General features: G+C 38.2%; 2 protein-coding genes across 2 annotated transcripts; both read left to right on the top strand.

Moving 5' to 3' along the window:
* Window positions 1-41570: 41570 nt before the first annotated feature.
* Window positions 41571-43763, top strand: ZNF770 (zinc finger protein 770; the record flags this gene model as incomplete). The annotated part of the gene is made up of 1 exon (XM_082318328.1): window positions 41571-43763. One exon carries the CDS (start codon window positions 41571-41573, stop codon window positions 43761-43763), a length of 2193 nt encoding a protein of 730 aa, XP_082174454.1.
* An 11106-nt stretch (window positions 43764-54869) lies between these two features.
* Window positions 54870-115290, top strand: AQR (aquarius intron-binding spliceosomal factor). Its single transcript, XM_082316709.1, has 35 exons — window positions 54870-55062; window positions 55913-55969; window positions 57169-57209; window positions 58710-58745; window positions 61099-61219; window positions 62528-62668; window positions 64310-64378; window positions 64931-65031; window positions 65714-65790; window positions 67025-67089; window positions 69581-69697; window positions 70644-70757; window positions 71575-71678; window positions 72503-72605; window positions 73654-73774; window positions 76781-76922; window positions 77702-77880; window positions 79760-79927; window positions 80378-80547; window positions 85656-85897; window positions 87508-87654; window positions 88227-88296; window positions 90451-90561; window positions 92146-92255; window positions 94829-94964; window positions 96695-96904; window positions 97730-97867; window positions 98761-98832; window positions 101731-101918; window positions 103848-104019; window positions 106647-106817; window positions 107617-107702; window positions 108508-108682; window positions 109822-109935; window positions 113117-115290. The coding sequence occupies exons 1-35, from the start codon at window positions 54979-54981 to the stop codon at window positions 113363-113365; spliced, it is 4401 nt and encodes a 1466-aa protein (XP_082172835.1). The 5' UTR covers window positions 54870-54978; the 3' UTR covers window positions 113366-115290.
* Window positions 115291-144179: the final 28889 nt, after the last annotated feature.

Genomic DNA, 144179 nt, shown 5'->3' with positions numbered 1-144179 from the left:
CCTAAATCATTTTGAAATACTGTTTGCATAGTTCAACCCAGCTGACAAGACTTACTGTCCACAGTAAAAACAGTATGTGCTCAAAATAGGTCAGATTTCACTTTTGTCCTTCCCGGCTTTCAGAAATTCCTGCTCTTCTCTAAATTTTGCAGATTTCCAGTTCAGAAGAAAATAATGTTTCAGAACAAAAAGATAAGCTGAACTAAATGCCCTGAACAAATTGACAGCTGTCCCGATCTAGTAACCTGCTAGGGGACACCAGGGTCAGGAGACATAGGTTAGGATCACACCACCCCTTTCCTGGGTAAGTTTAAGCATATCCATTAGTTTTCTTATGCCTCTATTTCCATATTTGTATCTTTGAAATAATGTTTTCTCACCCTTGTAAAGGTGTTGGCAAAGAGATGCTATGTTGTAGTCATACAACCTGCAATAACAAAAAGTTTAGACTGAGCGAGCAGCACACAAGAGTGTGAAAGTAATGTTGTAGTGGGAACCATAATGAATGTGATCACAGATACCGATTTGCATGAGCACAATCTGGAGAGCTTTTCTCCCAGCACACTGCCTGCAGCAGTCTCAGATCACAGGAGAAGTCTATAACACATCTAGTAACATTAATGATACATTTTACAGCATGATTCATCCCCGACGATCCCAAAGTGCTTTACGAGTCCATTGCGTAAAATTTGCTTGGGCCATGGCTGGGACAGCCCCCCACACACACTGGAGGCCCCCTCTGCGCGGCGTGAATGTGGACAGGCCTCTGCGGTTATGCCGCTGGGAGAAGGGCTCCTCCGCTCTACGCAGTCCCCCGAGGAGGGGTATTTGCTTTGGCAGAAGCACAGTTACCACAGAGAGACTTCAGCCTCCAAGCCGCATCGCCAGGCAGCTAGCGTTAGTACTTTTGTTACTCGTGAGAAGGCTTGTTCCACTTTAGATTTTGGCATGATAGAAGGGAAAAATCCCTCTTCCAGGCTCTGTCAGGCAGCAGTCTATATTCTCAATAACCATAACATCCTTGGTACATCGTATTACTGCCATAGCCCCAGTTTCCAAGAAAGACATTGTTTTTCTGAGATAGTTGGATTAGGGGTGCAAGCTTGTGCAACCATCGCTTCACCTTCTCTGATTCCCCTGGTTTTGTTGATAGCTGCCTTGACAGAAGTTTATTTTGTTGCTTATAGAAGAACAGGGGTCCAGAAGGAAGAAATACATTTCTCAGATGGAAGAGTTATCTCGTTGCAACAAAGTTCAGTCCTACTCCCACACAGACCCAACCGTTCTGCAGCAAGACCCAGATACATGCAAATGTAGAGCCTTTTGTAACTGAACCAAATTTGCACAGCTCCGGAGCTGGATCTGTTAAGGTTCAAAGCAGGAGGTGTTAAATGGTATGAAATAATAGAAAGGAAACACAGACAAGAAGTCAGTGCCAAAGGATGGTATTATTAGGAACTGGTGGGGAAGCCAAGCTTAAAAGGCAAACAACTGGTCTAGGGACCTAAGGGGGTTATTCTTTATTTATAGGATGTCTTTGAAGGCATGGACGCTGGACTGCCTTCTCACTATTACTAGTTGTAACTGTAAAAGATTAATGTATGAAGAACAAAGAGGAATAAAGAGAGTTTCCAATCCAGAAGTGCACTTTAAAACGTATCTCATCCTTTCAACATGGTATAAAATAGTAAACGCTTCAGCTACTCTAATGGTGCGCTCTGGTCTGGCTTCTGAAGGTGAGGATGCCTGAAATGAGGGTAATACGCAAGAGGAGCCACCACCTGGGTGCCATCGTGCTGTTAGGGGACATTTCTCCTGGGCACTGCCACAAGGAACATGGCTAATGGGTCTTGACTGGAGAGCTGTAGCCCATGAATGTGCTTCTCATTTGTACTCCTCCTTCATCAAGGCACTACAGCATACCAAGATGTTGATTCAGGACTTGCCTTTCATTGTTATGGATCTTGTTTAAAACTAACTATTTAAATACTAAAAGTCAGAATATCTCATATTGCTGCTCAGATTAGGCAAGCCAAATGTGATTCTCTTTATGCTACAGTCCCCAGTGCAGACAAAAAGCTTTCTCAGGTTGAGATCCTGCCACTCACGTAATTATTTAGAGGAAGACAGCTCCACTACTTCAGCCCCGGTACTTCACAAGAGGAATGGAAACATTAGGAAAAGTTTTTTCTTTGATGTAGAATATGCTGCCACTTTTTTGTTATTAAAATAGGAGCTAACTTTAAATAAATAAAATTTTGCCTGGAGGCTTCTGAAAACTAATGTTGTGTTTTGACAGTGTCATTTTTCTGATTCCTGAAAGCATTATGTGAGTTAGCTCAGGACTTCATCATGATTTTTCTTCTATGCTACATACAGTGAATTATTTTTTCAGCTCTGGATTTTATTTGATTTCTCTCTCTCTCTCTCTCACAGACACAGAGTCACATCACTGTGCAACTTTCTTATTTGACAGGCGCTCCCCAAAGCTGTTTCTTTCCCCCTTTTAAAGGACGGGTCGATCAACCCCCTGCAGAGGACGTGAAAGAGAGGGTGCAGTAAAGTGGGGGCAGCTACTACTATCTTTTATTGGGAAAAATGGTTGAAAAGCAGTCATCTCAGAAGTCTTTGAAAAAGAAAATAAACTAAGGAAATGAAGAAAGGTCACACAAAAACCCTGCGAGAGGACAGAATTTTGTTTAAAGAAAAACATGCTACCTTCAACGTGCAATATGTATGTAATGCCTTTTTAATTGGGCTTGTAGGTTTTATATCCTCTGAATTCATGCTTTGCTATAAAGGATATTGATGTAAGGATGATATAGGACTTCGAGAAGAAGCAGATAGTCTTCAAATAACAGCTGATTTGAGACCCCAGTCTTTGATGATAATTTATGGCCCTCTTTAAAAAAAGTAAAAATTCGTTTAGGTGTATGCTCAACTAGAAAACTCAAATAACGTGTGCTTAGTGAGAGAAAAAAGATTGCTAACAGCACAATGTGTCTTACAGCATAAAGTGCAACCCTAAAATTGCACATTGCTGAGCATTCTTAATGTGCTGTGAGCAATTTCACACACTGTATTTCAAACACTGAGTGCACACTCTAATATGTACATATATCAGGGGTGGCCAAACTTTTTGATATGTGTCACAAAGTGATTTCAAGAGATAAAAAGAGCTGGCCAGAGGCCTTCAATTCCACTTCACAACAACTATCGAGGTTTCAAATTTATATTTATTTCCTATTTGAATGAAAATAAAAGACTTTAAATGGGGGTTCTTTTGGTCGTGGTTATATTTTTTTCCCCAAAAAAGCATTCAGGTCAAGGCGTTTATTTTCTTATTGAAAAAGTCAGGTTTTCTATTCAGATTCTTTTTTTCTGAAATTACCAGAAAGCGTTGGACCATGGAAACCTTTCCGTTGCAGAACTTGTTGCAATTTACATCTCTTAAAATGTTTGGCTAGAATGCCAAGTTCTATTTAAAAGATATTTTTTTCCTATGATACTTTGAGACACCTTATTTCAAATAAAAAAAGAACCTTCTCCCTCTCGTGTAAACAGAGTTTGGAGACGTGAGCACAGTCCTCAGAGACAAGAACTCCTAAATTCTGACGCTGGCATTGAACTTTGCAGTGGTTGTAAGTTATATATTTATGACCTCTTGCCTTCTGTAAAATGAGGCCAGCAGTAATGGGTTAGATGAGATTGTTGTGAAGATTCTCTTGTAAGCAGTCTGCAGTGAGGTATCCTGTAAATGGTGTATGATGTCATTGGAAAGGAGAACATGCCCACTGCTCTTTAAGTCCCTAGTTGATGAGGTAGATAATTTTGAGTCCTGAGTCAGCTAGGAATTACAAAGACTTTTCAAAACACAGCACTGTGAGAGTTTTCACTTGCTTTCTCGTCTACCTAGCAGACTTCAGGATGCTATGGGGATGCTATTGCAGGCACAGATTGGCCCAGGAGCCTGGCTCCTCTACAGCCGCAGGGTAACTGCTCAGGCTGTGGCTGGACTCATTCGTCTCTGCACTACGCAGCAGTACATAACATAGGCATACTGTGACTTTTGGGGCTACTGTTACATTTTCATGGTTTTCTCTGTATCCTCAAAACTAGAAAACAGTGTTTTTAATATTACTGAGATTTTAAAAAAATTACTTCTCTACAGAAGCTGGGGGGTTAAAAACTGCAAATAGGGCAGGAGGATTGAGAAAATTGCTTTTTCTCTTCTGTCATCAGACATTGCATGCCTTTGGTCTTTGGATGGCTCTTCCTTCCTTTGTTACCACTGTGTTCCACCACTGTGTTCCTCTTTTGTCCCTCTTCTGTCTTTCTTTCCGCCTCCTTGTGTTCCTATTCCTCCTTTTTTATTTTCTTTTCTGCCCTCTCTCCCTGATACCGATTTGTGCTGGCCAGTGTATGTTCAACAAAAGGAAAGCCCCGCATTAACTCTTCTTTTGCAGTCACATCTAACCACCTTAAAAATCCAAGTTAGGGTGAGGATCATAAGCGTAAGTGAGACGGCACACAGAAAAAAACCTGAGCATTGCAGCCAGCCCCCTTGGCTTCAGGTAGATCTAGAAACACAAACTGGAAACACCTGATAGTTTCACAGACCTGAGGTAAGGTGAGCAAGCCTTCCATGCTTTTACTCAGGTTTTACTTGCATCTCAACAATGAGACTCAGTAGTGAAATATCATCTGTTGCCTTTACCAAGCCCCAGCACTCCACGTACATTTTTCAAAAGCACCTAAGTGACTGGGAACATAATTCTCATTTTGACTTTGAGTAGAATTTATGCTCCCAAGTCATGTAAGCGCCTTTGACAAAATGTTTCTTGGGAAGATCATGTTTTATAATCTGGTAGCTTGAAACAAGATTTCCAAAGTTTACCAGAGCAGACCTTATAAATAAACTGTAAAGTCAATCTACCGCAAAAGGTGTTAGAATAATCCTTATTATCCCTTGTCTCTTTTGCTCATGACATGTACGGTTTTAAAGGAGCTGCACAAAGAGTGCCACCCTGCTTAGGCTGAATGTTGCAGAGCAAAGCCTGTCAAAAAAATCTGAGCCCTTGCATAGTCGCTCAAAGAGGAACTGACTTCTGCAGTAGGCAAACACTGAACAGGCTTCTTAGAGAGGTGGTTGATGCCCCAAGCCTGCCAGTGTTCAAGAGGCATTGGGACAATGCCCTTAACAACATGCTTTAACTTTTGGTCAGCCCTGAAGTGGTCAGGCAGTCAGACTAGATGATCACTGTAGGTCCCTTCCACCTGAAATAGTCTATTCTATTCTATTCTATTCTATTCTATTCTATTCTATTCTATTCTAATTTCTCCTGAATACCTGGCCCGTTTTCAGAATACTGAGCAGTCAGTACTGTTATTCAATGTAAGGTCCCAGGTTTTTGATAAATATGTTACAGGTTAAGCACATAACAAGTTTAAAAATCCTGCTGAAAGCCTTTTTAACTGTTCCCAAGCAGAGGTGTCACTGACGCTACAGTGAACACTGGGTGCTGGTGCTGACCGCATTTTTTATCTTTTCTTTTTTTTAATCTCCCAGTCTCCCCCGAAAGAGAAAGGCGGTAAAGCTGCTTCCGAGCACGCCGCAGAAAAAGCCTGAGCAGAGCCCAAAGCGGCAGGGAAAAGGGGATTTTTGGTTTTTTCTTCCCCCTTGCTGGAGCGCCGGCCCTCCCGCCGCTCGGCCGCCAGCCCCTCGGGCGGCGGGCGCCATTCGGCGGGCAATGCTGCCCCCGCACGCTCCCGCCGCGCAACAGCACGGCGCGGCGCGGCGCGGGGCCGGGGCCGGGGCCGGGGCCGGGCGGGGCCGGGGCCGGGGCAGGGGCGGTGCGTGGGGCTGGAGACGGAAGCCCCGCAGGCAGCCCTGCGTTATGCACGGCCTGGAGGGGAACTTGGTGGCCTCAGCCGTCCCTTTTGGAGGGGAGCCCTAAGTCCTTGAAATGTTGCTCTCGCTCTGCTATCGTGCAAAAACGGGGCACGATAATTAGGATTAGTGATTAATGGTAATGAGTCCTGATTGATGCGTGAAGTGTAATGTACAGCGCGCACACACACACAAAACCTTACCGTACAGTTTTCTGCATTGCAAACTAAGGTTTTTTGCTAATTTTGTGTTACTGTTAACATTTTTGTGTTACCTTTTCGGTCCTAGAACTATAAATACAAGAATTACATTCACAGCAAATACATAATTGCTATCTAAGAGTATAATTTATCAACTAGGAGGGTGGGAGAAAAAGGTTGTAGCATGAACCATTGCCAAAAGGAGAGTTAAAACGTACCAAGAGAAGTCTGCTTTGTCTTATACTTTTTTAAAACCCTTCTGTTGGTTGCTTTCTCATGCTGCAGTTTCTTCCATATGCTCCCTACACCCACTAACACACCCACCTACACACACTCACAATTTACCAACATACTTTATGTCTTTGCTGAATTAAAATCCACACCATCATTCAAATAAAATAAAATAAACAGCTGTTTTCTTTCCACAAAAACCTAACATTTTCTAACTTGGCACTTGCGAAGCATTTGAAAGAAACAGGCTGCTGGAGATGCTTTTATTGTGACACGGCACAGAAGGCCCGGGGTTGGATCTAGGCGCGTACCAGTGCACTTAGGGCCACTCCGCTTTGGAAGGGGACACTTCCCAGGAGGAAGGACTTAGAAACTATGCAAACGATGGCAGATTGTCCTAGTGGTCGCTGAGATTCCAGAATAGGCATCAGCTGACTCTCCAGGCCTGATAAATACAGTATTTAAAGCAGCACTGGCAGGCAGAGCACTGCAGAATCTCATCGCAGGTATTTATTTCAAGGGCTCCCTTCCTACTGGAGAAATACAGCTCAAAGCAGCGCAGGCACCAGAGACTCTGGCTGGCATTTACCCTACCTGTGTTATCTTCTGTGTTAGCTCCCAGATTCAGGCTGAATTCCCAGCTGAAATTCAGAAGTGCCTAGCACACAAACAAACAGTAGGAAGGCAGGGCCTAGAAAGAGTCTGCAACAGATTATATTACTGTGAATCCTGTGTTGGCATCCATTCTTGCAGTTTATCAGCCAGGGGCCATTGCACCTCACCCTGAAGATCAAAAGGGTTGAAAACAAGACAGCCACCTCAAGGTGCCACCTCAGGATGAGTATGTCTCTTCGCTGTACCACTGTTTTCTGATGAAGCATTACAACACAGGTGTCCTAACAGCTGTGGCAGGAACTGTTCTCTCAGATTGTGTTGGTCACAGCTGGGGGAGCGAGGATGCTGCACTGTGCAGGTGGAAAGCAGATAAAAGAACAGTAACTAACTCACAGGTGCCTTGTCATCTAGTGGAATCCAAAGACCTAGATCGCACACCTGGTTTATTTATAAAACACATTGTGAGACACAGCTCCCAAGGATACATTCCTTAAATTGGCTATATCGATTTCCAAGGATACCGAGTAGGTACATACCAAGGCAGCTGGCAGGAGCGACTGCAGGAAGGGCTCAGATTCTGCGCCCTCGGCTCAGGTGCCATTCAGAAGCCATAGTCATGAATCCTCTCCTTGGATCAAACACCTAAGCCAGGTTGGACCTTGCACAAAACCCAACCCAGAGAAAGAGACAATGCTCTTCTCTCTTGTTGTGCAATATAATTCACTGGGATATGGGACAACCATAATCAAATGCATTTACTGCAAAATTTGGAGAAGGGTTTTGAATCGGTATTAGCTGTTGGAATACTGTAACTATCGATCACTGACCCATTGAGTTTCTGGCTCTTGCTGTAAGCTTTAATCAGTCCATCCAGCCTTGGGTGCTTAGTGTCACTGCTGTTAATGGGTACAAAATTCCATGCCGAGGGAGGTGGAGCAGCAGCCAGTGATACAGCATGGTGCACAAAAGAGAAGATGTTTCACCTCCACCTCAGCACAGAGCTGCACTCTGATAAAAGCAGTGGAAGCACAGCTTACATAGCTATAAGAAGAGTCTTTATGCTCTCCTTCCCCCAAATCGCTCTCTTCTGTTCCTCTGCAGAGGTGCTAAGGAACATTCCTAAACCTGGTCTATACCAGGGCTCAGGGAAAACCTGTGAAGCTGTTCTAGGGTCTGCGAGATAAAATCTCCTAGAAGTGACACGTGTTGATGTCTCTCTTTTGGCTCTAAGTCAGGCCACAAGTCAAGGCACTGTAAGGACTAGAATCCAAAGAAATACATAATTCTGTTGTCTACCTTAAACATGAAAAACACTACTCATCCTTGGATTGTCACTTTCAAGTTCGTGAGAGAAATTACGTGCCTCAGATGTGCTTGACTAACTACTTTTTAAAGTTTTATTTACAGAGCTACCATCCTGATTCTCCATGTTGCTGATGTCAAGCAGCTCTCCCAGAAGCCTTTGAGAAGCACAACAGAAATCAGCTTGTGGCAATTAGAGCAAATAGGGGAAATGAACTATATTTAATCCTTCAGTCTAAGAAGGACAATGACATATGCTCCAGTACAGCTGTGAAATGAAGGAGCTCAGGCGGGAAGAAGAGCATTCCACCAAAGCTTATCAATTGCTTTGATGAGTAGAGAGTAAGATAATGCAGGTCACATTGGTAGGAGCTTGTCATGTTGCTGATCAACAACTGACAATGATTGCAGAGCTGAAAAGCTGTGTTCATAGAAAAGCCCAAGACTTCAAACCATGTATGCTATTGAAAGACTATTTCCTTGATTTTTTTTTTATTTTTTTTTTTAGTTTTTTTAAATGCATGTGAACATTTGTGTTCCCTTTCAGGAATGGACCAGTGGCTAATTATATAAGGAAAAAAGAAAACAAATGGTTTCTCTCTCTGCGCTTGTTCTCTCAGGCTTTGCTATTTCAGGTACAATCTCCTCCGTACAAAAAAACCCACTTGTTCATGTTTCTGAGCTATTTCATATCAAACTGTCAATAATATTCCTATTTCCATAAGAAATCCTCCTTTTCATTGAGAGTTACTGCACTGACATTGGGCTAACCTGTTTTAATAATGACTTAACAGTAAGAATTTATTCCCTGAAGTACATTAAAACTGCTATCAAAACCCCAATTCAGCAAGACACTTAACATACGCTTTCCTGATATTAGTGAGATGTTTAGATGTGTGCTTGAACACTTTGTCCAACTAGGGCCAAAGTCAATGCCAGTGAGCAGCATAGTTTGCATCAGCAGAGAAAATGAAGGGTCCAAGACACCAGTAATATTTTCTAAGAAGCTACACCTTGTATTGCTTTTAGAATACTGGACAGTGTTTTATGATACTGGTTTTAGGATAGTGAAAGCTTATATTTCTGGGGCTAGGAGCTGAGGAGATGATTTAGGAGAAATCCTGGCTCTCCAAAGCAATGGAGCATTCAGCCTCTGCACATGACATGGACAGAGGGCAACACACTGGCTCCAAAGCTGAAGGAGAGTAGTGGTGAAACCTACTGGTTTACTGGATCTGGATAACTTCAAGAAGGGAATGTACCAGGGAGAAATAGAAAAATGAGACTATAGGAAAAAGAAGAGAAGCAGCCATGGTAAATAAATTAAAAGGGAGCAACAAAAGAAATAAGGAAAATGCAGAAAACTAGTTTTTTACCTTGTCAAAGCCACTGCTCTTGCTCACCTTATACACAAAGGGCAGGCAATGAGAATTATATATGAGAGAATGCACTACACTGTGAAATGAAAACAGCCACATTTTAAAATCAGTATTTTCATTCTTTCATATTGTTCTCTTTTCCAGTGGCACCAGTTATATTCAGAATTTATGAGCAAATAGGTCCACCATAGCAACTGTACTGGGTCTGGCTGGGATTAACTGGAGGGGGAGTTACTTTCTTTATAGCAGTCCATATGGCGCTGCTTTTTTGGATTTGTGGATAAAACAGTGTTGATAACACACCGGTGTTTGGCTACTGCTGAGCAGTACTTGCACAGCATCAAGGCTTTCTCTTTTTCCCACTCTGTGCCCCCAGCAAGTAGGCTGGGGGCGGGCAAGAAGCTGGGAGGGGACACAGCCGGGACAGCTGACCTGAAGTGGCCAAAGGGATGGTCCATACCATATGGTGCCGTGCTCAGCAATAAAAATTGAGGTAGAAGGCAAAGAAGGGGAGATTGCCTTCCAAGGTGGCTACTGATTGGAGATTGGCTGGGCATCAGTCTGCTTGTGGGAGGTGGTGAGTGATTGCCTTTGCATTGCTTGACATCACATCTTTTTTTTTTCACCTATTAAACTGTTTTTATCTCGACCCACAAGTTTTCTCACTTTTGTTCTTTCTATTCTCTCCCATCCCACTGGGGAGAGGGGGGAATGAGCGAGCAGCTGTGTGGGTGCTTGGCTGCTGGCTGGGGTCAACCCACCATAGCAACATTAACAGCATTTCATAAAGTCAGTCAAAATGTCTTGAAATTACTCAAATTGCTACTTTAAGCAATGTATTCTGGCATCCAGAAAACCAAACAAGCTACAGTATCTTCAGACCCTTCAGTTATCTTCTCAGTTTTGGTCCTACTATTCCTCTTACATAAATCAGGCTGTCACGGAAGGCAGGGGAGCCTTTGCATTGCTTTGACTATATGAGGACCTGAGGAAAAGAAACCTGTTGCAACAGGTCTTCTGGGATGGACATTAATCTGTATCATTTGCTGAAGAAGCCTTGGAACATGGTGCCCCAAGCCTCTTTACTTGAGACACAAGAAAAGTAGCTAGTGAAAACTAACGGTAGGAAGCAGTCTGCTTCAAGACAGATGACAATAAGGGGTAAAAGAGAAAAGAAAGAGAAAAACTCTCAGCTCTCCTTCCCTGGGTATTGGGAAGCTGATTTTGGCAGCTCTGCAGGCTCAGAGCTCTGCTGAGATGTGTTCTCTCTTAATATTTTAATGAGCTGAGCAATTGACAGTCCCAGCTGAGTACTCGTTTTTGTTGCTGTTGCTAAGCAAAACAACAGTAAAAAAAGTTCCTTTTTCATGTTCTAAATCATAAATACAACCAAACCATTTGTTTGATATGTGCAGAAATTGATTCTACCTCCATGCCAGCTCAACCCACATATCTCAGTTCACTCTCTCGTGTTTTTCATAGATACTTGTTCAATCTCTCCAACATATCCCAGGACACGTCCTGATTTGATTGTCCTGCACATCCTATATACCCTTCAGGCCACACAGAGTTCATTCAGCTTATCCTCTTCATTTGGACTCTAGCACAACCCATAGTAATACAAATTGCTGCATGTTCTCTGTTCTTCTCCATATTGGCTGAATATCTTGCCTGCCAGCTCATATAGTTTTAGAGTTCAGCAATGACCGTAGATGTAAGAGGTGCTGGGATATTTTTGCATTCTTTCTCTCTCTCCTTCTCGAGTGACATCCTGGTTTCCTACAGAAACATCCTGTTTTCCTTTCTTTTCAAATAAAGAAACCTTCCAGACTCCCTTCTCTTTGTTATCTATTTATCAAATATCTTTTTGTATTTCTAATTCTCCCTTTCCTTTTCCCTTCTCTTACATTTTCTTTAGCCATCTGCCTGCATTTTCCTTAGCCATCCTAGTTTTCACTCATGGATAGTTAAAAGAAGTTCTAGTCTTGCATACATTTTGATAAGGTCTGATATCATCTCTCCAACCCTGTTCTTCAATGGCTTGTCTGCTCAGAACCTGCCTTGTGATAGAGTTTTATCTAATGTGATATTAAACAGTTTTGTCTGTAATGTGAGTAAGGAAATTCCCACTTAAAATGTTAGTGAATCGTAACTAACTGCAGGATCCCACTTTGCATATTCAGGCCATATTCTTGGTTCCACTCTTCAATCTTCTCATTGTATGTTTTCGTTTACTGTAAGCTACACTTAGGAGCCATTGGCAGAAACTTCCCTCCACATCAAAAATGAAACTATCCCTTCCTCATCAATGCTGGTCTCTGGTCCTGAACCTTGACTTGTAAGGCACAGTCAGCAAGCATTTTTGGGGGCCACAGGTAACATAGTTCCAGTTTGGATGGAGAGGCAGAGCAAAATAAGCAAGTGATCATTAGGCCTCCACAGGCCACTGCTAACACGGCAGCAAGAGGGGAAATCTCTGCCCCTTGGTGACACTGTCTGACATAATTGCTTTTATGACGGACAAAGAAAGGATGCTGAAGAAAGAACAGTAAGTAGGAGAAAATACTTTCAGTCATACTGAGTGTTTAGCTTTGATGGATCTTCCTTTGACTATGGAGTTCAACATTATGATTGCGCTACTCCCAGGTTTTTAATATACTGAGGTTACTATAAAAACACCACCAACAAAACAAAAAAACCCTAACATAGCATTATTTTTCATGTTCCAGTATAGCAATACCTCCTGTTCCAGCACAGCAGAACTTTGAGCACTCGAGCTCATCGTCAATGAGCACTGTGAAGACAGGCTACCGAACCTCAAAAATGTTTTCTGTGTTCATCACAGTTACCTTTTTGTCTGTCTGCTGGGCACAAATCTTGAGCAAGCTATAATGCTCTACCTCATTTTCTTCAGACTTTTTCTCTTATCTCTGGAATCCACACCTTTCAAGTGCAGTTAACCGATTACACAGGGAAAAAGGAATTTAATAAATCACATAGGCACACTGTAAAGGATTTTCATGCATTCCTTTCCTATGTAAATGGTCTGTAACTTTTTCATGAATCAGGCCCATAGACTCTTGATTTCACACTTCCATCTTCCTTTCCCTGTAGAATTGCAGTTTAAATGATCCTGAAACATTTGAAGACAATTAAAGGTTAGCTTTGCATATCAGTGACCTACCAGCAATTCCCTGTAAAGCTCTGATATATGTACAGTATTTGATCTACAGCTGCCTGATTTCAGGAAGGTAGAAGTGTTTCCATACTGTTCTGAACTTTAGGTTGGGTTGGAAAATAGGCTCAGAAGACACCACAAAATAGCTACTATTTCCTTAGAGCTTCACACAGTTCTAGGACACCAGTGTGGACTGCCAGTACTTTTGACTTCCTTCAAGTTTTGAACAACACATAAACCATTAAGAGGGTTTGGACTGCCTTGCTAGCAAGATTTAAAGGAGGTTCAAAAATACTTTTGGTTGGTTATGTATTGGTTTTTCTTACATCAAGCCTTAACAGTATTTTTTTAGAAATTGCATAGCCTTTATTCCCAGAGGCAGAAATGGAGACTTATAACTGTGGCTGTCTTACAAAGAGCAAAGTTATGTTGGGGAAAGGATTTAAATTAGTATACCATACTGTGCAAAAAACCCTCAACCCCAAACTTGTGATTTCTGTATTGCAGCAGCCCCACCAGGCCTGGTCTGCATGGGTTCTTAGAGGAAATGAAGGCTGCCTGACAGCTTGGAGTGACCGCGTGTGACTTGATCAAAGGTGGAATAAGAGGTACCAACCAGTAGAGACTTCTGTGGGGACTGGAACAGCATATGTTTTGAAACAAGGGCTGAAATATAGTCAGGAAAGCTGACAGGGACTCAGCACTTAACTAGATCTTGAGTGAAATGTGAAATATTTGGACAAGATTCTTTTCCTTCCCCTCCAGCCCTTTCCAACTTCCTCCCTCTGGAAAAGCACTTTAATATGCAGAATATAAATTAACAGGTCTCCAAAAGAGTTGATACACGTTTGAGAAAATATTGTTGCACAGCATGACTGGACAGTTTTAATCCATTTGAGACAGATTCAAAAGATGGAAATTACTATAATATTGGATGATGGAATAGCTCCAAACTCCTTCAGCTTTGTCTGGAACAGGCACAGCTTAGCTACTATTGTCTTACATTACATAGTGACTAAATATAAATACTATAAAATATTTATAAATAATGAGTGCCAAATTGATCACATTGTAGAGTTTTACTGGAATATGTAAGTCCTGTTATTAATCTGACATCTATAAAATTTTTACCACAGACCACTTAAGACAGTCATCTGTCCATGTATGTTGTCTTCTGAAAAAAATAAAAATGAGGAGATGGAAACAGCTTTGTGATTTATTCAAAATCTCCACGACTGTTTCTGCCAGTGTGTGTGCTGATAAATGTTATGTTAACAGGTTCTCTGTTTGTTTAACATTCCCCTGAGGAGGGCTCAATGTGATTTAAGCAGTCTCATTTATTTAAAGTACAGCATTAGTATCTAGTCTGCAATAAGAAAGACAGGAAGGGTCACAGGTGGCACAGTCACTAGTCTTGCAGTTGATAGCCTTTGTCTTCCTTAGTAGAAGTTTATTCACATCACAAAATACTACTGATCTTGAAAATCTTTATTTAGGAAAATCTAGTGTGGAAATTATGTCCTGCATTGCAGGACTAACAACATTATAGGAATTTGTCTAATGTCTGTTTTCCACTTTTTTGCCTAGGTTTGCATGTAGTTTGCTATGCATCAGCTTTCCCTTAAAGGAATCAGAAGGCTTTTTACAACAGATTAATACTGCTCCATCCTCAACACACACACACACAGAGGCACACATTCACACTCACATCCTTGGAAGCTGTTTTCTAGAACATTTTTCCCTGTCAGTAATACAGATGTGATGAATCAGGCCTCAATTATGATTCCAGTTGCATCCTTGTTTTCCAGGGAGCATTTGGAATTGCTGAAGTAATTCAAAGTCTTAGATTATTGCCTTTTGGTCATGCATATTTTTTATGCCTTGCCTGCATTTGATGGGCATCCGATTAAAATGAAAAAAGGTGAATCCATATGACACAGAGGCTCATTTTTATCACTGTAGACAGACTGAAAGTAAAAAACGCTACTATGGAGAGCCCACTAGATCAAGTAATCCCAGTAAGGTTAGGCAACGGTGCTTGTTTTTTTAAATCAAACATTATAGAAGAAATGTTATCATTGAGCATCAGCCGTGGGAAACTCAGGCTGTTAGAACTTAATGAAATACTTGGTAAGAAGAGCTAATGGAGACTACTGTGTCCCCAAGTTTTGATTCACCTGCAATTGCCAAAAAACACGCATCAGGCGCCAGGGGGAGACTGCTCTCTAAAGGAGGATTTAGAAAGTAGATTATCTGGAAGCTGTCAGCTTTCCTTTGGGTGGAATGATAAAGTTGACAACTAGACAGTTTTACTTTTGGATGAGCTGGCTCTGAGGTTGCAGAAGGTACAGAAACTGAGGTTGCTGTAGCCCCTCTAACATCTCCCCTTCTGAACTACCTTTCATATAATGTAGCGCCTGGTGTATATAAATGAGATTACCCCTAAGACATATTAGTTACAAAAACTGGGTCTGCTGTTTATTCATAGATTTAAATAACTTTCTCTTGGCCTTCAAGCCCACAGGCTAACAGAAGATTTCAAAAGAAGGTCAGAGATTCAGCGCTGCAAGGCTTTTATCACCAGACACACCGCTGCCCTTAGGCACTTTTCTAAAATACATCACCTGACTACAGAGGCCAAGATGATTTTTTTCAGATAATATCCTGAAGATATTGATGACTTTTGGTGACTTTACTACCTTCAGTTTGGGATGCTGGTCAGCAGCAGCCTGCACTACCTAAAGAACTACTGACTGGTCATCATCATTCTGTGGAGTCTACAGTGAAATATTAAGGCAAGTTCAGATCATGGTCTATTTTCAGAATCACTAGAAGGGTTTTACTGCTTCTCCTAAAACATTGATTCAGTGACTGTTATACACAAAAGCAGAAGTCTGGATATATTTCAGTTAAGAGCCACACTTGTAGACAAATGATTATTCCTATAACCGAGGGATCTGCCAAAGGAAAAACAGAAGATGTCTGTAACATTACCACTGAGGTCAAGTTTTTCTTAGATGTAGTAAAATGTCCCCAAAGTGAAAAAATTAAATCATCTTTCATTGTAATATGTTTAATTAGAAGATTATGTTATGTCCAACTACACATTGCTTGTAAAGTCCCTTTGTCAAAAGTTGTTTTAAAGGAGAAAGACAGATGACACAACACAAATAACTGAGTACCTGATGATCCTGTTTATCATAGCTCTCTGTTTCTCCACTTTATACTCTTCCTCACCTGAGTTGGGTGAAACCAGCACTTGTCACTTGTGGATTTAACTGCCTTGGACATTTCTGAATAGGGTATGTTATTTGGGTTTTTATGTCAGTCTTAATTAGCTGCTCCTTTTGCCTTCATGTTTGCTGGTAAGTTTAATCATACCACTGTTGGTCAAGATACTCTTCTCTTTAATAGGTGCAAAAATGTAGTAGGCTGACAACTGCTATTGCCACTGAATCCTTACTGTGTCTTTGAAGTAGATGGAGATAATTATTTATTATTATTTCACTGAAGTTTCAGAAAGTGAAAGTCCAGGTGTAAGAAAATGTATTCAGTCTGTGCTTCAAAACCTAGGCCTTACCGGCCAACGCGCTGACTTCGTACAATCAGTAACATGCTGGAATTCACAGTAACCAGCTGCAGTGGTGCAACCACATAAAATACTAGGTGTGAGGAGACACAGGAAGAGGTCAAGACAGGAAAATTAGAAACACGTATCCCCAAAGCCTTTTTAGAGGTTGCAACTAAGTCCAGTGAACTATATTAAAGGGAATCTGATATAAAGGAATCCAAGGTCTGGACACTGTCTAAAATTTACCATACAATGGGTTAAGTATCTCAGATAGAACATAAACACCGGGGAAAGCTTCTTCTCTGAGCCAGACAATGAAGACAGTTTGCCAAAATGGAAACAAGCCAGAAATGCCACAGTGAGGGAGGAGAATTTATTTAGCAGATTTCTACCAACTCTGGCAAACAGACAACATAAGAGCCCTTGACCTTCTGTGTGGATCTATGGACATCTGCCACTCAGTTAGACCTTGGGGTTTGTTGTACTTCTCATACTTTAGGAAAAACGAATCAGTTGGCGAATGCATATTTAGTTGGCATGAAATGATTCATTTGGGTCAATGTGACTAATCAGGGACTTGGAGCCCCGTGGTCATGTATGTAACCAGTGAAGAAGATGGAGAAGAGAAAGAAGGAGAAACTGCTGTGGGATACATCCTACTCCTGATGAGCCTGGAACTAAAATCTGCTGGCTTCCAGTCAGTGACAGGATCTCCATGTTTTTAACTACTGAAATGGTATTTTTCATCTGCTGTCCTTTCTACATAAGCCACTTCTGAAAACAAGCAAACCACATCCTTCTGTTTGTTCTTACCGCACTGTCGTCAGCTTCATCTGGTGGGCCATTGTTTCTTGCACAGGAAGAGATATAAGCAGTAGATACCTATCCAGCTGCTCCATTGCTGCTCATTCTGGAATGTATGATGATTTATACTGCAGAATACTGTGCCATATAGAGATTTCAATACCACAGTCATTACTGCAGTACACAAACTTCTGTCTGCAGTGCATTAAGCAACATATTCCAATATCCATATATAGTCTTCAGCAACAATGTAGAGCTGGAGTGCCTTGCTCATAGCCTGCAGGTTAGGTGAAATTCAGTTACTGACATATGTCATTCTTTTTCCTCACTCCTTTAAATAAGGATCAAAACACAGACAGATTGTCCTGGCAACCTGCTCAAAGGATCAAACAGTTCCTCTCCCAGGTATGTACATCTCAGGTGAGAAGGGATTCTGATATGCTGGCCATACATTGAGCACATATGCTGGTGACCATATTCTTCACTTCCTTCTGCAGTCAGCTTCTGCAGTTTCTTCAGACGATTTATAATACATGCTTTCAATATAGGGCAAGGGGGTACAGGAGTTTTTATGAATGGGATCAGAGTGCAGTTATTATTATTATTTTTATAGTAGCAAAACTATGCAGAATTCTCTCTGTTCTTCCTAGGAGAGCTGACAATCCAATTTAGACATGATGTAGCAAAATGAAATAAAAAGAAACGAAAACACAGGGCAGCTGGAAGAGGGGTAAGGACAGAGGTTATAGCATTACAGCTACATGGTTAGGCAGTGAAGGCTAGCATGTAAAGGTAAATTTAGCAAAGTAAATTTATGAGAGTAAAATAAAATAAAATGAATCTATGTCTTTTATATCATGGAATTTAGTAATAATAATAACAGAGGTCTCTGTAATACACCAAATGAGGTTATCCTTGCTATTAGAATGTCCAACTCAGAAGAAATAAAAGTTAACAACTGATCAAATCAAATTAAAATATAGTATCCCCAGCATACCCTTTCATCATGCTTTAATGGCATGTAAAAAGCACATACTTAGATAACCAAGTGAATCTGAGCAAATCTTTATGCACAGATGTCATGGACAAGGACTTACCTCAGCTTTTTATGATATTCTTTTGAAGAGTTGCAAATCTAAAACTAAATCCAAATGTATAATTACTTAGGGATTCTATATCCAGAGAGCTGAATCAGATCATTTGAGAGAGAAAAGCCAGTCCAGCATACAAGAAATCTTTGAACTGTACAGCCCATTTAAGTGTACATTATAAGCTTGTATGTAGAGAACAATACACAGCTGAATAGTTGAATAAAAAGGGGCAGTAAAGCTAGCCTTTTCTTGAAGCAATGCAAGGTATCTGAAGGAATTAGCTTTGCGTAATTATTTGGAGGGTGGATTCAAAGCACACTACTATCATCCTAAAATATTCTTCTTTCATGGAATTAAATTTTATGTATTCATTCTTTATTTTTCTGTAAAAAGAAAATCTATGTAAGTTACTCTCCTGTCCTAGCTTCAAAATCCCGGAGGTTGGTTTTGTCCTCATTAGGGTCAGTCTGAGTTTTGCTATTAACCTCAGAAGGAACAGGACTTGATTTTAATACTACTTCAGGGGCCTCCTCTAGATTCAGTCACTAATCCACTTTTATATGTAAATCACATAAATCATTGGTTTATATGAAACTGAGGGGAATGAGATGCCTGTGATTTTGCTAGGTGGAGAATCAAGACTTAAATAATTGTCAACTCTCAGAGTTAAAAAATTAAAAGAAAAACAAAATGCTTCAGAATAATGAGAGTATCCAGTTCATCATCATTCTGCAAACTGGTACCCTTTATGGTTTTTGCTCTTTTTCTTTTCCATCCCCACTGTTCTTAATAATTCAGTACCTTCTTTCTTTAATCATATTATTAAAGGCAATGGACTGATGATTCATTTTGCTTTCTTTGCTCTCTCAGTGATGTCCATTAATGAAGACTTACTTTTCAGCGCCATTGACTCACTTATCTAAATTATTTATTTGGTTGAGCAGTTCAGTGTATCAAACTTTTTTTGCTCAGTGTAGCAACTACTTATAGCTCAGATTAGAGTTTCATATTGATTTTCTCCTGGAAAATGTGTATAAAATGGATTGTGCTTTAAAGTGCCAAAAGTGGTAAATGCAGGGCTGAAGAAGGTATAGCTAAATAGATAACAATCATTCCTCTTTCTGTAGCAATTTTTTACATTTGTTGTCCTTTCCACTTGGAATGAGTAAAAGACTTTTGAAAACCTTAATGGCACTGAAATTCTCATAAAGAAGCCCATTTCCTGCTGGTTAGGGTACTGGCCGAAGGTATGAAAGTCAAGATGTACACTTTTTGCCTTTTGCATTCATCACAGAGTATTATTCCCTGGCCACTCCCCATCAGAAAACAGAGATCTGAATGTCTTCCCCACCCAAGGCCTATACACTAAATCATCACCTCCAGAAGACTTCATGTAAATCTTTAAGGAAAGAACATGTATTAAGAAAATTTATTTCACAGAAAATTTTTGAGCCATTTCGCTTGTGGCAATGATTGCCCATTGCCTTGTTTGTCCTTACTATAACTAAGGAAACCTAGGTTGTTTGTGGGATATGTTGGTGTGGCTCAAGTTCACTGTATCCCCCTTTTTCTCTCCTGTGACCATCCAAGTTCATAATCCCTCCTTCAGCTGCTTTCACAACTGATCCTACTCCCATCTCCAAATAAAAATCTTTTTAAAGAAGTTAATTGCTTTCAGTCTTTCATGTAATCCAATCAACAGAAGTACTTCTTTCTACTTGAATACTTGAAAAAAAAAAATGGTCTGATAAATTTCTAGATACCCAAATTCTCTTGCTTGTACTCCATGTGACATTTTGAAAGCTTATTTTCTTTGTTATGCCCAGATTCATAGACTTCTGCATAATGTTCATATCACTGTTTCAAACTCTCATCTGTAGATGAATATTGGGAACCGTCTCTTTCAGTTTCAAAAAAAAGAAAAAAAAATCTCTGTGAAATAACATTTCTTTCAGGGAACAATATTTTCTTCACCTAAATACAGTGGTTTGGGATGATGGGAAAAACTTTTTCCATTCAAAGTCCTTGATCATCTGGTGTTTAGATTCCTAGGACTATCTGTACAATTCTGCTATATTCTGTAGGATCTGTGTAAAGCAGTTATCAGAAACAAGGGTTTGATTATGAGTACGAAAGAGTAAACATCACCAGAAACTATAAGAGAAAAATGGAAGGTGAAGCTTCTGATAAAACGTGGCTGATATTTGGCAGATGGGAAGGATCTTTATTGGCTATTTAGTTTGTTATGGAAATGATACAGAAAAAGCTTTGAATGCAGAAGTACTGGAAATTCCTTGACTTGCAACTTAGTACCACCACCTGTAGACATGCCTGTGGAATGTGACTCTGGGAGAATAGACAGAAGCTATTGTACTTTCTCCAGGTTGCAGGAATGTTTCTTCACAGGCATTACATGACACTAAGTATCACGGTGTTTCAGCACTTCACAAGTAATAACGAATTTTATTTTAAAGTGTATTTTGATCAAGAAAAGATTTGTTCTCTCCATTTTACAGAAATAAACTGAAGCACAGAGGAACGCTAAAAGTCACGTTTTCCTCTGTACTAGACCGTGAAACTATTTATATGTGGAAGACGAATGACATTTCCTATCAGTTTGAATAACATTTACCCCACCCTTGTAACCAATTACATATGGGAGCAAGATCAGCCTTTAAATGACTAATCTGTAATGAAAAAGAACTCTTTAGCAAACAAACCAAGAAACGTTACCCAGATCCTTAGAGTACATCATATTAAAAAACAGATTGGCAACACTAAGTTTTCAGCGTATCTCATTATTGCTCCTTAATTCCAATAATGCAGAGCAGATCCCTTCCTCATTACTGCTGGAGTAAATTATACAATAGCTATAAGAAACATTATTTTCCATTTGACACCACAGAAAATCAGGTACTTACTATCAAACCCAGTCGAGGCCATACTAGCCCATGCTTTCATAGGCTGAAATCTCCGGCACCATTCTCTACTGAAAATATTGAGATGGAAAGTGTTTTGATGTTTGACTGATGAGTTTAAGCAGTTTTTATTAAATATTTGTTGAATTTAAATGCCTAGTGGATACTTGGGAAAAGAGTGTCATTGTTAAAATATCAATGCCATAACTTCTGAATTAGTGAAAGCTCTCTACATAAAATGCTAGGTGCTTCTTAGAGTGGATTTCTTCCCAGCCACCTCTTGCACAGCACAGCAACCTCCCCGCTATGCAAACCCGAACTCAACATGAAAGACTAGATGTGACACTGCTCATCTGGACTTTTAAACATTTCAGCAGAAAAAGCTAATCAATATGAAAAAAGTAATGAAAACTGAGGCAGAAAAAATTTGCAGACATTTACCAGTACCCCGAGTGCAGCCCCACGCCCCTGCTCCAAGGGATTTGGCTGTCTGTTCTCAAGTCAACGCAGACACGGTGCAGCTGCATAATCTGGGTTCAGGCTGTTGAGAAAAGAGTTGTGTGAGAAAGAACTGTAAGAAGGGGGATGGTTGTCCCCCTCCTTGCTCAGAAGCTGCTTTCAAACCCCTGCCCATGCCTGGCCACGTACCCCACAGATCCAGACCTGCCCCTAAACCACTGACTTGACTTCCCAGCTTGGACTTGCACCTGTCTCAGCACTACAAGTTTGTCTGGCAACCCCTGGACTGTTGGCTGACCCTCATTACCACCACCAGACTTGCTCTGCTCTTCTTCTTTGGGTACTATGGGATTGGACCTTTGTCGGTGCAATCATAGCCCCGCAACTGCCTTGGGTCACCCTCGGCTCCTTGCTCCCCTTCCCTTACAGAGCATCCTGCTCTTCCTGCTCCCTAACAACATCTTTATATGCCATAAGAAATCCAGACCTAACACACAGACACACGCCCTCAAAAAATGAGAGAAAAAATAGAAGACAAACACAGCAAAGGATAAAAATCCTTTGCAGGTCACCTTAGGCATTGCATTTTGGCAGAAACCAATCTGAGTATTTATAGCCAAGCTAAAACCCATTGAAAGCACAGGTCAAAATGGAAACACTGACCCTTACCTACTGCAGGGCTAGTGAGCGCCACCCCTGTCTAAGTACTTGTAAGCTGCTTGCAATAAAAAAACCTCTTAGTTTCAGCCCTCCAAATGTCAGTCCTCTGTACTGGTTAATATTATCGAGGGAATCCTTGCCTGACAGAAAGTAATTTAGGATCCATTAAATATGATTACTTGGCCTTGAAAATGATGGATATTGAACAGAATTATAGGATCACTTTACAAAAGAAAGGTCTCTTTTACATCCTTTCTTGTGGGGCATTAAATAAAGTCTGAGAAAACTCCTAAGGGATTCGTGGCATTTATAGGTTACATTTATGAAAAGAAGGATTGATATTCATATTAAAAACTCTAAAAATTGAACAGGGTGATGTGGCAAGCACGTGGACAGCTGTGACATGTCTAAAAAGTGAGTGACATGTTCACCAACTGTTTTCCTTGCTTCAATTATACTAGAGATATGAAAAGTGCCTTTAATTTCAGACTAATCTTTCATGTTCTCTATTGGAATATTAACCCCAAGCGGTTTCCTGAGTTCCCCATACTTTTCACTATATCTTCATTTGTAACTGAAGTACTTATGCCAGAGGTTTTCAAAATTCTCAGGTCACTGTTTTCATCATACCCTTTAGTAGCCATATGTTGAAAGTGAGTTTGTATAGAGACTTGATATGTTTATGCTGCTTTAAACTAACTGAAATCTAATCTTGAGAAGAATATATTTTAGGTACGGGGGAAGTTTGACTTCTTCATTACTAAAGGACCTGCCCTAAAGTCCAAACATACAATGAAAATTGACAGACAGTTTGATCTTCCTCACTTTTCTCCCACTTGAATTTCTGATCAAAACTGATAAGCTGAAATCAACTGACATTTCTTTTTATTCCTTTTTCCATGGAGAAGGTGGGTTGGCTAATTTATCCTATGGAGAAGGCTGGAAATATGACCCCAAAAGTTAGAAAAATAAGGTTTATGGATGGCTCCCCCTGAAAATGGAGGGAGAAAAGGGAAAAATAAAGAGAATAAAATGAAGAAAAATGAGGTCTTCTGCTTCGATCTTCCTCATCTCACTCTGTTTCCACTTAACAAGCTGTCCTAGAAACCACAGTATCCTGGAACACCCATCTTCACTCTGATCAGTCTCTATAGATGCGGGTTCACCTTACAGACAGACATTCCAGATGCTTTACCTGAATCTTCCTCATTAACCATAAGGGAGCAGACTCATCACTAAGACAAAAAGCACATTCATCATCTACTTTATAGATATAAACAAAATCACAGTACGTCTGGGCACAGCACAAGACATGGCCCACTGACAAATCTTGGCTTATATGCTTTCTATTCTGAGATGAGGAAGAGCTTTAATATATTTTTATATTTTTAAATATTTTAATATTTAATATATTTTAATATATTTTAATTATAATTAATTATAATTTTAATTTTAGATGTAAAATTTTCAAGCCAGTATTGTCAATGAATTCCCTGACAACTGATTTTTGATTGCAGTGTATATGTTGAGCACATATTCAGACAATATAAGGTTGTTGATGTATACTTTGAACCATTCGCATACACTGGCATCTCAATTTCAGTTATTTTTTAGAGGTTAATATATCATCTCAATGACATTAAAACACCTCTCCAGGTTCTTAGATCTGACTATATGCAGTGCGCACCTGAAGCAGGTTTGACCACTTCCAGAGGCAGCCTTTCTGCTGGTTCACATTGTGTGTGATCGTTTGTACCTGTGTAAACATGGCACAATATTTTATGGGACTACAATGCTTTAATTTGTACTGACAACAGCTGCTACGTACATCTAGAGCTGGGCAGATTTCAGGAAATCTCTGATTCTACGGTAAAGTAGGTTAACTCTGAGCTGTTTTTATTAACTAGTAAAACAGCGACACTCAGCAGCCTCATGCCTCAGGCACACATCACATACATACACATGGGTTTAAATTCCAGTTTTGCCAAATTCAGGGCAGAGATCTGAACTGGGATTCTCCACATGCCCTGTGAATGCCTTAGCTATTTGTTCGGGAAGGAGGCCAGTCTCACTTTCCAGTTTCGATCAGGAAAACCCATGCTTGACCTGAGATAACTTCACCAAAAAAGGTTGCGTTAAAGCTGATAGGTGGCTCCAAAAAATTAACAGTTTCTGTGAATGAGCATTTTCTGATAAAAAGGTTATTTCACCAAGCAATTCTTGACCAGTTCCACTTATGTAAGCTTTGCGTTAATTTTGATGACTTTATAATATGTAAGAAAATGAAGAATAAAGGCCCTATATTACTAATTAAATTTATACAAAAACATTTCCTGATAGTATAATTATAATTTCATAATCCTTAGCATGCAAACTAATGCAGTACTTAACCTCTCCTTTTTTTTAAAGGAATCTGTGATTACATATCTGGGAATATTTAACAATATACGGAGTTTCTTTTTATTTATTTTTTCTTTTCAGTACGTAACTGGAATCTTCTTGGAGATAACAATATCTGAAAAGTCCTATCTGCCAAATATAGGAGATGCAGAGAAAAAAAAAATAGGTGGTTGTAAACAAAGGAGCACTAGGCAGCCTTTGATCTATGTACTAAAAATCTTAATATTAACTATGTTCCAATGTATGGAAATGCACATAAAACTATATTTTAATTATGCATAGTTTAATTATTCCTTAGGCAGTAATCTTAGGTAGCCAGACTAGGTCAGAAGCACATTTTTATGGTTGTGACATAAACCCTGGCAAACAGGAGCTTATAATGGAAGTGCTAACACAACCTTAGCACTTCAAGTGCAAAGGGTATAATCAAATTTAAAAGCAATTGTATCTCATCCATTAAGTATATTGTAACAAGCTGGCTGTATGACAGGAAAGAAGTCGACAACAGCATGCAAGCAAGACAGATCAGGATTAACGGGTGTTGTTTGTCATATATATTTGTTAAGTTTTAAGAATAAAATATATTACACCGTTTTCAGTGTTGCATTTTTTTATAAATGCTGCTGACTATGATGCTGAAGTAGTCCAGCAAGTTGTACTGCAGTATATATTTTCTTTGCACATCCCTCTCCTCTCTCAGTTCTAGAAGTGAACCTAATGAGAAGCTGCAGCACTCAAACTGAAGAGAGCAACATTTCATTCTGTGGGACAGTTGTTTAGAAATGTGTCCTCTGCTTCACTTGCATGCATCAAAATAGTATCCTAAGTTTTTGGTTTCAGGCTCTTCTAGGGTTACATCCACATTTGAAATTTGCCAATTTTTTTCTGAGGGTCAGATGATTTGCAACACCAGCTCCCACCCTGCTGTGCCCATATATACACATCCTAACATCTTTCCTTTGCGTTGTTGTGATTAGACTGCACTATAGTGTTTTAAAAAAGGTGCTGAACACCATGGTCATACATTATACTGCTCTGCTGTGTACTGTGTGCATTGCAGGATTTATCACGTCATGCACCGTTGGATTCCTATCAGAAAACCATAGAGTTTCAGACCAGGAGTGAAACTAAATAGTTCCTATACTTCTCTTGTTTCACTCCATCATTTTTTTTTTCCCCTAAACAGTGCCATTTTCAAAATCCTGGTAGGTGGCACGGAGAAAACACTGAAGACCTGTTATTCTTTACTGTGAATAATATAGATAGGCTCCTGAAAAAATATCTGAAGTTGTGCTGTGACATTAAAACAAAGATTCTGAAGATATGAATGAAGACATGGCTTGGCAAACATTGAGCGGGACTGAGAGGAATCCTATGGTCCACTCAGACAAAAACACAGGATGGTGCAGGACCATGGTGAAGAGCAGTAAAACTGTTATGAATTGGCCAGCTCTGACTATTGCAGATTAGCAGGTAACTATGGCAATGTGTTCTCAGTTAATCATTCATTCATCTTGAAATTAAGATGTTTGCGACTACTGAGTGAGTGCCTTTTCTCTAACTCATAAACCTGGGTAAAACATATGAAGTTCTGTTGGTTTGTGGTCACTGGGTTCCCAAAATGTACTAAGGCAAGTAATGGGATACATGGAACCATCTTCCTTCCACTCCAGTTGTCAGCATTCAATGACAGAAAGGAAAAAAGGTAATCTCTTTGGACTGTTTTTGTTTCTAATCTTTCTATAGATTGTATTTGTCTCTGCCAGGTGACTTTTAGGTGCTGGGATTGTCTGCTTCTTCATCTGTTCATTGGCTGAACTTCTACAGGTTATGAAGTCTTACTATCTTTTGAAGTTATTAAGTTGTTACTATAGAAAAGAGGGTGGTTTTATAACAACTGTCCCATGTAAACTCGGAATTCATCATAGGATGGCAAAACTGTGTCATGCTTTTGCTGGACCGAAGACAGACTCTTCAGAGTGAAGCACCTTCAGCTTCTGACTTACTGAAACAAAAGTTTGAATGGAAAGTTACCAAACTTAGACCACAGAGTGCAGGACATTGCTCATAATATTATTTGCTTTCTGACTAAGAGATAAAGCAGAAAAAATTACAAACTAAGGAAGGCATCAGGTTTTTCAGAATTTCTGTGTAAAGTCCATACATACCTATACATCAGTGATCACACTACTGGGCAGAAGCTGTCTCAATGTCAGTTTTGAAGCCAAACACGTCACTTATCCATACTGTTCAACTACTGGAAAGCTTTCAGGGTTAGCTCTGGGCAACCCACTCAATACTACTAGCAAGAAAGCTGCTTCTTATAGCTGACTCAAGGATGTACTTTATGTGAAGACAGGTCCTGGAAATTCATGCCTAAGCCTAGCAGCTTGCTGATGCCATCGACCTGTGCAGTGATGTCAGATGACTGATGTCAATCAAACAAGGTAATTTGGACTTAGTCCTAGAAAAGCCCCAACATCCCCACTAGGGCAAGGTTGGACAGGTTTTGTGAACAGATGAAATTCAGATTGCCAAAGAAGGAAATATGACTGCTTCTGGATTTTAAGAGGATCCTGGATCACACGGAGCTCTTAGGATTGTCCAGACATCCAAGCTATATCCCTTTGCTTAAAGGGCTTCGAGAATAGTTAAACTACAAATAGAAAGCTGAAAACTTCAATAACATATGGTAAAAAGTAGACAATCTGTGAAAGGGAGGGATGGGACCCTGAAGAATCGGCATTTTCTAGCTCTCAAACGCAAAGGCCAGTAGACAGCTGCAGGCTGGTACTTAAGTGGAAAGGTGTTACACTCTCATGAAAATTCTGGAGTAGTAGAGGACATGCAAGTAAATCTGTAGGCTGACATAAGTACCCACAATATATTATGATAACTGGAGGACTTGGAGGGTGTGTAAAACGTACAAATTTTCTCTTTTTTTAATTACTTTTGTTACTTATGTTAAGCAAAAGGTAATTTAAAGCTGAAGTCAGCAGCGTGAAGGACTGTGAGATGAAAAATATCTTTTACCTTAATATCCAGTCCTACAGATCTTGTGCAAGTAAAAATCTATCCCTAGAAGCTAAATGTGCATTTTTCTCTAAGTCAATACATTTATGCTCCCTGCAATATGACTTTAACTGACATTAAGCACATCTATTAAATTTCAACGTATTACTTGATTTATCAGAAATACTTAGGCTACTTGTAACTATGTGAGACTTTTAGTTCCTGATTTTCAGACTAGCTTTATGATGAAGGTTCGTGCACCTGCAGAGAGCTCTGCTGACTTTTAGAGGTCTCTACATATGTGCAGGCATCTGGCTATGGACAGGTGCTTGCAAGAATGAGTCTAGATTGTTACTAAACTCCTGATCTTTTAATTTAAAACACTTAATTATTAGTTACCCTGGATAGATAATTATACCATCTGCATCCCACTGCATTTACACACGATGATGTGTCCACACTTTCTAAATTACAAGATCAAACCTAAATGAAAACATTTATACTACAAATCAAGATAATTTGATTTGTCAAGATTCTCTGTAGTGTAGAAAAAACTAATTGCATTGATGGGCAGGAGTTTTTGTGCAGGTCAATACAGGAGCACTGGAGTTTAAGAACAGACAGGATTTCTTGGCTCATCAAATCCAATTTCCTGCTGTCACAGGTGGTCTTGTCTTTCATATACTACTTCCATTATACTTCTGGAAAAATAAACATACAGCTTTGCTAACCAACCCACATCAAGCTTTACAAGTATCGCTGCTACTTCAGATTTTCAGTCCCCCTTTCATCTACCTTATGATCCACATTGAAAACTGAGGCAAAATATTCAAATACCTTTTGAACCATGCATAATTTATCCTCCATTACTCCTTCATCTTCAGTGCACTGTTCTCTTAAATTTACATTGCTGAAGAACCTTTTGCTATATATTTTTTTAAGACTAATAATATTTGACTTTTGGCAATTCTTATTTCACCATTACACTTCCCATCACTGAGGTTTAGCTTTCCTCGCTGACCGCTCTTTGATTTAATTAATTAATTCTCCTAATTTCTTGAAGTTCATCCTTCCTTTTGAAATCAAGAAACCTAAAGACCAATTTCTATTAATCCTCCAGATAATCTAAATGTAATCTATATATAATCACTTAAAAGAAGGTTGGTTTTATGACCAACTGTTCTTTAGTGCACTTAGCGCTTGCCAAAACCAAATGTAAATCAATTCTAAAATAGAATCAGCTATAATTGATTCAGTATTCATTCAGTATTGTCTACCACATCCAGGAATAACTGGCTCCAAATATTATTATTGACACTTATTTCCCAGGGAATGACACAGCAACTGGTCTGTCCATCAGTAATTTTGACTACTGTGTTCCCAGCTCACTTATTTCTCCTTAACTCAAGGTGTGGTCCCACAGAACGATAAGCCAGTTTCATTGCCAACTCCTTTGGTCTTTCAAGCCTCCATCCGCTCAAACTGTGGATTTTTTTCTTTTCCCTTGTACTAGTTCCAGTGCTCTTCAAACCTTTAATAAAACCACTTCAGAAAAATAAATGACAAATAAAGCTCTACCCTGAAAAAATTATAAAAGTTAGTTGCTGCCAATGCAGGAAAATTCAAGTCCTTTGTAGACTTAGATCAAGATTCTCAGTGAAATCATAGGCTTAAGAAGTTATAATATAATATAGCTGGATTCAGTGTCTTACTCTAAAAGTGCAATATTGGTAGGTAGATGCTTATGCTTCCTTGAGTACATAGACCTCAGAAACCAACTACCTCCGAAGATAAGAACCTGCACACTTCATGACTAGAAAGCAGTTTTAAAAAATGAAATATTACAACAAGTCCCTTACATGTTAAGCATGCTAACAATATCCATAGAATCACAGAATGGCTGAGGCTGGAAGGCACCTCTAGAGATTATCTAGTCCAGGCCTCTCGACAAAGCAGGGTCACCTAGAGCAGATGGCTCAGGGATAGGTTCAGCCAGGTCCTGAATATCTCCAAGGATGGAGACTCTACAGCCTCTCTGGGCAACCTCTTCCAGTGTTTTACCATTGTCAAAGCAAAAAAGTTTTTTTCTCATGTTTAGATGAAATTTCCTATATTTCAATCTGTGCCTCTTGCCTCTTGTCCTTTCAGTGGCCACCACTGAGACGAACCTTGCTCCAGCTTCTTTACTCCCTCCCGTTATGTATTTATACACATTGATAAGATCACCACTAAGTCTTCTCTTCCTGAGGCTAAACAGTCCCAGCTCCCTCAGCCTCTCCTCGTATAACAGATGCTCTTTAGTCATCTTAGTGGCTCTTTGCTGGACTCATTCCAGTACGTCCATCTCTTCTCTTGCACTGGGGAGCCCAGCACTGGACACAGGACTGAGGAGATGTTTGTTTTCTCCAGCTCTGTTTTTGTTTATGTTCATTTTACTGGTTCCATGAAAGAAATTAGTTTCCATTTTACTTAGAGTCATTTTCAGATCCACTCCTGTATACATACATATACCTTGGCATGATATTGCACAGTTTAATGTTTCAGCGTTGGAAGAAATGCTGTACCACTCAGAGGCCACCTAGGCTAGCAAATGGCACCGAATGTGCAAAGTCAAAAACAAAAACTTACATTTATACACAGCATGTGCAATTTTATATTGCATTTGAATTTTTCACTTCTAGATCATCAGAAATTCTTTTTAAATTGAAACAAATGAACCTACAGGAAGGAGGTGAAGAGAAGGGGAACTTTCTATGGAGTATGTCAATCTGTAGATTAATTAATACATTGATTCCATTTGAGAGCCTGCATGTACCTGTCTTCCCACTGAGATACCCACTGTGCAATCAGTGGTAATTTAAAAATCAATTGCTCTTCTGTAGTAATTAAATTTGTCCATTTAAACAGATCTAATTGATAGAGCCTGCAACTAATTTCAAAGCAGGGATTCTTAAGGGATTCTAGAGATTAAGGGCTGTGAGCCAGCAATTTGTGGGTTTTATACTCAACAAATGAACATCTAAATAAACTATTTTGTGTATCAGTTTTAAATACCCTATACCAGATATGAAATTTATCTTGAAATACACTGCTAGACAAAGCAAAATATATTGCTAGACAAAGCCAAAAGTTAACGAAAGTGATTGTAGTTAGGCACAACTATATCTTAAAGGTATTGAAATAGAATTATTCTTACATTTCACAGAACTAAATGTGTTGCCTATAAAATGTCATCATATTCTTTTAAAATTTCTCTTTTTTGAGATGATGCTCTAGCTTTTTATAAGTCTGGTTAAATAAAGTCTGCTTTTCTCAAAAATGTCATTAAAAGATGCTTCTTGTTTTGAGCATACAGAGAGAATTTATGGAGCTTCTGCCACACAGTGCTTAATCAAATAAAATATGATGCTTGCACGCGTAGAATACATATTTCTGAGATTCATTAAACAACTATCTCCCCTCAAGGCAATTCATTGTTATGCACCAGAGGACATTAAGATGGACTATTTAGGAAAAAAAAAAAAAAAGGCAGAAAATGGGACAAGAGAAAAAGGGAGAAACCTAACACTAGCATGAAATGCGTATTCACAGTTTTAAAAGTCTTTGCAATCTACTTCAGCCCTGAGGTGGCGTTAATTGACACATTAGCAAGTTATATACCATGGTATGTGCCTATTTAGCCCAGAATTCACTAAAAATAACACCAGGGAAATTGCTGTAACACATTGCATGTACAGCACATGTTTATAGCATGGAACACCTTACAAAAGCAGAAACAACATTAATGATAACGTGTTGCAGTTAACTCACAGACTGCCCCTGCAACTCATGTAATTGAATTGCAACTGTCAGTTTGCGGAGGCTTCGTTAGAATATTTTAAGGGAAAATCTTATAATTCCTAAAACTTAAAAAGAATCAAAATTTATTTGAACAAAGTCTGTTTTTTCATATCAATATACTATAGCCTACACCCACAAAAAGAGCAATCGCTCATTTTTTGTTAGCATTAAAACTAAAATGTTAATTACTTACTCCAAACAGTGCGCCTTCTATAAGAAGTGGAGTATTATGCATTTAGAATAGTAGGGTAAAAGAGTTACATAGCTTATGTTGTTGTAGCAAGTGGGAAATTAAGTTTTCTTTCACAAATGAAGGGACAATTCAGCATTTCAGGATCCTGAAATTCAGTTCTAGCCTTGTCCAATTTTTCTTTAAGGAAAGTTTAGGAATTCTTCCATTGTTTATTTTTTATGCTTTCTTTTCTTTGAAAAAAATGAATTAAAAAAAGAATGTTATGTGTAACACTATAGCTATTACTAGAGCCAGATCCGTTTAACCCCTCGAGGGCCAAGTCAGATAACAACCATGCAGATTATTTCAGTCTGCTCCGTTTTTATTTATCTATTAAATATAACCTAATCTAGATAAATAAAACAGGGGTAACAGCTATATCGAAACATGCACATTCTCAGTATGTAGAAAATTGTTACAGAAATGTTAGGATTAGTATGCACGGAGGATGAATAGCAACATCTGGGTGTGGAAGCATCAGAAGGAAAAACCAGCTGGAGAACAGTTACAAGAATGACATGTATTCAAAGCACCTCGATTAGCAGGTCATCAAGATCCTAGCACATATCTACCTGCAGCTTAGCAGGACACCCAGATGAGGAGGCAAAGGGCAGTGTGTAAATCCCAATGACTTGCCAGTGTGGGACAGGATGGTGAAAATAATCACGGTCAGCTTACAGAAAAACATATCCAAAACTGATATGTGATGAAAGTGTAAGTGAATGACTGAAATCAGTTTAGATTTAAAATAAAACCATTTTCCACTCCTAGGAGGTCTTGAGTTATTGCTACAATGTTACAACATTATTTCCTACAAACCGTGCATACTTTATTCTTTAACATCATAAAAGCAAATAATCTATTCCCTGTGGTCGCAGGGTTTTCCACAAAAACATATTGAATGAATTCACCCGTTTTGTTATAATTGGGCTATAAGGTTCAATTTGGTATTTTTGGATTACGCTCTCTGCTGACTCGCAGAACTATACAAGCAGATCCTCAGCTGGTATACATTGCTACAGCTTCATTAAAATCAAGAGAGCTACAACAATCTACACCAGCTGTGGATCTGCTACATTAATTTGTTATTGGGCACAAGCTAAACTCAGCTGCTTGCATTCTTGCTTCAGACCAGACCAGAGGTTTCATGAAGAACAGACTGATAAGCCTGGATATACTTTAAAATGGAAGAGATGCTTTAAGAAGAAAACAGGTATAGAATCGGGTGATCTGCAATTATTAAATGATTAATTAATTTTCTGAATAGCTTTATAAAAGGCATGTGACAAATATTATGCACTTTTTATAGCTGGGAAATTGACTTCTGGAAGGCTAAGTGACTTGCCTGTGGTCATATGGTGTTTCCAAGCTTTCAGCTATAGGCTGTCTCAATCCCCATTTTACCTACAAGACTTGGCTATTTTTCAATGAGGTTAATAAATGATTGTATGCTGTTGAAGTAATGACCAACCGTAAGCTGTTTCCTTAAGCGTTTAAGCTTAACTGCAAATAAATTTTGTCCTATAGTGTTAAAATTTGGTTTATGTGTTGCAAACTAGGTCAGATGTTATTTAGTACTACTGGTGATGAGACTGATTTGATTTCTAATAGTGCTAAACTAAGTAGTGATTGTTCTACAGACAGTTGTTTCTAGACATCAAAAAATACATCTCAAGGACAGTTCTGCAGAGATAGTGGGGTCTGCAAAGTTATCTTATGCTTAGGCCTGTAAGTGCTGCCAACTTCTCTTTCATTAATGTATACAAAATTCATCAGTAAACAATTTTTTTTTTTTATAGCAATAGGATATCTATGTTTATTCATCAACAGTGAGTGAGAGGTGATTGGGTGTATTTTCTATCCAAAACCAGAATTATGATTATCAAATTCTATGTTTTATTATTGTTTAATCAGCTGGCATTATAGTGCAATGACTTGTACTACGTAAACTGCACATCAGTGAAAGATGACTGATTCCCAGGTTAATTCATTCTTTAAAAAAGAGAGAGACATCAATTACTATTCTGATTCTGTCTTTCTCTGTTTCATTGCAAGTAGGAAGAGCTCTGCCCCATAAATGAGGAGCATAGGATGGGGCAAGGATGAGGTCTCCAGCACAATCTAAATGACAACTACGTACTACGCCCTTTATTGGGGCTGTTTAGAGCAGCCTGTTACCAATCTCAAGGTAACTTAAAAGCTCAAAACCAAACAAAATATCCCAGCAAAGGAACCTGGGTGAAAAATTTTCTCTGCATTAGTGTTGAAAAAAGATAAAATTTGGGCAGACCTTTTCTGAACTATATTGTGAGTAGCAGGTATTTGGATCGTGCACATGTTGGAAAAGAAAGCTGAAATTTCACTTTGTAAGCTGAGTTCCTCACTGCCACCTGCTTCTCGGCTTTCTTATAGCCTTCACTTCCAGCAAGCTTATCCAAATAGTTTTGAAACAGCCATGCTGTTGGGAGTTTTCTCAGCATACATGATTGCCTCTTGAATTCCCAGTAGGGCTGGGAGAGGGGGCTCAACACACAGAAAGACAATACACGTTGCAGAAAGACAATACAAATTACTGCAGCTACCTCTTCTGCTGGACACCAAAGAAATCCAGCGGAGACATATTAGCTGTTCCGTGCCAATGCAGCTGCTCTCCAGGACAGTTTCTAGGGTATTTCTCCCTGTTATACCAAAGTGTCCAGATTTCTACTGATTTAAATCTTTGATTTGTTGTCTGGTCTGTTCTGCCCTCTTCCATTCCTCCTGCTAGGAGTGAGATCCTAATCTCACCCATCACACAGAGGTGGAATCTTGGAAAAAGGACAGCTGAAGGAAAAGCAGGAGTGAGCTGGCGCTCCTGTTTTTCTAAGAAATAAATGTTGGACATGCAAATAACTATTTTTGTTTCATTCCAGTCTGCATGAACAAAAGAATGAAAATAAGCAAAGCTCTTAGGAAAATGCACCTATATTAAAAAACAAACAAACAACTTTATTAAAGTGTTATCTAATAGAATGACTTATTTTGTCTTCAGTGTCGCAAATTCACTCACAAAGATGGTCTAATCAATGATCTGATTTTAAAAAGGTGGATTTTTGAGGTTTTTGGTAGGTTGTTGTCTTTTTTTTTTTTTTTGAGAGGAAAGCGTAAACGACATCTTCTACTGTCCCTCTTATTCTTGGGCTAGGGCAGATTTCTTAAAAAAAAAAAAAATCTACAGCCTGTCTTTATGTGAAAACTTTGATAAAGAGTTTAAGATTTCACTAATAGAGTCCATATTGAGCTGTATACATAGATGGCGGAGTCAAAACTCTGGACTGGACTTTCCCTGTCCCAACAGGGCTACAACCTAATGAGCCTTATCCATGTCTTTGTGTTTTATGAACAGGCTTTTATGGTGAATCTCTTACGCTTTGCTCTGCCATTTGTGTGTTCTTTGATGAGCCAGAATCACAGAGTGGTTTGGGTTGGCAGGGACCTTTAAAGATCAGCTAGTCCAATGCTGTGCTGTGGGCAGGGTCATCTTTCACTAGGTCAGGTAGCTCAAAGCCCCATCCAACCTGACCTTGAACGCTTCCAGTGATGAGGCATCCACAGCTTCTCTGGCCAACCTGTTCCAGTGTCTCACCACCCTCATTGCAAAATATTTCTTCCTTATGTCTGATCTAAATCTACCCTCTTTCAGTTTAAAACTGTTGCCCCTTGTCTTGTCATTATGGGCCTTGGTAAAATGTCTGCCCCATCTTTCTCAGAAGCCCCCTTTAAGTATAATTGCAATATATATTGCAGTAAGGTCTCTCTGGAGCCTTCTCTTCTCAAGGCTGAACAACCCCAACTCCCTCAGCCTTTCCTCATAGCAGAGGTGTTGCAGCCCTCTGACCGTTTTTGTGGCCTCCTCTGGATGCGCTCCAACAGGTCCGTGTCTTCCTTGTGCGGGGGGCCCCAGAACTGGACGCAGGACTCAACTGCAAGCAGTTTCTATCTCTTTCTGGATGTTTCCAGCCCCTTGCCTGGCATTCCTCTGAGGTAACCCCAGCCAAGCTGCGCTCGCTGAGGGGGCTCCCCCTGCCGCAGGGACCCCCGTCCCTCCTTCAGCCGAGGTGGCAAAACTGCAAAACTGTTACTTTTGTGTGCACACGTCATTGAAGGTCTTTTTAGACTTCCCATGGAAATGTCTCTTTCCTCCAGGCACCACTTCCCAGCCTTTCAGGCCGCAGGGTTTGGCCTTACGGTGCGTTTATCGCGCAGCAGGGTAGTTACGCCACCGTGCTTTAGTCACAAACCCCACAACCGGGGGAATCGGTTATTTCCTTTTAGGATGCTGAGGTAGAAAATACGTCTTATTTGTAGGCAGTAACGTGTCACCAAGAGTTCAGCAGCAGAGACGGGGGGCGTTTTCTGCCCGGACAGGAATAAAGCCGAGGGGCGCCCTCCCCGCCCCGGCCTGGCCGCAGCCCGGCCCGGCGCCTCAGGGCGGCGGAAGGCGGGGCGGGATTGCGCGGAGGAACGGAAAGCTGCGGCCCGGGTTTCCCGGCATCCCGGCGTCTCGGTGCCATCCGGGGGGAGAGTTTAGGCGGCAGCAACCCCGGGAGGGATGAGGAAGGTGGAGGTGCGGTAGCTGCTTCTCCAGGTCTCTCCCTTCTTCGCCTCCGGTCCCCGCTTGCCGCCCTTCCCCTCGGCCGGCGGCCAGCACCGCTGCGGGCTCCGCCGCGGCCCCGGGGCGCTGGGCCGGCCGCGGCGCTGCCGGCCGCCAGTGCGGCGCGTCGGGGCAGAGCCCCTGGGCGTTGCCGGGCGCGGGTGCCGGTGCCGGGCTGTGCCGTGCCCGCCTCGCCGGCGGGCGGGAGCGGCACTGCGCGCTGGGAGAGCCGCGGCGGCGGGCGGCCGGGCCGGCGCGGCCCCAGCAGGGAGCCCGCTGGCCGCTGCGGGAAAGCCGCCCGCGGTTGTGTGCCGGTTCGCGGTCTGCTTTCTGTAAGGGCCGCCTCGCTAATTGCTTTTACGTTTTTAACGCGATTTAGGTGTGTCCTGCTTGGGGGGGATGTGGTGGTGGTGGTGGTGTCAGGCCCGGGGGTTTCGGGCCCCTTCAGCACAACTTAGGTTTGTTCTTAAACCAGCCCGCTTCACCGTCATGTATCTTTTGTTTTGCTTCAGAAAATGTTTTGAAAAATACACGGAAAACGGGAGAATGAGAGGTGTTAGCGTTGAGGAGCCTTTGAGGAGTAATGCATGATGCTGATTTCTATGTAACTAGAGGCGAAGGTTACATTTCTGCTGAAATTTGTTCCCCCATGGCAGCAGTCTGAACTTTCCCCTAGGGAAAGCTGGTGAGGAAATCCGGCGTGCAATGTGTTTGTCTCGGTGCTCAGAGTCCTGCCTCTGTTGCATCCTATGTGCTTCGTAAATCAGCAGGTAGATTTTCACTTGTCTTGTTTTGTAGGTAATGTTGCAAGAGGATGTTACATACATCTTATGTTTCTTCACACATTTATTACTAAAATTAATCTTCTTGTAATTGTGTCTAGAAAGCTATAAGCATTAGCTTATCTCAGGGGTCTGAGGATATACCAGTAACAATGCGGAAGAATCCTTCAGTGGCAAATTTGGCAATACATCGAATTTCAAATTCTTCAGTGGTTTGTTTTGAATTATATTGAAGAGTCATAGGAAAGCAAGCCAGAATATTCAGTTTGTATAGGGTCAACTATATGGGTGTGTGGGAATTTGAGAGATGTTTGTACGACCTTTTTTGGAAACCTCCGGTGTTGGAGGCAGAGCGATCTCCCCATACAACTTATTTGTATACTCATGAAGAAAAATTTTGCAGCTCTAAGGAAAATAATGTACTTGAATCCTCTGCTATAATTTGAATGAATTTCTAGTTACGGCTGTAAATGGCTTGGGGAACAGCTTATTTCTGTTTTCTTTAAAGAGCTGGCTCTTATGTTTGGTTTTGGTTTGGGTGGGTTTTTTTGTTCTTTTTAATCAGGTCTTCTCTATTTTAACTTAAACATTCCCAATTACTTTTAATCTTTTCCTGTATATTATGCATTTAAGCTCTCATCATTCTTGATCCTCTTCTCTGGACTCATTCCAATTAGTTCATATACTTGACTCAATCTGAAGGGCACTGTGCAAAACTAGATAGACTACTGCAGCTGAATTCTAAATAGTAGTGAGTAATATGGAAGATTTATGTGCTATCAAAACTTTACTTCTGTTTACGCATCCTGGTACGGATGGCAGGCTGTTGGCATATTCAGCTTCTGTTCCAACTTGGACTCCAGGTCTTTTATGCACAACTATAACCTAGTAAGTTGTTCCCTTTCCACTTGATTATTCCTGCCTAAATAGAAAAGCTTGTGTTTCTTCTTATTAAAGTTCCCTTCCCATATTGTTTTTGGTTTTTTTGTTTTTTTTTTTTTTTAAACCTTCTCTGATTAGTAAAGATTGGATTAGAATTCAGAATTTTCTTCCATCATGTTTTCATTTTGTTGCAGCTTGCTGCTATCTGTAATATTAATAAACATAATATTTACTTAATCATTAAATAATACTAGACTCAGGAGGGTCCTCTGTGGACCTTCAGTGGCCTGCATTACTTATTGATTCTATTTTTCTGCATGACCTTGCAGCCAAGATGAAGAGTAGTGTCAATTTAATATTAAATTGGACCTATGCCACACTAAATCCTTATCATATAGGGAAGTACATTTTCTGATTCTAATTAGGACCAGCCTGTGTACTTCCAAGGCTGTCAGGAGACAATATTCCAAGCTTGTCTTTTGCTCTTTGATCTTTAGCAGCCGTGTCTTTATTCCTTAGATGTGCAAGGCATAGAGCACCCTGAAATAGATGCGGAGAAGTCTGTCCTTAGTAAATAGGATTTGAAAATATATTTGGGCCACACAGTAATGCCCATCTTAGCTCCTTTCTCCTTGCCCTGCATCCCCTAAGTTTACCTCATCTGAGCCTTTAGTCTTTCACAGGGCAAGAAGACCACAGCAAGAAGCTTTACTCTGCTTTTGACAGCTTGTACTACAGAGCATTTTCCTACTCGCCAGATAGAATCTTTAAAAAAATTTATAAACTAAATAAAAAATCCCTTGTGTAATATGCCACAGCTGTCTCTTACTTCGGACTTTTTTTTCTTTGCATGTTGCTATACTGTTTGAGCACTTTTCCCGATGTGTAAATTAGATTTGTATGACACTATGTTAACTAAAATTCATCAGTCTTTACAGTTCTTTCTCAGGAGATTTTCCTTCCCTGCTAATGGAAGCTGCCTTGAGCTGTACAGAAATTTCCAGCATAGCAGAGAAGCTTTTCGCCTTTTCTCAGCCCACCTGTCTCTAGCTTCACGGTAGCACAAACTAGAAAGCATTTGGTGTCATACACTTACTCTCTCTAAATGCCCTGCTTTCACATGATGTGACAACAGCTGGGAGGAAAAGGGGGTCTCCTAAGAATGTCGTGTTTTCTTGCATCTTCAAAAGAAGACTGAAACTGAGTAGCTGTTAAAATTCTACAGGAAAAGAGACTAGCAAAGGAAAAGTTGACTTTCTCAGCTGCTTCACAGTATTGATAAGTCCTATCCTGAACAATTCCAGTGAGATTAGGTAACTCCTCAGTGTAGTGACAACTGCATTTAAGGAGTACATCCAAAAGTTATTAAATAAGGCCCACAATTATATAGGAACATATCTGTTAGAGATGGAATGATTCTACCAGATGACCAGGTTTCTTTTCATTAAGCTTAAGAAAAATCTTGATTCACCAGATATTTTCAGTCTTCTATACCTGTCTTGAATCTCATTGTGACTTGCTTTAAATTGCAGTAGGCTTTTATTCTTTGCAATGACTTTGAATGGACTTTTCAGATATTTCCGAATTTTTAAAAACTAGGGACATTAACTCTTTGTGAAGAGACAGGGCTTTTGGAGACACTGAATAAATTAGTTTTTATTCTGCTGGTATGTAGAAAGAATATACAGCTTGTGAGTGGTAGTATCAAAATGCCACAAATTATAGTTGATAGAAATGTATTGTGTATCTCAAAGTTATTACAAGTCCTAACTACTATGCTGTTGCTTTAAAGTTTGCTCCCTCCATCTCTTCTTTTTTTATAAGGGGATCTAGGTAATACCACAGAGGTATTTTTATTCTGTTGTTCTTACTACTCTTGCGGACTGGAATACTTAATCTGTCTTAGATGCTGCAATTTACAAAGGATGTGACCAATTGAAATTAGTCCAGAGATGATTAAAAAGACCAATCCGTTAATTTTTTCTTTTTTTAAGTGGACCTAAAAGCAATACTTAGAAAAATCAGAATTTTCCTAGTTTACAAAAAAAAAAAAAAAAAAAAAAAAAAAAAGAAGAGAGAAAGGAGACTTTGAATACATAAAATTGTGACAGAGAACACTTTAGTTATTTTCCGGGTTCACAGGGGGAAGGACAATGAAAATAACTTTGTAGTAAAGAAAGGCTCAGCTGAGTGCAAGGAAAAGCTTTGTGAGAGGGTGACGTATTGGAGCAGGAACCCTGCTGAGGTTAAAGAACCTCCTTCAGCAGAAGCTGTTAAGACCACTTTGGAGGCTGTCTAGACGTGAGTTGGCTTCACAGTAGAAGGCTTGGACTAAATGGTTGCTTGAGGTCCTTTCTAGCTGTTCCTATGAATATTTTAATAACTTTTCATGCACTCGGGTACTTGCAAAATTATTATTTCTTGTTTGCAATTCATTATACCTTAGCTGAGACACAGTAGCTTGCCGAAGTGTTTTTTGTCTGCTGAAAATTCAAGGAGAATTAAAACTGACTATTTCATGATCCTGGCTTAGACTAAAATAGTCATTGTGATGAATTATGATAATGACCTCTGTATTTGTGAAGTATTCAGAGTATATGCATGGTTAGGTATCACAACTCTGATATTCTATCTCTGTGGTGAGATAGTGAACATAGCCTGTGTTCATGCTTGTTTTGGGGAGTATCCTCGTTCTGGTGTAGTTTATGGTTAGTCTGTTGCTCTGGCTGCCTGGTTCTGGTGTTTGCCATTTTGAGACAAAGCAAAAATGATTACACTACTGTTTCTTCCAGACAGAGCTGATAAGATGCAGAAATGTGAATAGTAACTTTGTACTTAGTTTCAGTGTATTGTTAGTTTTTACTTCTCACTAACACTGCATTCATTTAACTTTTATTTCTGAAGCCCAGGAATCGCTAGTTCTTATCTCTTTCTCTCATTTTCATAAATATTATATCTGTGAGTTAGAATTACTGCTGTAGGAGAGAAATTTATTGAGTAAATTTTTGTGCGTTGTTTTTTTTTTTTTTAATATGCATTATTTGTACATAACCTAAATATTATAAGGTAGCTGAACTGTCTATTATTTGGAAGTAACATGCAGGACTAAACATCTGCGTTACAGCACAGATGACTTTAAACTGGTTTGTTTCTTCTAGAAAGTAGTCTAGTTTTTCTGTATCATGTAACATAACAGGTGATTACTCTGTTATGAGGAAAGCATTTTAAGCAGAGTTAAATCATGAGTATTCTAATCTAGATGCTTTTGGTCTCTTATGTAGAAAATGAGACAATTTTAGGCAATTATATATTAATACAGGCTAAAATAATACTCTTTTTCTTATTTTAGGGACCTGTGGGATTTAAGAATATCACTCCTAAGAAAATTTGCTGCTTCTACAGCCTTTCATCTTAGTGTGCAATTGATGATTTCACTTGAAATACCTATCTGAAGAAACTAACAATAGGCAAGGTGTAATTGCTTTTTAAAAATGTTAAAAGTTCAGCAGTGTGTAACAGCTGACAGGATACCCAAGAAAAAGCCATATATTTGTGACATTTGCTATAAACAGTTTGAAACTCCATCAAAATTAGCTAGGCATTATCTGATACATACTGGTCAAAAGCCATTTGAATGTCATGTATGCCATAAAACATTTAGACAGCTAGTCCACCTGGAGAGGCATCAGTTAACCCATAATCTACCTTTTAAGTGTATTGTTTGTCATAGAAACTTCAAAAACTTAATCACTTTCTTAAAGCATCAGCAGCTTCATAATGAAAATTATCAGAATGATACCAAGCAAGCCGAAAACTCTGTGAATTTTGAGCAAGACAGGGTCACTTATGGCATATTTCGATGTTCTGTGTGCTGCAAATCTTTTACAACTGAAGAGAGGTGGATGCTGCATCAGTGCCCGAAGGCAGATCGTCTACACGGTGCCAGAAGGAGAAAGAAAACTCACGCTTGTGAATCATGTAACAAGACGTTTCCATCAAGATCTAAGCTAGAAAGACACTTCCTTATTCACACTGGCCAGAAACCTTTTAAGTGTTCTTCATGCGGTAAATCTTTCAGACAGTCAACACACTTGAAAATCCATCAGCTCACACACACAGAAGAAAGGCCTTTTCAGTGCTGCTTTTGTCAGAAGGGGTTTAAAATACAGAGCAAACTCATGAAGCACAAACAGCTCCACGCCAGAAATAAGACTTTCCCCAATATTTTATACAAAGCAAAAACTCTTAAATATCCCAGACCACAGAACCTGTTGGAAGGAAAGAGGGATAGTTTTGAGAATGCTGACACTTACGAGTCACAGGAGAACGACCCACATGATGTTCACTCGATTTATATTGTACCCTTTCAGTGCCCAGCATGTGAGCAGTGTTTTGAAACGGAGCAGGTTCTAAATTTGCACAAATGTTGTTATCTGAGAGATGGCAAAAGTTCCAACAATGGTATGACAGCATGCAGCCACACAGTCAGCATGAAAAATAAGATCCTGATGAAGCTGAAGCGTACTGGGGGAAAGGCAACAGATTTTTCTCTGACTGACAGAAAAAAAATAAAATCAGGTCACTTTAAAAGTCCTGACCTGGTTGCAGCTAGAGATCAGCGTTCTGATCAGCATGCTTCCACTAAACCTTTCAAGGATTGCCATAGCAAGCTTGACATGCACAAGGCACTTAGTAATCGGATGAAAAGAAAGTTAGCTGTGCCATTACCTTGGCAAGAGCACCTGCAACCTCACGACTTTGGAATTAATTTAAAAGGTATGCTTACTGGTGAAAGCATGTTAAAAATCGATGATTCACTGCATAATAAAGATGACTCTTTTTATCGTTCATCAGACGATGGTTTCTTTGACAATCCAGAAGTACTTCATTGTGCCTTTTCAGCTTCTGCTAAAAATATACATAACAGACACAAAGTGTGTAAATGTGACAGATGTGAAAAAATCTTTCCATCTTCATCCAAACTTCAAAGGCACTATCTTATACACACGGGACAGAAGCCCTTTGGCTGTAGTATTTGTGGGAAGACATTTAGACAGTCAGCTCACTTAAAAAGACATCAGCTCACCCATACTGAAAAGAGACCCTACAAAAGCCCCGTTTGCCAGGTAGAATTTGAAAACCTGAACAAACTTATCAATCATCAGGGAGATCACATTGAATTTAAGTCTTCTCAGCCTGTGGGTTATTCGGGTTATTCTCAAACACCTTCACAGGCATCTGGCTTTCAAGAATTTGAGCTGATTCAGTCAAACCAAGCAGCTGAAATCAAAGTTGAAATCGAGTCAGGGGACTTTGTTCTTGACACCAGCAATAGAAACACACAGCCATATTTGTGTAGTAAATTGCTGGAAACAGAGAAAAGCTGTTACAGGTATTGGCATGAATTTTCTGAAGGTACTGAAAAAAGTGAAGTTGTTAACAAATTGTATCAATGCAGTATCTGCTTTAAAACTTTTAAATCGCCTTCTAAGCTTGAAAGACATTACCTAATGCATGCTGGACAGAAGCCGTTTGAATGTTTAGTTTGTGGTAAGAATTTCAGACAGGCCCCACATTTGAAAAGACATCACCTTATTCACTTTAAAGAGAGCTTAAAGCTGAGGTCCACTGAGCAACAACCGGAGACTATATTGTTTTTATCAAAACTGGATAATGCCCTGTGAAATGACATATTAAAATTTTTGGTTGCATAATTATTGAAAGGCTTATGTTAGACCGGACAATTGACTGAAGGGGATTATCTTCTATCATGGAGATGGCCTGTTGAAGAGTTAATTTACTATCTTCAGAACTGTCTACTTGATATAATTAGTGATGAATGCGAGAAGATGTTTAAAACAAAAAATCATGGAACAAAAAAGCCACTTTGCATTTCTTTTCCTAAATTAATTTATAATACATGTTCTTACTGTATTAATAGTGTTGCAGCAATCTGCAGTGCTCTGTGAATCAGATATTTTAAAAGCTATACCTTTTCCCATGTAGTATTTTATGACATTATGGTGCCCAATGATTACTATCAGAAAAGTAAAGATAAAAAGGTAATTTTCAGAATACAGAAAAAGTGGTCCTTTTACTTTCTTCTTGCTCCCTATATGTTGCAATCAAAGGACACTTGCTGTATTTATTTCATACTTTTTAAAAAAATAACATTTTTAGATAAAAGATGCAAAAAAGAAGAAAGTAGAAAAAGGGGGAAAAGTTTAATGAGCAAAAATGCTGATGTGACATTATAGAACAGTTAACAAAAAATTTAACTGCTTTGTAATGTGCTTGGAGATCTATGGATGAGAAATTAGATTTTTTCCCTTTTTATGACAAAATGTAAGTAGACAATGCTAAAATAGCAGGGTTTATCATCAATTAATCCATTTCACCACTTCATTATCTCTGCTTCTTTGTATATCCCTTGCCTTTTCTAGCTTTTTTTTGGCCAATTCATACAATACTGAACTATTTTTCTGCCAGAAAAGAGGACAAGAAATTATCGTTAACATTACAAACGGGCTTACTGTCTGTTTCAGTCTCCTTTCCTTCTAGTGTACATATTGCACCAGTAAAAGAAATGTTCTCTAAGATCTGATAATAACTCAGACGAGCAGTTTTGTCAGGAATTCATGTTCTCATTACATTAAATATAAGAGACTGAAAATTACTTTTCGCTCAAATTAAGTAATTCCAATTTTTTATTAATAGAATCTGTAGTTATACTTTGTGGTAAGTAGAGAGCTTTGCCCATTGTGCCTGCTGGGCTGGCAAAAAGTTTAAGTGCAGTGGAGCTTATTCATTATGAACAAGAATGAAGTTTGTTTCTTCTTTTCCTCTGCAAAAACTACCTTTTAGGATATTTTCCTTTGTTATGCAGCTTCTGAATAGTTGAAACCTGAAGTTTTTAATTCAATTTCTAAATTAACGTATCTGTAAGATACATGGCGTTCTTTTAACTATTTAAATAGATCCATATTTATTTAAGTAAAATGATTTTGATTTTTTTTTTTTTAATTTTGAAGTGATTTATCTAGGTTTTGCTGTGGCATGAGCTTTGTAGTATTTGGTATAAATGAAGTGAAGGGTGAAGGGAGTTTTTTATTTTCATACATGTTATTCTTTCCCATTTTCAGAGAGAATAAAACTAAGAAAGATACTCAGAAACAGTCTGTAGGTACTATGATTTTTGTATGACAGATGAATTCAGTACGTTAATGACTATAGTTACATATTGAGATTTTTTCTCCCTATGTGAATTGTTTCATATTGAAAGACAGAATACTGTATGAAATGTTTTGGAAGTGTATTGTAGAGCTCTTTTAAAATACTTGTAATAAACTATTTTATTTATATTGTACTTTTATTGTATACTTCATGTGCAAACCAGAGTTTTGAAACCACATAACATTCAATATGCAGAAACGTTTAAGACTACATATCAAAATAACTAACTTTGCATGTTAGAACAATAGGTTTTGTTTCAGAAATACCTTTAAAGATAGTAAGATCTTTTTTAAGGAGTCACAGTCATTTTAAAAAATTATATGTTTGAGGTAATGTTTAAAGAACAGTAAACTTGGTATGTTTTGAAAATACCAATTTGAGAAAAACAAGTGGAAGATAATACAGAAAGCTACTTTTAAGGGATGAATAGACATATGTGGGAAGTGTTATTGTCTGATTAATTTGGAAACTAATGTAATCTTTGGGCTCCATGGGATTTCAGAGGGGCAGTAAGGGCCACTTTGTTTATGTGGCGCTCTACCCCTCCATGAAAAGTTTTGTGTCAGTAAAAATTCATGATTTTATGGGGATTATAGCATAAACTAGTTAGAAAGCGGTAAAGCGGTTTCTGAGAGTCAGGAGAAAAAAATCTAAGGTTGAAATCCTGTCTCTTTTGAAGTTAACAGTAAAATTCTCCAAGTACCTTTGAGAATTTGAGCTAGAATGGTTTTCTCAGTGTTAACAATAACACTTTGTGATGTTCATTAGTATGTTAGTCATTTTCCGTAACGCTTCAAGGCAAGTTCAAGCCATCAGTCTTTGAAGTATCTTTGGTGGCAGAGACATTGCCTGTGGTTTTGTTCGAATGAGCTGATGGCTAATAGTAATAATCTCATAGTACTGAAGTAGTGGATTTTTTTAAGACTATATGCAGAACCAAAGCATACTGTAAACAGGAAAACAGTGTGTCCTCCTGTGTTAATATTGAGCTCCCCCCAAGGAGAACTTCTCAAACTCTGTGGATTCAGCTTTGAGGTAGTTCTTTGTGGAATAAAAGACGGGTCAAGTATTTTAAAACAAGCAGAAAAAGGTAAAAGGGATTTTTTTGAAGACAAATAAAGTATGCAATACTAAATTCACTGGAACCGCAGTACTAACTGATCACATCGTCCATTTTCTGTCTAGGAAATGTGGCTATGGATGACTTTAAAACGATGATGATTTTGATTGCTGTGCTATCCTTGCAATGTTTGCAGGAAGTCAACACTTGCAAAATATATATATAAGTATTCCTATACATGTCTAGGGAAAATTTCAAAAAGGAAAAAAAGCCATCATAAACCACAGAAAAACTGTTTAATCACTTTTATAGCTGCTGCTCACTGAATGGTTTCTCGCTTGTCTGTGATCTGCTCTCACTTTTATACCCAGAGCCAACAAGAAAAGTTAGTGAGGTAAATGGGAGATAGACACAAAAGAAACTGAATTGAAGTTAATGAGACTTTAGGCTTCAAATTTAGATGCTGGATCTAATGTTTAGTTTTCCTGGCTGCCTTCTAGTATAAATGTAAAACTCTGAAAGTCATAATCTCGCAACAGTAGCTCACTTGAGTAACACTTAGGTAAGTACAGCTGGATGACTCTTAAATCAATAAAGATTATGGATTCGGTCCTTCTAATGGCCCCTTGTAATAATGTTGAAAATGCCTAGATCTCCTAAATAACTAAAGGGGTCACGGTTCATATTCCTAGCACAAGGTTTTGTGGATTTTTAAAGTGCAAGTTTTAACTTAATAGCCTAGTTTTATGGTCTGATGGCTATGGATGAGATGTGTCTGAGAGGCAGTTATCATAAGGAAAAATGAAATTGCAGAAGTGACTTTTCTGTGCTCTCGTATACCTTATTTTCTCCAGGTTGAGCAAATTAATTGTACTTCTTCATATAACGACTAGTTCTGTTAAGCAGCTTTTAAACAGCATTTTTAGCTTTTTTATCTGTTTAGCATCTGTTACCAAAGTGAAGGAGAAATCAGCCTTATGCCAACAAAATCACTCACAAGTAGAATTGACCATTTCCTTGTTCAGAAACTGCCGTTCTAACATGGAAGTGTCATTATGTCTGCCCTGAGTTAGTACAAGTCTTTGAATGCTGTTTTACTTCTGTGCTCTGCCATTCCAGTTTCTGTCTGCTTCCTGGAGATACTAATGTGTGACTTGATTCTGCTATACACCCAACATAGTTTGGATATGCGGCTGAGATTTTTCCTCTTCACTGGAATCCATCCAGTGTCCCTGGTCCCAATTTGTATGGCTCTGTGAAACCCCATATGTGACTTATGGAGAGTCATGGAGCCGGTTGTTGCGCGTGTGCTGCCATGGCATGCAAAATGGTGCCTGAGGATGTGAGTGCATGAGGATGTGAGAAGCTGACCGGCTGTGATGTAGACTGACCTGTCATTCTCCACTGAACGTGGTCTGGGTACGTAGGGTAGTAAGAGCATATGGAAATGGTGGCTATCCAGCTTTGCCTATGGCTGCTTCACTGCATGTGGCACTGGAATGTCCCTTGCTGACATAGTGAAGGAGGGGAATACAGAGAATTATGTGGCCACTGCTATATAAAAACGTAAAATTATATTCCTAAGCTAAAGAAACCAACTACACGTGCTCTCTCCCATTTGTACTGCTAATCCACTGCACTCAATTTTTATTGACATCAAGGAAAACACTATCTTCCTGGTATGCAAATTTGCATTATTTTATTTGTGCATTTTTTAAAGAGTATAAATTTTCATGCTTAGTATGTGTTTTCAAAAGTAGCTTGCTGAGCTACAGAAACTGAGATGATTTCCTCAATTTCTACTTTGTTTTGATTCTAAGAGGATCCTGAAAATACAGCTGAGCAGAGAGATTCCTGTTAGTGACAATGCAGTCCTGCTACACTGAGTAGAAATCTGCTAAGCCATCTAGCCACCTCAAGTGTCTGAGTCAATTTGAGGATAGTTTTTAAGATCGAAACATGTTATGATTTTTTCATGATATTGAGAGCAACCTTGGATTAGTATCTTGGCAACCTTGTTTGCCATAGCGCACTTTATCTTGTATTTTATACTCTGGGTCTTAATAATAGCAGATACTTGGGTAGTGAGAATAGCTTCATAAGAATTCCCTCAGGCATCAAATAGCGTGTCTGATGCTAGTGCAATTAGCAGAGGAAAAATGTCCATTTTCCAATAAGCTAAAATGATTTGTTGTGTAATATTTTAGTTTATATCACAGTAGAAGGCTTTTTTCAGTAAAAAAAATTATTAAAAGTTAATAAATTATTTTTCAGTATTACACCAGTGTGAATTTTGCTGTTTTCAGTAGGTATTCTGTTTTATTGTCATTTTATCCTCTCCTAAAATCCTTATGTGCTAATGGAAATGTCTACCAAAAGTCTAGAAAATATGGAGAAAGGCCAGGATGAAAGCTTTAGGAGATTGGAGCTAGCTCTCAGCATCTTAGAGCTAGTTTTCTGTTGATTAATTTTTATGCTGCATATTAGATATGCTTCCGTTTTGTCTGCAATCTGTATATTTTTCTATATCGTGAGAAAGGATATGTGATCTAGAATCTTTTATAATGATTCTGCAAATAGACTCAACTTTCTGTAACATTTTTCATGCTAGCACTAGCAGAAAAATTATTTGCTTTAGAATCTCATTTCAGTGACAAAGGCCTCATGCTCCTCCATCAGACAGATTTATCTCGCATTAATTTTTTTGCCCCATAGAAATGTTATCACATAACAGCCTCTCACAGGATTTCTAGCAAATATTTCCAGAGCTTTACTAGCCATTGGTCTCTTACGTTCATACCGCTGTTCTGCTCCAGTTGGTAGGAACATAGCTAAAAGTCTCTGAAGAGAATTAGAATAGCCCAGAGTCTGCTCTAACTTGAGCTGTTACCCAAATGTGAGCCCAGCAACAGAAAGCTAAGAATGACATAAACTCCCGTATTTCCCCACCTCCTTCACTAGAGGCACTGCTTGCTATTCTGGGATATAAAAGCAGCTGGGTTGCTGAATTAACCATATTTTTCTTTAGTCATGAGCTCAGAATTTCCATTGAAGTTACTGCAAGTTTTGCACAAAAATCAAGGGCAGTACATTGGCCAGAACGTGTGCTAAATAAATATTTATACACAAATCAGAATGCTACTGACGGCTTCTTTACACTTTAAAATTCTAAATATTTTAAGAAGCATCTGTTACTAAACTGAGGCATCATTTTTGAAAGTACCCATATTTACTGAGTGGAAGTACACATATTTACTGAGTGAGTACCCATATTTAATGAGATGAACACAGTGACAAACTCTTGGACTACAAGAATGCACATAAATAAAATAGTAAAAGCAATGTGATGTGATTGAATTAAAATGATAATGAACAGACCGAACATTTAGTTTATGTGAATATTAACTACTATGAAGGACAAACTATAACTACAGGAATAACCCCTATCATTGTGCCTAAACTTTTTACATGTTGAAAGATTCCTCTGATCTTTTTTTGAGAAGCTTTTCCAAATTTTATTTACCTGAAAGCAGGTTAAATCAATGTTGCTTCTATCATTTCAATAGGTAAGAGACACAGGAGGTTTCCAGTTGTCTTTGAATAATTTGCATATTATTCCATTTCCATACCATTCATCCCCCATCCCTTTCAAAAACTTATTTTGTATAACTGTGCAAGTAATATTTCAAAATGCTGCATATTCATAGTCCCTTTGGTTAGAAGAAAAGCTGTAGGTGCAAGTTTGTACATATATATGATGAGACTTGAAATTCTTGTGTTTGGAGCTTTGTTTCAGACCTTTTCAGAGGGATGCCTCTCAAAAAAACTTTTGTTCCTGTGTAAAAGTCAACAAGTTAGAGATTAAAAGCTGATTTTAAAGAGATGCATTCTCCTAAGCTTTACAGCCTTGCTTCGCAGAAAGCCGACCCAACATATGGCTTAATGTCACTGGGGCTGGGATTCAGCTGCCCTAAGTTAAGGTAGCCAGCGTGCAGTTCGGTACTTCCCCAAAGTTAAGCTTATGCATTTAGTATGATACAAGTATATTAGACCAGAGAACAAATTCCCATACAGCAGTGAGGTGCACCTCAGATATCTAGACCTCCATCCTGGGAAGCACAGTTCTATTAAAAATCACCTGGGCCACCCTGATATTTTTAAGTCTTGAAGTTGTGCACAGGGCAAGCACAATTCAGCCATCTCCCTCTAGGACTTGGGTGTCTTTGACTTTCTGCATACAGATGAACTTGCCGTCAGAACAATCACAGCTCACTTTTGAAAAAAGTAACGTAGACTTCCCTTCACCTCTGACTTATGTACCACAAGGTCCAAGAAACAGTATTCAGCATACATAGAAAAGAGTAAAAACTACCATCGTAAGCAGAAGTACAGCCACATTCAATGATTTTGGAAGGAAAAAAAATGCCCCTGCATCTCCATCAAGAAGCAGTGCAGTCTCAACAGCCTTGATCATGCCCTGGAGCTTTAGGCCTCGCTTGAACGTGTACTGGTGGACCAGCAGGAAAACAACCCCTGGGTGGGAGAGCGTGGAGCAGGATGACAATGCTGCCAGTGAGCTGCTTTTCTCTTTCAACAGAGGAGCAGTTTTAGCTGCCAGTATGCCCTCAGCTGTGAGGGACCAGAGTCCCCATCCAGGCAAGAAGGTTTTGGTATCTTCAGTTCTGTCTTATGTTAGGGGAATCGATGCCACCTCTGCTCCCCTGGCGACCGGGAGTTCAGGCGGTTGTAGAGTTGCGATAGTAGTCGCCACGTTGTTCCAGATCAAAGGGCCAGGAGAAATTGCTGCTGCCTTACTGCAATGACCAGGCTGCAGCACATGGGGAATCACCTGTCCCTAACACAATGCTTGCTTGGAGGAGGATGAGTCACCGATGCCAGTTCATAATTTTGAAGGAACCTGATGACTAGAATGGGTAAGGTAATGCCATTTTGCAACCTGAGGGCAGTGCTGGTATTTGTTACCTGCTCTGGAACAAAGCTTTCACACCAGAGTTTACATAGGCACAACATGGTATCCATACTGAGTCTGCATCTCTCACTGCAGGGTTTATTTATGTCTAAGAAGCTGAAAGATAAAAGATTCGAAGGATAAATCTCTGTGTGAAACAGAAACAGTAAAAAGTGAAACAACTTTTATATTAGAAGTATGTAGCTGCTCAATATAGTTTCACTGGTCGTATCTAACTGGACACCCTAAAACAATAACAAACCTTAAAATCAATTAATACTAGAAATCCTTCTAGATTAATTGTTTGGAGTTTTCATTGCTAGAAATTAATCATTTCTGTGACTCTAGATAGAACCTAAAATAATCTAAAAGGTAGACAGGACAGAACATAGAATCAGACCCTGCTGATGATCACAGATACTTCCTGACCGACTGATACTGTATTCAGGAGATTATCATTGAGATAAAAGCAATGGCCAGCTTATTGATGACCTTGGCTTGTACAGTTTACAAAGAAGAGTAGAAAAGCATATTTTTCCTTGCTACAATAATATAGAAGGGCAAGCATCCAAAACAAGAAGAGCTAATTAAGCAAGAATGCAGCATTGAATATAAATTGACCAGGACTGTATGCAGCCTGGAAATGAATAATAGTCTTGAAAACTGCATCTACTCAAATGTGTGACTTTTTAAATAATACATGTCTTCATGAATGAATTAACAGATTTTTGAAGAGAAAGAATATTTGATTTTTCTTGATGTGTTAAGTCAATGAGTACAGAAAGACGGAGAACTTCACAGAAGGCTGTGGGGACGACGGGGTGCAGGGTTTTATTTTTCCCCTGACTACAAAGCAGTTTGGGGTGGAAAGTGACAGACGTGCCTCCACTCTGGGGGAAACTGAGCGTAGCGTTCAAGAGACCAGTCTTAATAGACAGTTGCGAGCTGGGGTGAGAGTCGCAGATGGGGACATAGGTACAGCGCTGGGTGTCATTATGCCTGGTCTCACCACAGCTCCTCTTTACAGGTTCGGCTGCTCTTGAGGCTTGAAAGCGACGTATTTTGCCAATGCACTAATTTATGCTTTTGCTATTCACTTGTAGTCCTACTGTCACAGCACTCTGTAGCTAAACAATAGCCCTTATAGAGAAATATTTAATGCATTATTTATACAGAGGAGATCTTTGTAACTTTATTTGACATTGCCACTGAGGGATGTAATCATAACGCCTAACATTAGGCATCTAATATTAGTTTCCAATATCAGAAGCTCCTACAGAAAATGAGTCAGAGCACTTAAATTAGTTCTGATTTGCCCTCTGGTAGGACCTCTGTCGCCACATTGACTGTAGGGAGGTTTAATGCAACTAACCTCCTCACTGGGACACCCAAATGCCAAAAGTTAAGTAAACATGGGTTCCTCCTTGACCTTCATAGTTTTGATGCCATATGGAAATTTGTGGGTTTTGACACATGACTGACGATCTATCATAAAACAGAGGTCAGAAGGTTTAAGTTAGCCTTGCAAAGCTGTTCTAGAAAATTTACCAGCCCAGGTCCAAAATCTATTTGCCTGCGTACTTTATGGCATGGTAATAGTTCTGAAAAAATGTCACCTTGTGGGTGATACTTGAGCATGCAATTAGAAATCCAAGGTCATCAATTACTGTCACCTCTGATCCCAAGAAATCATCATAGCCTCTCCTAGGTGTCCCACGCTATCTTAAACACATGTAAAATTTTTGGCTCCCATCTGAAAGCCAAGTTTAGAAGCTTTCCTATTTTCAGCCTATTTTTATAGGCAATGAACTTATATTCTTTTGTCTTTTTTGATCACCGATTTGTAGCTTCAATAGTTCCTTCCCTTCCTGCCGTGTACCCATCTCGTCTAGTTATGGATAGTAAAAGTACTCTTTCCTTTTCTGCCAAACTGACAAGCTGTTAGATTTCTACTTGTTCTGATACATGCAAATATAAGCTAGCTATGTTGATTTCTGAGATAGTCCACTATAGAACAAGCTAACTGTGGAAGATAATGCTGCCTACAGTGTCCTCCCAAACTTACCAGCTAAGGTGCAGCAACATGCTAACATGGCTCAGCCAGCCAGCTCAGAGCTCAGGTAAATTTTACTTGTATTTTCTACACCTGTCCATGGATGCAAGTGCTAGCAGTTGTACCAAGTGATGGAGAAAGGGCAAATATAACTACCCCTTTTGGTGTCTGCACAGATTTCAATAAGGCTAAGCCAATCAGGAAGCTGCAACCTCTAGGTCAATTCAATTGAAGCATCTTAATTTGCTGATTTTTATCACAATTTAAATGTCAAATGGGGTACCTTGGTTTAAGTGTATTTTAACTGCTTTGCATTTGCATGTTTTCATCAAATACAGATCTCTCCAAAGGCTCCAATCCCTAGACAAGACAGCGCGCAATCCTTGTTATTTACAGACTTTGTTATTGGTACTTTTGTAACTTTTTGATTTTACTAGTCTCTATAGAGAAAACTTAGATTTTCTGGATCTTTTAAAGCAAAGGCACGCAGTGGGCATTTTTATTTGAACGTAGCCATTGTCTGATCCTATTCAAGGTACTGTCATTACTTTTTCCATTCCCATTGTACATTCTAATTCAACTTCAAAAAGAATATTTAGTTTAACCTCTGCTTGAAGAAATGAAATGGAGATCACCTTGCTATCAAAACAAAGGAGGTCATGTTCAGACAGACTTCAATGGTATCTGCCTGGATGTTTAAAGTACTCAAGTGGCAGGTGCTGGATAATGAGCACGGAAACAAAGCACGGTAACTTCTCTAGGGAGTCCGTTAATTTCCTCCTTAATTAATCTGTTTACCAAATAGAATAAGTTAATCGTGAACCATTCCCAATCATTACCCAACTGCTGACTTGTGTGAGCGTGTAATTTTTCCCTCTTACCTCTGCTCCCCTCCCCAGCTTCCCCGCAGCGCCGGGACGTGTGTCGGACAGAGCACGGGCCTACGCTCACGTCTCGGTGGCGTCTGCTTGGTGTTAACAACAGTGGGTCTATTCCACGTTAGATGGACAGAAACCTTTGCTCTAAATGATGAAGAAATAATAAAGCAGCACCCTAGGTGTATTTATAGAGCACCTGAAGGGCGGGTGTAGATGCAGCCAGGGGCGTGAGCTGCCTCCATCCCAGCCTTTCGCCTTTCACAGGCTACTGCACAGCTCGTTGCGGCGCTCCTCGCAAAGGGCAGCTGCGCTGCCGGGGACGGCGGGGCCTCGCAGGCGGCCCGCCACCGAGGCTGGCCCCGGGACAGGCCCCGACGGCGACGGCCGGGACGCGACGCGGCCCCGCCGCCCCTCACCGCCGGGGCGGGCAGGGGAGCGCCGGCACCGCCCCGCGCCCGCCGGCGGCAGTGCCAGGGAGCGCGCGGCAGGTGGCGCAGCCGCCGCCCCGCCCCTCCCCGCGGCCGCTCTAGCGCTCCCCGCCCCGGAAGCGCTCCCCTCTCCGCTGCCCCTCACGCGGCGGTTACTTCCGCTCGGTCCCCGCTGCAGGCGGCGGTGCGCTGGGCCTGGCCCGCGCTGAGGGAGAGCGGCGCTGCCCGGCGCGCGCCCGGCGGCTGGGGCCGGTCTCGGTCTCGGTCTCGGTCTCGCCATGGCGGCCCCGGCGTCCTCGGCCCCGCCGAAGAAGATCGTGGCGCCCACCGTGTCGCAGATCAACGCGGAGTACGTGACCCAGGTAGGGCCGGCGGGGGAGCGGCCCGCGGGGTTCCCCGGGCCGCCTCTCCCGCGGCCGGAGCCAGGTGCGGGAAAGGCAGCGGCGGCGCCTCGGTGCTTAAATAGTCTTTGCGGTCCGTGGGTGTGAGAGAAAGGGTCGTCTTCTGTCGGAAGAGAGGAGAGGTTTAGCGCCTGTGCTGCATGTGAAAGAGTCTGTGCCCCTGGCGTTTTCAGACTAGTGAGATTTACAAGGGCAGCACTGCAAAATAAATCAGGTTTGTTATCGTACGTGAAAAGTTGCTGGCAGTTTCTTGTAGCTGACCATTTTAAGTGGTTTTGTGCAAGCGTTCATTGTTTTGTGCTGGAAATGCTGCTTTCCTTTCTCTTCTACAGCATAAAGAAGTTTGAATACAGTTGGTTTGGAAGTCTTTGCCACCATAGTTGATGAGTTCTGGCGCAGTGATGGCTACAGCAAATACCCTTAAAATATTCGACTTTTATATGTAGCCTCTAGTTCTTTGTGAAGTTCCTCAATGGGAGCATAATCATTTGCAGTCCCAGAAAGATCATAGTATATTTTTTTGCTAGGAGTAACTTAAGGGAAAAATTGTTTATTGTATAGCAGTCTATACATCTGAAATTTTTACAGAGAATGGCACCTCTGTTGGAAAAGGTTTAGGCATAAAACCTTAAATGGTTGAAAAGCATTGTTGTTGGAAAACATAATTTTGTTATCTCTAGTTATTGTAAGCTGGAATTAAGTAAGATATTAGTGAAATAAAGTTTGGGGATGGGATGCATTATAGAGTTATTGTATCACTACAACTGAAAATGTATATATTTAACCTTTTTTTTATTTTTCCCCCGTACAGTTGGCAAATAAATACTGGGCTCCACATGTGAAGAAGAAGTTGTCTTTTGATTCAAAGGTAAATATTTCTACTGGAATTTTGTTGGGGTGTAAAAGAATGAGGATCAGCCCATTTCTGATGTGCCAGCCTTCAATGATGCTTATTTTATATAAGAGTATAGGAGACTGCTTGGAAGGTCAACAGTTCTTTAACACACTAATTAAAATTGTTTGTTATCTATTTGTAGTTTATAAATGTAGGTACTGTTATGAAGGTGTGCTATAGCAGTGCAGTTCTTTTGTATGCTATTTGTTCAGTTTATTTTGGCCAAGAGCTTGTGAGAGTAAAAGATTTTTGAGCATCTCCTTTGAGATTAAAAGATGTTTGAGGAGGGGCTACTCTTAGAAATCAAAGGAGGATGAAAGATGCAGGTATTACTGAACTCTATACTTCTTTCTAAAAGCTTCTTCAGAGAGTTTTGATCGACAACTTTAGTGCTGTTCTGGTGGATACGTGTGTTTTGAATGTTTAAAATTTGGCCTGACATGTTTGGTTTTATACTGGTTTTCTGTAGTGTGGCGTTCTTAAGTGTTAGGTTTCTTTCCCTCATGGGTATTTGGCTAAATCTGCCTTTCCAGCCCTAGTTTACTCACTCTTTTTGTAGTATTTATGATAGTATTTATCTGTGATTGTTAGAACTAGGATGTACATAAGCAGCTGAGTTGCATCTCTGTGTCATGTGATGTCAAAGTGTGCCTATTTTAACAGATAGTGCAGATTCTTTCATTCCTGTTGGAAAAACCAGGTAAAAGTGTCTGGATTTGGTTAAATGTCAGTTAAAAGAAACAGTGACAAGCGATGACTGAGTTGATGCAGACTTGACCCTTGAAGACTGTTCTTTAAATTCAACAGTAAGCCAAAGATTAACAATAAAAAGGTTTGCATATCTGTTTGACTTTTATATAAAATCTCGGCAAGATGTAGGTTATTCCTTTAGAATAACTTGAATGAAGGTCCTATCAATTCTCTATTATTGTGTGCTTTCTCCTAAGTCAATTCACTTTCTTTGTGAGAATGTATGTCTGTGAAGCTTTTGGACTCTTCAGAGCTGAGACCTAATTGTTATGACACTTTTAGATCAAATAGCAGTAAGCAGAGAGTAACTAATTCAGAATAACTTTGAGTGCATAAGATATCTTAATGCATTTTTAGTCACTTTATGAAGTATATAAAATCCTTAACCCTTTTTTTTTTTTTTTAAATATTTTTTCCCACAGGTTGTTGAAGATGTATATACAAAAGAAATTGTCAGGTCAAAGTAAGTACACTATTCACTTTCACTTATAGGCAAGCATTCCAACATTATCTGTATTGAAGTGGTTTCTAATGTTTCATAGGATATTTTAAAATGCATTAACATGTTGAAAGCAGATGAAAATGACTCGAGTGCACTTAAGTCATTTAATCATTATGGTATTTCAAAGTCTGAATGTGGCAAAAAGGAAGTTCATGAGTTCGTAATCCTTAAATGTGGTGGTTGGACATAATATTGTTTAGTTTCTTGATCAAGTCATCTGTTGTTTTATGTTGTTTTTGTTGTGATGGTTATGGAAGGCTGATCCCTTTGTTTGTCACTAAGGTATGCAAAGAAGAAAAAAAAAAATCAGTTGAGGAGTGTGCTGCCTCTTGGTTTTTGCTCTTTCCGTAATTATTGTTACCAGGTTTATAAAGGGCAAGTCTCATTTCAATGAATTGTAATGTTAGATGGGGGAGACAAAGAATTCAAGATAAACTGCATTCTGCAACTGTGTGTACAGAAAAGAGTTGTAACCGTAGCTGTTTGGAGCTCTTCAGGGGAAGTTTGAGCTCTGGAGAGAATTCTGTGTATGATTCCCTTATGACCTTCGGCTGGGGCTGCACGGCTAGAAGGCGCGTCCCCTGGGTGGTGGATAGGGGATCCCTCTCTGGAGGGTGCACCGGATAAAATTGAAGAAGGTGCTGCGAACCAGCGCAGCCTAAGGGAAGGCCACCCTGACAGAAAAACCACTGGCCCTCCAAGTCATGGGGGTTGGGCAGGAGGCCAACTACCTCCTCCCGGGAAAAAAAAAAAAAAAAAAGTTGCAGAAACGACGAGCATCAGAAATGGCGGGGATGGAGAAAATCGGTAACGAAATGAGGAGGAGGAGATGGAGCTGGATCGGTCGTGTCCTGAGGGGGAAACCGACAGACGACTGCGCTGTGGCCCTTGACTCCAGAGCACGCAGCTGCGGACCGATCGAAGTGGAAGAACGATGTTCGCGCCTTGTGTGCCTCCTGGCACTGAGAGAATTCAGATTCAGATCAGATTCAGATTCCTTTATGAAAGTAATCTAAGAATTGCCGTACAGGATCAGAGCAAGCTTCCATTTCCAGTCACTAAGAAGAGAGACCATTACAAACTGATTAAATATGTAGTCGTAGTTCTCCAGAAGACACTCTCAGCTTCTAGCAGTTTATGTCTTCAAGGCTGTTGGAAGCGGTGTCCTCATATTTAAAAGATATAGCTGGATTTTTTTAAAGTGAAGTTGATTGCTTAGTGAACCTGCATGAGCTTTAGCTTCCATGGTGTTACAGCAGTTGCTTCTGCATTCAAGTGGTTGCTCTTGCATGGAAATGGGGGGGGGGGGGGGGGGGGGGGGGGGGCAGAAATAACTCCTAGATTTTTCTACAGGTTTCATTATATAACAAAATAAGGGATAATATAACCATTTTCCATGCAGCTAAGATGTTTATGGGAGGCTTTCTTTCCTGTGTTAATTGTTTACTTTTTCCTTTTTAGGTTTGCTATTAGGAAGATAATGCTTCTTGAATTCAGGTAAGCTAATTGGAGTGAAATTTTATGTTATTTTTTTGTAGGAACCCGTAAAGATGAGAAGCAAATGCAGGGCAGTAAGTTTGAAGGTAGTATACTCATTTGTTTCTACTTATTAAAGGCTTGAATTGTGTACCTAGGAAAATTGAGGAGAGCTTAATTTGAGGAGAAGATAATTTCATAAGCATAAGTAACATACCAGAGTATCTTGTTTTATAATTCTGAATTTCTAGTGTAAGTGAAGCACCAAAGAAGAGAGTGTTAATGGAAGAGGTGAAAAACTTGGGTCTGTTATTTGGAATGTGTTATTAAGCCTTAAATCAGAACTCACCGAAGTCAGAGAAAGTTTTTGGATTAAGTCTCTTACTGCGAGGGTAAAAATTAATTGTGTTGCAGCAGCATCACTAACATTTTCTTCACTTGGAAAGAAACAGAAATCTGTTTAGAAGATTCTTACAGCTACTTCAGACTTTCCTGGAAAAATTTACAAAGCATGTCTAAAATGATGTAAAATACATATTTGCAGTATTTACATATTTAGAAACACAATATTTAGTGTTCTGTTTGGCTCTGTTTTATCTCTCAAATCTTATGAGCAGATAGAATTAGATGGTTTTTGGTTGAGATAGATTCTTTGGTTGAAAAGGCTGAAATACATAAGTAGTACCACTAACTAGAAAAGTAGGACAAACTTCCCTGTGTTTCCTGCTCCTTTATTAGAAAAGGCGGAAGAGAAAATGTAAGCTACGGTTTGGGGTTTGACAGTAACAAATGTCATGCTGGTAGCGTGACTTCTGGAATTTGTATGCCAGCAATACCGTGGAGTTAGAGGTTTTTAGCCTTTCCGTGAACATTCTTAATGTTACCAGCCTGTAATGCAACTTTAGTACTTTCTGGTCTATAGCCCCATCTACTGCCATTTGTCCTGTAAGTCATTTTGTCTCTTTTTCTTCCCCCCATCTCCCCATTCATCTGTCAAACTCTCCTGTCTTCGCACACGTGAGATTTTCCTGTCCTGTCCTTCATTCTTGCTCACATACGTTTATCCTCACTTGGGGGCATAATAGTATTTTTACTAAAACGTGTTGAAGATTGTTGGAATCCCTGGGTGAAATAAAGTATGGAGTTCTGTGGATTTTGTGGAGTTTTTCCCTCTCCTGTTGGCAGATCCAAGCTCTTGGGAAGCAGCATGTATTCCATTTTGTGTATGCCTATGAAGTTATCTCGGCTCCGTCTGAAGCTGTGCATTCTGGCTGAGCTCCCAGGAAGCAGAAATGCCTGTCTGACCGTTACTGAGCCTTTTGCTCCTGGTTACATAGGACTTCTCACTGCCTTTTTTCCCCACTGTCTCTGGTATTCGTCTTATGTGTAATTACTGAAGTAGCTTACTGTAAGACATCAGAAAAGTACACTGTGGAAAAAAGTAAATAGGTAAAACTGAGTTGGCTCATGAGAGGCCAAACGAATGTTAGAGCTGACATTAAGAGAAAGGAATGAATGAGCAGCTTGTTTAGGAAGAAACAAGACTTTCTGGTGGCAGTTGTTAAAGCAGCACAATGTGTAAGTGCACTGTTGAATATGATGGATGTAGGGATTGCCTCCTCAGGAGCAACTGTCTTGCATAGTTTCAAGAGGAATTTAAAGGAGAGGGACAGTTTTTTGTCCAAATAGCCTCTCATCTCTAAGATCTAATTTTAAGAGTTTCTTCTGTGAGAAATGTGCCATATTAATGAAGAAGAAATGCTTATTGCTGGGAAGCTGCTATTTTCCAGTGTTCAGTTATTTTTTTTTTCACTTTCTTGAAAACACTTAATCGCTTCCCTAATATTCAATGCTTTGTTTTAGTCACACTGAAATGTAATATTTTTATTGCCTTTATATGATTGCAGGCATAAAATGTCTCTAGATGATTCCTGATTTTTTTATAAAAATGGGTATTTAATAATAGAAATACTGTTATACAGTAGTTGTCCTTTGCATCTTATGTTAGGCAATGCTGCATGTGACATTCTTAAGACAAGTGAAGTTTTTTTCTTTTTCTCTTTTTGGAAAATCAACATGAATTCATGTTCTCACTTTGTATTGAGCTGTGGCTACTTGTTGCATTTGAAAACCCTGTGGTGAATGTGTCTTCACACACAAAGAAACTCATCTGTCTCTTGTAGCAGTTACCGAGTCTAACAAGTTTTGCTGCAGTGACCTGGATGAGAGGTAACTTCAGGAACTACTCACAAACTACAAAGATGGCTTTAAGGAGGAGGAGGCAAAAAAACCCCTGTGGATAACTGCTCTTTCAGATGAGTGACAGATTATGTGGGTAGCAGAAACTAATGAAACATTCTTTGTCTCTTCACAGCCAGTACCTTGAAAATTATCTATGGATTAATTATTCTCCAGAGGTGTCCAGTAAGGCATATTTAATGTCAATCTGCTGTATGGTGAATGAGAAGTTCAGAGAGAATGTCCCTGCGTGGGAGGTAACCAATTTCAATTACGGCTAGAATTGAATTCGATCTATAAGTTGCAGCTTTTGTGGTGTGCTCACTTACACTGACAGAAGGTAGCAAAGCTTGTAGTGTTAAAAGTAAACGGTACCTCAGCTGGAATGTCTCATGTGGTGTTTTAAAGTGTCTGTTCTTTTCGGAGAAAGCAATGGACGGATGAAAAAACACCCGATTCCTTCTGGTGCAGAAGTTCTTTGTTCTGCTGTGTGATGCCTTTACATCATCATCATCATTTGCTTTTTTTGGCACTTGACAAAAGTCTGGCAATTGCAGATAAGTTCTTGCTCTGATACTGAAAGAAAAAAGGATTTTTTATATCTGTGGATATAAGAAGGCACTACTGGAAGTCTAACACTTCATCCAATAGTGTCTTGCTTAAAACCTGTGAATATGGTTTTGTAGCTTTCTTGTATGAAATTTTATACTAAGATAATCTCTTATTCTGCTTCTATGTGTACTTTTTTCTAATAATAGGTTCAGAAATAATTGAGTATTTCTACAAACAGTCCGGTTTTCACACACCATCTCAACAACATGAGCCTACTTAGAAATTCTATGAAAGCATTATTTCAGAAGCACACTTACTCTGATAATAGTGCCATTACTTCAGTGCTGGCAACGCACAAAGGATTAACAACTTGCACATATGATGTCTATGCCTTTTTTTGTTCTGGCATAGGTACCAGAAGCAAAATGACAGGTGCATGTTACTTGCCAAGCAGCTTAGTTAAATCTGTTATTTGGTACCTGGGTGCCCTTGTAAAGAAACCATTTTATCTTCACGATTATTAATTTTGTCTTTTTCTGGCTGAGATAGCTGAATGGGAGTTCCACAACTGTAACTAATCTCTGGTGGTTTTTATCTGCTCACTTTTTGCAGGTCACTAAACAGCTGCCATAGTTTTTGCCAAAATCTACCAATTCTATTCTAACCTGTGTTATTTTACAGTAATTCTTTGCAATCACCAGTTGAGCACTCCCAGAGCACAATCCACCCCACTTGTGCTTCTTGTTCAGTTTGTCCTATGCATCACCTGTGTTAGACCATGCAGAAGGCAGCAGTCCCACTAAGAGCGTGCCCATAGTGTCAGGATCCCTGCTCAGGAGGATATTATTAGTCTATTTTGTTTGTGCTGCCTGGTCAGAATAAATAAAAAAGAGAAAAAATAATCCTTTCATAGATGTAAATGGATTTAGAGAACTTAAGGTATGTTATGTGAATGAAGATTGAAATGATTTGTATCAACCTGACTCAAAATCAACTTCCTCTTCTATTCCTAGACTTTCAAAAAAAAGCCAGAACACTTTCCCTTCTTTTTCAAATGCATATTGGAAGCATCACTGGTTGAAAATGACAGTGAATACTCTCTGCATGAACAGACAGTCCTGCTGCTTTTCCTTGATCACTGCTTCAATAGTTTGGTATGTTAAAAGTAACTAATACTTCCAGTGTGTTTACGTTGTTCTGTGTTAATAGGAGTTTAGTTTGAGCAATTTCTTCTTACAAGACAGATGAAGCAAAATTCCCATTTAAGGAAGAAGACGGTACCAGAGGGCTTTTACCCCTCTTTTTGACTCTTGCTTTATCTCTCTCATCACATTTGATTTTCTCTGACCCAAGGTCACAAAAGAGACTTGAAATTGGAGGATTAGCACTTACTGCAATTTAAAGGCATATATTCAAACTTATATTTGAAATGGTGCTTAAAAAATATGTATTTATATTTTGAAAGGTGCTTTTCACTTAAAAGAAGATTACTTACTACTGTGCTCTTTTTAGTTTGGCTGGGAAATTGCACAAACTTATTTCTGTTAACTATTGAGAAAGACAGTAATTTTTTCACTTTTGAAACTAGGTTTAGATAATATTTCTGTCTGCACTTCTCTTGAGTTAGTTTTAAGAAAGCATTGGACCAAGTTGTGTTCTCAATCTCTAGTAAAAACACAGTTATAGATCCTAATTACCACGTGTGGAGAATAATTTACAATTATCTCTTGTATAAAACAGTGTTCTACCTCTCTTGCTACTGGGTTTTTCTTTACTTATGTTGCACACAGGATGTATCAGTCAAAATCAGGGTCTGCACAAGTAAAGAACAAAATTGTGTCTCACAGACAAAGCAATTTAGAAAGTGTATGATTTGATTTTGGAGTTAGGAATGATTATGGGAGCCAGTAATAATCCTGAACCTTATGTGTATAGTTTATTAAGGTAGTGTTTTTCTGTAGTGGCCATGGTACAACGAGTCTTTGTTTTAGAGAACGATTTGATAGTGACTGTATGGAATTCTGCTTGCAGAGCATGTTTCTCATATAACATGATATGGAAGCCAGTAGAAAAGTGCTTGTAAAAGCATACTGCTGTTAAAAGCTGCACTTCCTTGTCAGATGCAGAACAGGATAGTCAGAGTAGTGTGTTAAGTAAGGAGCACTGAAGTGTGAAGTTTCAGAATGCTGAGAGTGGGGTATTTGTTCATGAAGACATATTTAAGATGTTAATGGAAGTTTTTCAGTAGTTTAGGAAAGAAAGAAAACTTTGTGGATCCAGATCACAGGCAGAGTTGGAGAGAGAACATTTGAAACAACAATTGAAGTTACATGAATTATAGAGAAAATTAGTTATTTCAGATAATGGAAAGAGTGTAGATGAAGTGGGAAAAACTTGATAAATTAAGGGCCACAGGAGAGAAGGAATAGAGTAAAAACGAACAGAGAATGCACAGTAAGAAAATTCAGTTCAAGAACGAGAAATGACTGAAGAAGGAACATCAGTTCTCATCAGCTTCTATGTTAAGAATACTTACATGGATGGGACCCCTGCTGGAGTATTAAGAACTAACAGAATCCATGAAAAGAACCTAAAATGTGAAAGTCATTCAACAGTTGTAAGTGTTACTGGGTAGGGCTATCATGCAGCTTCCTGTTAGGAAATTGTGAAATCTAATAAAACAACATATATATTTTTGTCAGATGGTAATGTATGTTCGAGTATTTTGTAAGACAGGCACATCAGAAAACACAGGAATTTTAAAAAAATATTTTCTGTCTGTAACTTTCTAACAGGAAGTGGATTTGATCAGAGGTCAGGTGCAGCAGCTCATTTCCTTACCAATGTGGATGGCTCTACAACCGGTAAGCATGACACTGTGAACTGGCAAAGCAATCTTCTAGGTATTATCCAAGTCCTGTAAAGTGAATTTTCATGGAATACTGTTATGGAAGTCTAATATTTAAAGCTGCGTGCGTTGCTATAGAGTTATATTTTTGTGTGCTTGGTAAAATTATTGTTTGTTGCAAATTTCCATGTAATTATAATTATTTATTAATTCAGTAATTTTTCATAAAACTTACCTTGTTACTTATAGCTTCTTCAAGGTATAATTTGTAGACAAAGCCATGAGATCATAGAATCATAGAATACCAGGTTGGAAGGGACCTCAAGGATCATCTGGTCCAACCTTTCTCATCACGTGGACTGGGGAATGGAGCTGACATCTAGCCATGGCTAGACTCTTTCTAGCAGTATTACGTTCTTGTTTTACAGTGATACTTATTGAGATTAGTCCGAGACAGCTATTTGTTTCAGTTTGTTATGTATTTTTTCTTTTTTAATAAGACTGGATTGTATTTTTCTCTCATCAAAACAAGGATTCTTGTTGACTGAATAACATCTTAACATTTCAGAAACGGCTGGAACAAGAGCTGAAAAAGACACCAAAACTAAGAAAATTCTGGAATCTAATTAAGAAAAATGATGAGAAAATGGATGAGGAGGCAAGAATGCGGTATGTTACAGAAACTTTTTTTCCTGTTAAATCCAAAGCGCTTAATGCATTCATTGTGTTTCAGATAAAATAAATTGTTTCAATAAAAAAATGCAGCTTTTAAAAAAAACTGTGAAGGTGGCAAATAAAGATTGATCATACGTGGTCTCCTGGAAACTGTTTTGTTTTCCAGTAGTCTTTATGCAAAATACTGTTAAGAACTCTAATATTTTATTTGATCAGTGAATTTGTGATACCAAATCTTAGAGCTATAGGATGAAAGCCATAAGAGAATGTTCATGTAGTTACGTGTATTTTTTTCATGACCTTTAGCAAATGTTTAGCTCTTAAGCAAATAGCTCATGCAAGTATTTGAATAAATTTGTGTGTAACTCACTAAAGTTAAATGTTCCAATATTTTTGTGTTGCAATGTGGTAAGGTGTAGGTGGTGACATACTCCTCTTGACTCAGTAGAAGCATGGGTTGTTAATCAGTTCTGTGCCTAAAAATGTAGACTCTGCTAATCTGTCTGCGTGAGTGCAGAAGAAAAGTTACCATCTAAACAGTTCAGGTGTGTTTCAAAGCAACCTGCTACCATTATATAAATCTTAAAGCAGCTGACTTTGTATTAGTGAAAGAGATGATGTACTTCTAGTCTGCATTTCAGGAATATTAATGCTTTTATCATATCTCTGATTTCAGAGCATATCAAGAGAGGAGATTTCTTTCACAGCTCATTCAGAAATTCATTTCTGTGCTAAAATCAATACCTGTCTCAGGTAACTGTGGTTCTTATGTTACTTTGTTATCTGGTAATCTGTCTTAAATTCTTTTCTGTTGCTGAAGCAACTACTCCTTAGAATACCAACCTGAGGTTAGAGACCCTGTCTGCATGGATTTCATGTCAAAATTAGTATTCAAATCTGTATATGCTTTAAAAATGAAATAGCAGAAAGCTACTTTTGAACCTCTTCTCCTTCTGTTCAATATGGACTTAATAAAAAAAAAATATTTCTGGGTACTGATAGTCTTTATTGTGTGCTTACAACCTTCTTACAGCTTTAAAGCATTTCATACATACTTAGATGCCTTGTTAAACAGGTGGTATAAATGCATATCATAAGGCTCTATTCTGTCAGTACTGTTGATTTATGGTAAGAACAAAAGCCTAAGTGAAGTGAAATTCTGTAAGATTTGACTGCTCTTGATTTATAAGTCATTGTGACAAGCAAAATTATATGCTTGCCTGATTTAGAAAGGAAAAGTGTTTGTACAGGAAGGTGTTAGCCTTTTGACAAAAGAGGCTTATTATGCTCTAAGTACAGCACAATTTGGGTGAAATCACTTCCCAGAGTTCTGCTTTTGCTCTTAAACTCTTGGCAAACTTCAGCTCTTAACTGAGCTGTAAGGGGAAATTCTGTGTTTTGTGGCTTCCTCAGAAAGGATACCTGTCCCCTCTGTTTTCCCAATTATGCAAGACCTGTTTTAGGAAGATTTACATGAACACTTCTTTGGAGGCTTTAGGAAGTAGATATTCATTAAATCAGAGTTAGTGTTATGTTTTGGCATGATTCTAAAGGCTCCTTAATAGTCACCACTGAGTGCCTTTGAGTATTGTCAAGGCCTTTTGCACACACCTTGATTGCAGTTTTTAAATAGGTATTTTTGAGTACCCAGAGTTAAAAGTTCTTAAGCAGCTTAGCAGGCCATTGGTGTCTTGTGGAAGTGTGCATTTTTGTATGTCACATTGGTTGGTTTTTTTTGGAGTGAATAAAACAACTCCTGAAACTCTGGTTCCATTACTTTCTTATATCCAAAAATTTTCTGGTTTGCAATGAAAAAGAATTGTTTCAGAAAAAGAGAAGAATGTGCTAGCTAACTTTTTAATCTTGTTAAAAGCTAATATATTAGTAGCATTTATTACATTTTTAAAGAATAGTTCAACTTTTTCAAGTACAGATATATTGTGGTGTGGCTCAATTGCAAAAAAAATTTTTTTTTTTTTTTAACTAGGTCCTATTTCTATGGACAAAGTTCATTATTGTGAGAGATTCATTGAACTCATGCTAGATCTTGAGGTAAGTTATTAAATTGTTTCATCCTGTTTCAAGGTGTACTTCTCTATGTTTTAAATGTACAAAGTCATTATTACAGTCTTATTCTAATTAGCAGGTGGTTATGTCACAGTTGTGCATGTAGTTGCTTAATAATGGTTTTCCATCTGTGTCCTGGTTTTGCCTGGGATAGAGTTAATTTTCTTCCTAGTAGCTGGTATAGTGCTGTGTTTTGGATTTAGGATGAGAATAATGTTGATAACACAGGGATGTTTTAGTTACTGCTGAGCAGTGCTTACACAGAGTCAAGGCCTTTTCTGCTTCTCACACTGCCCCACCAGCGAGGAGGCTGGGGGTGCACAAGAAGCTGGGAGGGGGCACAGCTGGGACAGCTGACCCCAACTGACCAAAGGGATATCCCATACCATATGACGTCATGCTCAGGATATAAACTAGGGGAAAGCTGGCTGGGGGTGCGCTACTCGGGAACTGGCTGGACATTGGTCAGCAGGTAGTGAGCAATTGCATTGTGCATCACTTGTTTTGTATATTCTTTTATCATTATTAGTATTTTCCCTTTCTCTTCTGTCCTATTAAATTGTCTTAATCTCAACCCATGAGTCTTAGCTTCCCCCCGCCCCGATTGTCTCCCCCATCCCAGTGCAGGGCAGTGAGCGAGCGGCTGTGTGGTGTTTAGCTGCCTGTGGATTAAACCACAACAGTCTGTAAATAGGAGGTTGTAGCAATGCATCCACCTTGGGAACTGACTAGTAGTAATGTTTATAAACCAGATGAACTGTCAGAGAAAGCTAGGATCCTAAATTGCTCAGTGAAGACTTTGTTAATTGGAGTAGTGGTAATAATTCTGGCAATTGATGAAAATGTGGGACACTTTAATCTGCTAGGCATAACCTGGTATTCTTCCCAATGCATAATAGGTCACTTAAAGTATCTTTTGTGTTGTAGGGTGTAATTCCAGAAAGCGTCAGTAGTTCTGAAATGCAAACCATTTCTATTTGACCAGAATTCATTATTTAGAAGTAACAGTTCTGGTGGTCTACATTTGTTACAGAATAATAGGAGGCCAAGCGAGGTTTTTGGAACAACTTTAAGTTTCAAGGTACCAGAATTAAAAATAAAAGACATTAACTTACAATTTCTTACGGGTAGCAATTTATTTAAAATCACTTCAGCTTTAGAAGACATTCTGAAATAAGAGAGAGCTTTCTGAAACAGTAAGCACAGGGAACTTTAAAATGGCTTGATTTTGAACTCATACAGGCTGACTGCCCTTTGCTAAATCACTTAAATAGCCTGTGGTTGTAGTTGCAATAGAATGAATTCTTTTAATTAGAGCTTGTTGTCTTACGGATATACTATTCTCTCATAAGAAAAAAATATGTATTTGAAGTTAAACTTAAGTCTGGCTGTTAGCCAGAATGCTTAGAGGCAGTATATTTAATATTGGTTCTTGCTAGGTATTACAGGAAAGTTAGAATTCAGACAGTTTATGAAGCCTGTTTAAATGACTGGAATAAGCAAATGAGAAATTAGCTGTAAATCCAAGTCTTTTTGCCTTGGTAGCATGTACTCTGTTAATGGGCTCTTTTTACCTATGTTGAGGCCTTTCTCAGAATATTTGTTTCATATTACACTATATAGACCGCCATCAAAATTCGGTGATTTGATAATTTGAAAGGAATGAGTCCATGGAAAGTTCTTATGGTTTTCTGAGCTTGTTTTTTGTAATTATTGTGCAGATCAATTAACATTTTTCTACTACAGGTTCTTTTATTTTCTTAGTCTTAGTTCTAAACACCACGTTGATGCTTTTTGGCTTTCTAAGTTCAGTCTGTAGATTCCATCAAGAACAACTCATTTTTCTCTTGAATTGTTGAGGCGTACTACTGTATGCTGTTCAACAGTTGCTACACATAGCAGCTTAAGTTATTTACATTGAGAAGAAATGATCTGTTTTGTTTATAAAAAGCTTTTGTAGGTTTTTAATTAAGATTTGAAAAATCCTTAGATCTAATTTGAGTATCTTACAAAGAAGATACCATACCATATTTAGAAGAAAGTTTGCAGTCTTGAGAAAGACAAGGTTAAAATTAATGAAATTAGTACAGAAAACAAACATTTAAAACAATGTTGCAGCAGTTTGACATATCTTTTGTAGCACACAGTCATTACATAGATACTTACTAGTAGAACAATTGCTTTATTTAATTTACTTTTATTACTAGCGGGTTGCAATCTCACTAATGGCAAGTTTGTGCTGTGCTCTCAGTCTTATAAAAGGCTGTGTTCATAGCAGCCTACCTGCATAAAACCAGTGTCTCGGCATAAATAAATGCTGCTTTAATATGAGAACCTCTTTTGGGGTATTAGATATGTAAATAACTGTGCAGCTATCTATCTTGATATTCCTTCTTGAAATGGAAAGTTATGAAGAAACCAGGATTTCTAACATTTTGAAGAATTGCTTGTACTAATGTGAGGTGGTTTACCACAGGCTTTGCTTCCCACACGGCGCTGGTTTAATACAGTGTTGGATGACTCCCATCTTGTTGTTCACTGTTACCTGTCCAGTCTTGCTAAAAGAGAGAAGGAGGGTCATCTCTTCTGCCAGGTGAGATACAAAGTTGTTGAAAATAACTTTTTCATTCTGATACAGCTCTGAATACTGCAACTGTTCTGTTTTATATTTGTTTGAGAGAGGTTTTTCTGATGGATGCAAACTACATGTTTATTTAAATCCTTCAGACAATAATTCTTTTTTACCTGTACCTATGTGTGTGACTGCTCTTACGTTTCTGGCTCTGTTTTTGAACAGTTCTTAAAAGTCCAACCTAGAAAACAGTGAAGCTTCTGGCATGCTTTACCCCATGTATAGCAGAAGTTGTCACTAATGCATTCTTCTGTGCTTCTGTTTTTCACTACTGTCCTTCAGTTTACCCAGTTTACCCAGTCATAGACAGTATATTGGTTTTTATGGCAGGATCTGAAGATCGCTCCCCTTTCCTGCATGTCAGCTACTTTTCCTGCTGCTTGCTGTCCCCCGTCTCTGGCATTTGTTCAGTTTCTCTGAGGGTCAGTATTGATGGAACACAAAGCCAGCAGCACATCTGAATAATTTTCTTCTTCTGAGTTAAATAATCTCATTGAAAGGTAGGATGAATTCCAGAGCTGGCATCAGAGAGGGCAGGAGGGAGCAAGACCTTCTCCCTTTTGGTGGCAGCAAGTCGTAAGTTGGGTTCAGTGTCTCAGTGAACCTCTGGCTAAGTCAGCTTAGTGCAATTTGTTGCAGTTTGAAGTCCTGGTATGTAAAAGAAACCTCATTGGTTGTGGGCTGTGCTGTAATTTCTATGGCTTGTAGATGAGATACCTAAAGAAAATTATTTTGTGCATGAGCTAAGTACAAAATTTAGATACCAGTCCTTAGTCCATTTCTTCAAGATCTTTGAGGAGCTCTTGTTTGTGCATGGTGCCCAAATTTGTCCTCTTAAACTGTGTTTTTGCTTGTGGTAGAGTGTCTCTTACTGTTAATCCACTAATTTATATGGATGATGTCCCAGCTTTTAGATATGCTTAAATTCTACACTGGCTTTGAAATCAACGATCAGACTGGAAATGCTTTGACAGAGAATGAGATGACAACAATCCACTATGACAGAATTACTTCTTTACAGGTAGGCAAATGGCAAAGTGCTTACAGGAGGGAAAGGATTTGGTTCTGTGGTTTCAGTCTAACTTCCTTCTGGAATAGGCATTAAGTTATTTCCAAAGCAAGCCCCTTATTTTTCCTGTTGAGTTACAGGAATAGTTTTAACTTGAATTTCTATACTTTATTGAAGACGCTAACGCTTCAATGCTATGTATGTGACTATGACTAAATAATATGCCCTAGCAAAACACCACCACTTTTGATTTGATATTGTTGAGATGAACTGCTTCCATTAAAAATCTATTCAGAAGGGAAAATGAAGTGCTGTAGGAACTTAAGATTATGCAGTAGGTGGCACCATTTCTTCAAGAGCAGTACACACATATGGTAGCACTAGGGGTCCCTTGTACATAAGAGACAAAATAAAAATTCACTTTACTTGTAGTCATATAAAGATAGTTACACCTTTTAGAATTTTTCCCGTCAGTTTTAACAAAAAAAATCAAGGAAGCATGGTTAAATTACACTTGTTCCTTGTTTTTCTTAGTTGTTTGCAAGGCTACGTGTCTGTCCCTTTATGTTTTAGTATAATGACAGAACAAATGCTGATAGGAGGGGTATAAAAAAGGTACTGTGTTGGAAGCACAGGAGTAACAAATAGGTGGCGCTAACTAAGAAAAATGAAGATTTGAGCTGTTTTTTATTTCTATCCTGGTAGTGTCCCCAGGATGCTACGTGTTATGAATCAGAAGAAGCTATGCTTTTGTATAAATATTTAGATCATTATTAAATTGTTTCATTAATATGCTTACATTCAGTTTTTGGGCATATGTCTTTTGTAGAGAGCAGCATTTGCACATTTCCCAGAGTTATATGACTTTGCACTCTCAAATGTAGCTGCAGTAGATACTCGTGATTCACTGGTGAAGTTTTTTGGACCCCTTAGGTAAGTTATCAAAATGAAATTTAACATGAAATTGAAATTCTTTGTTCTCAGTATGTTTTAATTTAACAAATTTCTAGCCTTTTTTCTTTCTGACTTCTCCTGTGCCTTTTCAGAGCTGCGACTTGTCATGGTGCTTTTTACATCTGCTGAAATAGGGAGACAGGGAGAGTTTGCCTCCACTAATAGTGAAGTACTAGAATTCCAGTATAAGAAAAATATCTTTATTCTCCTTTTTTCTAATGAATGTGAAAAAGTACTAATTTTCTGGAAAAAAGCTAGCTGCTTAAAGTAATTGTAGCAGTAACGAACTTACAGTAATTAACCTCTAACTTTTTAAATTTAGCTTTTTTTACTCTGTTCTGTGCAAAAACTACAACAGAAATAGTTGTAGTATACCACTATATTAACTGTATTGTATTGTAACTGCTGTGATTAAAAAGATAACAGTCTGTATTTTGGCAAAGGCAAGGTGTGCTCTGTTGTTTGGTTCTGTTTTCAGGTATATGTCTTGAAACAACAAAAAATATTCATAATTTGCTCTGTTTATTGTGGATGAGTGGTTTGGCTTACACCTGTGGCTGAACACACTTCACCCATGGAAGTGCTCTAGGAAGTGCCCTAGAGTGCTTTGTAACAATTCAAAAAATAAATACTTTAAATATCTCAAACTTCACTTAAAATACTGATCTGAAGTTGTTGGTCTCTGATGAAATTCATAGTTGGAATTTTTTTTTTTTAAGGGGAAAAAAAAAGCTACGGTAAGGGCTCTCTCGGAGGTTTTAGTCTAAGTGATGCAAACTTCTGTTTTTCCTTCTGCTGTGCAGCTCAAATATTCTCCACCAGGTGGCGTCGTACCTCTGCCTACTGCCGCCCCTTCCTGAAGGGGAAGACTCAAGCTATGAAAAGGAGTTTCTGCTGGAGTTGCTGGTAAAGACATAATTAATATTGCTTGAATTTCTCTTTTGCAAACTCAAGACATAGCTAAATCTAGCAACTACGCGGTAGTAAAGTAGCCATTTAGCAGCTTTTGCTGAACCACATGTGAACCACAGCAGTGTTATAGCAGTAGACTGCATACTAAGGTAGGGTTTAAAACCATATAAATTAAGTATTTGAAAATTTTTATTTATAAATGTAGTTTCCCTGAGAAACTAGTATGTGTGTGTTTGGTGTAATTGTAAAGGTCAATAAGCAGAGTCTCAGCAACAGTTTTGAGTTCTTCTGGAAAAGTTGTTGCTCTTTGTGTAGTAACCTGTTTGTCCCCTTTAAAAACAAAAAAATCTGCTAAAGTAGATCTAGATATTCAGTACCTATTTGGTTCCTCAAGCCCATTTGAAATACCGTTTGATGGACGTGATGTTTTTTTGGATATTCAGTGTATAACAATATTACTGTAGGCTTCAAATCTGATATCAGTATTAGAATGGCATAGCTGTTTTTTAAAAATCTTTTTTGTAGGCTTATTTTACGGCTGTTGATTTCTTTAAAAGTCATTCACATAATTTCCTAAGGTCTAGATGGTAGTACTATGATGCTTATAGGTGCCATGGAGAGATATTTGTTAAAATGACATATCGTAGTATTGGATGGATTTTTTTTCTCCCAAAGAGGGAATTAAGACTAGCTGTTGCTGAATGATCAGTGTTAGTTAGCTATTGACCATATGTTTAATGGAACACAAAATAAATTTCACTTAAATATTTTCAGTTCTGTTGTGCCATTTTTGGTCAGCTGAGTAGCCAACTGATTGTTTGCCCCTAGTACTTTGACCAGTAGTTGGACTATGTGTTTGTTCATCTTTTGATGTCACTGTGTGAATTTAGTTATATTTAATTAAAAAAACAAAATAAAAACTTATTGAAAGAGAAAATGGCAAGTGACCACTAGCAGTCTTATGGATTAATGTGTATGTTTCAAAGATACTTTCATTGTCCCTTTTTGACTTACAGAAGTTTAAAATGTATCCTTTCTTTAGGTGTCCCGTCATGAGCGACGAATATCTCAAATTCAGCAACTAAACCAGATGCCTCTTTATCCCACAGAGAAGATTATTTGGGATGAAAATATTGTACCAACTGAATATTATTCTGGAGAAGGTATGATTAACAGTTCAGTAAATGCTGAACAGGACAGTAAATGCTGAAAAGAAAAAAACCCAACCAGTTCTGATGTCTGTGTTCATTCTGTCTTTGGAATTTATATGCAGTACTTTGGCATCATCCAGTATCTTAGACTAAGGTCAGCTTTTTTTGAGTTGTGAATCAGGAACTCTGAGATGAAAATGTTAGCAAATTTATAGTGGATTTAAAGAAAAATCCGAAGGCCTATGTTTACATAAAGACATTTATTTGCTTTTAATCTGGGCAACAGATGTGTTATACCACCAGCTGTAGCACAGGTAGTTACTGTAAGGTGAAACAGGTCATAAACATGCAGCAGAAAAAGCTGTTGTCTGTGCTTTGCTCTTAACTATGTTCAAGAAAGCCTTGTTAAAGAGAAAAAAAGGGTGGTGATGGGAGGACATTAACACTAATTATCTTACTCTTCGATTTCAAGGTATAAGTGTACACATAGTCAGTGAAAGGTAGTGTGTGCACTCTGAATTCAGAACCTAGTGTTCTTGCTTGATGTGCTCATGATCAAAGAAGGAAACTGCAGCTATTGTAAACAAGGAATTATGTAATTTTAAGCTTTGCAGTAAACACCACATGTATTTTTGTCTAGCTATTTTAAAAAACTGTTGTGCTTTTTAAAATGTGATGCTGGAAAATTTTAATGTGGATCATGAGAATTTTCATTAGGAATGTGAAAATTTTAATTTGGAACATGGAAATTCCAAATAACAACATATATTTTCAAAGACTAGTATAAAGTATGTTTCTGGTTTGAGCAGTGAGTATTCTGTACCCTCCTCCACGTAGTTTTGATTCAGAGGGTTTTTTGTGTAAGTATGAGCCTTGAGTTCAGGTGCTTAGCATAAATTAGTTTTTTGGGATAAATTCTCTGTGAACAAGTATTAATGAGAAGAAAGAGATTTTTGAAATTTGACCGCTTTAGATAAGGCAGGGTTATAGGCAAAAAAGGATCTTTTTCCAAACAGATAGGGTACAAATGCCATCTAGAGATCTGCCTAAGAAGAGATAAAGTACTTATGTTTAGTATGATGCAGGTAGTTGAAAACTGATTCAGATTCTTCTGAATAATAGGTCTCGTGATGGGGTTTATCCTTTAAAAAAACTAAAGAAAACACCCCAAAAAATAGACCCAAAGAAAAAAATCCAAAACAAAGAAAAAAATCTGCAAAAAACCCAGAACAGGGTGATTGCTGTCATTCCTATAAAATTAATATATAATCCAAGATTTTTTAAATTTTATTTTTTATTTCAGTGAACAACATATAGGTTGTTCTAATGCTGTGGAACATTCAGGTTCTTAAATGCAAGTCAAAGTAGCTTTACTGTCATTCAGACTGTATTGGAAGGCTGACGTTGCAGGACTTAATTTGTGCAAGCACTGTGTGTGTATTCTGTGTTTTATTAGCCAAATATATTAATCACAATATATGTGTTATTGCTGGGGGGGTTGGGGAGAAAGAGCAGCTTATCACACCTGTTTCTGTGCTGTTTTGTGAATTTTTAATAATGCATCAAAGAAATTTTATTAGTGGTGAAATGTAATTTTGGCAAGTAACAGTGGTTGCTAGTGGAGACATTTCCTCCTTCGATGGTAAACTCTTGCTATTATTATCCATGTATTGATAGCACTGTTGTGAAGCATTTCTGTTGCTGTCGGACTGTTACAAGTATTTTTCTATTTTGCTTCTCTTGGTTTCAGTTTACACTTTCTCTTTTTAATCTCCATGTATTCTACAGCCCTGATTTCAAACAGGACAGTTTGGTTTTTGTGGTCTTGGGGTTTTTTTTGTGTTCTTAAAAGTAGCTGTATTCTTTTGGTCTAAAATTTAAATAAGAGTAATTTAGCCCAAGAAAGATAGGAGTATAGTTTCTGTTTTCTTTGAAAAAATGAGGGAAGAATAATACCTGTCTTGTAAATGCTGTGCAGCCTTAAAGAGGTGTTGCTTCAGGCCCTGCTCTTTGTGCATATAACTAGCTTTACAGGACAGGGTTTGTTACTTGGTGTTGAGAAATGTGTTGAAGTATTTTATCACCATGAGGCTTTCCAGAATAGAAATTACTGTGTTCTATCGCCTTTCTTCACTGCCATTGTATCTCAGTGCATGTGAAAGCCAATATGTATTACATATACCAGTGAAAGGTTTCAAGGGTAATATTGCAAGTTACAAAAGCCTAATGCTTCAACAGATCTTAAGCATAGCTGTTAAACTGGAACATTAGCCCAGTAATATTAAATGAGTAACATATAAGAATTTTTATTAGGGAAAACTTGCATCTAAGACTACCCTAAAGCCATGCAAGCTTTAGGACCTGTCTAGGACTCTTAATACTCCTTGTTTAGTTAAATCTAATCTTCCCACATTTTCCATTGTCATAAAAAAAAAAAAAATCTGTAATCAGTAACAGAAACTTTAGAAGAAAGTTGTGTATTAAAATTTGATTTCTTGGCTTAAAACTTTTTTCTACATTAATGGTTTTTGTGGCTTCTAGTAAACGTAAAGGATTTGAACTGGGGAATTTTTGGATAATGCATTTTTTTTTTTAATTCATTAATGAGCCTTTTCCATCATTATTTAATCGTGGCTTAATTGTTGAATTCCCAAAGTACCATTACTTTGCCCTGAATTTGATTTTTATAAAATCAATTTTGTTGTAGTTTGAATACAGGGAAGGATTCAGTCTTTAAATAGTTCACTGTATTACTGCCAGAAGGATGAAAATTCCTTTAATCTTGTGCAGGTTCATTTAGAAAAAACCTGAAGATTTGGGGGAAGGAGGGAGAAAAATGGTATTTTTTTAGTGACGTATATTTATAAAAGGAGTAGTTCTTAGAATCCCCCAGGATAACAACTATGGCAGTTATACAATGACGTGTGTATGTATTTATGAATTCGTGGAACCAATATATTAATTAATCTTTTTGTTTATCCACCAAATACCTCTTTCTTTCCACCCTTACCCCCTTAGGCTGCCTTGCACTTCCCAAATTGAATCTACAGTTTCTGACTCTTCACGACTACCTGCTGAGGAACTTCAATCTCTTCCGCTTAGAGTCTACCTACGAGATCAGACAGGACATTGAAGATAGTGTCAGTAGGATGAAACCATGGTAATGTTTATTAACTAATGCAAACCAGTCAGTTCAACTTCAGTTGTAATCAGAGTGTGTTTGAGAATGAATAGCTGGTATTGTGTATATACTAAATACATAGTAACAAATGTATTTTAAATTATTACATAAGTACTATGTTTTATACTAGCTTCTTCCATAAGGTGTTGCCATCCTGTGGGATGATTTTGTAAGGGTGTGTTGATATGTATCCCTGTAGAAGTGTTAAGACAGTATGTTGGATGCTAACAACCAACCTCTGTTGTGTTAAGATGGATGAGTTAGTTTTCCAAAAGTACTAAGCCTTGGCTGACATTACAAAATCTGGAAGCTTTCCCACCAACTCTTCTGGTTTATGAGAGGTGTTACTGAATATTCATGAATTTGCCACCTGCCACATTTTGATCCTCTTTAGATTTCAAGGCATTGTTCGGTGTGATTTCTCTTATACTCAGTAGTTGCTTTTTGTTATCTTCCCTTTTTCTTCTCAGTCTTGAGTTTGTTTGTTTGGGTTTTTTTAATAATGCCAGCATAAGTTGCCTTTGTTTCTTGAAATCTAAGAATAAGTCAGTTCACGTTACGCTTCAGTTCTAAAATGCAGGATTATGTATATCTGCTGCAGTAGCATGTAAAATTAAGACTTCTGCTTTTGTCTTATTGCTGACTGACATAAATTGTTTCACAGTTTAACAAAAGAACTGAATCTGTTATCAGATAATGACTAACAAAACTTTGGTGTTTGGGGTTTTTTTTTTGTTTGTTTGTTTTTTTCCCCCTAGGTTATCGGAATATGGAGGTGTGGTCTTTGGTGGATGGGCTAGGATGGCGCAACCCATTGTCTCTTTCACAGTGGTGGAGGTGGCAAAGCCCAATATCGGTGAAAACTGGCCCATGCGAGTACGAGCAGATGTTACAATTAATTTGAATGTCCGAGATAACATCAAAGATGAATGGGAAGGTACTTACATTCTTTTAAATAAGGTGCTTAAAATAGGTGCTCATCAAAATACACTTTGATGTTATCTTACTTGTAAGAAAGGTGTTTTTTTATCCAAGACGCAGACTTGCTAATCAGTGTAATCTAATACACTGTTTAAAAGTCAGTTACTCAAATTCCAAGTCTAAGAAGTTTATACTTTCCTAAAACAAATTATTAAATTATTAAATTATTAAAGTATTTACTTTATTTAGAATGTTTACTATTTCAGACTGATGTCATTCAGTTTGTAACTGTAAAATTCTGCCCTTTACAGGGAATGTGGAAAAGTAAATCAGCATTTTAAATTAATGTGCATTCTAATAACGTCATATTGGAAAAGTGGTGGGGAATGTGCTGTCTCATATACATGTGGAGGGGACAGATTTTGATTTAATTCAAACCAGTGCAGTTTAGTGGTTTTCAGTATATTCAAATGTTATTAGGAAGTGCTGACTGGACCAAGTACTGTTTCTTATAGGCATCCACAGGCGATACTTCTTTTGCTTGGGGAATTGAACTTTGGTTGACAGTGTTGGCAAGTGGCATAGAAGCATGTACTTGTACTTGGATTATCAGTAAATGTCACTCCCTTCTCTTTTGTTAGAGAAACCTGTTAAATGTGCTGGAGCTGCATAGTGTGATTACAGGTCACGTAGCACAAATGCTACGTGATGGATCATGTAATAAGCAGATACAAGTTTGGGAATGTAGATTTCTGTTAAAGTAGAAAAGCTAGGAGGATGGCAGCAGACTTCAGTATACTGAAGGTAGCTATATAGCGGTGCACCTAGCTTTTTAAATACTAGAACAGCCTCTGATTTCAAAAGCAGTAATGCTTTAACTTAATCAAAACTGAGGTGAAGAATTGATGAATCGTTGCCTGACATAACAGGGTTGTTATGAAACTGCTTTAGGTTGGATAATATCTGGTGAGTAATGAGAAATTATTTGTCTGGTATGAAAAACACCGCATGTGTTTACTGAATTTTGAAGGTGTCTTAGATCTGTGAGACTCTTGTAGGTATACTGGAGAAAAGGATTAGTGTTCAAAATTACATTTGTGAATTGGAGAAGTTGCATTTTAAAAGGGTGTAATTCAACAGGGATGAATATTAAGATACTAAACTTAAGCAAGAACAAGTCACTGCACAAATGCACATTGTGGGAATAACTTGTTAGGCGGTAGCTTTGCAGAATGAAAAGAGTCTGAGGTCATGACCGCTCAGAAGCAAATGTGACTCCACAATAGTATGTTACTGTTGAGGGAAAAAGGAAAAAACGCTCAACCAAATCATATCAGGATTTATAAACTGGGATGTAGCATGGAAAACAAGTAACTTGGTTAAGTGATCTTTTACCCTATTAAGTAGATAACTAAAGTAACTTTGTTTAGGATTTTGTGCCCAGTTCTAGGCACTGCACTTAAATTGTTGTTAAAAAAAAAAAAAAAAAAAAAAAAAAAAAATTGGAGGTTAGTCCAGAAGAAAGTAGTGAGAATAAGAGATTAATAACACTCTACTTTTGAGATAAGACTGAAAATATCTAGGTTGTGTAACCTAAATAAGATTATTGGGAGAAGAATAGTCTTGAAACAAATAAATTTGTTGTCATGAAAAAAGCAGTCAATTTCTCCTTTTCATAGCAATATTAGTGTGCAGAATAGTGGAAAAGATGACAATACCTTATGGTTCTGTATCCTCTAAGTTAAAGGCGTATTTTGAAACAGATCACATTATTCTCTAAACAAGTGGAGTTTTATTTAAAAGAAATTTTTGCGTATTCTATTGCGTATATATTAAGAAACGGAAAAGGAAAGTGACATCCGATCAAATCACTGAATGTTCCTTTTCGGAATCAGGTCTGCGTAAACATGATGTCTGCTTTTTGATTACGGTACGTCCCACACAACCTTACGGCACCAAGTTTGACCGACGACGACCTTTTGTTGAGCAAACTGGCCTGGTGTATGTCAGAGGCTGTGAAATCCAGGGCATGTTGGATGAGAAAGGACGTGTTATTGAAGAAGGTATGGTATACCAAAACTTGTTTGAAAGATTCCCCCTGGCCTTGTTTGTTTGTTTGTTTGTTTGTTTTTGTTAACAGTCTAATAGTTGACTTGCTTCTCTTTTAAGCAGTGCTCATTGAATTCATTACCTACTTGATAAAACAAGCCAGTTCCATAAGCAGCCTGAGAAAGATTAACTAGTTTCCTCTGGTAAAATCTGATGTAATTAGATTAATTAAATAAATCCAGTACATTTTGGTTTTAGTAATAAAATACCTTATATTCAAAAATTGTGTTAGAAATTGGACAAAAACATGAACTAAGAAAGTTTGTAATGCCATGCAGAAATTAGATTCATCATACGAATTTGTCTAAATTTCATTTCAGGAATGGTTATGGATCACTTATTTGAATGATAATCTGCTTTTAGCACTACTTCAAATTCTAATCTTACTGTTTCATTATGGGCAGGACCTGAACCCAAACCAAGACTTAAAGGGGATTGCAGAACATACAGAGTATTTCTGGACCCAAACCAGTATCAACAAGACATGACCAATACAATCCAAAATGGAGCAGAAGATGTTTATGAGACATTTAATATAATAATGAGAAGAAAACCAAAAGAAAACAATTTTAAGGTAAGGTACTGCTCATTGACTCTTAGGATAAGGGTTTGTTTGAACATGCCAGCAGCACCGAGACATGTTCATTTTAGATGCATGTAGTTAGGCTTTTTAGGTGGCATTGGATCACTTCAGGAAGTTAGAGCATGTCAGCTGTTGATAACTTCCCCCTGCAGCTAAGTGTTGAAGTGACTGAAAATCAGAACAGTCCTACTTCACCTGAGTATATAATAAAGCATTAGTTTGATTTCAGTCTTTTAACAGGTAGCCTACAGATTAGTTGTATTTGGCCTTTTGGTCTAGGGGGTATGTGGAACGTTTTTGTTACGTGATGTAATAGTGGACTGTAGGAAAAGGAGGAGTAACTAGTCAAAAGGTGAAAATTGGAGAAACCTGTTAGCTTTTGGGAGCATCACTGGATCAGTTTCTTACTGGGCTTTGGAGGGCGTCAGATGAGATTTTTAGCACTGATATATTTGATAGACCTTATAGAGATTGTATGCGAAGCTGAAGCTTTGTAGGTTGAATGGTACTTTTTTCCTGCCCTAATAGTTTTCACAGAGTTGTAGTGCATGATTCTTTGACGTTTTTACTTCCTTGGATATTCATTGTCAAGAGACCCTTCAAGGAATTTGGTCAGAGTTCAAAATAAACCTTTTGCGAGTGCATTATGATACTCTATATTGCCTATAGGCAAGATTAAAATTATGCACACAACTTTAATTCATTTTTACGTACAAATTCAGCAAATGTTTTTTGGGAAGCTTATCAGTAACTTAGCTTTCCTTACCTTCTGTAAAAGCAAGAAGAGGAAAGATTTCCAGCAAAATTGAAATATATATTTGATTTTCTAGAATTGTGAATTGACATAAATTTAACTTTGACCAAGTGGTCTTTGTTGCCCATAGTAAACTTTTTTGATCAGATGGCATAATTACAGAATCATAGAATCATATAGGTTGCAAGGCAACTCTGGAGATTATCTAGTCCAAGCCCCCTGCTCAAGCAGGGTCACCTGCAGAAGGCTGTCTTGTTGGGTTTTAAATATCTCCAAGAATTAAGAATCCAGAACTTCTCTGGGCAACCTCTTCTAATGCTGAATTGTCCTCACAGTAAAAAAAGTGTTTTCTTGTGTTCAGATGGAATTTAATGTATGTTTATTTGTGCCCACTGTCTCCTGTCCTGTCACTGGACACTACTGAGAAGAGTCTGGCTCACTCACCTTCATTTCCTCCTATCAGGTGTTTATCACATTGATATGATACCCCGAGCTGTCTCTTTTCCAGGCTGAACAGTCCCAGCTCTCTTGGCCTCTCCTCATGTGAAAGATGCTCCGGTCCCTTAATCATCTTTGTGGCCCTGCATTGGTCTCACTTCAATAACTCCATGCCTCTTTTTTTACTGAGGAGCCCAAAACTGAATACAGTGCTTCAGATTCAGGAATGGTATGCCATTCACAGGGACCTGGAGAAGCTTGAGGAGTGGGCCCATGTGAACTTCGTGAGGTTCAACAAGGCCAAGCGCAAGGTCCTGCACGTGGGTCAGGGCAACCCCTGGTATCAATACAGACGGAGGGATGATGGGATTGAGAGCAGCCCCACAGAGAAGGACTTGAGGTTACTGGTGGATGAAAAGCTGGACATTAGCTGTCAATGTACGCTCACAGCCCAGAAGGCCAACCGTATCCCGGGCTGCATCAAAAGCAGTGTAGCCAGCAGGTCGAGGGAGGTGATTCTGCCCCTCTACTCTGCTCTCGTGTTGACCCCACCTGGACTCCTGTGTCCAGCTCTGGAGCCCTTAGTATAGGAAGGACATGGACCTGTTGGAGTTGGTCCAGAAGAGGGCCACAAAAATGATCAGAGGGCTGGAACACCTCTGCTATAAGCTGGGGTTGTTTAGCCTGGAGAAGAGAAGGCTGTGGGGAGACCTTATTGTGGCCTTTCAATACTTAAGGGGGACTTATAAGAAAGACGGGGCTAGAGTTTTTAATAGGGCGTGTAGCGACAGGGCAATGGGTAATGGTTTTAAACTAAAAGAGGGTAGATTTAGACTAGATATAAGGAAGAAATTTTTTGCTGTGAGGGTGGTGAAACACTTGAACAGTTTGCCCAAAGAGGTGGTAGATGCCCCATCCCTGGAAACATTCAAGGTCAGGCTGGATGGGGCTCTAGAGTGAGATGTCCCTGCTCACTGTGAGGGGGAGTGGGGGGTGTTGGACTAGATGACCTCTGAAGGTCCCTTCCAACCCAAACTATTCTATGATTCAGCCTCAGCACGTCTGAGCAGAGAGGAAGGAGCACGTCCCTTGACCTGCTGGCAACTTCCTAATGCAGCACAAGATACCGTTCGCCTTTTTTGCTGTGAGGGTGCATAATTTTGTATACCTGAAAATATTTCTTGTATGCATGCTCAGTTTCTTTGCTGTTAGATCATTTAGACCTTTGAATCTTTAGTGTTCCTTGAGTTTTCCATTATGAAAATGCAATATAAATGAAAAACTGCCCTTTTTTTGGTACCTTAAAATCATGCATTGCATAATTGAAGTAATTTTCATTTTAAAGGATTCTGCAGCAAGTTCTGTGCAGATGGATAAAGTGGGAGGCAGGAAGACTTTGACTTTTTCGTTTCTGTATATGGAAAGATGCCTTTGGTGTGAAACAGTAGCTTGCAGTCTGCACAGAGCATTCTGATGGCATCCAGCTGTGGTGGATTGGTATACTGGAAGTACTTCATAGAGAGTCCCTTATAACTTTACATAAAAAGAACAAAAAAACACAAAACAAAAAAACAAAACAAACAAACAAACAAAAACACAAAACAAAACAAAACACACACACACAAAAAACCCCAGAACTGATTGTTAATGTTGTGTGTCTGTGGTGGGTTCATTTTACATTATAAGCACAAGTGCTCTCTGCCAAAGCCTGTTGGTGTGCTGGCACTATAGACATGTTTTTTATTTGCATATATGTATGCACTTTTGTGTAGTCAGAAGGAAAGTGCTGCAGTGAATACTTAAGTTTGCTCAGAAATGCTGTTAGTGTGAGTGTAGCTTCCAAATTTGTACTGGTGGTTGAGATTGGAAGGAACAGAGTCACAGATTGACAGAATGGTTGAGGTTGGAGGGACCGCCGGAGGTGATCTAGTCCAAGCCCTGCTTAAAGCAGGGTCAACTAGAGCAAGTTGCTCAAGATCTTGTGACTTCATACAGTTGGAACTGGATATCTCCAGTGATGGAGACTGCATAACCTGTCTAGACAACCTGTTCCAGTGTTCAATTACCTATACAGTAAAAACTTTTTCATATATTTAAAGTGGAGTTTCCCTTATCTCAATTTGTGTCCATTGCCTCTTGTCCTTTCACAGGGCACTACTGAGAGGAGCCTGTTTCCATTGTCCTTACTTCCTCCCATTATTTTTTTTTTTTATGCAAACTGATAAATTTCCCCACCACCCCTAGGGTCTTCTCTTCTTGAGGCTAAACAATCCCAGCTCTCTCAGCTTCTCATATAACAAATTCTCCAATCTCTTAATCGTCTTAGTGGCCCTTTGCTGGACTCATTCCAGTATGGCTGTGTCTCTTGTCCTGAGGAGCCCAGCACTGGACACAGCATTTCAGATATGGTCTCACCCATGCTGAGTAGAGGGGAAGAATCAGAACCTTTATAGAGGTTGACTGTTTAAGCAGGAGTGATGACCACGTTACTTTGATTCCTTGAATGACACAAAACAAGCCAGGAAAAGGGCAGAGAATCCTACCCTTTGGAGCTGGATATGTAAATGTAGACTATCAGAATAAAATTCCATTCTTTGTTTTGGCTGCCTGTTCTTTACAAGATGGGCATTTGAAAGGTCTGTGTTACATCCTGATGTGGACTGTTGATGCACTATGTTTGCCACCCGTTTGTGTCCATGTTTGATGGCATGGTAAGTTGGAGGATCTGGAAATCAGCGCAGGTTTAATATCCTGTGTTTCTTCTGCTGAAGAGCAGATGCATGGTGTCCTATACCAAGTTTCAAGTAAGGTGGCTGTTGAAGATTTGCCACTCAAGTAGCCCTTTAACAGGAAGACTAAAATTCAGCTACCTCTTAGTTAAAATGCACACCTTCTGTGCAAGTCCAGGGTCTGGAGCACTGGTGGTTTTAATTGGATGGGGAAAGGAGAGAAAATACTGACATAACCACAGATGAGCAGAGAAATCAATTTGGGGGTAAAGAGCAATATTTTGGAGGGACACTTTAGCTGGCTGCAGGGATGAAATTTATAGGGTTGAAGGAGAAACCTTAAGCTGCATGAGGGTGTGCTTGAATTTATTAGATTTCTCGTAGAAAGTGGATCTAGGTTTTAGGGTGGCTGAGGCGTTCATTTGCCATACAGTTGTGCATTACATTAAATTTTTGTGCTGGTCAAAGTAAAGAGTAATTGTTTTAAAATGCCCTGTGTCTGTAGTCTTCAAAAAGCCTGACATAAGGATTACCATTTTCTGCTTCTGGAAATTGATAGCTAAATTGGTATCCACAAAGCTGAAAATTTTTAGAAAAATAACTTTGGGGACTCTGGAGTCATCAGTTGTCTTGTTGGATTAATGAATTTAAGTGGGGAAAGAAAGGGTTGAGAAGCAAGGAAAGTGCACTGCAAGACTGTACATAGAAACCCAATGTGCGCCAGGACTATAACCACACAGAAGGTTTAATGCATTTTTGGTATAAACAGCATGACCTTATGAAAGTCCTGGAGAAGAACCTCAAGCAGAAGTGTGTGTAAAACCATTGTAAAACCAGGACAATGAGCTAGGGCCATAGCAGGCACTTTATTTTGTTTATAGGTTATTTTGAACTGTGCAGTTTTTTTTCTTCTCTGAGTGTTCTGGAATGAGAACCTTACTGATGATTATGGTCCTCTTTACTAACAGGATAGTTCAAGAATTATATTGTTTGACACTGGTGTTTGTTGCGTATATACACTGGATATGTATTGACTCAATGTAACCAAACACCTGTTAATTAAAGACTGTTACATGCTAGCATTGTAGAATAGCCTTGATTAGTCTTCAGTATGTCACATTTTCTTGGTAAAAAGTCAATCTCTCCAATCATGTTTTTACTATTTTTCTAATTTGCAGGCTGTTCTGGAGACTATTAGGAATTTGATGAACACAGATTGTGTGGTTCCTGACTGGCTGCATGACATCATTCTCGGATATGGAGACCCAAGTAGCGCACACTATTCGAAAATGCCAAATCAGATTGCAACTCTGGATTTTAATGACACTTTCCTGTCCATTGATCACTTAAAAGCTAGCTTTCCTGGATACAATGTTAAAGTGACCGTTGACAATCCAGTTCTGCAAATACCCCCCTTCAGGTGATCTCAAAATTTCAAGTACTCCTGGTCTGGTATTCTTGCTGAAGTGCATTGTCAGGTGGAGTTGAATTCAGTGGCTGAAGGGAGCTGCTCTTTCCTTTAAGAAAAGATATTAATATGTTAATACTAAGATTTGGATAGTTACATAACAGAGTGAACTGTACTGCAGTTAGGCTCAGGAGCAACTGCTGATGTATTCGCTACAAAAATGCATCAGAGCAATGCTTGTAGATCAGCCTATTGAATATACGGGAAAAACAACAGTATGAGATAGAATAAAGACATATAGTATTCACTTCTGCATTATGGTATCTAGCCTCCTCAAGTTCAGCCTAAAGATTTTTAATTACGTAGTTTCCTTACATGTCTTATTAAAGCACGCTAAGAACAACAATTTCAACATCATATAAAATTTGAGCTTTTGGAAACACCATTCAATCAAAACAGATAACTGAGTCTGAAATCCCATATTGCTTATTTTAGAAATGGTTTCTCAAATAGGATGCCTACCTTTGACCACTAAATGAGATTTACGTATTTTGTTTCAATGGTGCTGTTGTCTGGCATTTTTAGACTTGACAGTTCTGTCTCTCCTGGCGGACCTCTTTGGACTTTGGCAACTTGAGTTTCACAGTTCGTAGTTTTGGAGAATATTTTCTTCAGCTGGGCTGAAGAAACTTTGTCTTTTTTTTCCCTTAAAAGTTAATGAGAATTGAAATATGTTTCCTTTTGAAGGAATAGATTTGACTGGGGATGGAAAAGATGGCTGCTCCCCCCCCCTCCCCCCCAAGTCAGCTTTTATCATGGCTATATTGAATCTTGAAAAGCAGGGAGGTAATCTTCCATGCTTTTTTTTCAAACAGTGCATGTAGAATATGTGTGGAGAAGGCACTAACGCTATATAGTGATATAAAAATAGTCTGAAGGTATCAAGACAAGATGCCACGCATAATTTCCTTCGATGAACTAGAGTTCATTTTCGGTTCATAGATTAAAATACAGATATTCCTCTTTATGAGGAGATATTGCTCTTCCTACTGCTGCATTTGGCCTGTAAAGAGACTAAGAGATTATTGCTCTTAAAGATGTCTGTATTGTTGTCTCAAGATAATTGGATAGCATTGGAATTCCTTCACCGTGATTCGTTTCTGAATTAGAGAAGCTTGCTAACATATGATACAGAGGCCTATTAAAAAAAAAAAAAAGTGTGCATCAGTTCTAGAACAAAATCAAGTTATTACTTGTGAACAGACAGTGCCGGTGGCTTTCTTCTATAACTTTTACTCCTGTCCCTTCCATTTTTATTTATGAACTCTTTGCCTTCAGTGTTTTTTCCAGCTGGCTCTAAGCACTGCTCCTGGCTTTTCAAGCTATGTAAAGAGCACTTCTGACATACTTTTTGTCAAATACGCTTTCTTAAAATCAGCTTCATCGATTTATTTGTCATCCCTTTTCCTTATCCTCACTAACACTTTGTCTGCAACTCTTGTTTCCCTATTGTGTGAAGGTTTGTCTTAATGGTGACAAAAAACTCTTTCTGTATAAACTTCTAAGAGAGTCTGGTATCATAGTGAACGTGTTGAAGTATAGTCTTAAATTACGTGTTACAGGATAACTTTCCCAATAAAGGGAGGCAAAGGAAAGAAAAGAAAAGAAGAGGATGGGAATGAAGAAAAACCTGAAGAAGCTAAAACACTGATTGTAGAGCCTCATGTCATTCCAAACAGGGGACCATATCCATATAATCAACCAAAACGGTAATAAATGGATGAGAACTTGTTTACAAATGATAACACATGCATAGCAGTTCATTTTCAGAAATACTTAAAAATAATATTGTTGATTATAAAGACAATGTCACTTTTATTTCATTACCAAAAGAAGATTTGAATATGAGACTGTTTTGTTTTCTACTTAAATCAAACTATTCTATTATCCCCTCTCTGTTAAAAAATTCCCTTGAAGAACAATGAGAAATGCTGTCTTTTAGCATTGTATCAGGACTTTGAATATTAGGAGAATCATACCTAAATAATTTTACAGCATTCTCAGCAAATAATGACTAAAGACAGACAGTCTTTCGGATGGGATGATTTTGTTGTCACATGGACAATGTGATTTACTGTCTTGCTTAGAAATTGCAAGATTGTCATGTCTATAAAGAAGATCGTTGTAATGATGGTTTAATTTATATAAAAGTTTGCAGGCATGTAGTTCTGGAGAAACATGTAGCCAACTAATCTAAATCAAACGTGTTAAAACAATTGCTTTTATCAAAACTGTTGGCAAAAATCTGTCAATTCTCTGATCTTGTTTTGCTTTGTTACAGCAATACTATTCAATTTACCCATACTCAGATTGAAGCTATACGTGCAGGAATGCAGCCTGGGCTAACTATGGTAAGAATGTTTTTAAGGATTTTATACACATATTTATTTTATTCTGGCTTTAGGTACGTTCAGTGAGATACCCGTAATGCCCATTTCTGTACCCTTGCTGGGGTCACTTCTATTAATAGTTTAAAAATATGAAAAATTACCATGCAAATGTTCAACATCCTCCCATCTTCGCAAAATCATACAGAAACACATTTGATCTCTGTCTAACTGTATCCTGTGTTTCAGTGGCTGAAGACTTTCCACAGCAACTGAATTTACTTTTTCAGTGGTTGGATTGCTAGTTTTAGACTGTAAAGCTTTTGCCATGTCTGTCATTTTTGGCTGTTTTAAATTACTTGTATCATTTTTTTAGTTTGATCTAGCTCCATTAAAGGAAATGAAAGTCATTGAATTGTCTTCAGGGAGCTTTTTTCTACTGTCTTGTGAAACGTAATGTGCAATCCCTTATATCCTGCTGACTGACTTCTAGAACTAAGAAGTTACAAACCAAACCAAAGCTGTACATCTGTTATGAAAATAATTTTTGATCAGTGAATTTCTGCAAAGATCTTTAAGTTTTACTACTCTGTTAGACTTTCACTGCAAGTACCTGTCTCCCAGCGCAGTACAGTGTATCCTGGCACTGACTCAGTGGAATATTTGAATGACTTTTCTCTGATACTCTTAATTTCTTCTTGATCTGTGTAGGCAATAATGATAACTTTTACATTTTTGTATCGGTATTCATTAGTACCATACTCTTCCACCTCCCTTTCTTGCTTATGTTTTACCACTCCCTATACGCTCTGTAGCTAGCACACAAAAGATGCATGGCACAGGAAAAATAAACTTCAGTGGAATTGTATGCCTTTTGTCCCTCCTTGACTAGGTGTGCTGAAATTAGCAGTGTTGTAAATGTGTATAAAAGCTACCTGAGTTCTTGGCAGTGTTTTTGAGTACGGTATGTTTTCTGGTAGAACACAGCAGAGCTTTCTAGTTGTTGATAGAATTTGAAGAAGAAAAGTAACTTCCTGTGCCTGGTACTCCATCAGCTTTCATAAATATTTGAGAAGATGGTTGTTACATAATTTGAACTTTTCTACTAAAACCACATTTGTTGATTTTTAAGAGGTGTTAAGAGAATGAGTGTCTGTTAAGTCAAAAGGGAAAAACAATGACAAAGTCAGCTTTTTGGTTTTGAGGACGTATTTCTGATTTTTTTTTTTTTAACTGCATCACCCACGTTTTTGCAGGGAGAGAAGGCAGACTGAGAAAACAATTACCTAATATAGGCCTGTTTTATTTTCTGTCATTGTCATATATTCCTGTCAAATATTTTTGAGAAGTACAATCCTACTTGCTTTTGAATCCAGTGATCAATGAGATTCTTTAAATAAAGCAAGTATAATTTCATAGCAATTTGTAATTTTATGTGTAGATATATGAAACCTGCTATTCTGTGCTTCTTAATGCTGAACAAATTACTTTGAGATGCTTTATAATACTTGGATACCTTTAAAATGTCTCGGGTATCAGTTTTTGAATGTTGTTGGTATAATTGAGCCTATAAAAACATTAACTGTCAGTATTAATTCTGTATCATCAGTTGTAGATTTTTGAGTAAATAAAAAGAATGGATTCTTTTTTTCTGTTCATTATATCTGCCTCACCTTATTCTTTTTCAATTATGTGTTTTGATGCTTTTTTCACCATTTCCTCTATGTTTAGCCTGTCCTGAGCCTTTTTTCTCTGAGGAGGTCTGTTTTCATGGGTTGTGAAACAAAATAGTATTTCATATGCTGGATTACCATGTTCCTCTTAGGCAGGAATCTGCCTAAGTAATCTGAATTAGTCTTTCATGATATATTGTATTTGTTCTTGAAGTTTACAGAAGCCAGCAAGTAATCGCTGGATTACCGTATTCCTCTTAGGCAGGAATTTGCCTTAGCATTGGGCTAAGTCTTTCATGGTGTGTGTATGTGTTCTTGAAGTTCATGGAAGCCAGCAAGCAATTGTACATGAAACAGAACATTTGTTTTGTTGTTAATGTATGATGTCAGTGTCTTGTGAGATTGTTCTGCTTTTTTCCCAACTGGCTATATTTCTGTGTTGTGCAATATTCTGATAAATTGTGTATTGATTTTTGTTTTTAATTTTTTGCGTGTTTGTTTTTAGGTAGTGGGTCCACCTGGTACTGGAAAAACTGATGTAGCAGTCCAGATAATATCCAATCTTTATCACAATTTCCCAGAACAACGAACTCTTATAGTTACCCACTCTAATCAGGTAAAGTGTTAGTCATGAATGAAATTTTCCTGTAATTAAAATCACAAAGAACAGCAGGTATTGAGATCAGTAGGTTTGGGATTGTAGTTGTCTCTTAACAATGAAAACTTGAGTTGTCTTGTGAGCTGTTCTGCAGTTTCATAATGTGAAATTAAATTTTTGAATTTCAGATTTGTAGTTCTGAGCTATTTATCAGAAGTTTTCAATATATTTAACTGGTTGGGGGTAGAAATTAGGAAGTATTTTGAAAAAGTGTCTGCACAGTTCTTAAAGTTACACATTCACTGCATATATGCCAGATTTTTGCTAACTAAATTCCTCAGACACTGGTTCCTCTGTGCTTCGTGCCTCTAAGGGAAGGCATGAAAGGTATCATGGCCTCTTCAGCTGAATGCTTGCTTCCCGTTCATAAGAGACGGAGTCTAGCTGCTAATTTTCAAGCATATATAAAATAATAAGAATAATAGTAATGATAAAAGTCTGAAAAATTCTTACTTTAAATCTGTCTGGTTTCGAAGGGTTTGTTTGGAAACCAGGGTCATCTGTTGCCTGGTCTCCCTAATTAGCCTATCCTATCTCAGTTACAAGATATTTTAACTGAACATACTGCTTCAAAACCGTTTAATCTTTGTCCATCAAAACAAGATCAGGCACTTAACGCTGTTGATCAAAGAATGGTGGATGGGGCTTCATTTTGGTGAGGACTTAGAACCTGGAATAATATAGGCCAGTCTACAGTGGTTTGTGGGAGAGTTAACACGTAATGAAGTTGAGAGAAAGCGTTGAGAGCATGTATGTTGGGGAGAAAAGGAAGCAAATAATTTGAGGTAGGTATGACACTCTTCTTACCAGACAAGACTTATATGAGAACATGAACTTGAAATTGTACTTCAGGAGATGAACTCAGCAGTGTTCATCCCCTATGCCTTGACACTGTACTTTAACATGTTTGCATGACTTTCAGCTGACTTGAAGTACAAGTGGAGCTTGCTGATGTTTATTCTTAGTTTCATAACTTGACCATCCAGTGCTTACAAACTTACTCCTTTGAAATACACTGAATTGTACAGTTGATACTAAGCTGTTGGACTAATTGAAGAGTTTAAGGCAGGAGACATGGCACACCTTGAAATTTAGTTCAGCAGAATTTATTTATCTGTATGGAATAGAGTCACAGCACCTGCCAGTCAATACGAGATCACGCTCTTCTAATGTATAGTAAAAGTTGAATGGTTTAAAGTCATCTAGCAAAATCAATGTTTGCAAAGTGTGCTTCTTGAGACAGTTTTATAAACTGATAGCTTTATCAACTAAATGGGGTGATTGAATCAAATTTTAAAATTGTAAAATAAAATTTAATTGTTGTATAAAGTATGTAAATAAAGAGTTTTAGTAGGCTAATTTCCCTGTTGTCAAGATTAAGAGCTCTAGTTTCAGTATTAACTTCATGTTTGCTTTGGCTTCCATTTATATGAAAATAGGCATAATTTCCTAGCTGGCTTACTAGTAATTCTTCAGTTTTCCCCTGCAAGAGCCTCTGAACTTCTGAAAACTACCTTTTCTCCTGTTCTTGTCAATCTTTAGGCTTTGAACCAGCTGTTTGAAAAAATCATGGCTCTAGACATTGATGAGCGCCACCTCCTGCGTCTGGGTCATGGAGAAGAGGAATTAGAGACAGAGAAAGATTTCAGCAGGTGAGAAAGGAGGTGCTACTGATAAACTCGCTTGCATAAACATCATAGCAAGTTGTATGCGTTGAATCCATTTTACCTCCCTTGTAAATGAGGAAGGAGCTGTGCTTGACAAGTTTTACCTTTCTCATGTTACTGAATCCCAGTAATGCAGACTGCACTTGTTTTCAACACAGGCTTAAGTAATTTTGGTTCTTATTCAGTAGAGAAACTGTGTTCTCTTGAGAATCCAAAGGCAGAATCAGGCAGTTGCTTGTTCAAAAACTCAACTGCTGGAATAGAAGTAGTTAGTTATATTCTGGGCCCATATACACTTCAGAGAATTGATCTATTCTGTGAGAGAAAGTTGAATAATAAAGATGGGTTTTTGCAGTTAGGAATTTTTTGTGCAAATATGATATCGCTTCTACTGGCATGGTGAATACTTCATACATAAATATAAATATGAAATTAAACTTTCTGCTTTTAATTCTTCAGAATATTGCTTGATTACAAAGTTACTTATTTCTTTGGTAAATAGCATATTTTTAATAATATATACATAAGGAAAGCTATCAAGTCTATATCAGTACAAAGACTTAAGAACCTGTTCTTGTAAATATTTGTACGTTTGTTATGTATTAGTCCAATTGAGGTCAGTAGGATTACACACATTCATAAATGTAAGTGAGGTATAAGGGTCATGCACTGGAAATAACTGAACTGTCCAGTACTGGATTATTATAGCAATACTTTGACTTCAAAAGCTGTAGTAAAAACTATGTATAGTCACTAGAAGTTACCCACATATGCATAGTTGAGTTTCATTTGGCAGAATAAATACCTTGTATTTTTTTTTTTAAATTTGAATGCTTTGATGTAGTCAAATTATTCCAGAAATTTGATAGCCAAAATCTTAGTGAAATGGTTCCATGGCAGATTTTTTTTTTTTTTAGTAATATCCATGGTTTAGTATATTCCTTGCAGTGCTTACAATTAAAAGGAGTTTTCTTTGAGATACTCTGCATTGTCTATTTTCATTCTTTTTCAGGGTAACTCCAGACCTACAGGACGTTACTGCAAAGTCCTATGGGTTCTGGCAGTTTGGGAGGGAGGGATAAGGGTTGAGGAATGTATTTGAAGGTGGGCTGCACTACTGTGAGAAGAGAAGTCTATTTCCCATAAGCCCTTTGTTTTATGTTTAGGTTGCTTCTGCATTCGTGGTTTTTCTGTGTCAGGCTGCTTTAGAGGCCACAATACTGCTTAAGGAATTTCTACTGCTGGTGAGCTTAGTGTTCCTTTTTTGCTCCCTCTGCAGGCACAGCAAAGCAAGGCAGGGGGTATAAGAACATAAGGTGGAGAGGAGCTGATTAAACTGGTACTGTCACTTAAACACAAAGGGAATCACAGCTAAAGAAAATTTTTGTAGCAATGAATGAATACATAAAAGAGGACATATGACTTGAATTGTGAGAAATAAGAGGACATTGGAAGTGTGAGGAAAAAACCCCAAACAACTGGTTTCAGTCACTTGAAGAAAATACTATTTAGTATTCCAGGGATCTTAACTCTCATAGTTCCTAAGGAACTTGTTTTTTCCAGTTGTGAACAATATCATATTCAGCTGTGTCTTAGTAAATTCAAATCTCCAGCTTTAACTACTCTCACCCTTCTAAATAAGACAATAGAACCCATTGTGATTGTCTTTTTATTTTTTGTTCTGCACAGAAAGCATATTTTATGAATAGTAAGTTTAAGAGGAGCTTGAAATTTAGCCTTTATTCACATTTGAGCTTTTAACTATGTATGCATTTTTAAAAGAAAGTGTCCTGTTCCTCTGACTTCTTTAATTCCACCCATTTATACCACTTTTTAATTTGTTTTCTTTTTTAGAAAATGTGATACATCGATTTTTGTTTTTCTTGTACTGCTTCTGGGAGGGGGGGAGTGCATGGATTAAGGAAATTGATTTACAAAGGAAAAAAATTGAGCTTGACTTGGGTAAGAGGAGAAAGAATGGAAGGAGTGGGTTACAAGCTAATCAGTCATAAAAGTTATTGAACAGGCAGCTGTGAGTACAGGACCTCCTATGTGTGGATGTAGACCTGTCTGTTATGGTGGGCTAAGCATTATCGCAAGACGTTTTGTATATTGCCAAAGGAAGTCAGCCTTATCGTACTGAAACTTGGGGTATAGATTCCATTTATGATGGTCCATAGGCTCGTATAACTTGCTTATGTTTGTGTAGCATGTGACGTGCCATAGTTCCCAAACAGTACATTGGAAGTAATGCTTACAGGTGTGTTATGAGAATGTTTTACTAACATTTATGAAGCTTTTGTTGAAGTGATAGGATAAAAGGAGCTTTTTCTACAGTAATGGCTCTTGCATGGCTTTGTAAGTTATTAGTGCTCAACTGATAGAAGTAGTCGGCATGTAGCAAATTCTTGGGTTTTGGAACCTGGTAGTGGTTGTGAGGGTTCTTTTGTGGGGAGGGGTTTGGTTTTTTGTGATCTCTCATTGTGATACTTAGATAAAACAGTTTTGAATGAAATACATTTAAATGCAAATTATGTTATATTTAATCCATTATGTAGGTATGGAAGAGTTAATTATGTGCTGGCTCGAAGACTTGAACTTCTACGAGAAGTTGGGCGATTGCAAGAGAGTCTTGGAGTCCCAGGAGATGTTTCTTACACTTGTGAAACTGCTGGCCACTTTTTCTTATACCAAGTAAGGACTGAAATACTTCTACAGAGGCTGTATGACCTCAATATGTTATGAAACACTTTGTAAAAATTGGAATGAATTTTTCAGAATTGAGTCTAAAAAAAACGCATTTTCTTTGGTGGTTCAAAATACAATAACAGCTAAAGCTATAATTGCAACATTACTTACTGGTATTGCTATTGTTTTAAATCCTGCCTGATGACTCACCAGTTGAAAGGCTAGCATTGCTGCTCTTTATGGCTGCTGGCAAAGATTCTAACCTGAAGTTTCTCCTTCAGATAGGAAAATCTGTGGGCTGCTTTACGTTTTGGACAAGCATTAGAGCAGCTACTTGATGATCCTGCTTGAAAGCTTCCATGGTGTTAAATGCCAGGGTGAAAACCGATGCGTAGTATACAAAACGGTGATTTTTCTGTATATTGTATATCACTCATTTCCCTTCCATGTATTTTTCACTGACGTGGTCTACATTAGCAATTAGTGTGGCTTAAGCAGACTTGTAGAGTGGTACTTATACACAATGTATGCATTTGATCCTGTTTTTACAGAAGTGACTCTGGGCTAGCTGTAGTGTGGGCCTAAACATTAAATGGTCATTAGGTGTTGGAGGGTATTAGGAGCACTGCTAGAGCTCATCTTCTGGTTCGATTTCCTCCCAAAGGAATCCAACTTGGTATTTAAACCAAAGTACTGTCAGTGGAGATAATCGAGATTTGCTTCTGTATTGGGTTTATGTGTCAAAGTTTTGGTAGTGGGGGGCTGCAGGGGTGACCTCTGTGAAAAGAGGCCAGGGGCTGCCCTGTGCTGGACGTAGCCAACTCCCACCGCTGGCTGAAGCTGAGCCCATCAGCAACTTTGGTGGTGCCTCTGTGAAAACATCTTTGAGAAAAGGTCAAAAAACACTGTGCAGCACCTGGAGGCAGAGAGTGTGAGAAACAATCCCACATACCAAGGTCAGAAGGAAAAGGAGGGGCAGCAGCTGCTCCAGGCACCGGAGCAAAGATCACCCCATAGCTCATGGAGGACACCATGGTGGAGCAGGTTGTCCCCCTGCAGCCCATGGAGGACCATGTCAGGGCAGATACACATACTGCAGCCAGTGGAGGACCCCGTGCTGGAGCAGGTGGCTGTGCCCTGAAGGAAGCTGCAGCCTGTGGAAGGCCTGTGCTGGAGCAGGGGAGAAGTGTGAGGAGGAAGGGGGTGGCAGAGATGCAGTATTATGAACTTGAATGACAAGTTCCATTCCTCCTGCACTGCTCAGGGTGAGGAGGAGGTGGAAGAGTTGGGAATGAAGGCGTGAAACTGAGCCTGGGAAGAAGGAGGGGGTGGAGAAGAAAAGTGGTTTTGGTTTTGTCTTTGTTTCTCACCATCCTACTCTGTTGTTAATTGGCAATAAATTAAATTAATTTTCCACAAGTCAGGCCTGTTTTGCCTGTGATGGCACTTGCTAAGTGATCTCTCTGTTTTTATCTCAACCCATGAGCTTTTCCATCTTATTTTCTCCCCCTATTCTGTTGAGGAGGGGGAGTGGGAGATGCTGGGTAGGAGTCTGGCAATCAAGGTCAACCCACCACAGCTTCAAAAAATATCATCCTGATACAAGGTCAAATGCTAATTTAGACATATCTTGCTGTTGTGAGAATTTTTTTTTAATACTATGTGTGCAAGACTACACCTTGCCAATGACTTTATGATATAAAAACATGTCAGTATGACACTTTTGTTTGCCATAGGTAATGTCACGTTGGGAGGAGTATATCAGCAAAGTGAAAGTTAAAGGTGGAAAATTGCCAGATGTTATGGATGTCTCCAGTTTCTTTCCTTTTCACCAGTATTTTGCAAATGCTCCTCAACCAATTTTCAAAGGCAAGTCCTATGAAGAAGATATGGAAATTGCTGAAGGGTGTTTTAGACATGTTAAGAAAATATTCACTCAGCTCGAGGTAAGACATGTAACTATTAAAGGTAAGTAGATCTGGCTAATCTATAAAAAACTTTACACAGTTCCAAAATTCTCCTTTGCCCTGCATCCTAAAAGGAGTAATACCTCTAGGCAGTTTCATTAGCTTGCAAGGCATTCAGGTGACAATTTCTACCTTTGAGTAATATAGGCATGTTTCACAGTAGGGACAAGGGTATAACCTGTTTTATTTTGATCCTAGGAAGCAGCGATTCTGCATGTTCCATTTTCACTGATTAGGTTACTAGGGTTGGTGCACCTATCACTGCTCCTCTGACCCTCACAGGGTCTTTTTATTTACAGTGAATTGCCTTTAATGAGATAACCTACAAGTAACTTAAACAGATTATCTTCTATTTTTCCTAGAATTGCTTGAGAGCCTTTTAAAAGTTAGGGTAAAGGTGATCTGGGTATCATTTGGTCATATTAACTGTATTGGTCTTTCTAATACTGAATTTGATGTGATGTTATGATGCAGTAAAGTAGGAAACAAGATGTAGTAAAGCAAAATTTTGGGGAATTCTGAGAGGGTTCCTCAGAATCAATTGAACAATTGTCTGCAAATTTGTATATGCACACAGGTTGCAGAATTCTTGGATGTGATTTTAAAAGAGGATTTTTTTAAAATATTGTTGTTTCCAGGTTTAGCATAAAAACTTACTCATATGGGATTGTTAACAATAGATACTTTCATAACTTTCTTGCCTAATTATGTTAAGAAGGTGGCCAGATAGTTTGAATGAATACATTCTATAAGTAATAATTTTTTTGTATTCTGACTTTCAAGATTTTCTTTTCTCTGCCACAGGAATTCAGAGCATTTGAACTTCTCCGCAGTGGCCTGGATAGATCCAAATACCTGTTGGTGAAAGAAGCAAAAATCATTGCCATGACTTGTACTCATGCTGCTCTGAAACGACATGACCTGGTTGAATTAGGTTTCAAAGTAATGATTATACTAGTGTTACTAAACTAATCTTTTTGGGGTTTGGTTCCCCCCCACCCATCGCCTTGTATAAACCTTTTTATCTGTCCTAAATCTAGGCAACTAGATGATTTTGAGTTGCATTTTTTTACCAGTATGCTTCAAATTATAGTTTTACTGAAGAAAAATTTAACTTCTGTAATTAAAAGATGAGATCACTTTTAAGTTATTGTATATACAAAAATGCTTAATAGTGCATCTCTATTAAAAAAGAAGTTAGCTTTGCCATATTAGATGATGAACAGGAGTGATATGATTGAGTAATAAAACAAAAGCAGAACTGGGCAAAAAACATGGCCTTTATAACTTTGTTTACCTAAGAAATGAATAATTTGAGGAAAAAGAACTATGATGCAACACTGTTTTCACTCTGCAGTGTTAACCATAGGTATTCATTTAGTACAGACTTTTATCTGACAAAAACAAAACAAAAGCCCACCACCAATAATTCTTTCAGTATTATTTTTCTCTGATAATGCACTGTATTGGATCAGAAAAGTGCTTCTTTTCTGCTTCAGTGCAAAGATACCAAATTAGTTTGTTCCACTGAAGAAAGCTTCTCTTGCGGATGGATTATGGCATATGGGAAGCACGTCATGTCGTTCAGTCATGGATTCCTTTTAGATGTAAGCCCTGATTGGTACAGATAGATCTGCCATTGATGTAGTAGGATTTCACCCTCTGACATGGATTTTTAGTAATACTGATATTTTGCCTATAAGGTCAAATCCTGCTGTAACTGTCCCACCCATCAAAAACCAAATGAGGAATTGATGCTTCTTTTGGTAGGCTGAATAACAGCATTAATTTGTATTACTTGGTTGATGGACATCTCTTTACTTTTTCTTTCTCAGTATGACAACATCTTAATGGAAGAGTCTGCTCAGATTCTGGAGATAGAAACCTTTATACCTCTCCTGTTGCAGGTTAGACCTGAATTATAAAACATATTACAAAAAAATGATAAATGAAAGTCTGTGTTCTTGAACAATATAGAATATTAAAAGGAAAATGCCTCTTGCAGAAAGTAGCCTAGAACCGATATTTGCAATTTCAGTGGACAGTAAGAACTTTCAGTGTTCTACATTAGTTGTTTATACTTGTTTTTTAATATTATGGAGTAAGCTAATAGGTTCTAAATGTATTGCTTTTATTGACTAAATAGTAGTAGTAGCAGGCTTTCATTTTGAAAATAAAAAAGCAAAGATTTTTATGTAAACTAGGTCCTGGCTTTGTTACTTTTATTCTTTCCCCATTTAGTAGTGATTATTGCTCATTTTAAAAAAAATTGTTAAAATTATTACTTTTTACATAACGGTTTTGTTTCCCAAGAATGTAAGGCTTACATAATTGCTCTGTGTCATCCTGTCTGCTTGTGGTGTTTGGTTGGTTTCAGTCAAGATTAACACAGAGAGAGAGAGAGATACTAAGCACCTACAACTTTCAGGAAAACTAGAGCCAAGTAGAGAGGAGACATTCTAATTGATGTTAGAACTCCACAGAAAGAAAAGAAATGGTTACTGGTTCTACTTCTACTTTTGCCCAATAATATGCACGTTTTGTCTAGCTGATTGGTAAATATTTAGCCTAGAATAAACTGCAGCTTGTACTGTGTTTGGCAAACCAACAATTGGTAGATAAAGGAATGCAGATGTGATAATTTGAATGGAAGTCTTGCAGCTGGCAAGGTGCTGCTAACAGAGGGAAGGAAAGAAGGAAACTGAAGCTAACATGGCACAGGGGATATTTATAGCACAGTGTTTAGGAAGTCTGGTAGCAATGACTCTAATGTAAGGGATTGTTGTAATAGAGGGCCAACACTGCTACTTTTAAAGCTGAGTATCTTTCCCTAAAATTGTTCACTCCGATCATTCTAAATTCAACACATTCACTGTCTTGAAATTTTTTGTGCCTCCAGTGAAGGTTATCTGTGGTTGCTTTTAGCAACTTGAGCTTGAGATGCATCACTTTCCTCTTTTAAGAGCTAGAGGATTTCATAAGTAAGCAAAATGTGCTTCTCACATCTGTGGCTCTTATCTCTGTAATCTCAGATTATCACAAGATAAAATTTCACCTCTGGAAGTGAAGTATGGGCTCCCTCTGGCACTCTATGCAAACTCTTTAGCTGTGGGAAGACAGTAAAACTGAAGACAGTCTGTACTGTTGATTTGATTCTTACTCTAATGTCATTTAGGTGGCTTCTCCTGCAATTAGGTATTTAAATCTCTGTGCATAAAGACACATTTAATACTTTAGGCTGTTGCTTTTGCATTTTGGCAGTCTTGAATTTAATGCTACAACATTGTACTGTAGTGCTCTGTAATGAATAAATCCTGCATGGCTTTTACCATGGTTTTCATTGATAATGAATTATATTTAGTGAAATAAGTATCATATAGTGTTTTTCAAATATTTGAATGAGCACTGAATAACCAGATGAATCAGGCTGGTGAGGGGAAATACGTGTATATGAGCAATGCAGAAGCTGAAGAGTTTTGTGTAATTAAAGCAGACCTTTTCACCATAGAGCCATATTCTGGGGGATATTCCATGACCGTCTTACAAGAGCCATCCAAATATTCCTTGAAAATTGAGGGCTTTTTTTAACAAAACCTAAGGAACTAGGCTTACAGAGTAGTAGCACTTGATTTCTTGCACTTGCAATTCAGAGTAAGACGTTTTTAAAAACAGTGTTCTTTGGAGGGCTCTGAGATTGAAATTGCTGATAAGGGCAGAATGATTATATAGAATGCTTGGTCTTCTCCAAATCAGTAACCTTTTGGAGGGTTGAAATCTTTTTCCATGACATTGAAAATAATTTCTGTCGTTCTACTTTCTTACTAAGGCATCTTGAGGTTTGATGAGCTGGGCAGACCAGAGTTTAATTTTCCTTCCTTGCTTTCTGATCAGAGAGCGCTTCAGTACTCTTCCACTTCAGGGGGCAAGAAAAGGACCTTCAGTCTCTGTCTTGAACAGTGCTCCTATGGGGAAAGGGAAATATCACAGTGTGTGTAAGAAATGAGGGTCTGAATTGTAAAACTGGCAGGTGGAAATATTCAGGATTCTAATTCCTAGATAATGTTACCCACACATCTGTTCGTTTTTTGTCCCTATGTTCCAACGTTGCTTCATGAGCTCTGTCAGTGTGTAACATAGGCAGGCAAAGGATGATGCGGAACTGGAAAGAGATATACCAAACATACTGAAGAGCATTCGGTCCAAGAGCCAGGGTGAGGATTAATTAGAGGTACATCCTAGTCATGGAAGAGGCCATGTGGGAATTCCAGAGGTAAACAGGTGAAGCACATGAACCACAGAGACACCTGAAAAGCAGGCTCAGTTTGTGCCCCAGACATGTGAGCCTTAAAATTGTTTCAGGTGCTTCAGGCACTTCATATCCACTATCTCAGAACCCAAAAAATAATGTTTAAAAGACTGTTCTAGGGTAACAGTACTCTGTAGAAATCAGGGTTTTCACTACTGTAACTTCTATAATTGGTTCTTCCTTTTCTCCTCTGATGTTACTTTTCGCCTTTAAAGCAATGTAATATAGTATTTATCCTGATGTTTCTCTGCTGATTGTAATAGATAAACTTACCTGTTGCTTCATAAGAAACAAGACTATTTAATACTCCCTTTTCCTGGTAGTAGGTTGGAAAGAAGTTAGTAGTTGTCTTCAAAATGACTGCAGTTCAGTGTAGCTTAGGAACAAATGTTGAAATTTAGGGCTGAGACTAAGACAGCCAATTTGACTATTACTGTGTTGTAATTAAGTGCCTCGATTATATTGTAGTAGTTATAATTGTATAATTGTTTAATTCTAGAACCCTCAGGATGGATTCAGTCGTTTGAAGCGGTGGATTATGATTGGTGACCATCATCAGTTGCCACCAGTCATTAAGAACATGGCTTTTCAAAAATACTCCAACATGGAGCAGTCCCTTTTTACACGGTTTGTTCGTGTTGGAGTGCCAACTGTTGATTTGGATGCACAAGGAAGAGCAAGAGCAAGGTGAGACAGAGAAAATGGCATGTCTAGCTTGTAAGAAACTACCAGCTTAAAAAAACTGGAAAAGCACACATAGTATTGGAAACTTTTTTCCTATTATTAGGACAGGAGTTCGCAAAACTGTAATTTAGTTGTTTTGTTCCATTTGTTTCAGCGTAGACTAGGAAGTCAGATTTTGCTTCACTGAAATGCAATCAGTTTTACTTTCTTTTTTTTATATAGTAGTATTCTGCTACTGTGTGAGTACTTTAATGAAAATGCTATTTAAAGGAATTTTAATAGTCTTAAGTGTTTGGGTTTTTTTACAGCTGAGACTCTTTTGCAGAAGCTTCCTTTTCTAAACTAGTATATTTAATATATTCAAGACCAAATAAAGATTTTCTTTATTTGGCCTTGAATATATCATATTTCCCTTACAGTCTGCAAAAGGGTACTTTTCTTGTAGTATTTCAGCAGAGCTTCAGCTTTGATTGACTGGAAACAACCAGGCTGTCCACACAAGAGCATAATGTCTTTTTTTATATTAAAAGAGATATTACTTCTCTGTAGTAAGAGAACTTTTTCTTTTTATCCATGTATTTGTCATTTTGTTGTGTTAATTTAGATGTCAAATTTATTTATTGTGTAAAGTGCATGTTTGTGGTGTCATATTGTCGTTTAACACCGGCTGGCAACTAAGCACCACACAGCCACTCACTCACTCCCCCCTGGTGGGATGAGGGAGAGAATCAGAAGAGGAAAAGTGAGAAAACTCGTGGGTTGAGATAAAGACAGTTTAATAGGTAAAGCAAAAGCCATGCACACAAGCAAAGAAAAACAAGGAATTCATTCACTACTTCCCATCGGCAGGCAGATGTTCAGCCATCTCCAGGAAAGCAGGGCTCCATCACACCACATGATTACTTGGAAAATCGTAACAAGGAAAATAAAACCAAAGAAAAGAAAATGTCTCCATATAAAGTCTTGCTACTTTAAGTTTAGTTTTAAATCCTACTTTTTTTAGGCGTAAAGTGGAATGAACAACGTGAAGGAGAACTTCAGGTTTTTTATGTAAGAAATGTTGAGGGTGGTGGAATATTATTTTCCAGTCATATGAATAACAGTTACTTTCAGTATTATTTTAAAAATGCAAATTATATATGAGTATGATGATAAATGAAGTTTATTTTTCCATCTACTATTTTGCAACATCTCAGAGAACTTCTTAGGGATAAGAGAGCAGAAGAATTCCTTCACTGTGCAAGCAATTTCCTGATGAAGGATTTTTTTCCATACCTTCCTACTCTTTGTCTTTTCTGGTCATAGGTAGCTTCCCCGTGAACTTTCTGCTACTTTATCTGGTCTGGATATTGTTGTGCATTTCTGACTGAGGCATTTTGGTTGTATTACTGTCCCTTTAAATACCAGATATGATTCAGAATTGTGTAGATTTTGGTTGCTTCCCTTCACATCTCATGTTAATACATGGCAATACACAAAATAAGAAAATAAATTTCTTTTTGCAGTAAGAAGCGTTTCAGCGGATAATGCAGAAAATCCTTTTCCCCTTACTCCTTCCTTTTTGTAAAGAAGTTTTAATATTCCTTTTGTTCACCATGAAAATTCCTATTAGATTTCTTTGCAAAATTTGTACCCTTTGCTGTAGAGCTGATCAAGTGTAACAGGCTTAAAGGTGAGTGTGCTGCATTGAGCTTTCTAAAAAAGAAGTGAAATCTGAGAACCAAAAAAGCATCAAAAAGATAAGTGCTGTATAGCTTGTACAAGTATGTTCATTTATATATGTACAGGCTATTCAGCGATGATATTTTTTTCATTGAAAACCTACAGAAGCATTCATCTTCAAAGCGAGGGGTTGTGTGTATCTGAACTATTTTGAATGAGTTCAAGAACCTGCTTTAACTATTTGGGGTTTGTCTCTGTGTTTTTGGACAGTTTATGTAACCTCTACAACTGGCGTTACAAGAATCTGGGTAACCTGCCTCACGTGCAGCTTCTGCCAGAGTTCAGAACAGCTAATGCTGGGTTTTTGTACGACTTCCAGCTTATAAATGTAGAAGACTTCAATGGTGTGGGAGAGTCTGAACCCAATCCTTATTTCTATCAGGTAAGAGAAATATTGCATCTATACATTATTCAATCTGGATATGGCTTATTAAATCTGCAATGAAGACAGACTATCAGAATATGGTAAACTGATGTTTAATTCATGTTCTCAGATAATTGAATCATGCATATGCATGATTTTTTTTTCCTTTTAATCAGTTTTGAATGGTATGATAACATGTTATGTTCTGCTTTTTACTCAAAGTGAGTGACTTTGCTTGATATCTGTTTTCTCAATGTTATGAGAGGGGTGACATTTGGTGTATAATTCATTGTGAAACGTTGTTTTGGCCTATATTTTGTAATTCAGATGTACTGCCATGATAGTGAAATAAACAGTAGCATTTCCCCTGTACGTGAAGAGTGAAAGTTTGCTCTGTGGCACATATTGGAGTTTAAAGAGTCACTGTTTTGATTTGATGTATATTTAAGAATGCTAAAAAGTACATTCATAAAAGAATGAAACAGTACTGCAAGAAATATAGAGGCAGAGAGACATTGAGGCTGAAGTAAATTGCCAAAAAAAAACCTTAGTCTTGGAATTTCTCAACTAAATTTTCAAATTAAGCCAGCAACAACAGCCTCCATCTATTCCTCCTAAATATAGGAAAACCTTTTACGCTTGTAATGACATGCTTATATTTTCAGTCCTCTTATTCTTCTTGTTTTAAAAACAGTGATGAAAACAAACTTTGGTGCCAAAAGTACCAGTTTGGCTTTCGGCAAAGTTAGAGGTTGGAGCTGTGTGCAAGTTAATGAGTTTAATTCAAACATGGAATTAACACCTTGTATTTTGTTTAATATTACAGAAAGCAAACAACATACTTTAAGATGATAATATTTGTGGTCATTTTTCCCCTGTTAACATCATTGAGAGTTATGTTAATCTATTTTTTAAAAGGTATGAAAGATATTCATAGTTTATGCTTGGATTCCTCTCACTTTTTTTTTTCTTAATACAAACTAGTGTGCTGTTAATGAACGAAGCCATGGTGAGCCATAATCCACGATATCTCATTTCTAGTTAGAGGACAGGGTTGTTTGGGTGGGAGAGTTTCTTATGATTTTATTTTTTAAGCTGTAACACTGTAATGTACAAGTAGTAAAAAGTTGTCCTGTGGAACAGCTGAAATTAGTGCCTTAAAAACAGAATTCTGATAACTGAGAATCTGAGCACTGCTTTAGTGCATTCCTGGGCCAAAGAAGACTGAGAACACTCACACAAGGACACAGAACACCTTTGTCATTACAACAGTACTTTCATGAGAAAACTCTTATAATATGTCCTACAGTTAATTTTTCATGATCTTGAGGATGGAGAGATATTAGCAGAGTCTGTTGGTGGCATTGCATGGTTTTTCATGAGATAACAAACTCCTACCATGTATTATTTCTCTCTTTGTGAATTTGGGCATTTCTTTCCAGATTTAAAGGGGATTAAGATTTGTAGAATAGCTTTACACCCACAGGTGTTTGGTATGCATAGCAACTGCATTTTCCAAGTAATGCAGAGCCCGCTTAAGAAGAAGAAATAAAGGAGGCTGGTATGTCTCGCCTAGTCAAACATACACCAAGTGGGGATAAGATTCCCAGTATAAATATAGCAGGAATAAATGTCAGCAATTGAGAATAATGTTTTAGGCTGAAAGATAATTTTTGTTGACAGAAGAGGGATTGAAACAGGCTATGAATAACTTCAGTCTGGAAATAGGACAAAACTTCCTACAGCCAGAAGAGTGATGCTTTGGGACAGACATTTATTATTAGTAATGGCACAGAAAAAAAGTTACAAAATACAAAACAACAGCTGGTCATTTGAAATTGAATAGGTGTGGCCTCAGTAGAAATAACTGGATTTGATAATCCAGGTGTCTGTCTCCTTAATTAATAGTTGAAAGGAGTTTAGTTATTCTATTTCAACTAGTTCTTACTTCCAGCTTACTGGAGAGTGAGTCATTGCAACTTCTTTGTGTGCTTATTTGGAACCATGTTAAATTGGTGCAAAGTGTTTTTTAAACCTTTGTATTTAAATACAGGTATCTGTAGACTATCAGCTTGTAATAACCTTTAACAAATTATAATTCCACAGTTTTACGTAACAGGTGGTTTTTTGGCATATGACCTTCAAGAAGGAAAAATTAAATACTGTATTGGCTGAGTTCTGTAATAATACAGTTAAGATGGCAGTTCCATTGGGCAGACAGCTATAAGCATATAAATGCATTTATATACAAATGTGTAAATATTTAATAGCTCATAAATGTAATTTAAATGGACTATTAAATATTTAGATTTTAATCTTGTATTGAAATAAAACTGGGAGCTTCTGAGCAGATATTGGAAAGTGTCAATCAGTGACTAACAATAATACTGATTAGAGATTTTCAGCAATTCTCTGAAGAGGAATCAGAATGAAGTTATTAAACCTACTTGTGGTTCTTTTGTTCTTTCAAAATGGCTTTTAAGTGAGCAAAGAAAGATCAGATCTATAGACATTTCTCAGCACTGAGACTTATGTCTAAATACATGATAATGGCACAGATGTTATTCTTTCCAACCTTACAAGTCGAGTAACCCCCCCCCCTTTTTTTTTTTTTTCTTTTTTCCCCCTCCTCTTTTAAACTTAAGAATCTTGGTGAAGCTGAATATGTTGTAGCACTCTTCATGTATATGTGCCTGCTTGGTTATCCTGCAGACAAGATAAGTATCCTGACAACATACAATGGACAGAAACACCTGATCCGTGATGTCATTAATCAGCGGTGTGGAAATAATCCACTGATTGGACGGCCAAACAAGGTGACTTTGAAAATATATCAGCCATTGGAGTGGTTATGTTTCGTTTGTTTTTAAATTGTTATATTATAGAACAGACTAATTTTAATAGATTCACAGCTTTTTGCACAAGTATTCCCTGGTTAACTACACATTTATTGACCTACGTTCTACGGAATTTCCCAGAGTAGTGCCCTTGTTTCTACCTGTTTGTGATTTGACATACAAACAAACTGAAGTCAGTGAAGTTGGAAAGGCTACGGACTACATAGGACAGAATAACTCTTTTCTTCGTCATTTATTTTGTCCTCAAAAAAACAAACAAACAAACAAAACACCAAAAAACCAAACCAAAACAAAAACCCCCCAAAAAACCCACCAAAACAAAAACAAAAACCAAATCTTTAGGAAGATTCACCCAGAGTGGAAATGGCTTGATAAAACGTATGATGACAAATCTGATGAAACAAATCAAAAAACATAATCATATAAGTCTGGTGCTAATTCTGCGGGTTAAAACTCTGTTATAAAACTGATGGCTTTCCACAATCTTTTGGTGTTAGTACCCCACTGTTAGCTGTGTAAATTGAATAAAAATGTAAAAGAATCAGTGTACAGTCAGACAAAAGCTCCTCCCAACATCTCCCAAAACAACAGGCTGATGATTTTTGGTTAGAGATCAACTAAACAGAGTTAAAGCATTTTCTTTTCTCATTTATTGCAGTCTCAGTCCAAAGTTGATGTTAAAATTTTGGTGTCACGTTTTAATTGAAATGGCAAAGTTTAACCTATGGAGGTTTTTTCTTGGTTTTTGATTCTCTAGGTAACAACTGTGGACAGATTTCAAGGTCAACAAAATGATTATATTCTCCTTTCACTAGTGCGTACCAAAGCTGTTGGCCACCTCAGGTATGTAAGAAGATATTCTTGTAGTGTCGTTAAACTACATGTTTTCTGTATTCAGAAAGATGTTTGTAGTACATTATACAAAAGTGTTCAATTATTGAGTATGTAGTAGAAGTGAAGTTTAATGCTATGTATTGAATGAAGTTCAGACATACTTCCTTTTATAACTCTCTGGTACCCTCTTCACAACCACTTTATCCTTTAGTTAATGGCTCTTACACTATAATTAGTTTATATTACTGCAGATAGGCTGAACTTGGTTTCACCCTAGTAGAATGATAGGAATGTAATGCTTGTTGAACAAATGCAGGCTTAAATTTTCTCATAGATTCTTTCCTGTAAGTGAGCTTTTAACTTGTTTTGTATCAGAAGTTTGATCACCGCATAAGTTGCGTTATGATGTGTAGTTTAAAATGTTTGCATTTTAGTTTTGGGGTGGGGTGGAGGAAGACTTGTCTGTTCAGCAGTGGTTAGATGAGTTATCAAACTCATGTTTACTTGTTCAGGGATACAGAAATGCTATTGTGATTTGTTCTCAATGTAAATCTTTACCTCTGAAGTCTAGGCAAATAGTAAAGGGTGATTTTTCATATCATAGTTGGTACAGTGAAACCTCTTTTATATAATGGTTCAAGGATTTGGTAGTTATTGAAACAGTATGAATAGAAAAAAAGCTAAAGACAAAATAGTATTTTAGCAGATTATTTTGCATTTCCTTTAATTAAGACTCCTGTATGCTTCTAGTTATTTTTATTGCAACCATGTCATCAGTGAAAAGCACATGATTGATTTTGTTTGTTTTCTGAAGGGATGTCCGACGATTAGTAGTTGCCATGTCAAGAGCCAGGCTCGGTCTTTATATCTTTGCAAGAGTATCGCTGTTTCAGAACTGTTTTGAGCTAACTCCAGCTTTCAGCCAACTCACAGCTCGACCACTTCATCTCCATATCATTCCCACAGAATGTTTTCCAACGGCAAGACAGGTAGGCACAGCTACTCTGAATTTTGCTATCTGTAATGGGTGGGTGTGTTTGCCCACTTTTTTTGAGTGGGCTGTAAGAGGTGGTACTGTCTTCTCTGCTAAACCAGTGCCTCTTGGATAATTATGTCACTAGAGTTAACTTTTATCATGATATGCACTAGCAGTTTTTAATTGATTTTTTTTTTCTACAAAACTTAATGATCAATGTAACTCTGTGCCTGCTTTTTCCTAAGTTCTGCCTAAGTGATTCAATAATTTTCTTTTATGATAAATAGGTAAGTTTTTAATGTGTTACATATTTTTGGTCTTGTTATTAAACAAAATAATGTTATTTCTCAAAAAAAAAAAGCCACACTAAGCTTATCGCTTTTAATAAAAAGAGGTAAAATTACATTTGTCTGAGTAATTCAGGGCAACAATTTACCTTTTTTTTTTTTTTTTTTTTTAAATTAAAATTGGGTCCAGAATTGTAAGAGTTTTGTTGCTCAGCTAGGTTCATAAGTATGAAAATGTAATTTGTAATACTGCACTAGATTTTCAAGGAAAGGTTTGTATTAAGCATCTAAGCACAGGACACACAGAGTAGGATGTTAGATGAAGAAATGGAGAGGCATATCTGCTTTGCTTCCTGGAGCTTTGAGAAGGGGTGCCTACATGAACTCAAAATTCAGTTACTGATCTTTCCCTGGTCTTAACTGCTGTTGACAGCTTTTGGAGGGAGCCCTTCAGTTGAAACTTTCAGGTCCACTGTGCAACAAAGAATGCAGTGTGCATGGTCAGCAAACGTGAGCAAGAAGGAGCTGGGCAGTGGTGGACAAGTAGGCAAAGTCCTAATCTGATCCTACATTATTTGTGCCTTTAATATGTTAAATGACTCAAGTCCAAAATGTACTTTATGGAGCCATAACCCAGCCTTTCCTTTTGAAATTTCTTCGTTGGGCTGCAGTATCGTGATTAATCCAGTTTTCCAAAGCATAAGACTTATGCTTCCTATCTGTCCAAAGAATTTAGCTATTTTTTTCTTTAAAAAGCATTATTTAATTTCTTGGGATTTATGTTTTCTAATATAGTTAAATAACCTTTGAATAATGGTTGTTTTGCTTTGCTTGCTGAATGCCTACTTTTTTTCCCCTTCCTTAGAATGGAGAAAGACCATCTCACCAAATACATGTTATTAAGAACATGCCTCAAATGGCTAACTTTGTGTACACTATGTATATGCACATGATACAGAGTACACGCCACTATCAACAGGTAAGGACCTTCTGACTTTCGGAAGGTGTGCATTTAAAATAAAATTGATTTTTAGTAAGTGACGTGAGATGCTGTTGAGCTTTGAGACTGTTCTTGTTATGTTTAAAATTCAAGAAGGTTTTATGACTGGGAGTAAGAATATTGAGGTCTTTAAAATCTTGCAGTAGCAAGAGCTGTATCTTTTAGTAATTTAAGCCCCAATGTAGGGCCCCAAAACCAGCAGTAATTGATGCCGAGTGCTAGACATGGTTCTGTCTGGGCCCAAAAATTCCTCGTTAATACTAAAGAACTAGCCTGTCCTGTATTTAATTGAAGTAAACTTGTGTGTTATGTTACAGGTAAGTGCAGCTAGTGGTATTATAGCAACGCTGCATGGTGCAACAATGTTTTGTAATAGAGGTTTTCATGACAAGCCTGCAGTGTATAGAAGGACCAGATCATGTCTTGGAACCATTTTAACCATCTGCTCACTGCATTGTCCAGGCTGGTTAGCAGCTGTAGCGGTTTTATTCTGGAGCAATTTTTTTCAGCACTAGTTCAGCACCAAGCAAAATAGTATGGGGCTGGAAGCAGTTGTAGGTGCTTTCTCACTTCTGTACTTAATTTTGTCAGTGTTTAATCCCTGAAGCAGAATTCGGAACCCAACAGAAACACCTTGTCGTCTTATGTATGTGAGCAGAGTTTTAAGGTAGTTTAGATAGTATACTGAGCAGAAAGCTGCCTTTACTCAGCATGCTTGGATCTGTAGATGCCTAGAGGTAGTTGATAGTAAACAGAAAGGGAGAGGTCTTAAATGCTACCCCATCAGCTTTCACTTAATTTTTGCGGTGTATCATGTTTATATTACCTATAATTTATTCTTTCGTAGTAGTCTGAAGTTCCCTTGTTCGTTTTTGCTCTTCTGAAGGATTTCCAAAAGTGGAAAAAATTGATGTAAAAGGACACTACTCGCTCTCTGTTAGCTGGCTGTGGGAAGAGAGTGTGAGCATGGCTCTGTATCCTTGAACAGATTAGTCCAAGGCATTTGTCTGTGAGATCTAGGTTCTGTTCTTTAATGCAAGGATGTTTCTCTGTCACCTCCTCTTCCTTCCTTGTTCCAGTGACTGTTTCATCTAATATGGGACAGTGTAGTCAGTAGAGATCAGAACCCAAAACTTCTCCTTTAACTGAATGTCAGACATTCAGATAGAAAATTTCTTTTCCTCTGCAGTTCTTATGCAGTGAATCTTGGATTATTTATTTTTTCTTCTGGGAGGCATAGCTTCAGCCAAATTTGAAGCATTTTGCTACCCAGAAAAAGCCTTTGCCAGCTAGACAGGTTACTTTCTCACTATTTTGGGAAAGTGCTCTAATTATCTGTCTGCTGTAAGGGGGGATAGAGAAAGAGGAGTGACACAACTAAAATCTCCTCTTCTTTTAACTGTATTTTTTTTAAAGTAGTGAAAGCTCTCACTGTTATGTTAGAAACCCAGTCCTATAAGCACATGATGAGACTTGTTTTGGAGCCAGTTTGTCTAGTATAGTTGGAGATCTCTGAACCGTATAGATCGCGTGTGATGAAGACTTAGTGGACTGTGCAGTTGGTCGCATTCAGATGCAAATGGTTAGCCCTGTCAAAACTGAGAAGTGTATACATGTCCTGAAAAGCAGATGGTAGCATCTAAATTTTACCAAAATTTTTGCTTGACACCTTAATCAAATATGGACCTGATCCTTCTGCTAATACGTTATTCTTTTTAGCATCCTAATCTTATCCATTGCTAGCTAAAATTAGTTACAAAACTGATGGTTTCCTACTGTGGCAATGAATCACACTCTCCTTGCAGGAGAAGCCAAAAAGTGAACTACCGAAAAAAAAAAAAGAGGAAAAAAAAAAGCAGGCATTAAATTTCTTTTACCCTATTTAGTACAACATGATATTTTTCCTTTTCTTTTACACTAGTCTTAACAGTAGTAGTCACAAAGCACAACATGCATCTAACTAAATCACAGAAGTAGTTTGAGTTGTCTCATACATCAAGAATATATTTTTGTAATTAAAGGATCTCTGCTTTTGAAATACACATTTTCTGTGAACAGATGGATTATAGGGACCAGTATGATAACTTCAAAGTTTATAAAAAATGCTTTTCATATCTCTGCTGGTAGTCATAATTGCTTCTTAGATTTGCCTATGCTTGTCAGAAATTTGTAATATTAGTGTCATCTAATTGAAGATAAGACTTCACTGTAATTAAACAATTTGTCACATGAAGCCAAGTTGCCTTTAAGCAAAACAAAACTAAACAATCATCCATGGGAGGTTTATTGAGCTTTCATTTCATTAAAATGCTTCACAGTATTCCAAGGAAATATCTATCATGTCATTAAATAATGTCAGGCTGCAAGAAGTACGAGTGTTTCTGTACAGCCTGGAGTTGTATAGCGTTCATCCTCTTCAGCTCGTTGTGTTCTTGGTATTTTTTTTCCAAAGTCTGTAATATGGCTACCATTGCTGCTTATAATGTTTTGCAAACTACTTTTTTGGTTGCGAGCAAAACACTTTGAATATACTAAAGTACTTTTACAGAAGTATTGTTTGAAGTACTTTTCCAGAAGTATTATGTGAAAGATATCAGTGTTGCTTTAACTGTTACTGGAACTTGCATTGTTCTACACTTACAGCTGCGGGTGAAACTTGTATAAGTACAGATAACGTTCATATAACATTTTATAAGACGTTTCAAGGGGAAATTACTGGAATGAGCTGTTAAAGTCCTCAAAAAGCAAGTTAAACATATCTAGGAGTTTGAAATGGTAATAGATGAGATTACAGTAGGAATGTGCTTGTTGCTCCAAGTAGGGATTTACCATAGCCCTATTGTCTGGCTGTATGGGATGATGAAATGTGTTTGATATCTTTGAATTGGAAGTACTGAGTTTTTAACGCCCTCTTTTCAGTCAAAAAATGTGTCTAATAAGACCATTGTACGAGCCAAGATTATTCTTAATTTTTTCTTATATGGGAGTTAAGTGCCTACAAATGATTAGGGCTTCTAAATTTTAAGTCTGTGTTGTTAATTTGTTATCTAATGCAAAATCCTAAATATAAGGTGAACAGTTCAAGCTAAAATAGGAATATATGCCCAAATGGGTGCATTTGTTGTAAAAGTGGAACATCCTTTCTTTTTTAATCCTCTAGCGTTTACTGCCCCCACCTGCCATGATTGAAGAACCAGAAACTACTCAAACTCAAGAGGCTGAAGTAGAAGGTGAAGTACAAGGCATGCAGGAAGATGCAGAAGAAGAAGAAAATAAGGTAGGGGAAGAAACGATAAAGGAAGGAGAACTGAAAGTGGCTGAAGTTGATGAACATCGAACAATGCCAGAACACCCCGGAAGAGACAGTGATAGTGGAGACAGTGAACCTGAGAATGAGACTGAAAAGTGATCCACGTGATGTTTGTCCTCTACATGTTTTGAAAAATGGATGGGGAAAAAAGCAGCTAGGAAAATAATTACTATTTTTACATTGACTTTTTTAAATCATTTTTTGTGTAATGTGACCTATTTGGTATATTTTTCACTGAATACTTTGTGGACAAGCAAAATGTTTGGCAAACATTTTACAGAGTTCTTGTCAGTATCAGTAATGTAATTTGTTTAACGGCCTCAAATGTTACACAGTTTTGTTTTCATAAGTTGTTCAGTAAAGATGCTTTTTATACCAGTTTTGAATATTTGACTTTTAATACAGTCCCTGAGTTATCCATTAAACCTCACTGATTAAGTGTATTCAATATTGGTCAGACACTCTATAGTTTTCTTAATATTTTGCAATGGACAATTCCTTACACAGAGCTGTGCTCGTATATACTGAGGTGGTATTTTAGGTGTAGGCTCAGGTTCAGTAAGATATTTAATTATATGTCTGAGAAATGTGAATTAAAATGGGACTTTGAAATGTTTAAATGCTTTATTGAATTGGGATTGGGACCTTAGGTTCTCAGAATTTCATAAGGCCTGGGTACTTGTAGCAATTTGTCATTGCTGACTTCTGCCGCTGTTTTTAATTTGTCATTATTTATGGAAGAAGTGAGGATACAGCTTCTCAACAGCACTGTTTTTTAAATTAGTGTTTTGAAATAAATGTCTTTTGCTTTAAGAGGACACAGTAATTGCCCAGCATAAAGTCACGTGAGGAAGAAAAATAAAAGTAGTTCCCTGAATGCAGGATTTGCAAAACATACAATATTGATATTAATGACATAATGGTTGAGTGGGGGTCTAGGGTAACTTCCAAGTGTACATCTTTCGTAAAGTGAACAGAGAAAGGGTTTTTTTCCCTGGTTCATTAAGAATGCCTGCCAACTTGGCAAATTATTCAGTGCTTCAACAATACTTATGAATTTCCAAGATTTTCGATCGAAGCAATAGTCCTAGGAACAGGGTTATTGCTGGCAAAGGGAAAATGCTTGGTTTTCAGGTGTTGCAGTTGTGAAGCCGCCAGAAGGACTTCCTCACTAAATTGACTAGAGAATAATTAACTTACAAGCTTTTATTAATATCATTGGAGTTATTTATTTTTCTTAATATTTTTGTAGTCTAATAAGGAAAAAAAAAAATAGTATAAAGTAAGCCAAGCTCCATGAAAACACATCTATTGCATACTTGTGCGTGCATGCTGAGATCTCATCTGCCCCTCCCCCTGAAATCATTCTCCCACCCCATCAGAAGGGAGCTCAGGAGTAACAAATCCTAATACTTGCTGTTGGTACGCAGTGTTCTCTTATGTTTTTCATTTGCTGAAATGAAAATTTCTCAAACAAGAAAACTAATCGTTTGAGCAGAATGTGCGTTCTTTATTGCTTGTTTTGCTTGGAAGGGAGTGTACCGTTTATTACCAAATTGTCTGCCTTGGGATAACAAATATTAGTGTTGAACATTTGGCTGATAAGTTTTGTGCAGTAACATTCACATGTTCATGCAGGGTCGAATAATACAGGGCCTCGAGGCCACAAGTGACTAGCTCAGCTGAGGACTGTCATCTTTGCTTGCCAGCCTATTTTCTATAAATATTTGAGTCTTACAATCATTTATTGTGCTTCAGTATTTTAGGAAGTGGAAAAGGATTCTGGAGGTTTTTTTCTGAAGTGGATAATTTAACTGACAGAGATTCTATCAATAATTAGGACAGGATGACTGTTAGCAAGCACCCAAAACTGAAAGGAGCTGCAAAGACCTTTTTGAGTTGTGCAGTTTGCAATGAACTGTGACCAGACCTGCCTGTGTGATGCTGGGTTCCGTGTGCAGGCCCCAGGTGTACGTTAGTCACTTCTGGCTCAGACCCTGTAGAACAACAGCCAAGTGTAAAGTCGTCCTAGACTTCAGTGTTGCCCTAAAATGGTGAGTGGAGTTGTAATGAAGGTTGTTTCTGGCGAAGGTGCAGGAAGAGGCAATTGACCTGCAAACAATTGCAAAAGCTTGAACAGCCTTAATATGCAGTTTTCTGAGGGACTAAGTGCTACCCGTAACAGAGATGGAAGGTTTTCTTGAGTTGACTTGAGCTGAGCAACTGGTTCGTTACCCTTATAGATTCATAGAATTGTTAAGGTTGGAAAAGACCCTTAAGATCGAGTCCAACCGTTAACCTATCACTGCCAAGTCCACCACTAAACCATGTCCTCAAGCACCACGTCCACCTGTCTTTTAAATACCTCCAGGGATGGAGACTCAACCACTTCCCTGGGCAGCCTGTTCCAGTGCCTGACTGCCCTTTCGGTGAAGAGGTTTTTCCTAATATCCAACCTAAACTTCCCCTGGCGCAGCTTGAGGCCGTTTCCTTTCCTCCTATCGCTTGTTACCTTGCTGCCATCTTCCATATATTGAACTTCACTTTTTTTCAGGGACATGATAGCATGAGGAGAATGCATTTTCAAAAGTCTGGAAAATCATGTTTTTGTTGCAGCAGTGGTTAGAAAGTTCTTGAGGCTTTGATTTGGAGTACGAGGTTTGGGGCTCTTTTCCCCCAAAGCTTTTCAGTTCTTTTTTTCCTTTTTTGGTAAAGGATGAACTTTGTCTTTTCCACCAAAATAGTTTTTATCTTCTATTTACATTTTCTTATAAGAAAGAGTAGGTGGGAGAAGTGAAGCAGCCTAAAACTGTAGTTTTGATCTACATGGTTTGTTTTCCAATGGCAATATTTATTTGGGATTTAGCATCCCCTTGTAATGTCGCTATCTTTATTCTAGTGAACAAGATCCAGCTGTTAAACTAAATGTATTGAAATTTTTAAAAAATTACATATACAAATTTAATTATTTTTAAAAGACAGAATCTGTAAGTAAGGGAACAAAACCATTGTTAAAATAGCTTTTAAAAAATTCTATTCAAGCATTATTGCAAAGAACTATTATAGCACTGCATGAAAACCTAGTGAACAAAATCTTTGTGAAGACAAGATCCTTTAAGTGTATAAACTGGAGGAAAAGATACAAAATTACTTTCTTTTATTGTTCCAAAGCCATGTAATAAAAAAAAAAACACTAAGGACTTTCTGAGTGAAATTGAAGACCTGTTACCAGTTTTTCTTCATATTTATTTAGCCAACGCTTCCATGAATTGCTTAATTTTCCTCTGTTACACTGACCCTGTAAAACAACTTAAGCACTACTTCCTGTATTTATTTAAGTAGAGACTATTTTAGAAACAGGTCAACCCTTGGACTCTAATATTGTGCTGATACAGAAATGATACTGTCATTCAATGTACTGTTCATTTCTGTGATAGCCAGAAAAACAAGGGCAAAGAGTAATTTACTTAGGGTTCTGTCATCCATACATAGCTGAGAAAGTTCTATATAAATACAGGCCCCTGTCCATCTGTGACTGTGAAATAACGCAGTAAGTGCAGATTATGTATGATCAAAGAAAATGCCTTAGTAACGCTCTCGGAGCATGGCTTGCTTTTGCTTCAGTCTGTATGGGACTTTGAAATGGCTTGGCAATGTGGCAAAGACAGTGGGTAAGTTAGTTCTGAAAAGATCAGGACAAAGTTTGCCAAGGGGGGAAAAAAAAAGAGACAAGCTGGAGGTCTCAATAAGCAGTTTACAATAATGAATTATGTCCATAAACTGCTAAAGATAAGGCCATTACTTTTTCCTAGCCTACCTTGCATTTGCTTTAATAGTGGATACCAAATACTGCTCTACGTGTTGGATAAGGCAGGTTCTAACTTCCTTCAAAAGAGTAGCAAACATCTGGCCCCTTCTCCTCCATCTTGGAATGGATCTGCAGTTTCCTGGGACAGAAAAGGATATGAATCCTGAAGAAAAGTATTCTCATGAGGAGCAGAAGTTTTCCTGACAGAATGGCTTCCTGCTGACAGGACGAGAGAGACCAGTTTTATTCTCTGAAATGACAGAATTCTTTTAAAAAAGAAGACCTAGAGGCAATGTTGATCACACACTGGATAAACATGATGACATACAATTCTATTGAAACAAGAATTAGGTAACACTTGAAATCTTGTAAAGCAAGCAGACAAAAGCGAACGTCCTAGCCAACAAATGAATCACAACCCACAGCAGTCAAGAAGCAGTGAATGCCATTAAGACATATGGCAGTGTAGTTTCCTTTGCCAAACATGGTAATCCTCCCAGTAGAAACAATCAATAGAAAATGAATGTTTTTGGGGGAGTTTTGGAGGCTGTTTTTATGGCCCTTAGCGCCTCAAGTGCTGTTCTCTTACAGTCCTTTTTCTCACAGGGTTGGTTGTTTAGGTACCTGTCAGAAAAGCCCAATAACTGTGTAATGTTTATGTGCTATAGTACTGATAAACACATTTTAAAAGAATGCCGTTTCCATTGCAAATTGAAAAAGGACTTTCTTAAAAGACTTTCAGCTAAGCATCCTCTGTTCATGTATTTTTCCGAACTTTTGGGAGGTTTCTGAAAAAGTACAGTACTCAAACTTCCGAAATAAAATTCCTCCTTGCTAACACAGGCATCTACAAAATTACTACAGTAAAGAGAATTCAAGAAAAGAGGGAGAAACAATACCTGCAATACTACTCCCTCTCAGTTTGCAAATAGTAGTATTTAGTCTCCTGAAATATTACTACTGTAATGAGAAAGTGATCTTTTCCCACTCCTAGGGTAGGTAACAAGGACAGATATTTCTCTGGGTCTTGCTCTGGCAGGGCTTTAATCAGCTTAATCTAGCCCATATCAGGGATAATGTTATATGTTGCTATTAAGAAAAACAGTACGTTTCATTTAGCTTCTGGTATGATTTTCACTCACCTTGAAAAAAAGAGCAAGGACATGGATCTTTGAATCAAGTAATAGCATTACTTAAGTGTAAGGCAGAGAAGCCCGTTGCTGTACTGTTATATCTGGAAAACAAGATAAAAATAAAAGCTGAAGAAGAGCTATTGCAGCTATAGGTAAGAAACTTTCCAGAGTTCAGGCATTATCTTTCTGCTTGAGAAACAGTATCAGAGCAAACAGAGTACGTTCCTGTATGAGTGTCTTAAGAAAATGTAGACCCAAGCAAAAAGTTGAGCCAGCTGCCCTCAATTGCATAGTTCATCTATAGATGTCAGTGAAAAAGCCTATATAACTACAGTGCATGTTTGCCTAATGAAACATTAGAATTTTATGATTCCAGAGAACAGCATAAAAGACTAAGCTAGAGACCCAAATAAGGGTCAGGAATATATCAGTCCTGGCACCTTTTGCAAGAGATAAAAAGAAGCTGCCCTTATTGCATTTATCAAGTGTGAATTCCTAAATTGCTGCAGCCCGGAGTAAGAGAAGCCCTGCTACGCATCCAGAGACGCTTCAGCATCCTGCTGTGCTAGCCTGACATCTCTTGTGTGTCAAGAGCACTTATTTTTAGATGGGACAGTCATTAGGGACATAATGTATCTTAACTACTGTAAAGGAAGTAGTTCAGGGGCAGCAGAAGTGGATAGGGAGAAGCTCAGTATAGAGGCACTAAGATTCTGTTTCTGACCTTAATCCACAGCAGTACAGACTTGCCCTATTTTTTTTAGAGTGATTTTTGGCAGCAGCAGCAGCAGCTATGTCCTATTGGGCAATACCATGTTTTCTGAAATGAGACATACCATGTTTTGCATGCTGAGTCAGAGAGGGGAGAAAGCGCCTCACCAATAATCCTCCTGTGCTGAGGAACCTGCAAGAACACTGAAACAAGACTAATTGGGAAAAAGAAAAGCCCAACTGTGGAAGAGTTGTCTCGCTGTCTGTCACTGACCACCTCTAGAAACAGGAGCAGAGTTAAATAAATAACTGCTGTATTGCAATGTATGTAAATATGACCTAAGTTTGAACAGAACTCATGCATATCCAAATATTGCTTCTGCATGGCTCTAATTTAAAACCTAATAATGACTAAAGATAAGATGAAGTTAAGAAGAGGTAATGGTTTCGCTTATCAGAAAGATATACTGAAAATTACTATTCTTTGATTGACAGAAATCTTTACTGAAACTAAAGTCTCTATTAGCAGTTCTGTGGTTTCATACAGACCCTAGAGGAGAACATTACATATCGACCTCCTAGAAAATGTTGAGTTCTTATTTTGTGGACTGGCTTTTACTGATACCCTACCCTGTATTGGTCTGGATTTTCTCATCTCTGTCAGTGTGTAGTAGTAAAAAATCATGTGGAGTGGAAGGCCAGAACGCAGGGCATCCTGGTCAATTCTGTATTTATTACAATATTTTATCTAAACTGTTGTAATGAATGTGATTAATGTAAACCTTAAGTGATAAACTAGGGATTTTCAGAACAGAAAACATGTTAGGGAATTAGGAAACTTTTGTGGGGTATTGTTTTAGGAAATAATGTGACTGTAGAGTTGATGACAATTTTCCCAAAGCAACGCTTTTCCCAAAATGTTAGTTAAATGTTGCCTTTTGTTGGTATCATATTTACAAACAAACAAACAAACAAAAACTGTTCAAGCACTTGGCTTTAGTAATGCACTTTTCCCTTACATGAACCATACGTTATTAGAAAGTTCAAGTGATAAAATAGAAAGTAAAAGATACAGTAATCCCAATTAAAAAAAAAAAAATCACAAAAAGACCCACACCAAAAAAGCCAAAACAGTTCAGAATGTTTAAAAATTCTGATATATTTTTTTTTTGTTCCAATTAGCACTGAAAGGAAATTTTAAAATTTGGAATTTCACACAAAATGAAAACTTGAAGCTCTGACCAGCTCTGATCAAGCGTGTTTGGCTGTTGAACCCTTCTTGCGGTACCACTTGACTTCCAGTTTTGAAAACTGACCAACCTAGACAAAGAAGTGAATGATTCACTATAATCTTCACAAAGTTCAAGCTATTAAAATTGTCTGCAACGCCCTGCTTTCCTGTCCTGGTACAGGATGTAGTAACATACCTTTTCTTTCTTTGTTCGGACTGACCATGTTTCAGGCAACCACTGGTTTTATTCAGAACTAAGGAATGCTCCCAAGTAGCTCATTATTTTCACAGGCTCCGATCCTTATCTGATTTGATCTCTGTTGTACTATGAACTAATCTTGCTCCGGCATACCCAGGTACTTCAGTGATGGGGCAGTTGTCCTAGATTCCTCCCTGCTCCCGCAGTGTTCACCCACTGGCGTTCTGTCAGTCTGAGCTGCGTAATGAGACGAGGCACTGAGGACAGCTGCTGCTCCTGACCCATCTTAGTGCTCAGTCCTCTGCGCAGTACCTTCCTGTAATTCTAAGCTGAAACAATTATCATTACAAATTGAAAAAAAACAAAAACAAAAAAACAAAAAAAAAACCTGAAAAGAAAAACTTAGCAAACACAGCGGGTTTAGTGTTTTATATTTTATTTATTGACACACAAATATCAGTGGAAATACACATGCAGATCTTCTGTAGCAGTAAATTTATGTAGAGAAAGTTAATTCTTAAGAGATTTCTTACTATAATCACAAATGTGGTATGCTTAATTGTGTCAGTACGAAACCTGATATTTTACTTAATATAAGGTAAAGCCTATTCTGTAAACTACTAGTTTAAACCAGGACTTAAAATGGTTTTGGTATTATTTCAATATACAGAACTATGAATGAATATATACCCTATATGCTCTCTCCCTATGGGAATATATGAAAAGCTTTTCAATTTAAACAATGTAATGCCCTTTTAAGTGGTGTTTTGGCATCTCATTTTCCCAAAAAGGGTTTGTCCTGCAAATTTAAAGTTATTCTATTTGGATTTATTTTATTATATTTAGAAATGATGCCTTACAGTGTTCCAAGATGAATACAGTGCAATAAAGAGCCAATGTAAGTTATTGCTGATGCCCCTGTACCATGGAGGAGGAGGTGTGGAGAAGGCAATCCCTCTCCTAGGTTTCTGACTTCTGCCAGCAAAGGAGAGTACTAGAGAGGAGCATGTTCCACCCAAGCTAATGAGGGTTTGGGTCAAAAATTTTTATCTTAATCCTCCTAGACCTTAGCTAAAGATGCTAAGTTTACATACATACAAATATAAAGCTGTCCTGAAAACTGCTATCCAAACTTCTGTGTAAGGGATTGCATGACTGTGAGTAACTGGGACCTGGAATGTGATATGTAGAAACTGGTGGGGGCATTAGATCAGAGGTGCAATAAGCATAATATACAATAACCATGTTACAAGGAGATGCCCAGTAATGTGTAATATTAAGCTAAATACACACCTCAGTGATTTAGCTTTAATTTATGAATCTAACAACAGTTCCATGTTTCTTCTAGCAAGACCTTTTGAATTAATTATAAATACAACTGAAAAAAACAATAAAAATATATGCACTAGCAGGGAAAATGTTTTAGTGACTTTAGATTAAAAAACTGGGATAGATGTGCAGCTGACTAAAGATTAGCTTGTTTTATTTCTTTCCAAAGCCAAGCTTCAGGCAAAGTGTATGTGCATGTGTGTACATGGCTATGTACTGGGTCTTACCTAGTGATGAAAGATGGCTACTTTCCTAAAGTTTTTGCAGCACACTTTCACCACATGTCTAACGGATCTTGGTCTTCTGTGTGGTGCCATTTAGACTAAAATGTATTTCATTTCACTGAAGAGCCCAACTTTTTGAAGAGAGAACCATCAAAATACCTTTAGGGCACTGACTTCGACTATATCCTGGCAAGCAACTCCTATTTCTTCCCAGAATAACTGGGTTTTCTCTGTGGGAGTTCATATCTTTGGGGAGAGAATTCAAACCTTTCAATGGAGCACAGGGTAAGGACACAAACTTGTTATAAAGCACTATCCACGTGCAGGCAAGTTGGCCATTACCAGATATAAAGATGATTGCTGTGTCTCGGGATTTCGGTTCTGGAGTCTGGAAATTACCTCTCTGAGAACGAAGTCACTAGTCGACTCACTGAGCTTGCTCTCCTCGCTTTCCTTTCACGTTATCCCAAGGAATTCAAACAAGAAAGTTTAGATAACCAACAGCCCAGTTGAAGCATTTATAAGTGATTTCTGGGTTTGGGATGTCTCAAATGCTGATTTTAGGGTAGCACTGAAGAGAATTAGCAGACAACAGTGAGTCCATGAAAGTATTGAAGAGACCCAAAGATAAAACCATGGCAAGAGTCCTGGAGTCAGAGGTTGGTATTGGATTCGCTTGTGATGGATATCCTTAGCCTTTCCTTCATCTGCTTTGATCAAATATTTTCCCAGTTAGCACCTGTTTCCACCTTAGGCTACCTTTCTCCTTTGAGAAGGTAGGGAACTGACTGGTGTTCATGATTCTTCTCATATGCCTGCAGAGAAAAGCTCTCTTCCTCAGGTTAACCAGAAAAGCCTAGGTGGGAATCTTCCCCTACCCTCCACTTTCTGACATGGGTTCACTGTCTCAGTTTGCTGGTGATGGGACTTTTTTTCCCCTACTTGGTAACCGTTAGCTGGCTGAGTTTTGCTGCTTTTTGCGATCTGGATATGGTCACATTACACACAGAGTTGAGGGGAAAGACAAGCCTTGCTTGCATTTTGGACTGGATATAGTATGCCTGTGAAGGATGTAATGTGAAAAAGAATGAATGTGCTCATAAGTGGAAATTTGTATTAGGGTAATTGGCCTAAATTGCCAAACTGCCAGTAACCTAATTTGCCACTGCCTGACTCCGAATTTAGGCCATGTACATCACGGTCTCTCATAAGCCATACACCCTTTTGGGATTACGCAGGAGCTATATGCAGATTTTCAGGTTATGGTTTTAGATTTTGATGTTTACATGCTGTTGTAGTCACAAAGTTCTTCCCCCCCGCCCCGATCTAGCTCTAGGCTGTCTAGATATCAATAGATGGAGGGAAAACAGTGAGTCTCACAGCATCCTTTTAAAATCAGCAATCTTGGAGACAAGGATTCATAACAATCTTTTTGGTAATTCTGAGAAAAGACTTGAATGTATTCATAGTGTTTTCATTAAATTTTGTGGGCTACCAACATTTCGGATACCCCAGTAAAATCTGCTTGAAATAGGGAAGTCATTCAATAGAACAACAAAGACTGTACTTTCTTGTCTTGTCCTAGCTTGAAGACAGATTTAGGACATCTTGAATATATTGAATATCTTGAATATATCTTGAATATATTGGCAACTGAGATGTTTGAAGACAGTTTTAATTAGCTATTTAACTAGTTTGTTTATGAAAGGCAATCAGAAATTGAGCACTAATTTGCAATATTATTTCAGTGAGTACATGTTCAGAGTGAAGATTAGCCTGTTTGTTTTCTAATGGAAGAAAAAAAAATAACCATCTGCAACTGAATTTTAAGGGCTTGCGCAGGAAAGGCAAGACTGAAGATATAGTACCAATGTTTTGCTATGTTCCGTGCAGCTTCTTTATTTGCATTCATTCTTCTGCTTATGTTGACTGGGTGTTTAAAATTTCAGCTGGCAGGCTGTCAGGCTTGCCAGCAGCATTATAACTGTGAATATCGTGACATCCATATACTTACATTTTCAACCATAATATTTGTTTAGCAACTTCAGTGCTGAAAAAATTTATGAAAAAAACCCATCTCTTCATATACAGTGAAAAAAATGTTGACATAATTCAGACATAATTTTGACATAATTCAGATCACCATGTATTTACCTTAAGATGTTTTGTTAAAATAAATGCTCAAATAATTTTGTGGGTAAGACTTTCTTTGAGATATTTAGGTAACAAGAAAGTTACTTAGAATATCTTACAGCATTTCACTCTGATGTGACTTAATATAGCACAAGTGGATTTTACCAGAATTTTCTGAAGCATAAACATAGCTGAATTATAAAAAGCTGCCTATACAACAGCATTTGTAAGCTGTCTTTTAAAAAATTATGAAATGCAGTAACAGAAATTCCTTGGAAATTATAGAATATTCTTGATATCTAACAAAAAGATGGAAAAGACAACATGAAGGAAATGGGAGGACTTGAGGAATATCTGAAGTGCTTGTGTAACTAATTCAAAAAGAAACCTTCCCATAGTGATTTTGGGACACGTATTTTCCTCCCTGTTTGGTTCTTTGCTGTTTCTATTGTATGTCTGTTCCAAAATGGACTCTTTTCCACTGGGCACAGTGGAGTTTTCTTTAAGATCACGGCAAAACTTTTTTAGCCATCCTTATTTCTCTGTCCCTGTCGTGGAAGGAAGGGGAAGACACATTTTTAGTACCTCTAGGATATGCCAGGTCTCTCCTCCAGAAGTTTTTATGAATCAAAACATGACATGCACATGTATTAGTGTCTATCTTTAGTTTCCCTACCTCATAGTTTTGTGGTTGAGATCAGAAGATACTTACTGTATCAACTAAAATGCAGCTACCAAAACCACAGCTAAGGCTGGAAGCTGCATCTTCAGCTCTGTGGCACAGGTGACATACCACAGCTTTAACAGGGCGGGCGGCAGCTCCCCTGGGGATCTGCAGTCTCTGGCTGATGCTGGTGACTTCAGCACACTTCTGTCCTTGCCCAGCAGCTCCAGCCAGCCCAGCCACCCGGTGCGGATTACATGAGCCAGAGCAAAGATAGTTTCTCCCAAGGTTGCAGGTTTACGGGTGTGAATGTCAGGGAATGCCAGGCTCAGGGGTGCCTCAATTCCTGAGAGACATTTGCTGTTTGCAGTGATCCCTCTGTTCCTTGCAGCCCACCCAAGACCTGAGCCACTTGCTGAGGCCACGTCTGTCGCTGTGGGCATGTCCATGTTTTTGTACAGTGCGGTTGGTCGTGTTCAGGTGACAAAAGAGGAGAGAAGAGCTTTTGTCAAACAATGTATTCACCTTGCTTTCCTGCTCTGGTGAATGCTTGGCAGAGAAAATCTGATCATTTAAAAATCCATACAGTTGAGCTGTAAAAGTAAGGCTGTTTTCCGTATATTTTTCTGCTTTTACTGATAACTGAAAAATTTGCTTACTTTTCAGTACGATATCATAAAGCAGCATAAATTCAGCTAATAAATCCACACGATCCTTTCCCTGAGCCCTGCTATACTATCTCTTTCTAAATGGGAACAGTGAAAGCAGCGTTAGCATGTTAGTGTGAAATATTAGTGTGATTGGTATGACATTAGTCCATGAGCAACACTATCTAGGTAGAGTTATATTGTTCAAGAAAACATTCTTTCTGGTCATATTTTAAATGTTTTGTAAACAGAACTTGGCTAAAGAAATGGAACTGTTTAGGCTGCCCATAGATCCAGAGTCACTGTTATTTTTCAAGACATTGTTTACTCTGTCATGATTTCAAAGCAGTGCCTGCTGCCATGTTGTTCATGTATTTTATTAGCATCTGAATTAGAGCAATCTGTTTAACTTAATAATACTGTGCCACCCACAGTGATCACTCATTTGGCTGAGTAATACTGCTTTTTACTACCCTAACTTTTGCTTCTGTCTCTCTCTCCCTGATGTTTAACCCCTTTATCACCTTATATATATGGCTGGTTTACAGCGGTCCTGTGATAACCAAGGTGCACATTTTAAATACTTGGTTCTTAATTTTAGAAGAATTTCCTGAGCAGTTTCTATTTTTACCATGAAATCTCAATTATGAATTACTAAAAATGAAACACTGAGAAATGTTCCAATGTTCTAGGTATGATCAGCTTATTTTTTCCATTGTTTGATTTTTCTTTGTTTATTTAGCTGCTGGACATCTCACAAGACTAGCAGAAAATGCCAGGTTGTGTTTTGGATTGTGTAGCATTTTCATACATAGAAACATATCTGCAACCTTCCAGACTGCTGAAAGAATGAACAAGGCAGAAATAAAATGTTCTGACAGCTCACAACACATCTCAGTCATTGGGGAGATAACTGTTAATAGTCTTAGTGGATAATAGGCTTGATGGATCTGTTAAATAAAGCTCATAGTCTCAAAGCTCAGCACAGGGAGTAGGTGATAATGAAAAGGACCAGCAGATATGTAAACTCAATTAACCTGGTACTAGTTGTGTGCAACCTGTTTCTCATTAAACCAGGGAATAAGCAATGGGAGGTGTCCTTCTTAGGTTGCCTGTTGACAACCTGAGAAGTTCTGCAGCTTTATGGGCTAGCCATAGTCTGGACCTCAGGATTTTCTTGATGTATTATATTCCAGATGTATTATATTCCAAACATTAATTGCGTTCTTCATCTACAGCCATATTTTCTCATGTGTTGAAGGTACATTGCAACTTCTCCCTGTAGAGCTATGTTAAAAATTTGCATCCAAGTCGTTCTAGTCTAGAAAACTACTCATTAAAGCGAATTTGATATTTCCCTTTCCTCCTTAGGAAGTTTCCCAGGAGGCATGTGTGACTTGGTATTTGTTACATTAGATTTTTGTAAATATAGGAAACAGATATTTCTTGGCTGAAAAGATCTTTTTTCCCCAAAAAATAAGATTTGCAAAGAAAAGAGAGTTCTAGCTATATGTCTCTGTATACACTTGCAGTCAAAGTTAACCCTTCTTTTCTGTGTCACTGGGTTTCAGATGGCAGACTGCAACTGCTTAGCGTGGGGATTATTTTGACTCATTGTGCTGGTGTTTCTTGGCTGGGTCATAGGCATAGCCTTGTGTGCCCTCTATGGATTCCTCTCTGCTCTCACGACTTTAATAGGACTAGATGAATTAAGCGAAGTGTTGCTGAAGGGCGCATGTTTGGGGAGGCAGCGTGCTCAGAATATGTGCAATGTCAAACGCCTCTGTTAAGCAATGAAGACAGCCCTGTGTTGGACAAGCATTCAACTGTATGCTGCTGGATTTTATAGTTTACTCTGTTAATCTTAATTTTTTAGTTCTAAACAAACTTCTCTTACGTTTTTAACTGTGTACATTTCTCTTGAGGGTGTCTAAGAAACCTTACCAGTCCAGAGGTTTGTCTTCTAAGATACATGATAAAAGTTACAGCTATTGTTTTGAAAATGAGTAATGATAGCATGTACTTGGAGAAGGTAGCTATGTACACATCTCTCAGGTTTTGAGCTCAGTTTCAAAAATCTAATTAAATAGTTGAAAATACTGCATAAGAGGTGGAATTCACTTACTGGGTCTGATTAAGATACTTGAGAAGAGTGGATTCTGAATTGGAAATTTACTTTTGTGAATATTTTCATCTACAGTGTACATTGATCAGTAATAAGAAAAGTGAAATTCTGATCTGACGTCTTTACAGTGTGTATTTTTTCATATATATATTTCAGTGCCTGTTTAGTTTAGTTCCTTTGCAACAGACATTAGAAATCTTGTGTGTTACCATCTCTTTTTGTGTTGATTTCCTGTGAAGAGCAGTTTTTCAATGGAACAACTTTGCTCACATGGGTTCACTGCAACGATTTCAAGTATATTAAATCAATAAACAATCTGTAAATGCCCTCATTGAAATGCCTCCTACTTTGTCCTTTATTTGACGAATTTTATATTTTTATGATCCATTGAACACTAAGAATTGTCCAACAATTTACTTCTAATACTTTGGATTTCCAAGAATTTTAGTAGGTCTCTAAAGAAAATATTTTTTATTTTGCTTTTTAACACCTGTGTTTGCTGGTTCTGTCATTTCATATTTTTATTATAGTGAGTAATTATATGAAAAATAAGATTGGTTTTCTAAAAGCTTCTTTGCTTGTTTTAAAAGACATCGCATAGCTTAAAGTGACCAGCTGACAAAGTAACAGTAACTACAATTGCCTGTGTGTTTCCAGAAATGTTTTAGAAATTAGCAAGTCTAGAAGGCAGTTTAAAGAGGTTTGAATGATCCAGAAGGCATACGATTAGATGAAACAGTGTTTCAATGCTGTGTCAATGTACCAAGAAAAGAAAGAAGTTGCCCTCTGAAAATCAGAAAACATTCAGAGAGGTCTATAGTGGCTGCCTCATAAGTTCAGAGTTACACCCAATGATACAAGTGAACTCACTGAGGACGGAGAATACTTACTTTCCTTTGTTGATCATTTTCAGTTATCACTTCATCCAATTTGTCACTGAAAGAATGTATTTTCGCTAAAAAATAAAAGCAAGTTTCTCCCAGTTCAGCTGTCAGAGACTAGAACAGAGTTGACCCAGTGGGATCAAATGCCTAACTATTTTTGAGTAGGACTTTCATTACTTCATGGAAGGGGTAACATGACATGGTCTCTGGTAGCTGGAGGTTGGACTTGATAGTTTAAGAGACCTCCTCTATCTTGCCAAAACTGTAACCATTTAGTCAGAAATTTTTCATGTAAAAAGTATACCTCAGGTTGGATATTTTGGAAAGTTTGGCCCAAAATTACTTAGCCATTTTTGAAAGCAAAGCTGGGGAAAAGTATGTATATGTTGTGTAAAAAATAAAAAAGTACAGCCATTTTGTTGAGGGGTTCTAATCACCCCAGTATTTACACATTTGAAATCTGACAGAGGGAAGTGTGTGATGGATGACTTTTTTTGCTATTTTCAGGGAAATCTGATGAAGTTCAACTGCTTCATAAGCTCTTAGAAAAGCCATGTATATGTGTTGAGCAGCTGAAATCTCTGAAGAGTCTGTCTTCTCTGCCTATATTCAGCCGTGCTCATCTGTTGCACAAAACGGCTATGTCCACAACGTTCCTGTAGAACAGGCAAGCATGCAGTATTTGCTTGTTCATGCATGGGGAACTCAGTGATTTTCCTTGCAACTGTGGGCTGAGGTGGGGTCAGATATCAGAACTCAGAAGAGGGAGATTTCTTCCCTCTGCAGTAGTCTTCCCAGTGTGAATGAAGAAGGTTCTTAACTGTAGAAGGTAAAACCAAGTGAAACTGGGACTAGGAATGAAAATGTTTGGGCTTAGAGATGGGGCAATTGGGGTTGGCCACTGTTTTCAGCAGAGTCATAGATTTCTGGAAGAGGATTGAAACTGGGAGAGTAGAGAAGCCGGACAAGATTATGTTGAAGAGCTGGACTTGAATGTGAGTAGGCAAGAATGAGGTTGTGGGAGTGAAGAGACGGAGGAAAATAACACACCCAGGAATGATACTTACCTTCAACATGGTTGTAGAAACCTGTTACTCCTGTGACAGTGATATTGGTGAATGTAAAGACACCAGCCTTGCTGGGGAAAGAAAGTGGCATTATGATGTCATATGATGTCACTTCTGAATTTCAGCTTTCTTTTTATAACCTCCCCAAAACCTTTGTGCAAAGACAGTTCAGTGTAAGTGTATCATGCTTGCAAAGTCAAGTACCCAAAGTCAGGAATGGCCCTCTTACAGCTACTGATTAAATAGAAATTAAGTGACTGCACATGTTTTCTTCAGCAAGGGTCTTGGCATCATTCTGGGTACTACAGGGATGTGCTCTGGGTGTGATGCTTTGCATTTTAACATCACCAAATCTATTCCAGAGCTTGTCATATGTGGACATTAATGTATCATCTTGTTCAGCAAGACCCTTGGGAAACTCTGTGGTAAAGAAGGGTACAGCAAAATCCCTGAGGAAATCAGCTAGTCCACCTTCTTCAGCGTACAGCTTAGAGAACCAGCTCCAAGGACAGTTTACAGAATTTATATACAACAGTTACTTGGTAAAGTACTGAAAGGGAAGAACAGGTACAGAAGCAGCCCCAAAATATCTCTCATTTCCTCTTTTTGAGTAAGCACTTAATCATTAGGGTATAGTGAGAGATTCAACCTTGTGTATATCTAGCTATAATTATTCTTGTAATAGCCCCTGCCTAGAACTGCCTGTAACTTGGTTCTGGGAGGCAGGGATATGTATTTCTACGACAGTAGGAACACAAGAGGATTACATATGCTATTTGCCAGTAAGCTACTGCAATAGAAAAGCCATTGTAAAATAAAGTTGGCCATAACTGAAGGATTTTTTGTTTCTTTCAACGAGAATAGCAAGGGGCTTGAGCCCTTAGAAAGTGGTTTCAGGGTGTGAATCTAGACTGGTAAGAAAGAGCATCTAAGCTTTCGAGACGAATGACATTTCAGAAAGACCCTTGTCCTCATTTAGCCTCAACCATCAAGCATCATCTTATGCGGAATTAAGTGATGATACATAGGAGTAGTTTAATATTTTAGAGGATAGAATCAGAGAAAACACAATGCTGACTGAGGTATTTCACTGGAGTTTTTATGCTGATTCTGTTCTCTGAAACATTTAACTTCCCTTGTGTATTAACACTGAACCCAGGAGCTGTGAATTCTGCTAGGGCAGAGCAGACAGCTAAAACTTAGGCATTAAACATTAATCTAACATGCATGTTAATGTAAAAGGTGGAAATATGAGATTTAGATTGACCACAGTATGCGCTCTGAATATGGGAAATGAGAGAAATAAATGAACCCAAACTCAAACCCTAAAACTAGTACGTGGTTCATGTGATGGACTCCCTGTAGGGAGCTTTCTAAGTGCTGGAACAAAAGAATACTTCTTGTTTGACTTATTCAGCACAAACAGAATAACTTGGATATTTTCACTTTTCTCCCTCTTTTATAGCTCCACAATAATCAAACAGAGTTGGAACAAACTTCTGAGAAATCAGATTTTTGTTGAAAGCTACTTTTGAAATATCTGTCTGTGGTAGAGGTTTCTTCTGCAGAGAAATAAGCTTTCTGAAATCAATGTTATAATTAGATTACCTTCTCAATCATAAATGTTATTGTGTGACTTCCAGCTGCAGTTGTACTAGCTGGTAAAATGGAGTCTGAAATGTACATTTTTAACTTACTGCTTAAGCCTAGCAGCTACATTCTGGGAGTACTGGAGTATTAGTTCTTTTGCTCTTCATTTTGCTTCTATCATATATCTGATTGGTACCACAGAGGACCTGTTGTGTCAAAGCTGTGTCTGTGACACTGAGTCCCAGAAGGATTTGTGAGAGAGACACTGGGAGTTAGAATGCTGTGTGGTCTTTATGAGCATCTCTTTATGTTGCTTTGCCCTCTCCATCTCTCTCAAATTAGAAATTAGTAGGTGGCTGCTCAAATCCTTTTGGGGTGCAATGAATTTTGGAGTCCAGCAAGCAAGAGAGATGTGAATGTTTGCCGGAAGAGCTTCTATTCTTCTCTCTTTTCTTTCAATCCTATCTAATTGTCCATCTTTACTCTCCTTACCTCTTTCCTCTATTTTTTCCTATTTTTGTTGATTTTTATTTACTTCATCATAATTTGCATCCTCTTATTTTTTCCTGGGAGATTTTTGATCTCTTTTTATTTAGGATTTCATTAATTGATTTTATTTTCCTTCATTATGTTTTCTACCTTCCCCTTTATCTACTTTACTTTGGTGAATTTTCTTTTATATTTATAAAGTGCTGACATAACTGTTGTAGAATTCCTTGTGCTGAGTAAGTCTTATGGGGCTGTTGTGTCTTGTGTTTGGTTCCCAGTCTGTTACACATTATGTTATTAAGTTTACTTCTTCAGCCACCCTTGATGAGCTTTTGGACTTCATCCTATTGTTTATTATTTCCTTGTGGGAATGGACCTTCAGCAGTAAGTGTCCTAGGCTGGTGGTCTCCAAACTTTTTTGATTGCGCACCCCTACCAGTAAAAAATTTTTGAGCATGCACCCCCAATATATGTATATTCATTGTGTAAATTATGTATGGGTACTACAGTACTAACACATTATGTTATGAAACATAAACAAAAATAGAAATTAAAAAGAGAATGAGAGATGAAATAAACACTATTTAAAAATATTTTTTAACTTACTTTATTAATGGTAGAAACAATGTTTTCCTCCTGCGCCCCAATGGATTGTCTTGCACACCCCCTGGGGTCCATGTACCCCACTTGGAAACCACTGTTCTATATATTCCCAAAACAAACAATGGTACCCCCAAACACACTTCTTCCAAAGAGCACCTGAGTTCTATAAGCATTCTCAGTTTGTTATTTTTCCCGCATCCGGTAAAGGAAGCAGATTTTGTAACAGCACAGCAGCAGAGTTAGTTGAAACAGTAATTCCTCACATTTATCTTCCTCTTCTCCATTTTCTTACCTTTCTTGTATATGTTTTGGCCATCCTTTTAAAGTAAACAATGAAATACATTTACAAAGTGGTCACCCTTTTACGCAAGGCCATACATGCTACTAGGTTAGAAACAATTCCTGTTATGTTCTAAACCAGTCCACACTTCCTTCATTATTAATGGTGTAACAAAACTTCTTTTGACTTCATTCTAACAGAACTTCTTACGCAGTTTTGTGCTAGTATTAGAAACTATTTAGGTCTGCATTATTACTGTGTAATTCCACAGCGAGAAATTATCTCCCCTTGGTTATAGGAGGGCTTGATTCTGAACGATGCTAGGTACTTTAGGATGAGTAGCTCTGCTGCTCTTATTGCATTACCAATTTTGTTCTGTCCTTTAATGACAGGAACAGAAAAAATAACTAGAATCTCCCACAATGAATCTAGAGATCATTACTAAAAAAGCTGTGTTTTTGTAATACTTTAAAGTTCATTTTCTTTCATTTCCTGTAAGAGTAATGAAGTATGACAAATAGATAAGAATTGATGGAGCCTGATGTGTAAATATGCTATATATGATCATTTAAATGAATATGCATTACAAATAAAAGGCCAAACTCATGAATATTCAAAAGCAATAACCTCAAGTTTAGCTTTATTGAAATTTTACTTGCACACTTATCTACCCAACATTTACGTTTTGTAACATTCTTTTCCCTGACTCACATTTCTACGGTACTATGTAGAATCAAGATCTTTTCTTCCTTTACTTTTCCTTTTAGAGTTGACCTATCCCGCATGACATTTTCCCAGGTTAAGTAATTAATCTGCACATGACATCACATTAGTTTCTTTAGCAGCGGTGACATTTTGATATCCAACTACATTTTCATAGCAGTTCCAGATGCAGGAGGCAAACCAAGAATTTATGTAAAGTTGTTGTGATTTTCAACCCACTTGTGTTTCTGCACTCATTTGAATTCCAAGATTGTCCTCTTTCTTTTCATTTGAATACTGCAGACATATTTTTCCTAAAGGTAAGCCCTTCAGTATTTCATTTCCTTGTTGTTAATAATTGAACTTAGAATCTCACTCCTCTGTGGCTTCAGCTGGGTATAACTTTGCTGAAACCAGCAGAACTTTCTATGGCTTTCAAGCAGATCAGCTAGGAGAATCTGGCTGAGCAAAGCAATTTCTTTGTTATGACAACTATTTGATCTTGCTATAGTCGTCTACAAAATTGCATGCCCCAAAACACCAGTAGGAATGGGGTGATAAGTGGAAAATCTGGGGACTACTGGACTGATGCTTAAAACACTGGAGCGGTACTTCTAAGATTAATTTTTCTTTTTCAGATTGATCAACAATTTCCTGTTTATCATTAAGTCAACTAATCTGTACCTCATTGCCTTATGTATAAAAACCTCACAGGAATTGTGGGAGTTTGAAATTCACTAATAAATATGAACAACTTAGTTATACCAAACTGGAAGGCCTGTGTTTAGAGGTAGAAATCTACTGACTTTAGGATAGAAGCAGGTTGTTATCTAGCACAAGACTGTAATTACAGTGCATATTCTAGGTTGTTCTCTTAATGTCTCAAGCTTTAAAGGCTTAATTAGTTTATATGCTTCCAGCCCAACTGATCTAATTTTCAGAACATGCTTAGATATGATATTTTCAGCATTCATCCCATTATTTATTTAATCTTGAATTTATTTTATGCTTGTATAGAATTTCACCTGCTTCCTGGTGCTATAGAAATCAATCAACAAAATCATATTTCAATCACTTAATTCAATATGAATAACCCTGGGGACATCACTGTCCAGTTCCTGCTGGGATTTGAATTCCCGCAGTATCCTTTGAAGATGACAACATAAATTAACAAGTTTGTGGGGTATAAAATGATTCAGAATTAATGGCCAGAGTAAATTTCCTAGTTATCATTCTACCAAATAAATATTTCTTTATCCTTGGCATTTAGGCCAACTATAAATAGTTGTTATGTCCTCCTTAATTTGATAGGAAAGCAATACACATAGACAACACTTTCTGGGCTTACTCCAAAACCTATAAAGTCAAGGAGAGTTTATTAAGAATTTCGGTGCAGTTTGTATCAACTCCTTAAACTTTCTTCTTAGGACTTTCTCTCTAACATATAGTAATCTTTCTGAACTTCTGTACTTAATTCCTATTTTTAGGAACAGTTTACTTCTTACAGCAGCCATTGAGATAACTTTTACTTGAGTTGTCATAGGGTCTTCACTGGGAACCAGCTTGACCATCAATGACACAAAAAGGAAACAGTGCAGATGAATCTTTCAGAAGATAAAGTATTTCTTTTCAGTTTCCAAAAGCTTTGACACAACTTACATTTCACAAGAGATTCTGTATTAAAGGCGTTTGACTTTAAAATGGTGTGTATTTTGAAAGCACCATGGATTTTAATTGCTGCTTTCAAAAAATATATGTAGCATGCTAAATGCAAGGAAGGCTGGAGGTGCTGCAGTACCTAATTCTTAGTTGCCTGTCACTCAGACAGGAAACTAGAGAATTGACATAGGTGTGTAGGTTCCACCTAAAATATATGAGATGATTGAGGCACTGGAACGTGCCAGAAAAAGCTAAAGTAATGGTTAAGACATTTAGAGCTAATATATTGGAAGCACTAAATCCTGGAATGTAGCTGAAACACCCTTCCTTTCTGAAGTTAGTGTGCTTGAACTGGAGAAGCTAGCAGATAGATACCCTGTTCACTTGGGAGCCAGAAAGTGAAATCCTTGTAGAAATTGTCAGCATCTTTTCTTCCTGAGAATCTAAACAGGACTTATTCTTTAGTGTTTCTTTTGTTGGCTTATTTTTTAAGTGCCACCTGGGCATGAAAAAGGAGGTGGAGGTAGAGAGGAGGCTATTCCTTCTCCCTTCTATTACAGATTAGAGGTCAGAGTACTCTGCTGGGATGTGAGATGATACAAATTTAACGCTCTCTTCAGCTCTTAGGTTAGCATCCTAAGCACCATAATGCCTTTGAAGCTTAACAGATTAAATTCTGCTTCATTCTGTTTCATGTGGGCCTCTGGGTATGAAAAAGGAAAGGGAAAGAAAACAAGAGATGAAAAAAGACTCTGCAATCTACTAGCTATACTTGGCTGAAGGTGTCCTGGATATCTGCTTTTCTTTTTTTAACCCAATGTCTATGGAAAGCCTCTGTGAATGGTGGTGAGCGGAGCAGAGGCAAGTAATATATTGGGTAGAAAAGCTGAGCAGTGACATGGCAAGCAACAACGAATGGGTGGTGCAGCCAGCAAGATCAGTAGCAAAGCTTTTGGTGTGGTCTTTCAACATCAGAGGGGGGATCCCGGCAGGGATAACACAGCAGGCAGGGCAAAGCAGGGCAGGGGTCCCACCAGCCAGGTCCCAGTCCCACAGTGCCCAAGTGAGGCAAGCAGGGCAGGCCTGGAGATGGCGGCCAGGTCCGAGCAAGAGTCCAGATCATAAGGCAACATCATGGTGATGAGGCAGGTCTGAGGTCAAGCCATGAAGTCGATCTACAGGACAGGGTTCAGATCCATTGGTGGCCAGCAGGTCCATAGTGACAAGGCTGGGCTGAAAAGTTAAGGTTCAGATGGGGATCGGGAACAGGGCTGGTGAGGGGAAACAGGCTCAGACATGGCCCCGAGATGGCTGGGCAGGGCTGCGGGGAGAAGGACAGGCCAACCTCAGCCCATGGATAGCTGGAGACCAGCCCTGCTGCAGTGTCACTGGGACAGGGGCTAATGGCCCCGGAGGGCTGACATGGGGTCCTGAGCCATGGGCTGGGGGGGGAGAGCCCCGGGGTAGGGCAGGCAGGGGCAGTCAGGGTTGTAAGAGCCCTCAGGGCCATGGCAGATACAGTCTTCAAATGTCATGTGGTTTAACAAAGTTAACCTGCTTTGTTTTCCTTTACTCTCTCAGTCAGCCTGAATATAGTCTGGATCCTTTGAAACCTTGGTCCTCACTATCCCTACTGGAGGATAATGTCAAGGCCAGCCCATCTGTGTGCCCCTGTCCTCTGTAGAGTATGACTGAATCGAGACTTGGCAACCTCACTCATCAAGAAACTTTTCTTTTTTACTGATTTTTACTGAGTTCCTGTCTTAGAGCCATTTTTTCTCATTTTGAAGGGCAATATGCTATATTTGAATTTTTCTGCATGTCAGGCTTTGTCAAATGTCTATCCAATACCTTGGTCTATCCAAGACATTTTGCACTGGGAAACAATTGCTTATCATGAGAGTCATTCCTCTGAGGGTAACCACGTGGCCTGGTATTTTTGATATTGGTTTGCAAAGTAGGAAAAACATCTAGATTTTCTTTGTGGTGACTGCCTTTAGTTATGTTTTGTGTATTATTTTAGAAGCTATTTTATGGGAAAATAATTGCTTTATGAACCACCAAACTGACCTTTTTTTTTTCCCCAAACATCTACTATGCTTAAGGCAACAGATTAAAACTGTATTTTCAGCAACATTTTCCCTAGTTGACTTAAATGATGAACTTCTGCCAATGAGATTTTACTGATGCCATCTGGTACTTCCTCTGATCTTGAATCACTGAGATTTTAGGTAGATTACCTGTTCCTTAAATATGCATTTAGCCTTCCAATTTTAACCCTCTTTTTCAGAGGTTTTCCAGGTTTTTGTAATGGTTAAAATCCCCACCTGCAATGGATCATTGTTCCCAAGTTCAGGACATTTTCTGTCTGGCCATTCTTTACAGGAAGAATGACAATAAACAGAAACTTTAGTTATGCCTTAGAGGTATTTTAAATGGAAGAGTACATTGCTGCTGTCCACAACTCTTTATTTATCTGCAGGACATGTTGAACAGCTTTATACAAAATGCTAATTTAAATTTGAATTTTAAACATCTTTGTGTCAAGCATAAATAATTACTAAGTTGGCTGAGCCAATAACAGATCTTCCTATGTTAAGGATGACAGTAACTAGAATAAAGTATTCCAATGTATTGGAAATGAAGCATTCTGTTCTACAGGTAACTCAGAAATGCCCCTACGACATTTTTCTGTGATATTAATGAAGCATGTTAAGTGAAGTCTGAAATGCAGTGATTATTTACAGAATATGTATAGAAGAGACAGTACGAACTTCTTAATAAAGCCTTGGTAAATGCTTAGTCTTGTCTAAAACACAGCCTTTTTACAAGAAAAAATAGGTAGACCCTGATTTATTTTTTCTGTAGTTAGAACTTTGAATAAATAAGTGACAAAATAAGTACTGGTAGAAAACATTCCACACTGTCATTCTAGAATGCTATTTAGAAAATTATTAAACCCTAGAAGTAATCCCCATTTAGTCCCCTGGAATTGTTTCCATCACCAAGGATTCTAGAATGGCTCAAAAGGTGGTTTTGCTATTTTCATTTCAGTTGAACTCTGTTGCTTCACTGTGGTATTTTTTTTTTACCCTGTATGTACGTAATAGGAGTAGCTTAGTAAACATTCTCTGAGATCTGAAAAATCTGTCAGTACTGTTATCGTGTTACACATGTATTTTATTGTTAAAATGAAAAATGTCAGTCTGGTATGCATTCTTTTGAATCGCACTGAACATATTATGGGAATGCTGGATTGAAATGAAGACTACATTACTGAAGATAACTCATTGTAGGATATTGATTTTGGAAATGTTTGGATATTCTTTATAAAACACACCATGCAATTAACTCTTCATAAAAGCTAGTCAAAAATGTACCTAGGCCATACCTGCACAAAAAAAAAGTACTCATGTTATGAATGCACCATGAAAATAAAATTTATGGTCCACTGGCTGACTGAAAATCCAGAAAATTGAACCCATATTACATACCTATTGTCTTCACTGGAAAGTCTAGATTTTTGAATGATGCTTTATCTCTCTCTCTGCTCAATTCCAACTGGACATAAGGAGAAATGAATGGCAAAAAGTGGATAAAATTTTCATTTGCAGCATGATATATAGTCAGAATGTATCAGCTTACACTCGTAGTATGTTTTTTGTATTACATAAAGTCTCTTTGTAAGGTAGCTTTGTGGAAGCTTCTGCAATCTTCTAGCTAATTGCTTAATTTCTAATTGCTTAGTTTTCAAGGGATTCTAATGGTCAGCAAGATTCCAGAGAAACTTTCTTTTGATTATCAAAGTTTTAGCTTTGATTAATAAACTGTTATGTTTGAGGTAATTTTTCCGTCTTCTGAAAAAAGTGAGATAAAAATATTTTTCTACTGAATTTGGCTAAGAGGTAAAAATTTTGAAAATACTCAGAAACAAAATTTGGAAAAAAATTAATTTCTGTCAATTAAAATATTTTGTTCATAATGCAGATAGTGCTCTTCTGCAAAATAAATCTGTAGTTTTGTGGGTTTTTTTTAACCTACAAGAAAATGAAATGAGCTGACGAGCTGACTTGAGAGCCGCCTTTGAAAAAAGGAGCATAAAACTTCTGGGGTAAAATGTATTTTGAAGAATCTCTGGTTTTTAGCAGGAGAAATAATTTTGCCAGAAAGTTCTGAGCCAGACTCAGCATCCTCTAGTTCTGCTCTTGAATTCACTTACTGCAATGTTTTCCCCATGTATCATGGTCCAGCTACATCCTTTGTTAATAATGGAGATGCTTTTATCTAAATCATCTTATGACTTTGCAAAATTGTGTGTTGGAATCATCACATTTTTATGAGACTCATCAAATATCTTTGTGTTCCTAATAACAGCAGTAGAATCCAGCGGTCTTGTAAAATGATATTTCTTGGGAAGGATATATCTACCAATTGTGGCAAAGCAAACTGTGTCTGTGTACAACACAGATTCAGAGAGCCTTTTGTACTCATATTTGGGAACAATGGCATGCTGCTTATTCAACAGCTGGAATTGGTCTTCAGAAGGAGGACTCAATTCTTACATAAACTGCTAATTTCCAGTGTAACTTCAGTCAAGTCACTTCATCCTGCTGAACCTTAGTTTCTCATCTGTAAAGCAATACTTCTCTCCTTAGTCTACACAGGTTAAGAAACGCAGGTCCTCCTGCTTTAACACAGAGTACAAGAGAATGCATGTAGAGACGTTAACAGAAAAGCCAGCATTTGATGGTTTCCTTTATTAAAAGTTAATTCCTTAGCTAGAATGCAATTAGAATAGGCTGCTTCATTGTTGCTTTTCTTGTAATTATGAGACATCTGTCTCTGATTCTGAAAAATAAAAGGCAGCTGAGAAGCAATCTGGAAACTCACACAGTGCTTTGCAGCAGCTGGTAGATTCAGGTTGCTTTGTTTCAGATTATTGAACCCTACTCATTGCAATGGACTTCAAATCTGCTCATGCAGATCGGTGAGACCAAAGTAATGTGGTGGGTTATAAATAAGAAGACCGGCCTATGTGATATGTCAGAAAAGACAAGATACACATATTAGATTGCATCTTCCTACAACTGTATGCTAGCTGGAGAAGAATATGGGTATGTATGTTTCTTGTTTCTTTGGAAAACTTTTCCTTGCAAATTGAATCCTCTTTTCTCTTATCTTCACAGAGTCAGTGTCTGCTCATTTTGCATATAGGCGGCTGCACACAACAATTTATGCATACTGGAGAACTCACAGACGTGTAGCGAGGAAAACAAAGATGGAAACAACAAGAGAAGGAAAGTGAGGATAGTGGGAAAGTGATAAAAACATAAAAAAAGTATAGGGAACTCGATGAAGGGAGGGACATTCAAAACAGCAAAGAAGGGAAAAGATCAATTCCTAGTATGAAACGTTCTGAACACTTCTTAGAAACTGGCTTTGACATGAATTACCATAGGTGGTAGTGACTCAGAGAACTTGCAGAAGGACTCATAGTAGAGAACTAGACTAAATTGAAAGGTTTCAGCCGTGTGCTAGAAGCATCACCATTGGTAGCAGATTTGCATCTGCTCATGGCACTGGTCTGGTAGCAGTTGTGATGCTAAATTTGAAAAGCAATACATAGATAGGCTATGAAGTCCTGATCACTTTCTATAGAACATGACAGGTGCAGAATCTATGGAAAAGAAACAAGAGCACAGTGAGCTTGGAGGAGACCGAAGGTAAAGCGAGACATAAATCAGGGTGAGGAAGTCTACGTCTTGCTTTCTCTCTCTCTCTCTCTCTCAGTTCTCTTTTGTCATTTTTCAGTATCTAGGTATTAATCTACATAATGTATATACTAATGAAACATCTGCTAAGGTCCCATGTAATTTCATTACACTTCCTGGGTGACCATTCTGCAAATCTGAGCTTTCTACAGTCACATATAAGAAGGAAATATAATTTAAATAAAAATAATCACAGATTTCATTTAACTGGGCAGAATTTAGCCTCAAGCATTGGTGGTTTTGGGAAATATTTCTAATATAAGATATTGTCAAACCATCTTTGGTACATCTAGCAATTACCCATTGCCTTTGGAATTGTTATTTTTTGATATGGTACTAGCAGCCAGAGACTCATCAAGTATCAAATGATGATTGTGTGATACTGAACAAACATGCACAAAGGTTTTTTCTTGTTCCATCTGTTCTGGTGTTTAGGTCAGATGTGTTTTCTAACTGGAAAAAAATCCAACAGTTGAAATGAGACTTAGAAATACTGTTAAAATTACTGCCCATCAGCTTTCTAAAGTAGGGCAGGTATCTCTCAGAGACACTGCACAGGACTGGCAATCTAGGTACATGCTGGCAACAGCTGAAGTGTTCAGGACATATTTCTGTCTTCTTGAACTACTCCATGTCCCTCAGTGCATAAGACAGCCTGAGGAGCCTAAATTGTAGCAGTTTCCCTAGGCTGCATTTTATTTCAGAGCAGCCTGCAGTCTTCACAGTATGAAATCCTGGAGTCCTATGCTGTCGTGCCTGCCATGCTCTGGCTTGCGAGAGAAGCACAGCACTTCTGGAAGCAAGACATTCCTACTGTGCAGGCACAGCGCTTTTAGGATCTGCCGGCACTCTCTGAGCCCTCTTTCTGTTGCAAAGGGGCTGTAATGGGAGTGAGTCCTGGCCTTTCTTTGTAAGTGACATGTGGCAAGTAATGAATCTGGAGGGTCAGAGACTTGACAGCATAAAATCATTTCACTGCCACTCTCCTCCACTTACGTTGCTCGTGCCTAATTCTCTCAGCTTCATAACAAGATGTTTCAGCTGCATCTCTAACTCCCTGTGCCCGCCTCATTATTCTACCATTTCAGTGCACACTTAAGATGTTTTAGGTTAATTATAGATGTGCAGCAGTGCACGAGTGAGTGAGAGAAAGAGACGCAGAGAGATGATAACAGCCTGCAACTATGTGAAAGGCTTAAATCCTGAGAAGACAGAGAATGTATTAAGTATGAAACATGGGCTATTACGAGGGTGAATGAGACATAACTAAGAAAGGAAAATACCTGATGAATTCTCTGGAGAAGCTTGCATGAGAATGTGATTATTTAATTGGGATACTCTCCTCTAACGGAACAGGAGAAAGATTTCTCACTTGGGATGTTCAAAATCTGATTGGAAAAGTGTAATAGAGCTTTTCATAGGGAACAACTTCAGGCTGGTGGTGACTGCAGAATTGTCTTTTCTGGCTTCTCTTTGTATGTCTGTATACACACAGAGACATCTTCATAACTACACAAACGTAGATAACCATGTATGACTCCTTCGTGACAGTGATTCATTCATGACAGTGATATTAGTCATATATTGTATGTTTGGCATTCTCATCTCATCAGGACTCCTGCCCATCAGTAAGACTCTGCTGCAATACTTCTTATATTTCTAAAGCACATATAGTTCCAAACAGCTGTCATGGGACAAAAGACTGCCTGTCAGAGTGGCATTTGCTTCTTATTCTTGAAAAAGTAAAATTTATTCCAAAGATTACACTGGCCTGAGGCTTAAGAGAGGTAACATTTGGCTCTGTGCAAGGACAGATTTTATATGTCAACATGCATTGGATTTAGAAATAGCAGATTTTAAGTGAGAAGAGAAGTCATCTGCTCTAAGACCTGCTAGGTCAGGGTGTACTGTACATGTAATGGTTTGGTCTGTTATGAAAAGTGTATTGTTTTTATTGGAACATGCACAGATAATGAAAGAATAATCTGAAAGACAAAAAAAAATACAGAGAGGGCTTGATCCTACAAATTTTTAATTTCTGACTGCAATGTTAACTACTGTAAATAATCTGAAGTCTGTGGCAGTAAGGGTTCTATGCTTTAAAGTTTTTGAAGAATCGAGGCTTTATTTTTAAGCTAAATTTTTTTTTCATTCAAAAGCTGAATAGCAGTTGTGAGGATTTCTGGGCATTATAAGATCACAGTGTGATTTTTTTTTCTATTCACATTTTTACCATCCAGAGGTAAGAACTCATGTTCTGATTTTGGCTGCAGTCACAACAGTGTCTTGTTGGTTGACTAATACATCCAGTCTTGCCCATGTGCATGTGTCATATGTATATATTATTTTGCTACCCCATTAATATTGTGTACACATTGAGGCTTCATGCTCCTATCTGTTCAGGCTGGTTTAGCGTACGTGCAGCTCATGTCCACTGCAGATCTGTCTGCTCTCCCGACACTCCATTCTGCCAGTGTTTCCTTTGTCTCTGGGGTCACTCCCAATAGCTAAGTCGTGAGAAATGTACACAGCATGTGGGGAGCGTGGTCAGTCAGATGCTAGAGTATTTTTCCTCTAGATGACATTGCATAACACACTTCAGTAGGTTTTTGCTTCTTTGTTTGCTTGTTTGGTTTATTTGAGGCTGTAATATCACTTTATTGCAGAAAACAGAATTATTTTGGCCAAAGGAATACATTTAGCTGGGTACTTTTCAAATGGCTACGAGGAAGCAGATGTGATTTTGGATTTACATACATTCTGTGGTGCCCTTTTCATTTGACCTTGCAATATACGGGAGTGGGGCACTGATGAGCTCTCAAGTGCATCAGGATGCTAGATGTGAGTCCTGCTGGATTAGGAATTTAAAACTTAAGGAAAGGGTGAAGAAAGCCAATATTTAGTTATAAAGGAAACGAGAAAATACAGACTGTTTTGTGTAGATTTTGCAGCAAGAGCTGGCTCTGTCTCAGTTTCAGCAGAGTCTCTCTCTCTAGCCAAAGGGAATGTTGGATGTGACAGGGAGGGGCTGATTGGGGAGGAATTCCATGCAGCTATCAGCAGCGGGCTTCTATGTAAATACTGTAACACCTCTGAACTGAGGAACAGCTGAGATAACACTGTAAACTAATCTCTAGTGCCAGAGAAGCTGGCCAATCCCTCACATTGTATGGTTTCTGTAGAAAAGATGCGCTAGGGAAAAAAAGAAGCAGATTGAAATTATATATGGCAACTTACCATGGAGTAAAATATGCTGACTTTTTAAAATTGAAAGCAGCACATTTTTTTCTTTGAAATGGTACTCTGTGCCAGGACGTATATGCCTATAAAACCTTGCATACATATGAATTCTTATATAAATAGGAATCGCTATCACCAAAATATTTCCAACTCTCTCTGTTACCTGTGCCTAATCAATTTAGAGAAACATGTACTCTCTTGGGGTCCTTATTCCACCAGTATTGATTTTGATTGATTTTTCCTCAATACCAGGAAAACCAGAAAAAGAGCCAAAGTTTGTCCAGAGCAGAGGCACTGAAGCTCAGCCTTTCCCTGCTTTGACCTTTTGAGGTCACTGTACTTCACAATCCTACACCTTCCTTTCTTAGGTAGCTAAGAAAAAAAAGTAATATATACATATGTATATATACACAGATACATACAT

Source organism: Platalea leucorodia, assembly GCF_965183815.1.
Source record: "Platalea leucorodia genome assembly, chromosome: 7".
Lineage (NCBI taxonomy): Eukaryota > Metazoa > Chordata > Aves > Pelecaniformes > Threskiornithidae > Platalea > Platalea leucorodia.
This window is presented reverse-complemented; position numbering and strand designations above follow the sequence as displayed.

Bases quoted from the DNA above. Each gene is read 5' to 3' on its own strand.
- AQR (XM_082316709.1), top strand. From the start codon at position 54,979: ATGGCGGCCCCGGCGTCCTCGGCCCCGCCGAAGAAGATCGTGGCGCCC. The intron at 88,297-90,450 runs GTAAGAATGTTT...GTTTGTTTTTAG, and splicing joins TGCAGCCTGGGCTAACTATG to GTAGTGGGTCCACCTGGTAC. The intron at 98,833-101,730 runs GTTAGACCTGAA...GTTTAATTCTAG, and splicing joins TTATACCTCTCCTGTTGCAG to AACCCTCAGGATGGATTCAG.